The following is a 128,988-nucleotide window of genomic DNA, read 5'->3' as shown; positions in this document are numbered from 1 at the left end:
GCCCACCTACCATGTGCTTAATTAAATTCCACTTTTTAATTAGAAAGTGAGGGGAGCAAGGATCGAACTCTAGACCTCTCGGTCATAGAGGCTCTGATACCATATTACAAATTGGGAGGCCTATACTCAACCACAAAAGCTAGCTCCAGAGTTGAGGTTTGCACAACCCTTATAAACACTGGCCTTATCTCTAGCCAATGTGGGACTTCTAACACACCCCCTCACGTCCAGGATTGAACAGACTGGAACGTGGGAACAACAACGGGTGGCCCAAATATGGGAGGTCTCCACACAACAAATGGATCTAGGATAGGCTCTGATACCAAGTTGAAATATTTGGTAATATTATTGATATAAAAAACTGTACAGGGATTCCTCTTCTTATAGAGGGAATTACATAATGTGATTGATCAAAGTCAAAGAAGGAAATCCTTGACTAAAGAGAGAATTAAGGAGAATGAATGAAAATAAGAAACTACCTAAAATAAACTAAGTACAAACAGGAAACAACATAATTATATACAGATAAAAATATAACTGCTAATTAAGAGCATTAAATGCTCTATTTCACAGTCTGTTGACACTCCCCCTCAAGCTGGCCTAAAGATATCCTCCATAGACAGCTTGCTAGTTATGTTGTCAAAAGATTTCTTGGGTAATCCTTTGGTTAGGATGTCTGCCGATTGCTCTGCAATGGGAACATATGTAATACAAATCTGCCCACTTTCTATCTTCTCTCTGATGAAGTGTTTATCAACTTCGACATGCTTGGTCCTATCATGTAGGACCGGGTTGTGTGCAATAGATATTGCAGACTTGTTGTCACAATAAAGCTTTATTGGAGGAGAATTGAAAACCTTTAATTCTTGTAGAAGCTTTTCCACCCATAATGCCTCACAAATTCCATGAGCAACTGCTCTAAATTCAGCTTCTGCACTACTCCTTGCTACAACGGTTTGTTTTTTACTTCTCCAACTAACCAAGTTTCCTCCAACAAAGGTGCAATAGCCTGATGTTGATCTTCGGTCTGTCACACTCCCTGCCCAGTCTGCATCAGTGTAGGCTTCTACCTGAAGGTGCCCACGGTTTTTATAAAGAAGCCCCTTCCCAGGTGATCCCTTCAAGTATCTTAAGATTCTGAAAACTGCCTCCAAGTGTTCATGACCTGGTGCATGCATAAACTGGCTTACCATGCTTACAGCAAAGGCAATGTCTGGACGGGTGTGAGATAGGTATATTAGCCTTCCCACTAGTCGCTGATACCTTCCTTTGTCCACCATATTTTCTGTTTCAGCTGGTTGCAGCTTTAAGTTGGGCTCCATGGGTGTTTCTACAGCTTTGCATCCAAGTAATCCTGTTTCTTTTAAAAGATCCAGAATATACTTTCGCTGGTTCATAAAGATACCTTCCTTTGATCTTGCAAACTCAATTCCAAGGAAGTATTTCAATGGGCCAAGTTCCTTGATTTCAAAAACTTTAGCAAGTTTCTCCCTCAGATTTTTGAGTTCCAAGCTATCATCACCTGTCAGAATAATATCATCAACATATACAATCAAGATAGCAACCTTATTATCTGCTGAATGTTTATAGAACAATGTGTGATCAGCTTGGCTTTGGATATATCCAAGCCCTTTTACCACTGTTCCAAACCTCTCAAACCATGCTCTTGGAGATTGCTTCAGCCCATATAATGACTTCTTTAGTCTACACACCTTATTTCTTCCAAGTTCTTCTTCAAATCCAGGGGGAAGACTCATAAACACTTCTTCCTCTAACTCCCCATTCAAGAAAGCATTCTTTACATCCAATTGATGTAAAGGCCAGTTGTAACTTGCAGCAAGGGATATAAGAATCCGAACAGAGTTAAGCTTAGTGATAGAACTCAGGGTCCGCAACAAGCTAGTGATGCGCCTCTGATTGCTGATGGGGCAGTAGGGCCCAAAATATGGAAAGTATATTCTAGAAGGGGCAAGGTTGGCATGACTCATAGTTAGTTAGCCAAGGTGGTGACGTGGGGAAAGAGAGTGAGAGAGGAAGAATCATACCATGTAATTAAAAGGAGTGTGAGGAGAGTGGGGGAGGGTATTCGGTTAGAATCTTATTGTTAGAGAGCAGATTGCATTCTGTGCTATCTGTAGGAGCAAGGCTCTGGTCAGTGAAGGGGAATTCCATTTCCTCTCCTCTGTAATTCTTCATTCCATTTCACAATCAATACTAGAACTTCTCTCTTATTTCTTTCTTGTGTTCTTGTTTCCTGAGTTCATAAATTGGTTCCTAACAATTTGGTCCGACCTACCGGATCCAAATCGAGGAAGAGCCAGTGAATGCCATCCAAGAGACAGAACAAAGGAGCGAGCAAGGAGATGGAGGCGAAAATCGCGACGCTGGAAGCAGAGCTTTCTGGAGTCAAGTCGACGCTGACAACGATGGAGCGTAACCAGGAAACGCTCATCGCGCTGCTTGAGAAATCCATAGGCAAGACGAAGGTCGATGATGATTCCACCGGCGACAACGTGACCCCCGCGAAGGAGGCAGATCATGGGTCAGGATCGGGAAAGGGAAGTATGACCAGACTCACCGGAGATGTGCTGTCGGAGTTTCGACAGTCAGCGAAGAAGGTGGAACTTCCCATGTTCGATGGTGACGATCCCGCGGGATGGATCTCGCGCGCAGAGGTCTACTTCAGGGTACAGGATACGCCACCAGAGGTGCGAGCTAGCTTGGCTCAACTGTGCATGGAAGGACCCACGATTCACTTCTTCAATTCGCTCCTTAGCGAAGAAGAGAATCTGACATGGGAACGCTTCAAATGCGCATTGCTGGAGCGCTACGGGGGCCAAGGTGACGGCGACGTTTACGAACAACTCACCGAACTCCGGCAACGGGGAACCGTGGAAGAATACATCACCGCTTTTGAGTACCTAACGGCGCAGATTCCTCGCCTACCTGAGAAGCAATTTCTGGGGTATTTTCTGCATGGATTGAAGGGAGAGATTCGGGGACGGGTTCGGAGCATGGTAACCATGGCAGATTTAAGCAGGATGAAAATCCTGCAAATAGCGAGAGCTGTAGAAAGGGAGACGATGGGCGATGGTGGATCGGGTCATGCGCGCCAGACCCGATCGTCACTAGGAGGAAACCGGGCAAACGGATCAGGGTCCAATAGGAGCTCCGATTGGGTTTTTGTTAAGGGAAGCAAGGAAACGAACTCGGGCTCGGGTTACAATAACTCACGCGCTGGAGGGAATGGGCCTCGCAATGATAGACAGGCCCAACCTGAGAAGAACCGCTCCACACCCAGAGACAGAGGATTCACTCATCTCTCATACAATGAATTGATGGAGAGAAGGCAGAAGGGATTGTGTTTCAAGTGTGGGGGTGCCTTTCATCCTATGCATCAGTGCCCAGATAAGCAGCTGAGAGTACTGATTATGGAGGATGAGGAGGAGAAGGAAGGAGGGGGAAACCTTCTAGCGGTAGAGGTCATTGAGGAGGAAGAAAGTTCTTAAGGTGAGCTGAGTTCCATGAGTTTGTCTCAGGTGGAACAAGTAGGAAAGGACAAACCGCAAACTATCAAGCTGTTGGGTCTCATTCAAGGACTGCCAATTGTGATATTAATAGATAGTGGGGCAACCCATAATTTTGTTAGCACTTCTTTGGTGCACAAGCTTGGTAAGACAGTAGTGGACACACCTTCCTTAAGGATCACTCTTGGAGATGGTTCTCAAGCAAGAACTAAGGGAAAGTGCAAGGAATTGATGATAATAGCCGGAAACCACCCTCTGTGTGTGGATGCCCAACTCTTCGAATTAGGGAATGTGGATATGGTGTTGGGAATAGAGTGGCTTAGAACCTTAGGGGATATGATAGTCAATTGGGACAAGAAGACTATGAGTTTCTGGTCAGGACACAAGTGGGTCACCCTGCAAGGCCATGAGGAGCAAGAAGGGCTGCTAGTGGCATTGCAAACTATGATTAGTAGAGCTGGATTTTCAGGGTACCTTGGTAAGGAGAAGGTTCAATTGGAAAAGGATAACAAGGGAGTTACTGGAGTTCAGCAAGCTGAGTTGGACATGATCCTGGAGAGACATTCTGTGGTTTTCCAAGCTCCAAAAGGCCTTCCTCCTAAAAGGAACAAACAGCATGCTATCACACTCAAGGAGGGTGAAGGTCCTGTGAATGTAAGGCCATACAGGTATCCCCATCACCAGAAAAATGAGATTGAGAATCAGGTGAAGGAATTGCTGGAGGGAGGGGTTATAAGGCACAGCACCAGCTCATTTTCCAGCCCTGTGATTTTAGTGAAAAAGAAGGACCATAGCTGGAGGATGTGTGTGGATTACAGAGCTTTAAATAAGGCAACCATACCAGACAAGTTTCCAATACCAATCATAGAAGAGCTGCTTGATGAACTCCATGGTGCACGGTATTTCTCCAAGCTTGATCTCAAATCTGGTTATCACCAAGTGAGAGTCAAAGAAGAGGATGTACACAAAACTGCTTTTAGGACCCATGAGGGCCACTATGAGTTTTTAGTAATGCCCTTTGGCCTCATGAATGCACCATCAACCTTTCAAAGTCTCATGAATGATATTTTCAGACATCTTCTCAGGAAAAGGGTGTTGGTGTTCTTTGATGATATACTAGTTTATAGTAAGGATTGGCCCTCTCATTTAGAGCATCTGCAGGAGGTTTTGGGTATTCTGAAAGAGCAAGGGCTGGTCGCAAACCGCAAGAAATGCCTGTTTGGAAGGGAAAAGGTGGAGTATTTGGGACATATGATTTCAGGTCAAGGTGTCGAAGTGGATCCCAGCAAGGTAGAAAGTGTCACCTCTTGGCCTACACCTAAGAATGTCAAGGGGGTGAGGGGTTTTCTGGGCTTGACTGGGTACTATAGAAAGTTCATCAGGGACTATGGTAAAATAGCAAAACCCCTGACTGAATTAACTAAGAAGAATGGTTTTGAATGGAGTGAGAAGGCACAAGAGGCTTTTGAAACCTTGAAGAAGAAGCTGACTACTTCACCTGTGCTAGCTTTACCTGATTTCTCCAAGGAATTCACCATTGAGTGTGATGCTTCAGGAGTAGGAGTAGGGGCTATACTGATGCAAGAGAAGAGGCCCATTGCTTATTTCAGTAAAGCACTAGGGGTGAGAAATCTCTCTAAATCTGCTTATGAGAAGGAGTTGATGGCTTTGGGGTTAGCAATCCAACATTGGAGACCTTACCTACTTGGCAGACATTTCAAGGTGACTACTGATCAAAGGAGCTTGAAAGAGTTGCTACAACAGAAGGTGGTTACTATGGAACAACAGAACTGGGCTGCAAAGTTGTTAGGGTTCGATTTTGAGATCAGTTACAAGCCAGGGAAATTAAACAAGGGAGCTGATGCTCTCTCAAGGGTGAATGAGACCTTGGAGCTGCGACAGATGGGCTCACATGTGGACTGGTTAGGAGGAAAGGATCTGAAGGAAGAAGTCAGTAAAGATGAAGAGTTACAACAAATAATTAAGTCTGTCCATGAGAAGAAAGATAGCTCACTGGGGTACACTTATGAAAATGGCATTCTGCTGTATGAGGGGAGGCTAGTCTTGCCAAGGGAATCACCGTTGATTCACACCATGCTTACTGAATTCCATACCACACCACAAGGAGGGCACTCAGGGTTTTATAGAACCTACAGAAGATTGGCTGCCAATGTGTATTGGAGGGGAATGAAGTCTGCTGTTCAAGATTTTGTGAAGCAGTGTGATGTGTGTCAAAGACAAAAATACCTTGCAAGCTCTCCAGGAGGTCTCCTCCAACCATTGCCCATTCCTGAGAGAATTTGGGAAGATTTGTCTATGGATTTCATAACTGGACTTCCCAAATCTAAAGGGTTTGAAGCAATTTTAGTGGTGGTTGATAGACTCTCTAAGTATGCACATTTCATCCCTCTCAAGCATCCTTACACAGCAAAGAGTGTAGCTGAGGTATTTGGGAAGGAAATAGTGAGATTACATGGGGTACCTTCTTCTATTGTAAGTGATAGAGACCCTATCTTTGTAAGCAATTTCTGGAGGGAACTGTTTAAGCTTCAAGGAACCAAATTGAAAATGAGTACTGCTTACCACCCTGAATCTGATGGGCAATCAGAGGTGGTGAACAGGTGCCTTGAAACATATCTGAGATGCTTCATAGCAGACCAACCCAAGACTTGGGTCATCTGGATACCTTGGGCTGAGTATTGGTACAATACTTGTTTCCATGCCTCTACAGGTGTGACCCCTTTTGAAGTAGTCTATGGAAGACCCCCTCCCACTATCACACGTTGGATACAAGGAGAAACCAGAGTAGAGGCAGTACAAAAAGAGCTGTTGGAACGTGATGAGGCTTTGAGACAGCTAAGGCTACAACTGGCAAGGGCACAGGATAGGATGAAGCAATTTGCTGACAGAAAGAGGAGTGACAGGAGCTTCAGTATTGGAGAATGGGTTTTTGTTAAACTCCGGGCCCACCGCCAGAAGTCAGTGGTCACAAGAATCTATGCCAAGTTGGCAGCCAAGTATTATGGTCCTTATCCTGTGGTAGCAAGGGTGGGAGCAGTAGCATATCAGCTTAAATTACCCCCTGGATCCAAGGTGCATCCAGTTTTCCATGTATCCCTCTTAAAGAAAGCAGTGGGGACTTATCATGAAGGAGAGGAACTTCCTGATCTGGAGGGAGATGGGGGAATCCTCATTGAGCCTACTGAAGTATTGGCTACCAGAACAGTTCAATTACAAGGGCAATCTATCAAGCAAATCCTCATCCAATGGAAAGGGCAGCAACCAGAAGAAGCTACTTGGGAAGATGTTGATATGATTAAAAGTCAGTTTCCTTCTTTTTGCCTTGAGGACAAGGCAAGAGCTTATGGAGAAGGCATTGATAGAACTCAGGGTCCGCAACAAGCTAGTGATGCGCCTCTGATTGCTGATGGGGCAGTAGGGCCCAAAATATGGAAAGTATATTCTAGAAGGGGCAAGGTTGGCATGACTCATAGTTAGTTAGCCAAGGTGGTGACGTGGGGAAAGAGAGTGAGAGAGGAAGAATCATACCATGTAATTAAAAGGAGTGTGAGGAGAGTGGGGGAGGGTATTCGGTTAGAATCTTATTGTTAGAGAGCAGATTGCATTCTGTGCTATCTGTAGGAGCAAGGCTCTGGTCAGTGAAGGGGAATTCCATTTCCTCTCCTCTGTAATTCTTCATTCCATTTCACAATCAATACTAGAACTTCTCTCTTATTTCTTTCTTGTGTTCTTGTTTCCTGAGTTCATAAATTGGTTCCTAACACTTAGCAACTGGAGCAAACGTCTCTTGATAGTCTACTCCATAGGTTTGAGTGAACCCTTTTGCCACCAATCTCGCCTTGTACCTCTCTACACTTCCATCGGCCTTGCACTTAATGGTAAATACCCACTTACAACCCACCTGTTTTTTGTCACGTGGCAGGTCTGTTATTTCCCAAGTTTCATTCTTTTTCAGTGCACTCAACTCTTCTAAGACTGCAAAATTCCAATTGGGATCATCTAGTGCTTCCTCAATGTTTCTAGGCACAAACAGATCTGTTATTTTAGAGGTAAAAGCTTTGTGATTCGGGGAAAGATTTTGGTAGGAAACATATTGGGAAATGGGATGGTTTGTGCTAGATTTTTCTGATTTTTGGGTGCAGGTTCTGGTTCATTTCCTAACAGCTATGGGTAGTTCAATAGTAGAAGTGAAAATGTCAGTGTTACCTCGAATTTCTTGTGGTATTCCTACTTGGCCTTCTTCCGGGATTTCTGGTTGGCTTGGTGCAGAGATGATGGATTGGTCTTTGGTCCTTTTAGGATACTTCCGAGTATAAACATGGAACTCCTTTTTTGACTGTGGTATTTCTTTCTCTGTTTGGGCTCCACCTAAGTCTGGCATAAGATTTCCTTTAGAAATTTCAGGACTTGTTTCCACATGTTCTTCCTTGTTGCATTCATCAATAAAATTTGTATTCTCCGTGTGTACAATAGGAATGAGCAGCGGTTCATGCAAAAAATTGTCTTCACTCACATTATTATTCTCCCCCTGAAGGGAATTTTTTTGAAAAAAAGGTTGATGTTCAAGAAAGGTAACATCCATGCTAACACAAAGCTTCTTTGTGATAGGATTAAAGACTCTATACCCTTTTTGGTTTGGAGAATAGCCAACAAAAATGCATTTTTCTGCCCTTGGGTCTAGTTTGGACCGAGATGTGGAAGGTTTATGCATAAAAACTGTACAACCAAACACCTTTAAAGGCATATCAGTGTGTAATCGACATGCTGGAAAAATGGTTTTGAAATTTTCCAAAGGTGTGCGATAATTCAACACACGAGTGGGCATTCAATTTATAAGATAGGCTGCTGTTAGGACAGCATCTCCCCACAAATACTTTGGAACATTACTCTCAAACATAATGGCACGAGCTACTTCAAGGAGATGTTTATTTTTTCTTTCAGCGGTGCCATTTTGTTGAGGAGTATTTGGACATGTCGATTGATGCTGAATGCCTTTATTTTTCAGAAACTCATTGAGATTTTGATTGAAGTACTCAGTTCTATTATCACTCCTCAAAATGGAGATCTTTGTGTCAAATTGAGTTTCTACCATTTGTGAAAAACTTTTAAATATATTAGGAACCTCAGATTTTTCATGCATAAGGTAGACCCAACACAACCGGGTGTGATCATCTATGAAGGTTACAAACCACCTTTTTCCAAATTGAGTTGTAATTTTTGAAGGCCCCCAAACATCACTATGGATTAAGTAAAAAGGTCTAGATGCATGATAAGGTTGAGAATAATAAGGGGCTCTTTGATTTTTTGCAAGAACACAACTTTCACATTCAAGAGAAGAACAATTAACACTTTTGAATAAATCTGGAAACAAATGCCTAAGATATTGAAAATTCGGGTGCCCTAGTCTATTATGCCAGAGCATTATTTGGTCCCTAACAGAGGTGCAACTCATACCACAAAGACCCTGAGCTGCTTTATTTCCGAAAGTATCCTCAAAGTAGTAAAGTCCATCCTTCATCTTAGCACTGCCAATCATCTTCCCCGAAATCCGGTCCTGAAAAACACAATGAGTGTCAAAGAATGTCACACTGCAATTGGAATCTTTGCAGATTTTGCTAATAGAAAGAAGGTTGCAAGATAGTTTGGGCACATGTAAAACTTTTCCTAAGTCAATGCTATTGGATAAGGTAATCTTCCCCTTCCCTGCAATTGCGGAAAAAGAACCATCTGCAATTCTAATTTTTCCATTTCCAGAACAAGGAGAATAGGTTTTAAATAAAGGAGAAAGGCTAGTCATATGATCTGAAGCACCTGAATCAATGATCCATGGTGCATGAATATTTGAGGTGCAATTAAGGGAGCTAGGGGTAGAAAAATTACCTGTTTGTGCCACAGAACCACTAGGAGTACCAGATAAAAAATTAGAATTTAACAACCTTATGAGTTCCTCAACTTGTTCCTTTTTCAAGGAAGTCTTTTCTGCCTCATGAGCTGTAGGGAAAGATTTTTGGTTTTTTGGACCTGACTTGCCACCCTTTAGATGTGCTGGCCTCCCAATAATTTTCCAGCAACTATTCCGAGTATGACCTGGTCTGTTGCAGTGATCACACCAGCGGCTTGAGAAGTTCTTCTGGTTAGTAGAAGTCTTAAGGGCAGCAGTTTCTACAGCAAGAGCATTGGTCTCAGAAGGAGGTGCATCCGTTTTGGTCTTTCCCATCATCACACTTCTGCGAGTTTCCTCTCTTCTAACTTCAGCAAAGACCTCACCCAATGAAGGTAAGGTTGCTCTCCCAATGATTCTGCCACGAACTTCATCTAGCTCTTCATTCAGACCAGCAAGAAACTGAAATATTCTACCTTCTTCCACGGTCTGTCGATGGTGTTTGGCATCCTCTGCAGAGTTCCACTTGTAAGTGTTGAAGAGATCTAGATCCTGCCAAACTCGCTTCAAAGAGTGGAAGTATTTTGTCACGTTATTATCTCCCTGCCGAATTTCTCTGACTTTCAAGGTGAGTTCATAGATCTGAGATTTGTTCTCAAGATCTGAATACATTTCCGTGACACTATCCCATAGCTCTTTGGCTGTGGAATAACACATGTAATTGCTGCTAATGTCCTCCTCCATGGAGTTTACTAGCCATGTCATCACCATGGAGTTTTCAGCGTCCCAAACAGCATACTGTGGATCAGCAGTATCTGGCATGGGTTTCTCACCAGTGAGATACCCAAGTTTTCCTCTGCCACGAATATACAACTGGACAGATTGGGACCACCGGAAATAGTTCGACCCATTGAGTCGAAAAGTGGTGATTTGGACAGAATGAGATTCGCCGAACAGAACTCGCTGCTCCTGCCTTGGAGGCTGCGAGACTTTGGGAACCACAATCTCCTCCGTATTCTGATCATCGCTGGCTGAGGAACTGTCAGCCATGGCTGCAAATCAGATGCGCAGAGATCTTTGCTCTGATGCCAAGTTGAATAACCACTTTATCCCAAAAGCTTAAGCTGTTGGGTAAGGGTTACTTTAATGGTTTTATATTATATTCTAACAGTTTGCATACCCAATTCTATAGTAGATAAACTGGAATGCTTGCAGGGACCACTTCAGGTCTGTAGTTTATTGATGCTTAAATTTCTATTGTACAATTTTTAGTGCAATAGAACAATATGAACTTGTTTTACATATAGAATTGGGCTCGTAAATTTCGATTCAGCATGCACTCTTATTTTGATTCCATCATCAAAGTTTGACCTTGATCATTGCATGATTTGCATCCCAAATTCAGGGGCTTCTAATCAATCACATTCTTATTCTGCAATTTCTCTACCTGCTGGAGTATACATTTTAGTATAGTCCTGCAGGTATAGGGTCACTATCCTAGCCTAACTTAGATTTTGTTAGTTGGTTGGTTAGAGTTAGTTATAGTGGCAGTTCTAGTCTTCAATAATTGAAAGGTAGTACTTGATGTTTTCACTCTGTTCTGGTTGAATTTGTTTTGAGATCGATTGGGGACGTAGATCCCTTCATTCTAGTGCCGACCTTCTGTTTGATAAAATGGTAAAAAGATTAATGTAAGTCCTCTTCGTATAAATCATAGTTATCAAATCCTTGTATCTCACTTAGTTTTGATGACTTGGTTTTTTTGTATCCTTTGTCAATTTATTAACGTTACTACTAAAAAAAGATAAAATAAATGAGCTCAACAGAGATTACTTCTTAGAGGTTGTTCAAAGAAATAGAAGCATGTGTATGAAGAAGGAAATTTGTATACCCTGTGTTTCAAAATTGAGACAATGTTTAGGAGCCCATTGACTGCAAGTTGCAAGAGAATTTTTGCCCTTATTGTCAAGCTTGGCTGCACACAATCTTTTAGCTAGTTGTTGCAACCGTTTGATTTTTTGTTGTTGGTATTATCGTGTTCTTACACCTGACCGTCATGAGATTAAACCTCTCAATGTTCGGAGATCATTAAGTGAGTTGACTTCTATTGAACCCACAACTAAATTTTTAAAGAGTTTAGTTATCTACAAATTGTGTTGAGACTTATCGGTACAAGAGTTGGTTGTTGACTATGCATTTTTTAATGCGTTCTTAGTAGAAGAGGTTCAAATATCCAAACCTCTTGTTTTTGAGTCTTGTGGCCATTCTTTGTTGTGCAGGTTGATAAGTTCTTTTTTTTTAGCTTCAGGCTGAATAAGGTCTTATATGGCCTCAACCAAGTCCGGCCCATAGACCTTGTGTGATCCAATCACTTTCTAATAGCAATGTTGTTGCTCAGCAGCAGCAACAACAACATTGCTGTTGTAAGTGAGCCTTTACACTCTGCTTTTAGGGGCCCTCTCCCCATTGGGTCACGCCTTTAATAAACTAACATTTGACAAAAAAAACAATGTTGTTTTCATTTTAGTAGATGTAGATGACATCATCGTCACATTAACTCTAAGGAAACAGAAAGAAGAGGCTGTTTCTGCAGCTTAGAACAAAGTGTGAATGTTTCTTCAATATTTTGATAGTGATACAATAGTAGAGATTGTATATAGGAGCTTTGCAAGTACAAGATGATAGAATTACAAGTAACCACATAAGAAACTAACTAGTTATCTGCACATGCTCTCTGATGCATCTAACTAACTAGCTTCCAAATGATTACTAACTTTTAACTACTGTCTTGACAAACTCTAACTCACTCATTCACAAGATCACCACTCAATTGAACTCAATTTTTGCTTTTAACTACTAGGCAACTTGGACTATTTCCTTTGTGAACTCAAACGTGTCTCATAGGGCTCTTTTTTGTTAACTCAAAGTACATTTTGTTGAAGAATAAAGAGGTTGACAGTGGAGAAGAAGAGTGGTGCACCATAGTCGATATGATTCACTTCTGAATAATGATTCATAGACATAGGAATAGTAGAAACACCCCAAACACCCCTTTTTCCTGCGGATTTGGCCAAATAATACACTGAACTAACCACCTAAATACACATGACTAACCATAAAGCACATAACCGTGTAAACTCAGTTGAAATTCCTAAATTCAATTTTACACGGTTCTGTGCTTTATGGTTAGTCATGTGTATTTAGGTGGTTAGTTCAGTGTATTATTTGGCCAAATCCCTAATTTAGGAATTTCAACTTTACACGGTTCTGTGCTTTATGGTTAGTCATGTGTATTTAGGTGGTTAATTCAGTGTATTATTTGGCCAAATCCCTAATTTAGGAATTTCAACTTTACACGGTTATGTGCTTTATGGTTTGTCATGTGTATTTAGGTGGTTAGTTCAGTGTATTATTTGGCCAAATCCGCAGGAAAAATGGGTGTTTGGGGTGTTTATACTATTCCTATGTTTATGAATCATTATTCTTCACTTCTCCATGCTACCTTTTTATGAATAATATAAATAGCTTGCTGACCTCCTAACCTCATGAAAATGTAATGATACGTAGAATGACATATTAGCTCGCTGACCTCCTAATCTCATGAAGATGTGACTTTTTGACTTTGTTAAAAGGTTAATATTAGACCTTAAAATTTGCTTATGACAGATCATAGATCAAGCTTGAACTGCGAAATTAGACTAAAGACTAGGTTTGTGTGGCGAAAAAATTGGCTAGATCTGACCTATTTCTACCTCTACTTGCGAGTGAGAGGAATCCACTCAGAGCTGGAGGCATATAATCCTTGTCACCATGTACTTCCCTTAATTAGTTTAATTCTAATTACCCATGTGTCTCTGTCTCTATTTGCTAGGGATGTTATTCCTACGCTTCATTATAAGGCCAGCAACAGAGAATCAATGGTTCTTTATAGGCTTAATCCAGTTTTTGGTCCCCAACCTTTGTCATAAATATGACTTTAGTCCCTCGCCGGCGTAAAGGTGGGGGTTGGTCCCCAGTTTTTGGCAAAATGATTGGTTTTGGTCCTTCCGGACGGCTGGGTCAACGCCGGAGCTCCGCCAGCTGATGTGGCCCTTGCCACGTCAATTAATGAGCTTATGTGGCTTTTCTTTTTCTTTTTCATTTAAATTCTAAAGCTTATTTATAATTAATAATTTAATTATTATAGCAATTAATGATCATCTTCATCACCATCAGCAGTTCAAAAGAAAAACACCATCATCATCAATCTCCTTTTTTTCTCATCAGCCCACACCCAGATCTACCCCCATCAAATGCCCACTAACACCAGACTTGATTTCCCCCTCCCCCTCTTCGTTCAACCTCCCCCCTCTCGCCCTGGGTTTCGATCTGCCATAGCTAGTGTAAGATTTCTAAGTTTGTGTTCTTTTTTCTGCACTGGTTCGGGGAGACGACGTGGGTGTGGTAGCGCGCCACCATGTCGCGGACGATGGCCGGGGTCCTTATGAGGACGGTGTCGCGGTGGAGGTCGTGGCAGTTAACAGCGGCAATGTGATTGATCCGGTGGAGGAGGAGGGATGAGGAGATCGAAGAAGAGGAGGTTGAACTGGGTGAAGAAGATAACATCTAACCGAAGAACCAAAATCTTCAGATCTACCATGTGGGTATGGTAGCGGTGGGTTGGGGTTATGGGTTTTAGAAACCGAATGCATCAGAAAGAAGAAGAGATGAGATTGTGAAGGTTCGAACCTTATCAGATCTTGTTTACCAATTTGGAGGCGGAGGAGGAGGCCGGCGGCGGTGGAATCGTCGGCCATGGCGAGGTTGACCCAGTCATCGTGGTCACATATTTGGTGGGTGGTATTTGTTGGAATGTTTTGAATAAATGGAAATAATTATAATAATAAAGGAAATGAATAAGGAGTGGAAGGTTGGTTTATCTGCGTGTGCTTGTGCTCCTTGGCTTTTCTGGCTTTTTCATTCTACTCTAATGTTCTAGATTTATCTCCTTGGCTTCTCTGGAAAATTGGTGGATGAGTCTGCTGAAAGTGGCAGAGGAAGATGGTGAAACCACATTCAAACATAGTATTTTTTGCTAATTTTTCTGGGTTTGATGAATGACCCTTTATGTACCTTTGTGATTAATATGAAGATGGATGATGAAGAGCAAAATCTGGGTTTTTGATTTGATGAAGAGATTTGTAATTAATAATTAGATGAAGGATTAATTAGGAAAAAGGAATTAAAGGGTTTAATTATGGTTTTTTTTATAGAATTTAAATGAAAAAGAAAAAGAAAAGCCACCTAAGCTCATTAATTGACGTGGCAAGGGCCACATCAGCTGGCGGAGCTCCGGCGTTGACCCAACCGGCCGGAAGGACCAAAACCAATCATTTTGCCAAAAACTGGGGACTAACCCCCACCTTTACGCCGGCGAGGGACTAAAGCCATATTTATGACAAAGGTTGGGGACCAAAAACTGGATTAAGCCTTCTTTATATAGATACACACGTGCACAAAAAACATATATAGTCCACTTGCTTTTATTATTATACTATTTATATATTGATATTTTAAAATTGGAAAGTAATTAGGAAGCATCATGGATGTTCTGTGGACTAGCAATGCCGATAGTTAATGATTCAGCTTTACTTTCTTTATTAGAATTGATTTCAATCTGCAATTGGTAAGATTCGATGCTGGTAACAATATAGTACTAATATAGTAATATTATTGTTATGAACTTATGATACACTGACCTAACCATACATAATTGGAACGAAGTGCATTCTACGGTAATTCTACAGTATCATGAAAGCTCCCTCGTTCAAAAAAAGTTAAAATGACATGATATGGTACTAGTGACTTTTATGGTGGTGTTACCTCTTTAGGCGAGTTGCAACTTGCTAGTGTTGAATTGGTTTCAAATGTATTTCGGTTTAGAAAATTTATTAGAAAACTAGTTATCGAATTCAATTTTAATTATCCATGTCATCATTATTGAAATTAAAAGGTGGATGAGGACAAGGTGAATGAATCTGATAAAAGAGGAGCTCGTGTGACGTGATGCGTGACGGACAAGGTGGATTGTTAAATAAATTCCACACATTTTTTATGAAATTGATAAATAGGGAAGAAAAATATATAAAAAAATAAAAATTAAAAATTCATGATGGTACAATAGAAACTTTTATTTTTGTGTGATGAGGAAAACAATGAACTGAAAAAAGCAAAAACTAAGGGTCTGTTTGATAACTGTTTCCAAAACAGTTTTCAGTTTTTAAAAACTGAAAACTTGTTTGGTAAGACCTGTTTTCAAAAACAGTTCTCATTTTCAGTTTTTAAAACTAAAAAACCAAAACAGGTAAAAGATGTTTTCAGTTTCAGTTTTTAGTTTTCAGATATCAATTTTCTAAATGTTCGAAAACATGTCATTCAAACTGTTTTCTTTTTCTGAAAACTGTTTTTAAGAATTGTTTCTGAAAACTATTTTAAAAACTGAAAACTAAAACTGCTATCAAACAGGCCCTAAGAGTAACCATTTCAATCAGAAGCTAAAAGAGGGATAACTTCACGAGGAAGTGTTTAAAGTTTAAACTATGAGATGATCCACCCTTCAAAGCATAAGAGAACCCATAAAAATTGGCCGCTTTGCGAATATGTTTAAACTTGACAATTCAATGACACAAAGAAACCGTGATTGAATCATTTTCACCCATCACCTTACAATATTCCATGTCCCATACAAAGATGAGTCCATGTTTGATACCTAAAATCTCTACAAAGAGAGCATATCTACTCTCAAGAAGGAGGTTGAAAAACCTCACATGATAATTTTTATCCACACAAAACCCCCCATGCCAACTACCAACTTGGTTAGTGTAACTATGAAATCAACCATCAACATAAGAAAATAGAGAGAAGGAAGTAAAGAACAAGTGAAAATGAAAACGATTGGTACTAACTAGTATGATTGGTAAATAGTTGAACTTCTTAGCCATTCAATTCAGTTGAGAATTCGATCATTAAATGATATGTAAGGAGAAGAATCATATGAAATAAATATGATGAGGTATTTATTTATTTTTTCGATAATTATATGATAAGGTATTTTGATAAGGTTAGGTCACTCATATGAAAACACTTACTCCATTGAACAAAATATGGTATAGAATAGAATAAACTATAAAGCGTTGAAAATAGCGGATTATTTAGTTTATGACCGTTCATTTTCGTTTAGTTGATCTCGTTTTCATTGAAAAGCAATTACTCCACCACCTCTAATAGTATAATAGCATCAGCATTAGCAGATGTGACAGCTTTCGAGGCCTTTTTCGCTTTCTTCATCCTCTGTAACTCTTCTTCTTCATTTTCAACCCAATCCAATTCATCAACCCTAATTCCCTATAAATCAACCCAGTAATTCTCTCTCTCTCTCACTCTCACACCACCTCTTCTTCGTTATTCTCATCGCAATTCACGCTTCATTTCAATCCTAATTTCAATTTTTCATTCTTCACCATGCCTGTCATTTCCCGACTCGGTTCTTCCATGCACCACCATGCCTTCGTTCCACAAACCTTCGATGCTTCCCATGCCAGGAAATCCTCTTTTGTTGCTGCTTCTGGGAGTAGTAGACGGGGTCGTAGGTTGATTGTTGCTGCCAGCCCCCCTACTGAAGATGCTGTTGTTGCTACTGAACCGCTCACCAAGCAGGATCTCGTCGATTATCTTGCCTCTGGGTGTAAGCCCAAGCAAAACTGGAGGTGCCTCCTTCTTCTCTTTCTCGCTTTCGATTTTCTTGTTACACTGATAATAGAAAAGGGGTCAAATAGTCTCAATTATAAGCACCATTTGATGGAATAATAATTGTTTCTTAGTGCATGTTATGTTTTCATACATGGTGGGAATTTCTTTAGCTTTTGGGGCTATCCATTGTCATGATTTTGTCTTCACTGTGGATTTCCAAACATGCACTAGAATGTGATTAGGAGAATGGTGTGGAACAGTCCAGCTGAGTACACGTGCCTTTGCCCTGTTGAATGCATGGGAGTTCTTTCCTTCCATTTCAGCATTTTTGTTTTTTAGTAATGGTGCTTTAAACTGCTCAAATGGACAACCGCACCATGGCATTGCCCTATTGTTATCAGTTATATTAAAGTTGTTTGTCTCACTTACTTATACTCAGGGTAAAGTTGGAAAAATGGCCCCTCCCAAACAACCCCTAAAGCTACAGATAAAATGGGACTTCAGTGATGAATAGAAATGGACAGAGGGAATATAATTGTAGGGTCTTATGTTTGTTTTTCATGAAGAGCCCTTTTTCCTTGTCTTTTGTCCTGTTCTGTTTGTATTTGAAGTAAGTTTATGTAGCATTGGATTAGGTTTCTTGGAAGTATGAATTTTGAACTATCTCTTACGTGATCAGTATTGCTTGATTTGCTTGTGTGTATAGGCAGTTTAATTTATTCATTTAGCCTTGCAGAATAGGTACTGAACATGAGAAGTTTGGTTTTGAGTTGGGAAGCTTGCGTCCTATGAAGTATGAGCAAATAGCAGAACTGCTGAATGGCATTGCTGAGAGATTTGACTGGGATAAAATTATGGAAGGTGATAAAATTATTGGACTTAAACAGGTAAGCTAATATGTTCATGAGCAAGAGTGCAAACATTTTATTTGAGAAATACAAGTTATTTTGTTTGTTAAAAATGATTCCTGATTCAAGCATTCAATGCTCTTGTAATGTTGGAGATTTGAAGTGAAGCTTTTTTTCACATTATGTGAACCAGGGCAAGCAAAGCATATCATTGGAGCCAGGGGGTCAGTTTGAACTAAGTGGAGCTCCTCTTGAAACCTTGCATCAGACTTGTGCTGAAGTCAATTCTCACCTCTATCAGGTTAGTCTTACCTTCTCTACTGTTTTTCCATTAGAGAAAGAAATTTAGAATTCTTTTTCCATCACAGTTGCAGTCATTGAACTGTTGCATCTTATTAGATAGCTAAATTTTACTAGTAGTTCATCGTGTTTTACCACAGTTATGCTATTTAGCACGACACGAATTGCAAAAATGTTAGACGAAGGGGGAAGTGAGATATCACGGGGGGGGGGGGGTGAAAAATGTGGAAGAGAGAGAAAAAGTGAAAAATTCCTTTCCAACTAAACTTTTATGCAAAAGTTATGAAGCGCATTTCATACCAATGAGCATTATATTTTTTTGTAATCTGATGGTTACCTAGATATTTATTTCAGAGATGTCAATTATTTCCATATAATGTATATATAGGTTAAAGCTGTTGCTGAAGAAATGGGAATTGGATTTTTGGGGATTGGTTTCCAGCCAAAGTGGGGACTCAAGGACATACCTATAATGCCAAAGGTAGTCTTTCTTTCTCCCCACCTTTCAAGTTATTGAACTGGTTGAACATGTACAGGTTTCTTAACTTTCTGTTGAAATAAAAACCTTGCTTGGATGTCAGTTCCTATCTTCACCAGATATCACTAATATGGTTTTTTAAATTGGTTACAGCAGACTATTTCTAGTCAATTTTTCATGAATTTGACTAGGGTTCCTGATTTCAGTATTAATTAGTTGTCAAATTTTACAGCACTATTATTTAACTATAATGACTTGAGATTATTGCAAAAACCTTTTGTGAGTCGCACATGAGCCCAAATGAGAATGGCATGTGGAATTTTGATAATACTTGAGTACACTGCTGAAAAAGAATTTGTCCACAATGATTGATTGCTCAATTGCACTTGGATGAACACAAATATTATATGTTTTTAGAGGTGTGGATGGAGGGGTGATTCAGTAACTTTTACTGATTACGTACTGTTTGTATATGCTTATATGTAAATGGCTCTCATCTTAAAGTTATAATTTTTAGTTATTTCTGTGTTGGTGTTTAACTTTAAGGTTCATATACATATTTATGGCTATATAATAGGCTTAACTTTTATGACCATTGGTACTTCTACACTATGAAATATGGTTATATCAGTGTTTATTGTTTCATTTCTTGACAAGTACAGCCCACTTTTCGATCGTATAGCAGTGGTCTCTGTGTTTTTGTCGATTTCTTTTTCGATAACTGAACTATGACTGTGCTTCTTTCTTGACCTTTTGTGGTTAAATTACCTTGCATCTCACAATGCATTATGGCTCAGGGAAGATATGAGATTATGAGGAATTACATGCCCAAAGTTGGTTCTCTTGGCCTTGACATGATGTTCAGGACATGTACTGTGCAGGTGAGATGTACGAATATTTGTGAGCTTATTTTTAACAAATCCATCCTAATTTAAACATGGTGAATAGAGTAGTATCTTCTGACTTAAACATACATAGTTATTAGCTTTCATGGTGGGTTGTAATAAAGTTTAAATTTTACTTTTATAGGTCAATCTGGACTTTAGTTCTGAAGCTGACATGATCAGGAAGTTTCGTGCTGGCTTAGCTTTGCAGCCTGTAAGAAAAGTTGACATTTTGTATTATTTTTATTAAGGAATTTTTTCAGTGTCATGGGTCATGGGATAACTGGCATTATCTTTAAAACAGATAGCAACAGCCCTTTTTGCAAATTCACCCTTCAAAGAGGGAAAGCCTAATGGTTATGTCAGTATGAGAAGGTACAGAGAAGTTTTCTTGCAGTTATTTCCTTTCTCACTTTGCATCGTGAAGGTGCCTTATTCAATTTTCATACACTTGAAACAGCCATATTTGGACTGATACTGATAAGGACCGCTCAGGCATGCTGCCCTTTGTTTTTGATGACTCCTTTGGGTAAGAGATTATTTTAAAATTTTGGAGAATTATTGAATTAAGACTTCAGCATTTATTTCTAAATCTTCTGACTAGGCTTCATGGGTTTTAATTGAATTTTATAAGAAGGCATAAAAATAAAAATAAACTTGTATTGTTGTGTAAGATCTTTCGTTCTCTTGCTGAATCAGTAATCCTTAATATTGATTGTCCCAAATCCAAAATACATGTATTTGGAAATATACACATTGAATGGTATGTCAACTTTTGACATTCAAGATCCCAATGCAATCAAGTTTAGAGTTTTAGGATGTTCTATTTGCTATTTATGTGTTTTCCACCCCTTCCAATCCTTGGTATTACATCTTTCCCTCCAGCTGCCTCTGTTCTTCACTACTATACCCAATGTGTTACACTCTCCCAATTATGTGTTTTTCCACCCCTTCCAATCCTTGGTATAATCTTTATTTTGAAAATCTTGATGAAAATTACATAGCTAAGAAATGTGAAGAATTGACTGTATGTTTTTTTTTTTTCATGTTATATTTCTTTCTAGGAAGTCATTCATGTGAAGTTATTATTTATATGACAGTGTATTATTTTCCATGTTAGTTCATTTTAATTAAAAATTATTGGACTGGGTGTCAGCTCGCATGATGAATTGTCTTTTCTGTTTTTCAAAGAAAGGCTTGTCAATGTTATTTCATGCAGTTATTTGATTATTCTCTTTTCACATGTTTTTCTTCCAAATCCCTGATTGCAGGTTTGAGCAGTACGTTGATTATGCTCTTGATGTCCCAATGTATTTTGTCTATCGGAAACACAAATATATCGACTGTACTGGAATGACATTCAGGGTTCCCATCTATCTTTGATTTTCTTGTAATTTAAGGCTATCTCATGTAGCCCTGCCGCTCTTTATTGTGAAAGTTAATTTCTTTGACCCAGTATTCGTAATCTTAATTTGTTCAGTTTTGAGAAATGATTATTTTTCATCGCAGGACTTCTTGGCAGGAAAGCTTCCTTGCATTCCCGGTGAATTACCGACTCTCAATGATTGGGAGAATCACTTAACCACTATATTTCCTGAGGTTTGTTTTTATGGGTTTCACATTTTAACTGGTTTTTGTTGCTTTTGCAATGGGTTTGAAGCTTTTTTATGGTTGTGTAGTTACAAAACATTACTCTTTTCAGGTCAGATTGAAGAGGTATTTGGAGATGAGAGGTGCTGATGGAGGGCCTTGGAGAAGGTTATGTGCTTTACCGGCATTTTGGGTGAGTGGACTTTTACTACTTGCACGTGATATTCATAGTTACACTTCATCCTTTTTACTTTCACAAAACCTGTTCCTCGAGGCTCTATCCTTAACAATCTGATGGCTATTGTATTTAAGAGCAAAATGAAATATGTTTTTAATAAAATAAGGTTATCTTTGTTTGCACGCTCTGTTAAGAACTGCTTCAATTTAGTAACATAAGCTCATTATAATTTTTTTGATCGTGTCAGGTAGGGTTATTGTATGATGAGGATTCTTTGCAAGGTGTTCTGGATTTGACTGCAGATTGGACTCAGCAAGAAAGACAAATGCTAAGGAATAAGGTAGCATCCTTAGTAACCTTAGTTTTCAATCTATTATTCAACCCGCAAACTTAAGTAGTTAGGTACAGTTTCAGAAGTGATTTTTCTTCTTAGCCTTCAGCATGCCCATACACAAACTCCATTTTGGCTTGAAGCATGGACAAAATGCAAACTTGCTGTACCTTGTGCTGAAATTTAATTAGGGAAAAGGGAGGGGTACTGCAGCAAGCTTGTGCTAAACTAAACTTTAGTACCTTGTGCTGGACTAAACAGCAAGGATAGACTATCACAAGCTTGCTGTAACTTGTGCTGAAATTAATCAAGTGAGCGAAGTGGCCTTTTGAATCCGTGTTAAAGCTGAAGCTAGGTGCAAACCTGAAAAAGGATGAAAGGGAGCTATTTCAATTTTTAAATTGTCTATTGTTAGGTTCTTGAATTTTAGAGGGCTCAATATGATTTGAAACCTGGAAGAGGAAATATTAACCTCTGCTTGCTTTTAGAAAATGTTTTCTATTTTCATTTTCTGTATTCATTTTGAATTATAACAAATAGTGTAGAGTGAAGACAAATTTTTAAAACAGAAAATAAAATGAAAATAAAGTGGTATTTTTGTAATTAAAAATGAGAACAGGAAACTGAAAAAAAAACAAATAAGCCTTTTCCTTCTCTGATGTCAACTTCTCTCCCTCTCTATCACCCACACATGCATGCACATATACACATATTGGGATTTCTCTTTTCAGACTTGAGATATTCCTCTGATAATTGTCATAAGTTAATATTTTGCTATGCAATAATTTTTATTTCAGCAATAGTCATTATTCGAAGAAGATGTCTATACTTACCATCAGAGTCTGTATCTGGCAGGTTACTGTATCTGGTCTAAAAACACCATTCCGAGATGGTTTGCTGAAGCATGTTGCTGAAGATGTTCTAAAGTTGGCCAAGGTCGTGTCATTATTTGTGTTATTGCTGTTATGTTATCGTCAATATTGCTAAGGGAATTGTTATACCCACAGGATGGCTTGGAAAAAAGAGGCTTCAAGGAATCAGGATTTTTAAATGAGGTAGCGGAGGTGGTTAGAACAGGTAATGTATTAAGGCTATATCCTTTTTTTAGTCATGTATATCTATTGATGGCAATGGGCAGGGTCGAAAAAATTACTCATACTTGAATCTATTATGCACATTGGTAGTAACTTTAATTAATGTACATGTACTTATAAACTCTTGAATATTTGTGTAGAAAGTGAGAGTTTTAGGTAGTAGAAATTGTTGGCAGGACTAGATTTGTTTAGTTTAAAAAATAGGACTGTTTTTTAAACAAAAAAAGGATTTCATTGGCTCGGAGAAAATCTGAGGGATCAAAATTGCGCATGGACGAAACTAGAGCCCATGTCATCTCTTGAGTTTTCACTTTTCATCTTTTAGGTTAAAATTTGTTTTTAGACTCATTTTCAATTTGGTTCTTGGACAATGTTTTCAATTTAGTTCCAATACGCACAAGGACTAAACTATTATATATTTTCTTCACTAAGCCATACACATGAGATGTTATGTTCCTCAGTCTTTTTTGTTTATTTGGTATTTGCTAATAATGTTGATGTTGGCAGGTGTCACTCCAGCTGAGAGGCTTTTAGAGTTGTATGATGGAAAGTGGAACCAATCTGTAGATCATGTGTTTGAGGAATTGCTTTATTGAGGTGTATTCAATCACTTGCTTATTAATCACGTCTACGTGGGAGTTTAATGTACGTGGGAACCTTACCTTTGGTTATAGGCTTAGTTATCTCTCTTGTGAACTGCTTTTAGATATAGAAAATAATATATGATGTAATTTTTCGCCTTGAGATTCCGGATCAACTTATCATTGGAAACATGATCTGATCAGGCTGGCACTTAGAAGTTTGAGAATAACATCAGCTTAGTGCATGTTTGGAAATCCTTCTGCAATTGATAGAAGCTGATACTTGAGGAAATAGAAGTTGTTTGAAATGGTTTATTGTCGGTAAAAATGTTGCTAGAATGATTCTTATTAACTTGTTGCAATATTACTATTTAGTATTTACGTTATGGTTCAATTTTTCTTGATCAATGTTGTATTAGAAAGATACATCTTAACTAACCAGCTTGTCAACTTCACTTTTGTAACAACTGATTAACTCTTAAACAAGCTGTATTTACTTCATAAAGACACACATATAGCATGGAATTGCACTGCATTTGATTCTGAATGCACCTTGATAGTTGAGTGTGAATATCTTAAAATGCAATTGGTTGGCGAATGAAGAGACTAGGGAGAGGTCGGTTGTTGCCGTGGATGGAACATTCTATCTAAAGCTTGAGTTCATTAAATTCTAATTGATGGGTTACCTTTTCTCATCTAATGATTTGAAAACTCTTTGTCCAACTGCATAACTCTCGTGGACCAAGAAAAAGACAACTCTCCTCCTTAAACCTCTCTTCACTTGCTAACAAGTAGGGTTATGATAGGATATTGTCATCGTGCAAATGGATGTTAGCACACACTATTGAACTCTTACGAATTGAGATGAAATTTCATTCACATTGTACTTACCATATATTGTCTAAACTTGCTGTGTTTGCTATGTGAAATGAAATGATATGTTTACAACTTTCTCATATTCTTCTTACATTCCTGTTTCATTGAATTACATATCAGCTGATGTGAGAATAATATGGAGTGCTTTGTTAATAAGTATCCTTAAGACATGGGTTGATAAAAATAAACTTGTTACTTAAGAAAGTAATTATTAAGTGCTTTCAAGATTCTCAAAATATTAAATGCCTCAGTGACACATTAACAAAACATAATGCTTCCTGTACGAATTCACATGCAATTTTATGGCTTTGCCTCTCGTTAGGATTTTCTCATACGTAACTACAGCTCTTCTGTATACGATCTGCATCTAGAAAAATTATAAACAATCTTCCTCTCTGTTGCAGCTTTTCCATGGATATTTATTAATAGATTGCCGCACTAGTTCTTAGATTTCGGGTAAGGCCTAACTCGAAGTTAATGTTGAGGGGTTGCTCCATATTTATAATGACTGTTTTAGTAATATATCTAGTTAATGTAAGACTTCTCAACACTATTACCCAAATACTGTACTTTCTTTAAGGAAATCCTAGGATTCCCACAGCAGTACCCAACTACTGCTTAGTGGGTATAATACAGTTGTCTTGAGAAGGATACATGTTCCAAGTTGCAACGGAACTGTGATGCTCTTCATAATTGAATTCATATCCTCTGTTAAGATATTCAGTAGGTTTTATATTATTAAACTCATCCATAATTTTATCTTTAGTGAATGATTGAGAACTAATTATTGCTTCTCACTAAACTTCCCATGGTTTAGCACCAACTGTGTGATTGATAGTATGCTTAGATCCAACTTCTTTTTTCTCATAATCAATTCTGAAACTAATAAGCTTCTTCTGATAATTGATTTTGGCTTCAGGATCAATTGTAGCAGGGTTTCAAAACCTATACATACTCTCTTTTATTAAGGGTATACGATATACCATAACATGTGAAAACATAAACCAAAAATTTGTCATTGTAAACAACCTGTTTGTGAACTGAAGTTGTAGAAGAAAAACCATTGAACCAGGTAACAATTTTCCCACCACTCTCTCACAAACCTCCACTGCTAACAATATGTCGATGGTTTTCAAGTAAAAAGGTGAAAATCGGTTGTCAAATTACTGTGGAAAAGCATGTTGACCAAACAAGGAAATAGACAATTTGAGATCATATTGACAGATGGGGTATCAAGTGGTAGGAAGGAGTGATAATTCAGATATCATAATAAGGCCATGAGAACAATAATGCAACTTCTTGTCCCTTTCCATATCCAGCTCACTAATCTTATTAGAGTTTGACATGGCCCCTTCCCAACAAACCCACATGAAATTATTAATTGAACTTGTATTGATAATAATATTTATTTCCCATTTGACAGAAAGGAAATACCAATTTTATCATATCTCATCATCTCTTCTTACACTGCACCTACAAAAGGGTATCCTTCCCCCTCCCATCTCAACTTGTACTTGATCATCTTCTGAGACTTTTCTTCAGAACTTTCTTTCCTTTGAGGTTTTTTCAGATCATCAAGGACAGTTCATCAAAATGAGAGAAATCCTTCATGTTCAAGCTGGCCAATGTGGCAACCAAATTGGAGGCAAGTTTTGGGAGGTTATGTGTGATGAACATGGCATAGATCAGAGTGGAAGTTATGTAGGCAACTCTCATCTTCAACTTGAGAGGGTTAATGTGTACTACAATGAAGCAAGTGGTGGACGCTACGTTCCTCGAGCTGTTCTCATGGATCTTGAACCGGGGACTATGGATAGCTTGCGCTCCGGTCCTTATGGAAAAATATTCCGGCCTGATAACTTCGTGTTCGGCCAAAATGGAGCTGGAAACAACTGGGCTAAAGGGCATTATACTGAGGGAGCTGAGCTTATTGACTCAGTTCTTGATGTTGTTCGTAAAGAAGCTGAGAACTGTGATTGCTTGCAAGGTACATACTTTCTTATAACATGTTTGGATCAACTGAATTCTCCTTAGAATCAATTCTGGCACCAGAATTAGTTTTATCATTAGAATCAATTGTAGAAGATTTTCCAAACATGTTAGTTCAATTCATATAGTCAACTCAAGTTAAATAGCGTGGTTCTGAAACACGATCACTTATGGGGAGAAGCTACATCGAGTTACCGTGCTTTGGACTATGTATCACCACCAATCTAAATGTGCTATAAGAATATTGAGAAAATAAATGTCCATGCATTCAGACATCTTATTGTTTATGCATAAGCATCATGTCAATGTTTAGAATTTTGATATCATGTACATATTTTTCGATGTGGATTTTGTTTATAGTTTTAATGTGTATTCAATTTGTTTCATGATCACAGGCTTCCAAATTTGTCATTCACTGGGAGGTGGAACTGGATCTGGAATGGGTACCCTGCTGATCTCAAAGATCAGAGAAGAGTATCCTGATAGGATGATGATGACTTTCTCAGTGTTCCCTTCTCCTAAGGTCTCTGACACTGTGGTTGAGCCTTACAATGCCACCCTCTCTATTCATCAACTAGTTGAAAATGCGGATGAGTGCATGGTCCTTGATAATGAGGCACTCTATGATATCTGTTTCCGAACACTCAAGCTCACAAATCCAAGTTGTAAGTGTTGTTAACCAAGTTTTAGAACACAACTCTAGTGATTTATGATCCAACAAAGTAAAACTGTTCGTGAAATTTCACATGGATAATGCAAAAATGTCAGAGCATGTCTAATGTTTGAACAGAGGACTTCAATTAGCTCTCTCTATTTTGATCAGTATATATGTTGAGTTTTACTTAGATTAGTTCCAAAATTAAACAGTTATTTTGTTATTGATTGTACGAAACCTGCTAGCCTAAAATTTTAGATTCTTTCTTATGCAAAGTCCTTTAGGCTTGATAGATGATGAATCCAAGAGTGTGCTGATTAAGTTTACTTTCATATTAAGTTAGATGAATGGAATTAAAAAGACAAGGATAAAATTTGAGACAATTTAATTAGAAAGGTTCTATTATCATGTCACTAATTTACTCTGAAAACTTAAAAGTTGGATGAAATCACATTATAAGTGTAATGATTTTATATATGTAACACATGACTTCACTAACCAATCATCTGTTTCAAAAAAGTAAAGCAAAGAAAAGAGAAATGTGTAAGAATTATATTCCATATAAACATAAGTTAATTGTCAGTTGTATTGAGTATTGACTAATAATACAATAAATTCTGATTTTTAAACACCTAATCTAGGACATTCACCTTTCATATATCCTAATTTTCTCTATCTTTGTCTCACATCAGATCATATGTATCACATCTATTACTTCTCCCACTTCTCAACCATTTTCCTAATATCTCTTGCATGGACTGATATTTTTGTGTGTTGTTGGTGACATGATGCAGTTGGTGATCTGAACCATTTGATCTCAACAACAATGAGTGGAGTAACATGTTGCCTCCGGTTTCCAGGCCAACTCAACTCAGATCTCCGCAAACTAGCTGTTAACCTTATCCCTTTCCCTCGCCTCCACTTCTTCATGGTTGGTTTTGCCCCCTTAACTTCAAGGGGTTCTCAACAGTACAGTTCCCTCACCATCCCTGAGCTCACTCAGCAGATGTGGGATGCAAGAAACATGATGTGTGCTGCAGACCCAAGACACGGCAGGTATGAACCAACTATCCCAGACACATGAATGTTTCTTTATGACACTTTCTCATGTAACAGCTTATTAGGCTTCAAGTGTGAAGAGGCTACAATTATCAAGCTCTAAACCACTTAGTGCATGTTTGAAAACCCTTCAACAATTGATTATGAAATCAGAATCAATTTTGGGGAAAAACTTCTTTAAGTAGCTTTTGAGTTTTAGCATTGACTCTGATGAAAGAGAAGTTGTTCCAAACATGTTATTAGCCATATAGCTTCTGATACCGTGTCATGAACGAGCTAGAAAAGAACTGAAGCTTTTGAGCGAAGATGTATTAATAGTTTTTTATGTTATATTTCTAACAGGTATCTGACCGCTTCGGCCATGTTTCGTGGCAAGATGAGCACAAAGGAGGTGGACCAACAGATGATAAACGTGCAGAACAAGAACTCATCATACTTTGTGGAGTGGATACCAAACAATGTGAAGTCAAGTGTTTGTGACATCCCACCAACTGGGTTGTCAATGTCCTCCACTTTCATTGGAAATTCCACTTCCATTCAGGAGATGTTTAGGCGAGTTTCGGAACAGTTCACTGTGATGTTCAAGAGAAAGGCCTTCTTGCATTGGTACACTGCAGAGGGTATGGATGAGATGGAGTTTACTGAGGCTGAGAGTAACATGAATGACTTGGTAGCTGAGTACCAACAGTATCAAGATGCTACAGCAGTGGAAGAAGAGGAGGGTGATGAAGAGGAGGAAGAGTTTGATACATAAGAATGAGGTGAAAGTCCCTATTGGGTCGTGCCATGACAAATTCTATGTGTGCGTGTACGTGCATGTTTGGATATATGGTAAATTTTATGTTGGTGGGAGAATTGATTCGGGAAGAAGCTGCTCTCAGTAGCTTTTTGTGGTAGCAGAATTGATTCTAGAAGATCTGAACGTGAATGCAAGCATGCTATATATGGGTTATGATACATTGGGAATTTGGGAAAGGAAGGATGTGTTTTATTTATATTTATTACTGGGTTTACAAGTTCTAGTTGAAAGTACATATGATTTGGGGCTCTAAGCTCTCATGGGAGTAATATTTTTTCAACCTTTTTGTCTTTTGAATTTGTTGTGGGACTTTGTTTGTTAATGCACACCTTACAGTGGCTTTTGTTTTGTTTCACTCCCCATCTTTTCTTTTTGTCTTGTCTTTATCCAAGTTAATAATCGACAGTGTTCTGGATACATGTTTCAACATCTTAGAATCACTACTCAAATTATAAAAACTGCTTCAGTTTGTTTGGAAATATGTTGTGCTCACAACCCCTACTTGTAGCTTCTCTTGTAATCACTTCTCATCAAATGTTAAAACCTTCAAGTTTCTACTAAAATAATCAATGGCTATGTTTGGATACAATTGAAAGTTGAGCACATACTTAAGCCAAACAAAGAATAAAACTTTTCTTACGGTTCAGAAAGTAAGTATGTTTAGAGCATCTCAAATACTCACTAATTTTTCTACATTATATTTTATATCATTCTTTATAATTTCTCTTAATGTCATATCATCTACATCATTTTACTAATTTTGTACTTCTAACACAACAACTCTTAAAAAAAATTCTAATAGGCCTCACGATCAACATCACTCTTTGGTCAAGTTTGCATTGCTTCAATTTTTCGTGAATAGAATAATGTTTATTATCTTGTCATATGTGGACTTTCTGAAATAGACTTAGTGTCTCCCGTGAGATAAAAGTGTCTGTAGTGAGACACTGCTACAGTGCTACTTGCCATGCTATAGATCTGAATTGCTCAAACAGTTTAAGACACTCATACAGAAGTGTCTCTCATGTCAGTGAGACATTAGGGTTAGAGTTGGAGATGCTCTTACGTTACACTCAATTGGTCACCAAATACGAACCAATTTTATTTATTTTTGCATTGTATGCCTTCCAAATTTACTTTTAAGTAGACGCAGCTCTCATTCTCCATTACATTTTAGTGCCATATTTTGATATTGTTCCATTGGTACTAAAGAAGCTATATAGTGGATTAGCTTAAAAAAATTAACGACTAAAGAAATAATTATACTTTTTTTTTATAGTTGGCTGGGGTTTCATTCTCAAATTTTGTGAATGGAAAAAAATTATTGATCAACTTTCTACCGCTTATTGCGCTGAGTGTGTGGTAAGGGATTAGTCTCACAATTATCGGCTGTAAAATATTTTAGCCAACATAAAAACAGGTAAAATATCTCTAAGCTAGTCGGTTTAATTTTTTTTTTCAACATGGAGGGGCAAGCCCCGTGTTGGTGTAGAATTCTTAGATTTTGATTTTAGTTTCTAATTTCTAACTTAGTTAGTCTTAAAAAGCTAGAAGTGTTTTCTCTCCGTTCTTCTGTTTTTGTAAAATAGTAGCTAAGATATTTGAAATATATATTAAAAAAATAAACTATTTTAAACTCAGAATGTTTAGATAAATAATAAAAGTCCACTGTAAAAAAAATCCATAGCTTCAAAAAAAAATCCATGAAAATAGTACAATAAATTGATATATTCACCGATTTCTTTCAACACGGGTCCATAGCTCAGTGGTAGAGCATTTGACTGCAGATCAAGAGGTCACCGGTTCGAACCCGGTTGGGCCCTTTTTCAACCATATTTTTAAATTTTGATTGCAAGTTCAATGGTTTCGATTTTTTTTACTGCTACTCTATCCTGTGATATATGGATGCTTTCAATCAAACTTTTAGGTAGCACTTGTCTTTTATCCTATCTAATCAAAAGTAGTGGAAACATGCAATCAGGAAGATTGTGAATAAATATACATTATTAGATTTAGGGCCCGTTTGGTGACCAGGATAGAATATGACAGGATAATAATTATATCCTGTTGTTATCTGTTGTTTGTTGCACCAGCAGTATATGATAACACTATCCTGTCTTTTATCCTATCCTGTCAATCATGTGTAAAAGTTATCCTGAGGGGGGAGCTAGGATAGAGTAGGATAGGATACCAGTTATATATTTTCTTTCGGTATCCTAACTCCAAATTAATTTATTTTAATATTATATAATTTATAATAATATTAATTAATAAATATAAAAATATTAATTTAACTAAAATAAAAAATAAATAAAATTATTATTCATAAATAGAAAAAATAGACTACTCACTTACAAATATTGATTTATTAATAATAATAGACTAATTTAATATTTTCATCTCCTATTATTTAAAAATTATTTATCTACTTATATAATAATTTAAATATAAAGTATTTTTGAAATAATAATATTTTTAATTTAATTAATTTTTATTGTTTATCACGTGTCACAACTAAGTGAAAAACATTGATTACAAATATTTATTTTTTAATAGTAATAGATTAATTTTTTATTTTCATCTCCTATTATTTAAAACTACTTATCTACTTATATAATAATTTATAATTCAAATATAAATTACTTTTCAAATAATAATATTCTTAATTTAGTTAACTTTTATTGCTAATTATCACGTGTCACAGCTAAGTGAAAACCAATCGGTTAACTGCATAATTTTATTTAAAATATAGGGTATCTTCAAAACAATAAAATAAGCTAATTAATAAAATTTAAATTAATTTTATTTATTTTAAAATATAGACTCATTCATGAAAATGTAAAGAAATTAAATTTAATAGAATGATCAATTTTAAATGTATTTTTTATTCAAATATAAATCTGATACATTTTTCCTTATCATATCCTGTCATTATCATGTGCACCTCAAACACAGGATATGATAAGAGTCTATCCTGCTCTTATCCTATCCTGTTGATATCCTGTTCACATATCATATCCAATCATATCCTATCCTGACCACCAAACGGGCCCTTAAATCCTCCTTAATTAAGTATCACTCAGTGACTAGGGAGGGCACATACGTGATAAGGTCAGTACGAAATTATAAAACCATAGGATAAATCCTTGTATTCAAAATTGTCATTTATCTCTAAAATAATATAATGTAAATCCCTATGTTGTTAGATTATATAGCTTTATTTTATTATTGATCTTAAGGTTAATATAGTCTTTTAGTTTTTTGCTTATTGCTTATTTATATTTGTTCATTTGCTTTCTATTGTAACAATTATTCAAAATGTACACTTTAACGCACTTGAAGTAAGGAATTTCTTTCAGGCAAAGAAAACAACTCTGCACGATCAAATGAAACATGGCAATCCAAAGACTATTTTTTTTTTGTTTTAAACCACATGCATCCTCCACTGAGACAATTATTGTTCAAGCCGGGTAAGACCTCTATAGGAGGCCAAGTTCTAATGGCAATCTTGAGACCATAGAAAGAAAAGATGAGAAGACTTTATTAAATGCAAAATCAATATCAATACAACATAGAAAAACAGCCTATTTCATAACCAAATTGTACTGTACATTAAATTACAAGAAACATCACAACAGCATTTGATATTTGCCCACCAAATGCCAACAACATACACTGACAGGTGAATCCTTTACAAGTATAAACCACCCTAACAATTTTTCAATTAAGAACTGGAGCCCCCATGTCAATTTTGCCCAAACATTGAGAAACCAGCAGCATGTGTTGTGTACTGTAAGTTATCTTCAGGAACAAGAAAGCAAGATATGGCCACAATGACCTCATCTAGTTTGTGTTCTTTTTAGTCTCAAGTGAAGAACCCTCTTTAAGTGCCACTTGTGCCTCATTCTCCTTGCCCAATGCTAAAAGAGCAACAGCTTGTAAATAATATGCAATGTACCAAACAGGTGTTATTATCTGTACCTGCAATGCATCATTTAGTGCTTCATTTGGCATATTGTTAATGAGATAGGACAGACTTCGACGAGCGTACATGGTCGGAGAAACCATGGTTCCAACTTCAATGAACTGCATTGTACAGCAAAACCATCAGCACAAAGTGATCTTTTTATATCCTTCCATCTAATCAAAAGAGCCAAGAAAAATTACTAACATGTGTATAGCTATCAATTGCAGTTTTAAAGTCCTTATGCCGAAAAGCAGCATCTCCCTTCTTCTTCGAGTTCAATGTTTCCTGCATCTGGTTGGTCCACATTTGGAATGAAAGCTGGTTCATAGAAATAAATAAGTAAATAAATGAATTAGTGAAACCCGCAAGAAGTCAATCTACATGTAGAATCAGGTCAATAATAATAGATATGTGATAAAACATTGAACATTTTAAGATAGACCAACATTTACATTGAAACCAGAGGTGCTCAAACAGAAAATAGTTTACAGATTTTTATTTTGGTGAAAAAATTTAGTCATCAGAATGATTTGGCCCTAACTCTTCTAATGTTCCTGAATTGACTTACCAAGTACAAGCATAGAATATTGAATACTCCTTTCTCATTCCCACTAATATTAATTTGTAATGAAGTGTCAGAGAAATGAACCAATAAATTCAAGACCAAAAAGAAATAACAGTAATGAATAATTTAAGGCCCGAATAACAATGGACCAAAAGCTTTAAATGATTCATTACAAGTTCTATGATTTACAAATCAGAAACAAACCTCTGTTGCTGAGCCTTCATCATCTTTGTACCCAATTTTCTCCAGCACCTCATGCAGGGAAGTCAGATCCATTCGTAGACAAGCTTCCCCGAGTGGCGAAAGGGGAAAAGATGCAGGGCCCTCTGGTATACCCATCAGCACATTAGAAGGGACCTAAAAAATAAGAATATTCATAGTTAATTCCAGCTTACAAAATTAAGGTCTCCATTGTAACTTCTAAGAACAGACAAAAGCCATTGACGTGCAACTTTAGACTGCTTACAATGACATTGAACAGAAAAACATCAGTAAAACCCAAATTATGAACAGCTATAGAATCCTAGACCAGCCTTAAAGAATTCTTTAATAGGTTATCCTCATTTCAAGTATTGAAACACTACTAGGACCGCTAACCTCAGAATCCTTCTGTAGGGGTATAAGAGCAGTTGCCAAGGACTTAGGATTAGGACGCTCTCGCGGTTCAGATTGTAAGCATCGTGAGGCTAGACGAACTAATTCAGTCCCCTCATCATCTGAAAATTGTCCTTCTAAACATGAGTCTGTTAGCATCTGAAGGTTCCTGTCCCTAATCAGGTCAAGCGCCTGCAAAAGTTATCAAAGTAAATGCCAGATATACAATAAAATCAAAATCATTACATAACACTCGGCCCTTGAGCAAATAAGGGCCACCATATTCAATTACAAGATCCTCATTTGCATAACTTTTTATCTACGAAGGAAACTTACATGGCTTGGAGGAATATGTTTCCCACTAAGAAGGTCAAGCAAAAGGGTCCCAAAACTATAAGTTACGCTCTCTGGAGTAACTCTACCTGCATGAAGATGATACAATGCCATCATATATTTGTGACAAAGGATTATAAAATGAATATCATGATTGAATTGCCATGTCATAGAACTTTTTTTCTCTCAATTTGGAGAGGGGGATAAGAATTATATCATTAACTCCACTAACATTAAGTTTGAAATGACATAAACATATTATATGAACCAGTTTATGACCATTAAGATAAATAGAACAGGGCCACTGCACAATTAGTTCTAGCCAAACATGATAAAACACCAACAACATCAGAAGGAGGAAAACCCCCCACGGAACAACACAACCATGGATTAAAAGCTTACAAATAGAAACATTAAAGCAGTAAATTGATAAAAGATTAGATTTTGCAGAAGAGTTGGTCAAAGAGATTTTTTAAGATGAGGAGGAACAGAAACAACTGTTACGACTAACAAGAGTGAGATTGATTATTGTATCTCAAAACCGATGCCCACCGTACTGAAGTTTGATCACCACACACAGACATATAAGTAACAAAAGTTATATTTGGTTTAAGGGAGTACCTGTCCTCAGATACTCAGGCGGAGTAAATGCCAAGTTCGTACTATAACTTTTCCCATCTCGACTGTTTTTCATCAGACCAAAGCATGAAAGTTTAGGATTGTAGTCCTGAGTAACAAGGAAAAAAAATAAGGATAGTCAAAATTTACTAGGCTCAGAACACGGAAGTTTATGAATGTTGCTTTCACGGTTCACCTACTATCATTGTCTTTTCCTTGTTTGTTAATCAAAGTATAAAGCCACTTATTCTTTAACCTAGTCTTCACCCACTCTATAGGCAATGTAATACAGGACAATGGTGTTGGTGGTTATAAGCTTATGACATCATTTCCTATTCCACAAAAATAGTAGATTTAATAATTTAATTTGTACTACTATCTGGGCTTAATGGGAACTATGGACCTTGGATGCCTTTCCAGTAGCTGTGTAATAATGATTTTAACTTAATTCACAATCGAAGACAGAAAGTTGAGAAAATAAATGTTTACCCATTAACTTGTTATGGGAAGTGTTATCAATAGTCAATACTATCTGATATTTATTAATTTTTATGCAACTGATTGCACTAATCAGATTGTTTCCAAGGATATTAACTGTTAAGGATAAAAGAATATTAACATATCTGCATCTTTTACCACCATCCACCAACACCATATCCTGGAGCAAAAATGATCACACCAAAGGTACAGGAAATGAACTTACATCATCAAAAAGAACTCTGTAAGCATTTAAATCGTGATATAGTGCACGTCCTTTGCTGGTACAGTACTCTAGAGCTTGGGCTAGGTGCAAAGCAACTCTCAGTCGCATTGCCCATTTCATGGGCTGAGTTTCCCCTACATAATTGTGTAAGAAATCATTAAAAGAAAAGTCACTCAACTAAATGAAAGAGAATGACAACAAGAAGCAATCGCAACAAATAATCATGACTACAGTTCACCTAACTGCTTAGTTAAGTCACTGACTTTCAACAAAAGATTGTTTTCAGACACTGCTAGGATGAGGGTTGTATTTAGAATTACAAACAAGTAAATGTCAAAGCTAATGCAGGAGAACCCAGCTATAGACTTACAATGGAACAAGTGCTTTGCCAAAGTATCATTGGGCATATATTCCGATACAAGTAGCCTCTCATCACCTTCACAGCAACATCCAAGCAGATTTGCCAATCTTGGGTTCCTTAGCTGACCAACAGCTTTGGCCTCTCCCTGAAGAGAGAGAAAGGGGGGTTACCAGGTTATTTGATAAGCTAATGAAAGAAAACCACATCACAAACCATGTGTGCAGAAATTGTCAAAATGAGGGAAAATTGTATGTAAAAGAAAATCCTAAGTTGCAAATCCATTTTACTGCTAGAAATATGCAAAAACAAACAACAAACATGCACACAGACATGACAAATTAATAATCGGTTCAGCCATTCCCCTGAACCACGTAGGATCTTCACGTGTCTCAGTAGGAACAAACTCACGCACAAACAAATATACAAAATAATCAGTTGTTAAAACCGACAAAAGTTCGGTAGCAGCAACTAGAGATCGCAACGTCATTAAAATGTATAGCAGACAAAAAATCCTGTAACGAAAAAACAATAAATACTGAGAAACATACACATGCATAAAACAGTCTAATTACTCATTCAGCCGTCCCCCTGATCCCGTAGGATCACACGCAGTGTCTTCATCAGGAGTAGACTCATGCACAAAAACAAAAAACCACCTACTTCGGCCCTTAAAACCGACAAAAGTACCATAAAACCAACTAGAGATTGCGCGCCATTAAAATGCAAAGGATACAACAAAGCCTGCAACGGATATTTATAACGAACATTTAAAACAACAATTTTGCGCGGGATTGGCACATAAACCGATGCATGCTCACCAAAAATTGTTGGGCGTCAGGCCAGGCTGATTTGTTGAACCGTTTGACTGCAATTCTCATTTGATTTTCAAGTTTCCCTTTATATACAACATTAGGAGCCTTTTCTCCATGCTCAGAAACTATATTTTCAACTGAAAATCCAGAGGTAGCATTCTTAAGCTGATCAATTGTATATTCATGAAACGACGACAACCCATTGCCCTCAACATTTTCTTCAGTTTCTGAACAGAAAAAAAAATAAGCACAGAATCAGCAACCATTCTCAGAGCAGCAAGAACAGGAAGGTGGCACAACATCTATCACTTACCATCAACTTGAGGCTCAGGAACAGGATCCCCTTGTTCTGCACCCCAGCAGCATTTAGAGAATTCACAACCCATCCCAACCTACAACCCATTAGCAAAAACTTGTTAGTCCAGAAACTAAAAAATTCTTCTCAAATTGACCCTCAAGTCAACCTAGCATAAATTTCAACTGAAAATTCCCCCATTACTCATAGAACTCCATTAAAACAGGTTCAGAAAAACCCCAGTTAGCAAAATTGGATTTTTTTTTTCAAAACCCAAAACATTTCACATCAAGTAAACAAAAACACAAAACCAAGGTGGTTCTACACAATTGAAAGCTTGTTTGAGCTAAGTGGGAGGAACCCAGAAAAAACAAAACCCAAAAAGCAATCACCAGATAAAAAACAGTGCATAAGCACAAGAAGAAAAACGAGTATTCAGCATAGACAGGTCTCAAAATCAAACCTTTTCTTCAGCAGCGAATCTGTGAAGTGCCGAGTCAATCCAATTCAACTCTGCTTCCTCAAATTGCTAACCAAATCAGCAAAAAATCAGCTCAAAAACACCAATCATTGCAGAAAAAATCAGGAAAAAAAATGCATCAGAATTCAGAACAATAGCATGAAATCATGAAAGCAAGCATAGCAATGAAGAAGAATAAGAATTGTGGGAAATCAGAGATCAGAGAGAAGAAGAAGAAGGGGAATTGAGGAAGGAAAGTGATAAGAGAGCATTGACAAAGCACCTCAGCAAGAAGCACACGCAGGGATTCGAAACAGTCAAAACTTGAAAGACAGGGAAAGTGAAAGGACTTTGTGTGTTCTTGTTCTGATTTTTCTTTCTCTAGACCTTTATATACACTTTTTTTTGGATTAATTTAGTTAATCATGGTCATTAATTAGTAAAAATAATGGAAGCAAGAAACATAAGACAAGGTAAACTTTCTCTGAGTTTTTTAACAACACATTTGTCTTTTTCTTTAACTACTTATAGGCATGTTTGGATCACAGGGTAAAATTGATCTTGGTAAAAATGATTATGAAAAAAGAAGTTGAACTTAATTGAGAGTGAAATAATTTATGTTTGGAAACATTTATAAAATATATGTGTGTTTGGGTAAACAGTTTAATTAAATGTTTCTGTCGGTAAGTGTTTATCAGATGAACTCTTATTTATAAATTTATTGAAATAAACTAAAAATTGATTATAAATAAGTGTAAGGTCTTATTCGTAAACTAATCTAAATAACTTATAAAACTAAAATTAAAACATCTTAAGAAAATGTCATAAACTCTTGAACACTTGTATAAGCCGTTACACTATATTATAATAAACAATTGATTACACAATAGTATAAGATATACTCGGCCTATATAACTTTTATAGAGTAATATTGTGAAATTTATATGTACAATCTTATATTTTTTTGAACTTGTACAATCTTATAGTTGATTGTGCTTAACACAGACTATTAGCTCTAATTTTACTGATAATTAATAATATTTTAGGAGTGAAATCAATTATTTAGGACATACAGTACGATTCAAAACATCCATATTGTTATCTAAAAGTGAATTTACTAAAAAATAGATTTTTGAGGTTTCCCAAAGAAAACCAAAGACACACGTAATGTAAATTATACACATGGATTCAAATAAATCTCTAGTTAAGTTAAATGGAGTAAAATGTTAATGTCCCGGGCCCTAGCTAGGAGCCAAATTTGAAATCATTAAAAATGAATCATCACCTAACAATTGATACACGCTCTCATGCTCATGAGTTTAGCATATGTTTTTGGTACATAATAAGTTCAGCATATGATTCAATGGTCGTCGCCTTCTAGTGCTTTCATGCCGAACACGAAATTTTACATTTCTATTTTGTAAAATAAAAATTAAGTTGAGGTGTGATTTAGTAATGAAAATTATGATAATCCTTGTTGTTTCAATCATCAAAGTTTTGTGTGTATAAAATAGTTTTATATTAATGTGGAAATTTCAGTTATAACAAAAATGTGCAAATTTATTCACAAATTTCTTACATAGATATATAGTTGTTTATTTGGCGAGACCGTGAATTTAGGCTTGAATATTTTTTTCGTCCCTGAAAAATATAGGTCAATTAAAATTCGTATCTTCAAAAAGTTATAGAATAAAATCTTCAATGTTAATGAAATGATGGAATTTGTCTTTGCCGTTAGTGAGCTTAGGTAAGTGATGACGTTATAACTCCACGTCATTCCTATTCCGTAAAATGTTTCAAAGTCCTTCATTTTAATCATCTAACGCTATCTTCCTCTCGTCGTAGTTTTCTTTTTCTTCGTAATGTGTTATTCTTCTCATTTCTCCACTCATCTTTCGATCCTCGTTCTTCCTTTCCTCGTCTTCACTATTATTCATTCCCATTATTCTTTCCTCTCTTCATTGTTCTTCGTCCCCACTATTTTTTTTCTTCTAACAAACCCTATAATCTAGAATGGAAATTTTTGTGTTCGGAATTCATGGCGACAAAGAACAAAGAATGGAGACATAGACAAAGAATGGAGACCCTACTCAAATCCAAAGGGATTCGTAACCTACTTGCATGTGTTCAAGTTCATGGAGACAGAGAAGTCTCTATCGCCTTGGCCCTAGGTCTCATCGTTTCGTGTTTGACCTGAAGTGAGACAGAGAAATCAATTTCACCCTTGTCGCACTTCCTCTTCTTCGAAAATCTTCTCCTTCAGCTCATCTTGTGTTCACATCTCTTATGAGTGTGGTGTGCGTGAGTGAATGGAAATTTACAAGTTACTAAGTTAATTAGGGTCAAAAGGTTCAGTAAATGGAAATTCAAGTATTAAAAGGGCTGTATTTAAAATTATTACATGGAAACATAATATAACAGAGTGTCATATGAATTTCAATTGACCTATATTTTTATGATGAAAAATATATTTAAGCAGTAAATTAACTGAGCTCATTATATGAGATTATAAAATAATTGTATATTTTTCATGAACTGAATGTTATTTTTTGAAACTATGAACTGAGTTAAAAATAATCCAAACCTAACCTAGGTAAATGAGACTAGGTCAAACATTTGTGAAATCTATTTAATGTTTCTATATCCATGTCCTTTTTACACTATGAAATCATGAAAAATTGCACGAGAAGAATTGATGTATGTGTTTGAATTGAGCAAACTACAATGAAGGAAACTAGGATAGCATGGACCCTTGCTTTATACAAGAGTACTCATCATGGCTCACATGAAAATTACCAAATTTCATTTGGTGTAAAAAAAGAACATGACAAAATGTTGACACGTAATTATTAAAATATTGAACATATATACGTTACATGTTGTATAATGCGTTCCTTCAATAAATAGTAGTATTTACTATGACGTTGAATTTTCATGTTTTACAATATTACATTCAATGAATCAAACGTAGTGTTCTTCTCTTCTGGGCTAAAATTTAAGAATGACGAAGGCATGCCTTAATGTGAAACGGCATATAGCCCTAAAGCAGGGGGCAAAATTTAGGGAACCTCTTTAAAGCAGTTGTAGCTTGAACGATGAAGGCTAGTTTAGCTTTCATAAGGTGACGAAATTTTTGGCTTGTTTGAATTATTATTTTCATTATATGAGTAACATTTTTAATAATATAATAATATAATATTAAAAATAGGTGCATTAACATGCATCATGACATCTATCGTCATGTTTGTTGTTTTTCCATTAAGTTTTATGTGCGTTTTCACTTAAAAAATGCGTGTTTAGGAAAAATATTTAGAGTTATTTTTCCATTAACTAAAAGTGTATTAAATATTATTTTACAATATTACACATTTTGAGACTTAAAATTTTTATTACTACATTTGTTCCTAATTTTTGTTGTTTAAGATAAAACATTGTTTAATATCTCTTTAATTGACAAATAATTTCATTAAAATATTATTATTTATGTTGAAGAGGGAGGGAGTAATTGATTGAGAAATTAAAAAAAATAAATTGAGATTGATGAAAATATGAGGTTATATGTGAAAGTAAGAAAAAACTAAAACAACAAAAGATTATGAATTGAGGTAGTATCTGTATATCTATCATCTTATGTGCATTTTAGTAATTTTATCTAGCTATACGAAATTTTAGTGCATAAATATGCCTTCTATCTTCCACGATTGTCCTCGGCTGTCGCGCCTCCTTCAGGAGCAGAGGACTCATCAGAGAAACCATGTGCGATGAACATGGAGATATAGTGCTTCACCACCTCCGCTCACCAACACCTCCACCAAGCCATATTCATCCATTGAAATAGCCCCAACATGACATTGTTTCCCCGAAGAAGAAATTTACAATGGATAAGAATAATCTAAAGAGGACAAAGAATAAAATGACAATGAAGTAAACAGATATTCTCATGCTACCTCCTTCCACCCTCGTCGTCGTCACTGTTGTTGTTCCTAGTTCTGCCATCTTGAATAGGTCAATGCCCCAATCTCGATAGCGACCACGAATTTTCTCATCATCATCATCAATAAGTTCTCCATCTGAAACAGTGATGCGTAAATATAATCTAAGAGAAAAAGCTTCTAGACAATTCGTGAAGGGTGATTTAGCGATTCTAGATTGACAAGGACAACATTAAGCTCTTGCAAAGTTTCATCGATTACACTTTACAAAGGCAAAGCCGTCATGTTATACGACCAAATCAAGTTTAAGCTCCAACTCGATATTAACAAGAAACAATTCTCAACAAAAGGTTGAAGAATTAATATTGAAATGTTCTCAACAAATTTGGTTTGAAAGTGCGTCGTCAAAGATAACAATGCCTTAGTGACTCTCGACGGGAGAATTCAGGCTATTAAGCGCGGAAGAAAACATAAACAATGGAGAATGAAACACAAACAATGACAGTCTTAATCTAGCATGATAGTGATACATGAGACCGAACCTTGAGAACCTTGAGTGAAACACAACATCAAAGAGCGGTGGTGAGAGGTGGTTGAGCTGATTTGATGTGGTGGATATTTTTGAAATCTTGTAATTGTCAAAAGCTTATTTTTAGTGTTTCACAAAAAAAGATTTTGTTAATGACTAGCAAAAAAAGTTGTGCGGGCAACGCGGAACACATGTAGACGTTTTTTTGAAACTACATATACAAGTTGAAACCATAATATGTAGCTTCTTGTGAAAGAACATATATAGAGGTCTAATTTCAATGTGGAAGCAAACACACTCTATACAATAACTTAGGTTTTGTCTAATGTAAAGTAAAATTGGTCAATATTTGTGAGGAAACTACTAGTTCATATCATTAAGTATAATATTAAATATTTAAATAAATGTGATTAAATAACTTTTAAAATATTTCATTTAATAACTTTGAACAACCTCCATCTCCATTATCTTCACCACAGAAAGCTTGAGCAAAGGCTCAGAACCCAAAGAAGCAAGAACTTGCAATGAGAAAAAAGGACATGAGTTTGGTAGGACACACTTTCCCTCCAATGCTCATTAGCCTGCCATTCCAGTTGGTATTGTTTTGTTTGTTGTGTTTGCTTTTTTTAATGTTTCTGCCTTCTTGGTCAGATACTTCCATTTCCACCACTCACTCACTCCAGCCTAACTAGTGACTAGTGACTGACTACTACCCAAAGTTCCAACCCAAGCACACCATTAACAAAAGGCTCTTCCTTTTACTCATCAGTTTCACACACACTCTTCACTCACCCACCCCACTTTAATTCAAAACCTCCAATTTTTATTCTTTATTTTTTCTCAACCCAGGTTCCAACTCTCACTCTTTGTCTTTTCTTCCCTCTCTTTTCCCCCTTTTTCCACTTCCTGCACTCTCCTGTCAAAACCCTAGATTTCAAATCTGGGGTTTTGTTTTCTCAATGTGTTGCAGAGACATGATTCTGAGCACTGCCAGCTTGCAAGTCTGAATTTTTTGTCTGGAATCCAAGCTTCTGATGTTCCAGCATTTTTTATTTCTATATATTTCCATGGTGACACTGGTTTGAGTTCTAAAGCTTACTCCTTTCTAATTGGTAGGAGTTTTGATCTTTGGTGTGGTGCTTTTTCTAATTGGTAGGAGTTTTGATCTTTGGTGTGGTGCTTAGATTTGTGTAGGTGATTTTGATTTTTAACATAGTTGCATAGGTGCCAGAAAGTTAGTATATTTATTACAAATTTCTGGTGAATGCATGGATGGGAGAGAAGCTATGGCATTTTCTGGTGGCTCTGCATATTTCATGCATAGAGGAGGGGTCCCAGGGTCTGGCTCTGGGACTCAGGTAGGAGGAGGAGGAGGTGGGGGGTTTCAAGGACCCCCTGGATTCAGAGCGTTGTCGTCGAACCCTGGCATTCAAGCTCAGTCAAATGCCAGGGTTCAGGGTGGCTCTGTTGGTCCTAGTCCAACATTTTCAGTGGAGCCTCAGGTTCGTGCCGATTTTAATCGCGGCAGTATCATTGGTGCCTCTTCTGGGACACCTTCGAGTGAGCCTGTGAAAAAGAAAAGAGGGAGACCTCGTAAATACGGTCCTGATGGACCAGGACCAGTTTCTTTGAAACTGTCTCCAATGTCTGCCCCTGCTAATCCTAACCAGGGTTCGACCACATCGTCTGAGAAACGCGGTAGAGGCCGCCCACCTGGATCTGGAAGGAAGCAACAGCTAGCCCTTTTAGGTATATTTCTGTGATAATTATCATTTCTTGTTGGTTGTATTTACACTATGGTTAATAACTCCACACATTACACAGTTACACCTAACAATATGGTTGTTTTGGTGGTATATTTATTTGCTTAAAGCATGTGGGCCTCTAACATCTTGGTTGCTTTGCAGGTGATTGGATGAATAGTTCAGCAGGGGTGGCTTTTTCTCCACATGTTATCACCATTGCTGTTGGGGAGGTAGTTATATCCTTGTTGTTCATAAGCAATGTAGATTTTTCATTCTTGTTTATTTAGTACCCTTGTTATTTTTTCTAATCCTGAATGTGAAATGTTAAGAGGCTTTATACTTCTTAAGAGGATCATTTCATCCTAAATGTTGCTCTTAGGGGGAAATTTTAGTGGCCCATTGCTCTGAGTAGTGCTAAAATATTATTCATTGTTTATATTAACCTAGGGGAAAAATATTCTCTCAGTTTAGTAAATTTGCTTTCAGTGACTTTAGAAGTTCTGGTTGATAGTCCATAGTCCTTAGAGTTCTGAAAAACAGTAATTGGGAGTGGAATTTGTTATCTTAAAAAAAGCATGCTTCACCATTATAATTCAGGATATTACTTGTTTTATTATTCATTGAAGCCTTCTTATTGATGGACATTAATTCAGAAGTTCCTTGAATGATAGACTTTCATCATTTCAGGACATTGTAGCGAAGTTATTGTCATTATCACAGCAGAGACCAAGGGCACTTTGCATCTTATCGGGCACTGGAACAGTTTCTTCAGTTACTCTCCGACAGCCTGCTTCCACCAATACCAGTGTAACTTTTGAGGTTAAAGCACTAACTTCTACTGCTAAAAGTGCCTAAGATTGGTTCTTATGATGTATTGAGAAACTTATTTTATTTTTAAACTATTGCAGGGGCGATTCCAAATATTATGCTTGTCTGGTTCTTACTTGGTGTCTGAAGATGGAGGACCCTCAAACAGAACAGGTGGCATAAGTGTTTCTCTTTCTAGCCCTGAAGGTCATGTTATTGGTGGTGGTGCTGCTACGCTTATTGCTGGAAGTCCAGTGCAGGTACATTATTGATTCCCCAAAAATCTATGGTTACCTTGAAGTACTGGTTATTCTTACTTTTGCTTGCGTAATTGTGGTAGTAGGCCAATTCAATCCATAAGCACCATTGGGATATAACTATGTTTGGTCTCTGATTTCTGAATTTGTTATGCTATTCCTTTATTTCCACTCTAGAATGTTCTGTATCTTAGGATGTGGCCACCTGTATGACCAGCCTTAATTCTAGGAAGATGACTGTTAGGATAAATTTGCATTTTTTTCATTATGCACAGAAATTTTAGCTTTTGCTCTGCATTTTGTTTTCTTAGCTTTTCTGAGTTGTTCTTAGTAAATCTAGATTTTTAGGAAATTGCTTCCTATCAAATTGTGCATGCTGTTAATGAAACTGCAACGTGTTTTGGAATGGGTTGGGGGAAACTGAGATAGGGAAGTAATATGGTCTTGGTGTTGCTTAGGTCTGTTCTTGCTATATCGTGGTAGGGATGTTTAGTAATGCTTCACATTGTTCTGCATCATGTGATGCTTTACATTCAAACCGAAGCAATATCATTAACCTAGAAACATGAAAGTGGATATGAGTTAAGCTTTGCTTCCTGCAGGTGGTATTGGGCAGTTTTGTGTATGGTGGTGGCTCTAAGACAAAGACCAAGCAAGAGGCCACTGACAGAGATGAAAGTTCTGAGCCTCTTCAGCACAGTGACAAGTTACCTTCTCCAGCCAGTGCCCCACCTAGTCAAAACTACATCTCCCCTGCAACCGGCATTTGGCCTGGATCGCGACCACCGGACCTGAAAAGCGTGCATGCACACACTGGCATCGACTTGACACGTGGCTGAAATTTTATTCTGGAAGCAGTGTTGTATATACCTGTTGTTGTAAATTTACTTTAGTTTGTGAGCATTGTGGCTTTGCTTGTTATCCCCATTGTTGGGTGACAAGTTTCCATTCACATGCTGAAACAAATGAATCATTCAGCATTAATGACTATTCTTGACTCATTCAAAAAATGTCTGGTTAGATGTTAGTGATTTACATTGTCTCAATTTGATTTCAATGAATTAGGGATTTACATTGTCTCAATTTGAGTTCAATGAGTTCTGAGATCCCACTTGGGGACCGCAGATAGTGTTTCACATTGAAACTATACTCTAGCTGCCTAGTGGTCTGAGCTCAATTATTAACTTGGCGTTGGTTTTGATATATATCTATTTATTATGCTTTTCAGCCTAGTATTAATCTGCACTAATATGAAGAATTATGTTCCTTCTAAGAATTTCATGAAAAAAAAAAAATCGTCGAAGTGCTATTTGTTCTAATGTACTAGTAGACCAGTTTGTTATAATGTATATATGGAGAGAATCCAGGAGCTGTTGATACGCCTTCAATGATGGTGCCAATTATCATTCATGAAGCAGGGCATTGGGAAGAGCATTGCTCTTCATGAACAAGTTGAGGTTTATCACTGGTGGAATTAAAGCTCCTTTGAAGGAATCAAACTCATGGTAGTGTCATGGATCACTCAAACTCTTAAAACACTCAGAGCACGATCTACATTGAAATTGCTATGAATATTTGAAGTTATCTTAGAGATCAGTTTTGAAAAGGAAACCATTTTAGGATTTCTGATCTTTTGCACGAGATACATTCAACTAAGCAAGGTGATATGAATGTTTTTAGTTTCAGCACAAATCTGAAAATACTAGGTTGAATCTACCTTCATGCACTTGTGCCACAATGTGCAGTGGCGACATGCCTGGTGACATCAGAAGCAAAGAGATGTGGAGTTTGTGGTTGCGGACTTGTGGTTTGCTTCTTTAATGGCCTTGGTATTAATATAAGTATATGTTTGGTTTTCAGATAAAAACTACATTAGGTGCTTTGAAATTTGAGAATGTTGTTTTTTTTAACATGAAACTAGTGTTTTTTACCCGCGCGTTGCACGAGAAATATGTCTATTGTATTTAATACATTAATTAATACTTTGATTATTAAAAATATATTAAATAACGAATGAAATAGAAAAGTCAGAATTGATGAGTAAAGTGGAGATAAAGACTTCTCTTCTAAGCCCGATTGAGACCAAGAGGAACTCGTTTCACATTCTTCGTAAATATGAAGACGATAACACAAATCATAGATATAAGGAATTATCAACATATTAATCTTAAAAAAAATTAATGTGATAGTAGCACAAATCAGGATTGTGTAAGATATATCATAAAGTATAACATTATTGTGTTTATTCCAACTAAGTAGGGATGACAATGGGTAGGTACTATAGTACCATCTCCATACCCGCGTTTTTAAAAATTACATGTACTCGTCTCCATACTCACGTGGGTAGCAACTCGAAGCTCCCCACCTTTAGACAATTCAATGTCATTACAGGAAGCTATCTATCTTTACCAAAATCTAAATCTATGGATGACAATGGGTCTCAAAATCATAGGGTACCTGCAAAAAATACCCACTATGGGTATGGTAAAAAACCGCTAAATGAGTATGAGGTTGAGTATAGATAATTACCCGCAAAAAATAGTGGGTATGAGTGCGGGTATGGGCACTATAGTACCCAACCGGCCCATATCCGCACACATATGTTATCATTATTATTATTATTATTATCATTATTATTATTATTATTATTATCATTATTATTATTATTATTATTATTATAATTATTATTTGGGAATATATTAAAAAATTAACTTAAGCTATAGCTTTCAAACTCACTTTTTTTTTTAAAAAGTTTGGGATATATTAATTAATACTCTAAAAATAAATAATAAATAAATTAAGATAAAATCAAGAAATAAACCACCTAAATCCTAATCAAATCTAAAATTTAAAAATGTATTTTTTTACTCTAAAAATAAATCAAAAATAAATTAAGATAAAATCAAGAAATATACAATATAAATCCTAATCAAATCTAAAATTTTAAAATGTATTTTTTTATGAGAATTAATCTGAGAATGACACGTGTTATTTTTTTTTTTCCAATTAGTGAATATTCTGCACCCTAGAAGATTTTCTTTTCCTCAATCCTTTTGCTTTTGATTAAGAAGAAAAAAGCAGGAATCCTTGAAGCATATGTCATCTTACAATTAGTTGAAGAACAAAATCAATTCATGAAGAAGATTGAAACAGAAACCCAAAATGAAGTCTTGAAGAATAAAATACTCTCCTTCACCAATTTGAAAGGACTGTGGTGAAAAAATTGTATTTAGTGTATTTGTGAATCTTGGGGTGGAACCCTTGTGAAACAAAAAATCAAAGACACATTTCATTCAAGAGAAACAAAAAATAGTGTATTGCCCCATATGTGCGCACCCCAACAAATTATCTATATATGTGAGAAAAAAACAAAATAATTCTCCCACCCAAAATAATTGTGGTTACTTCACCAATAAACTTATACTAACAATCAATTTAAATTAAACTTAAGAAAATATATAGAGCAAAGTAAGATAAGTCACCAAATTGGCATACTAAAACATGAGTATATGCAAAACTAATGAGTTTGAGGAAAACATGAACCAACCTTAAGAATGGGCTAAACATACTCATGAAGATTAAATGTGAGCTTTTCATATGCTTTCATCAATTTGACTGATATGTGCATCATTAAAAAAAAATAGTAAGTTGTGCATCATTCACATACAGTGCAAATAGTATGCTTATACACACAGCTCAAACATGAAGAATAAAAACGGGCAAAATTTGAGAAATGAATATAAATTCAGGCTATCCTAAGTTTCGTAAATTTCTATAAATTATACCAAAATCTGGTTTAGAATGGTTTCACACGCATGGATTTCTACAAACTATACTAAAATCTGGTTTAAAAAAATACAAAAGCGGAAGAAGAACAATAGAAAAAACATTACATCAGAATCAAAACATTACGTCTTCAACAATGATTCGTCAAAGGGTCTATGCAAAAATTTGTAAACTTTTGGATCAAAACACACAAAATATGTGAAATTTAAGAATCCAGGATTGAATTACGAACAAAGGATAAACTGAAATGGTACAAACCATCAATCACAACATGATAAACTCTTCATCACGTAACATCATCTTACGGCATACCTCTGTCCTGATCGCGACATGTGGCAGAGGTAGAAATAGCAGCTATCAAATCTCTGCGTGTCCATGGTAGCTTTTTGCGGACCCCCAGCACCAATTCAACTCCCTTTTCTTAGAATTAGCATTAAATAAATAATAAGATAAATTAAGATAAAATCAAGAAATAAACAACCTAAATCCTAATCAAATATAAACTTTAAAAATGTACTAAATAAAGATAGATAAAAACTACCAAAATCTAGCAAATCACAATAAAAAACTCATAAAATCCTGAATTAAATAAAAATATGAAAATTCAATAAAAATACCATAAAAATTTATTTATACTATAAAAGTAACTCAAAAATAAAATAAAATATTTCATGAAATTAAAATTAAAAATAAACAATAAATAAGGATAGATAAAAACTATCAAAATCTAGCAAATCACAATAAAAACTCATAAAATCCTGCATTAATTAAAAATCCGAAAATTCAATAAAAATTAATTATTATACTCTATATATAAATGTAAAATAAAATAAAATATTTCATGGAAGTAAAATTAAATAAATAATAAGATAAAATTAAGAAATAAACAACCTAAATCCTAATCAAATCTAAAATTTAAAAAGGTATTAAATAAAGATAGATAAAAACTACCAAATCTAGCAAATCACAATAAAAACTCATAAAATCCTGAATTAATTGAAAATCCGAAAATTTAAGAAAAATTAATTAATATACTCTAAAAGTAAATCTAAAATAAAATAAAGTATTTCCTGGATTTAAAATAAAATAAATAATAAGATAAATTAAAATAAAATTAAGAAATAAACAACCTAAATCCCAATCAAATCTAATATTAAAAAAAGTATTAAATAAAGATACATAAAAACTAACAAAATCTAGCAAATCACAATAAAAACTCATAAAATCCCGAATTGATAAAAAATTCTAAAATTCAATAAAAATTAATCAATATATTCTAAAAATAAATTTAAAATAAATTAAAAGATCAAATCTTATCTTTTAAAATAATATCAATCAATTATTTTAGAATATATAAAATTAAAACATATATCAATTGAAAATTATATCTTCTAAAATAATATCAATTAATTAGGTTAGAATATATAAAATTAAAACATATATCAATTGAAAATTATATCCTCTAACAAATTGACACGTGGAATAATTTTTATGAGAATTAATCTGGTGCTGACACGTCACTAAGAATTAATTTGGTGTTGACACGTCACTATGGAAGTTCTTCTTTTCTAATATATATTGATTGATATTGATGATATTGATATTGATTGATTTGAGAATGTTGTAACGTGTAAAATGAAACATGAAGGAATCTATAATTTTGCTGGAGCCAAGTTGAGTTTAACTTAAAATCAAACATGCCGTTTATGCTAGAAATATTTTTTTTATTACATCGGAAAATAAACAACAACAAGAACAACTACAAAGCAGCAAAACGATCCCTCATAATGAGGGTTTCAAGCTCCATAGGCGGAGTATCTAGAAGACAAAGAGACAGTTTTGGGTTCGAAGCTCCTCTGTTGGCTAACCAGTCGGCATGCATGTTACAATCACGGCTGAAGGCACTCAAAGAGACTCTCCACGGTCTATCCAATAACTTAATAATATCATCCAAGATAGGGAGGAAATGTCTGCTGTCAACCTCTCCCAAGGATTTTAGAAGCTCACCACAATCCAAATTGCAAATCATATCTCTGAAGCCTGCATCCCAAGTCATCTGTAATCCTATTTTCAAGGCCCAAGCTTCTGATAACAGTGGGTTCCCTCCTGCTTGGAAAGCCTGGAAACCTCTCACCCACTGCCCTAGCTCATCGCGCAGCAACCCTCCCGCCCCCATACAATGCTCATGCCTTTATGCTAGAAATATAATAAGAACTCATATAATAATACATGTGTTATTTACCCAATAATTTAAACTTTTGGACTACTCAGTCATGACATGGTATCAAAGTATTTATGAGTAACTGCAAGTAGAAATGTAAAAATATAAACAGAAATACTTTGAGCATCACATATCATTTTCACTTCCACCTTCATCAATTATAAAGAAATGAGAGAGAAAAAAAATGATATGATAGGTGATATAACAGGAAATGCAGAGAGATAAGAAGAAAAACTAATAAAAATGAGATGAAAAAGGAAATAGAATGTGACTGTATCACTACTCATAAATGTAACAAAAGTAAAAATGACGGGTTAATAAAATATCTATAATAATAATTTAAAAAAAAAACAACGGATAAGGATAAGGATGAGATATAAGCTGGATGAGAAGAACAAACACATGGAGATCATGAAATCATTGATATTTGATATTTTTTAAGGAGAACATAAGAATAAATTATGATTGTTAAGTATGAATGATTATGATTGAAACTATTTAAAAATTCACATGACTTCATATTTTAATATTAACTTTTAATTTTTCATAATTAGATCTAGCGGTCATAATTTAGTCTTATATTTGTATATAACAACGTCATTCTCATGGAATACATCCCACAAAACGTCAAATCATAATTGCAAGTGATAATTTTTAACCACGTTCACACCACAATAGCATGCCACCTAGACATTAACAGATATTTTTTACATCATTTTTCACACTATAAAAGCCCTCACCCAGAAGTAAAAAATTGCAAAGATTTTGAGATTCACTTTCCTTCATTCTAAGAGAAGACTTCAGATCATAACTGAGGTAGGTGACTTCATTTTTCATGGTTGATTTGTTTCCTTAAGAGTAGCACACACCGTTGTCTGGCTCCTTGTAACCATAAAAAGAGGAGAAACAAAATCAATCTTATTTTGGTATTTTAATTTTGATTAACAGTCCAAGAAGTGATTGCGAACCACCAAAATACTGAAGATTTGGTTTCTAGTTTAATATGCCTTAAAAATCAAGATTTAACTAGAAAAAGTAAAAAAAAAAGTAAATGAATGTTGGTTGATGATATAGCTGAAAGAATTCTTAATTAATTGCTGAGTTGATAACAATTTTCATACATCCAGGCTCTGGTTGAAAGGTAACACCAGATAAACTTTCTATTATTATTGTTCTAGAATAAAAACCCTAAGGCAAGAATGGATGAGAAAAAGCTTAGAGTCTTATTCAAGTGAAAAGTTGAACATGGATTATACATCACTGACTCCTCATTATATAGTTGGTGAATCTAAACCCTAGTTAAAGATACATTACTAAGTTAACTAGGCTACATTAATGGGGGAGGAAATCAAGGGAATAATAATTAACTCCATTGACTAGTCTTGGGGATAAATGGAGGATGAATCTAGATTATACCACATGCTTGGTTGTCTTCCTTTTGGGCCTCTTTACTTCATTCTTGGGCTGTTCTTCCTGCTTAGAGGCACGCTCAGCCCAATCCAAATCCATGACGGTACAATTATCATTCCTAATTTTGTTATGCATATTATGAACTCACTCACTCTTCTCTTTGTGTATTTGGAATAAATTTATAAGATGCAGACAGGAGACATGGATGGAGCAGCATAAGCCATCACCATTCAACTCGGATCTGGTCATCTGACAATGGATCCAGTTACTAATGTGACAATGTTTACAGGACCTGTGTGGATTACCCTAGCTTACCCATCCACAGAGCCCATTATAATCTCTGGTGACACTACCCTGACTATCATATCTCCACCCACCATGTCACCTCGCCCAGAGTCCGTTTCACAGTAATAACCTACCTGAAAGCTGAGAGATGACATACCTAATGGACTTTATATTATGTCATGATATTAATGTACTATAGTTTACTTTTGACTAGCATAACTCGGATATAGCTATGCTTATGTTTGTATCACGTAACTCATCTAGGATTATGATCCACTGATGTAGAACTTTTCTATGGCTAGTGTGACATATGTATGTGGTTGCATCTTGTGAAAATTAACTTTCTCATCTCTCGCAATAAACTACCTCAGCGTTATATGTGTATATATAAAGGAAGAACATAAACAAAGTCACTATGCATGTATTCAAATCTCATTATCTCAGTAAAACCAGACAATATCTTGTCCATAAGGATAAGCGGGTCTTGTTCAGTTTGTCAAAAACCACTATGCACAACAACATGATTTTACAGATTGAACATCATCAAGTAAAAAAGAGATACTAAAACATTCATGACATCCTCTCTTCCGAGCTGTATCCCTGCAAGTCTGCAACCATTCATTCATACAATACCAAGTAGCTTACGAATATCTCGCTGCAACACAATAAAAGATGATAGAAGAATTAGAGAGAATCAGGATCTTCTCATGTGAAAACTCTCTCATGAGACAGCAGAAACCATATGAATTTCTAGATTAGTAAAGAGACGAGATTGGTTTTACCTCAAGGCTAAGAGGAGAAGTTGTGGGATAATAGCGATCCACCACTTGGCCATCCTTGTCAACCAGAAACTTGGCAAAGTTCCACTGAATATCATCCCCAAAAATTCCCCACTTACCTAACTTTAAGAATTTATACAAAGGAGCAGAATTTTCCCCATTCACTTCAATCTAGCACAACAACAGAGATGGACTTATATTGCATACATGTCACAGTTATTCAAAGAACTTAGCAGAAGTTAAACAGAATAGCAATGAACACCCAATCTTTGTCGAATTAACTACAACAACTGGTAAAGCAACCTATAAGTTCATAGTTCTGGAGTCTAAAAAAGATGAAAATCAATTATTACTGCTGTTCTGTGTTATTTTGTTTTGTTAAATCATTGATGTGATCTTGTTTTCCACACACAAGAAGGGCTTAATGCAAAATAGATGTCATGCCATTGAAACACATAACTGACTCCCAGGGCAGTGACAAACACTAAAGATAATGCAAAGTCACAAATTCTCATCTCAATAAAATTTTGGCACTTGGATTGGGAGTGTCCAAAAATGGTGACTAAAACTAGGCTTCCCAAGCTTCAATTACCTTATCAAATATGGGGAATTCTGATTTAAAGCGAGTGCAGACGAACTCAGAAATTTGATCATTGCTTCCGGGTTCTTCCTCACCAAATTGATTACATGGAAATGCCAGAATCTCCAGGCCTAATTAAGATATAACCAACTCAGTTATCTTCCGGAGAGTTGTGCATCAATATCCAAAACAGGGTTCCTTCTTTTAAGGTAAGAACTAAGAAGGGCAACAAAACCCTCAATCATAAAGAGGAACAATAACAAGACAGAGAGGAAACCTGCATATGAATTTCATAGTTTTGAAATGGAATACATAAAACAACAAAGTGTTATATTTACAAATTACAGACCTTTGTCCTTGTACTTCTCATGTAGCTGATTTAACTCCACATAATTTGAGTTGGACATGCCACTGTCTCAAACCCAAACAAACAAGAATCATAAATATTCTGACTTTGATAAATTCCAGGCAAAATAGTTAAATGACAATATGAGGGAGAAGGCAGGCACAATGAAGAAAAGAAGAAGATAAATACCATTTGGAAGCAACATTAACAATCAGAAGCACTTTTCCCTTGTAAGTGGAAAGATCTACATCACTGCCCTTAGCATCCTGCAAGTAAATGGAAACCAAATTGCAACAAACATAGTATTAAATCATTATCATTGCATATTCAAATGGTGGCACTGATTTTCCTAACGCATACATGAGCAGTGAGCACCTTCATCTTTATGAGCATAAAATTCAAAGCAGAAAAGATGAAGCATGTGAAGTGGAAGAGATAAAACAGCTAACCTTGACAGAAAAATCGTACAGGGACTTTGGATGATCCTTAGTGGATTCGGTGCTCATGGTTTGTAGTGTGATCGTGAGTGAGTGTGGTGGAGGCCAATGGAAGAAGAGAGTTCTAAGAGGAGACCCGAACCAAACTACTTCGATTGGACTTGGGTGGAATCATTTTTATTCTGCAAGTGTAACATAATAGAAGTAGTTGCGACGGAATAAAAACCCGTCACAAAATTATTGGTTTCATGCAGAATTAACGACGGAATTTATGAAATGTAAATTCCGTCACAAATTAACAAATTTTGCTTTGCGACGGGACAACTCCCTCTCTAGTGTCACGTCGCAAAATTCACCTTGCTTACAAGGATTTTGTGACCGACTTATTCTGCGTCGCGAGTATGCCGGATTTAAATTCCGATGGAAAATTAATCCGTCACAAATTTATTGGTTTGATGCGGAATTAATGACGGAATCTTCCAAGTTCCATAATGGAGGATGGTATTTGCAACGGAATAAATCCTCTCCAATACTCCGCCGCTAAGTTCACCTCGCTTACGAGGATTTTGTGAAGAAATTATTATCTGTTGCAAACACGCTGACATGGATTTTAGGACAGATCTAGTTTCTGTCACAAATGATCGTGATGAATTTGTTTTCATTCGTCGCAAACTATCAGTTTTCTCTACTCCCTTAGTTTTTAAGTTGCTTGTTTTAGTAAATAGTTTTATTTTTATATTATTTAAAAAAAAAATCCTAGTCTTATGACATGAAATTCCAAAATCTCTTACTTATCAATCTCTGTATTCAGTCTTTAGACATGAGTAAAAACTCAATCTATGTCTCTCTTAAACATTTACTCACTGTTATATAATTTTTATTTTTTAGATAAACAGATGATAAAATGGTAAAGGATCACAAGGTACATTTCTTCCTCCCCCATTCTCCTTAACCCTTTTTACTAAACTCGAGACTTCTCATTTACCCAACCATGTGTTGTCATTCGTCTGCGGGTTCGTAAACACATTTTTGTTGATTTATGTTGGCCTCTAATGCAGTTGAATGTTTCTTCCAGTTAGGCCAGAAAATGTTGAAGAAACTAAAATAAAATTGGATATTATGAAATTTTCATTTTTGGGGTCAGCAGATCATAGATCGTAATGAAATTTTGAAGAATACTTGCATCGAGTTGTATTGTGTTAATTCTTAAGTAAGCATGCTATGCAATTTATTGTTTATGCTGAAGAATTGAATCATACGTCACAACCATAGCCTATCTAAACCCAAATTTTGTTACAGTTTAGTTAATACGGTTTATATCACTGAGACATGAGTATGCAAATATGCGTCAAATTTGACGACGAAATAGACTACTGAAATAGACAAACGAAAATGAAGTTAAAGCAATCATTTACAAACATTATTGCTGATATACGAAGTTGAACTGTTTTCATTTATCCGAGATACAAAACAACTGTTTAGGTACATATACGAAAGGAAGGAAATTGCACCAACATCTGCAATACAATTCTCTTATTCATAAGATTATTCTATTCATTATTCATTTACTGGCAGTTCCAACCCTTCATGACTTCATGCACCCAACAATTTCACCAAGTCCTTCTGCAAACATTAGCAAAAGAAACATTAATGTTAGTGTAAAAAAATTTCAAGTATGTCTAGGAAAGATCATTGGTGCCATCATACAAATATTGTCTTACCTCAATGCTCAAAGGAGAAGTTGTTGGTGCATAACGTTCAACAACATTTCCTTCTTTGTCAACAAGGAACTTGGAGAAGTTCCATTTGATTTTATCTCCAAAGAGTCCTCCCTTGCTTGATTTTAGATATTTGTAGAGTGGAGCGGCACTGTCACCGTTCACATCAACCTATATTAAATGCAAGCACACATGATATGAGTAAGAATTTAATGAACTTAAACAAACAGGAAAGGAAAGTCATAGATTTGTTCCATGTTCAAAACAATACTGGGTTTCGTTTCTTATACATACAAGATTAATCTTGAAGTTCTAATTGGACCAGTTTTGATGCATTAAATAACCAGTGCTGAAAATGTGGAACTGCTTTCCTAGTTGTCTAATTATCGAACAATGTCGATTGCAGAACACATTCAGAATATGCCTAAGGGAACATAATAGAACATTTGGAGGTTACATAAAGCATATATACCTCACAAGTCACAGGTCACACACAAGATTCAATCTACACCCTAAATATTTGTGTTCAATCAGCTGTTGCAGAAATAACATCATCTCTTCTATGAAGAATATAGACACAGCCGGGAGCTTGATAATTATACAAAGAATGGAATAATAAGAAAGTATGAGCAAAGGTTTTACCTTGTCAAAAACAGGGAACTCAGCTTTGAAGCGAGTGCAAACAAACTCTTGTATCTGTTCATTATCTCCAGGCTCCTGTGCCCCAAACTGATTACATGGGAAACCCAGAATTTCAAGACCTGAATAAAGAAGACCAAGTGTTATAGATAGACAAAGAGACCCCACAGTAAGTGAGTAGCTTGAACCTTGAAAACATAAGCTTATTAATGTTTGGTATATGCAGGCAAAATGTCCATTAAGTTTATAATTAGATAAAACAAGTATCATGTTTCAGTGATATGCAATTCAGTATTTGAGAATTGATTGTAAAACCTAAGAATAAGAAACCTCAGCAATGAAAGGGACTACAACAAAGCAACACTATTGTATGAGAAGGAAAACAATGACAACAGCATATGAGGTCAGAGAACACAAAACAAACCTTTTGATTTGTATTTCTCATACAACTGGCTGAGCTCTGTGTAATTTGAATTAGTCAACCCACTGCATCAATATCAAAATATAGCACAAAGAATTAGATCGGATGAAATTTAAGTGCAAAAGCTCTCTAATTTCTAAACCTTACACAATTCATCAGATTTGGAACAATTAATATCATCAAGCTCACACCTTCAAGTGAAATTATTACAAAATAAGCATGTGACATTTAACCAAATCTAATTAGCAAGCATGAATTCTCATAAGCTTCCCAGTCAATTACTTAACAAAATACAGAAATTGGGGGTTTGAGAAATTAGGAGGTACTAACCATTGTGAGGCAACATTGACAATCAAGAGGACTTTTCCTTTGTAGTCACCAAGATTAACATCATTTCCTCTGGCATCCTGTAACAAAAAAAAAAATACAGTTAATAAAACAAGTTAAATAAAGCATATAATCTGGTGATTATGAAGCATGAAGATAACAGCATACTTTGACGGTGAAATCATAAACGGATGTGGGGGCAGCCATAGTGTGATCTGGTCTGAGAGTGAAAGAGAAAGGGGTTGTTGAAGTAGAAACAAGTGATTTGATTGGAAAACTAGTAGTAGTAAGCAGAGAAGAGTGATAAGAACGCGAGAGGGTGATGGGAGAATTTGAGAAGACGAAGGAATGAAGAGAAGATGAAGAAAGAGGAGCAGCGAATCTTATAGTTCTGGAGAAGAACAAGATGCGAGTACAGAGCATTTGTAAAACGACAGCGTTTTTGTTCCGCGTACACCACCCTTGTTTGTATTGTATGTTCCATTTTCCATTATTCTATCCGCAAGTACCGCGTGGATGCTACACATGTCCACACGTTCCGCTCTAGGAAACACACGATTCTGTTTCATGGACGGTCAGATCTTTCGCATCACCAGTTACGTCATCATCATTCTTTTCAATCAAGAATAATAATCGTGCACCATTGCCGACATCAATTTTGACCTTTTGCTAATAGGACTAATCTACAGTGTTGGCTTCGGTGGTTCAGTTAAAAACTGAAACACCGTGGTACATGAGCTGAAAATGAAATTTAAACCATAGATATATTATTTTAAAATTTAACGGTTCGGATTTAACATATGAAAATTACAGAAATATCTCTAACTCTTCTCCCTCCTCCACTGTTCCCCTCCTCTCCCCTCACCACCATTCCGGCAGGAGGAGAGCAAAAACCCAAGGTGAGGAACGCTGCACAGATCTTGAACCTTGGAGCACGAAGAAGGAGCCGATTGCAAGGTTGCAGGTCTGAATGGTTGGTGGCAGGATCTGTGCAAAGAGATACCGATTGCTCCTGGGCGGCTGTGCAGAGGCGACGACAAGGCTGGGTGAGCGGTTGCTGGCCTTCTCCTCGTTACTCTCCTGCCAAACCCCAACAATCCAGCAGCTGCTGGTTTGAGTAGTAGGGAAAAAGGCTTGAAGCCTGCCCTTGGTGACGAGATATATGGCGCGATGTTGATGGGTTTCCGGCGGAGGCCTGATCTGTGGCGGCACACAAGCCTGCCCTTGGTGGTGATGGAGGACGAGATCTGCTTCCACAATGATGACGATGGAAGGTTGAAAGGTGGAAGGTAATGTATTCAGATCTGGGATTTAGTTGATTCGCGTTCAAATCTGTTATAATGAGAGAGAGTGGGAGTGAGAGTGACCGCCGGTGGCTGCCGGACACTATTGGCGGTGTCAGATCCGACGATGAAAGAAGAGGTGGAGGCTCTGGGTGGTGGTGGGCTCGCCGGAATGGGAAGCAGCAAAGGGGGAGGGGAGAAGGAGAAGATGAGGATATTATTGTCTAAAGCAAAAATAAATTAAGGGTATTACTGTCATCACAGTGTAAAATTTTAAGTGTAGCACCGTGAGTCAGTATTTAACTGACCCACCGAAGACTTCATCCTAATCCACTCAAATTATCCAATTGAAGAGGAGCGTTCCCGTTTGTAAGAATATATTTGAGCTTATATAATAGTATAAGTGCATATGTCAGTGTTTGAGAGAGCTCATGCAAACAGCTGTTATAAGCTGTTTTGAGTTGATTTTCCTAAGCTATTCAGGATAGTTTATGAAAAAAAAACTTATACTCATATATAGTTTATTTTCAATTTATTTTAATAATTTTTTTTAAATTAGCTTATCGAAGGTTGTAATGAATGCTTGGGTTTCTGGGTGAATCTTAGCGGTTGAGGCAGTTGAACCTTTCGCTATCTTTAGAGGTTTGTAGTGGTTTGATGGTTGGGGATTTGTTGTGAATGAGATTGTGGTATTAAGAGAGATGATGTAGTGAAATAATGAAGTGAATAGTTTATAAAAGGACGTGTTGAGGAGACACAAACATCTTAGGTTCTCGATCGCCCAAGAATGGTCGTCAATTACGTGATCGTCAAAAGAGTGACTGTCAATGGATTGGCTGAATCAACCTCCATAGCAGCTACAAATTTTTTTTTGAACTCAGCTACAAATTGCATGTGTATGAGTGTTTGCTAAAAAAATAGTGATACATGAATTAACGTTGTTTTCAATTAATTACCTAGTTAATTTTGAAATATTTATTGTTTTAGTCTTTCACTTATTTTTGAAAATAATTGTTATTTAAGTTATTCAATACTATTTATAACATTTTCTTTAATTTGTACCCTCATTTAGTATTATATTTCTCATCTACTAGATCTTATTTTCACCTATCATTATTCTTATCAATTACTTAATGTAAGTTTGGATTCTTGTAGGACTCAATGTGGATCCACTTGAAAGTTATCATGTTAAAATCTTATTTATCAAATCTATGTTAAACTCAATATGAGGTGCTTTAAAATATGTGAAATCGTATTTGCATTTGCAGTGACTCTAATGTCAAACTAAACATGCACATGCAGTTCACTAATAGCACTATCATACATTCATACTCTCTATCTCTTCAATAACAACAGTTAGTCTTTTCCCAATCTTAATGAAATCAGTTAGACTTGTGCATATCATGAGGCCCAATATCTGACTTTGTTTTTTGTCAAAGGTGTTTAGGCCCAATATCTGACTTGCAATTACATTCCCAAAATAAATAAATTAACAAAACATATTGACCAAAAAAAAGTAAAACCTATCTGGTTTTGCTATATCTTTATACCATGTTTTTTTTTTGAATGGATATTTACCATGTCAATACATGTATATATATATATATATATTTTTTTTCTCAAATTATAATCGTGAAAAAAGAAAAATACTAGTAATAAAAAAAAGATAAAGTGAGAGTGTGGTGTGGTTAGTGAGGGTGTAGTGTGTGTAGCTCGGTGAGAAAGAAAGGAATTGGAAAGGATGATGAAGCTGAAAGTGTATGCGGACCGCATGTCCCAGCCATCTCGTGCGGTTCTTATCTTCTGCAAGTAACTAATTCTTTCACTTCGTTTTCTCCTTTTCGAAATTTCAATCTTGTTTACTTATATGCTATTATTATTATTGAAACTGAAATTGAAATCGACAGAGTCAATGGAATCGATTTTGAGGAGATCAAGATTGAACTATCCAAACGCCAGCACTTATCTCCAGAATTTCATGGTAATCAATCACTCAGCTTGCACTTTTGAAATGAAATCCTTCCTTCACTCACCCTTGGATTGATTTTAATTATTTTCCTTCAGCTATTAACCCTTTCAAGAAAGTCCCTGCTATTGTTGATGGAAGGTTCAAGCTATTTGAGAGGTTGTTGTTGATGATTACATATTTATTCTCATTCACTTTGAATTAATTATCCTCTTTCATTTATGTGTTTTTCTTTTTCTTTTTTGCAGTCATGCAATTCTTATCTATCTTGCTTGTGCCTTCCCAGGAGTTGCTGACCATTGGTTAGTATTAGTATTCTCCCTCTTTTTGCAATCTCATCATCTATGAATTCAATTCAATATATGCCAATCAAGTCAACATAGGCTAGCTAGTAGGGTATTGATTTATGCATGTGTTTCTTACTTTCATTTAGTTACATAGCTTAGGTAAACAGCTTTATTATGCGGCACTTATCACATAGGCACATATTCATAAGCTTATTTGAGAAGCTTATTGAAATAACCTCGAAATAGCTTATAGGTTGATATAAGTACTTATTCATGAGTTAATACAAGAAACTTGCAAAATAAGCTAAATGACGCTTTTAGGTAGGTATAGGATACTATCATAAGCTAATTCTATATACAAGCTTATCAAGACACTTCCATTAGTTCCATAATTACTTATGTCATAAGATAAGTTAAAATGATGTTCTTTCAAATATAGCCTAAGGTTCGCATTCACATATTAGAAACTAGAAAGATCAAACCTGGACAAATGATGCTTCTATCCTAAACTTAAAGGATACACATTCGTCTTGGTGTAAGATTCAGTTCTCTGTATGCTAACACTTTGTTCCTTCCATTCATTCCATTAGGTACCCATCTGATATTTCCAGGAGAGCTAGAATTCAGTCTGTGTTAGATTGGCACCACCTGAATTTGCGCCCCGGAGCAGGTGCATTATAGCAACAAACAAAAAAACCATTTTGTTTATTTGGTTAGGTTTCCGTCATCAAATTTCTTTTTTGTCCTGAAAGTGAAAATAATATGAAAAATACCATTATTTCACGAGTCCATATTGTGTTGTTGTGTTTGCTTGCTGGATTGGATAGCTTTATATTATGGGCTTGTATGAACTTTATATTTCCATTTGCCAAGTAGCAAAGTTCAATCAAGCAAAAGAACAAATAGCTTGAAACTAATAGCTAAGCTTCAGAGAATTTGTTCAAACTGTAAATGATGGTGTGTTGGTGGTTAAGCCTTTCTTTGAGTTCGAGCCTATTGATAGTAATGTCATTTGCTTAACTTGTTTAATTCTAGTGATGACATGCATTTGAGTTTGGTATACACTTTTCTTGTGCACGTGCATTTTGTTTTCATTCTTTGCATTAATTTGTCTGAAGTATCTTCCTTTGAGATGTGGTGAAGATGCTATTCTTTTGCATGCATATTTCCCCAGCTTCCTCTGTTTTGAATCTTTTGATGACCTAGTCTTTTTGTTATTTTTCTAGCATCATATGTTCTAAATACTGTACTAGCTCCATTATTGGGTCGTCAGCTAAACCAACAAGCAGCTGCTGAAGCTGAGAAAGTTTTGATATCATCCCTGTCAACAATAGAGAACATTTGGCTTAAGGGGAATGGTCGATACTTGCTTGGTGGCCTCCGACCGTCCATTGCAGACCTGAGCCTGGTTTGTGAGATTATGCAATTGGAGGTAAATGAGGGATTTCCTATAACAAAATAGTTTTCATTATGTCATGACTCGTGGGGGGTGGTTCTTTTTCTCATTAAGATTTTGCTTGTGAGCTTGAAGAAAATAAATTGTACATACCTTTCTTGTTCAGTTTGTGTTTTATGATTGAAAAATCCAGCAACAAACAGGCGTAGTTGGCATGTTATGTTAACTATTTGAAAATTGCTTGGCTAAAGAAAGAACCCATTGATGCTGGTCTAGTTAAAAACTGTTTACCTGGAAATATGATATGCTGGACAGCATACTGATCCAGATTGTGACTTGTCTTTTTGGATGCAGCTTTTAGACGAGAAGGACCGAGATCGTATTCTTGGTCCGCACAAGAAAGTTCAGCAGTGGATTGAGAGCACAAAAAATGCAACGAGGCCTCATTTTGACGAAGTTCATAATGTCCTCTATAAGCTCAAAACAAAGCTTTCGGTGCAACAATCTAAGCAGGCAGATAGCGTGATGGAACCTAGGATTAAAACCCCACTAACTTCAAAGTTGTGATTAACAATCATGTCAGTAATGTACTTGTTGATACTATCCTATACCTACCTAGAAGCTTATGTGATGTGTTTTTTATTTTGTTGGTATCAGGCTTGAAACCTCGATTTATGTTTGTATTCACATCCCTTAATAAGGCTTCTAAGCTTAGCTCATAATAAATGTATTTGTCATAATGCCATTTAAGGATTCAATCGAGTCCTAAGTGCAGACATAATTTGTGTAAGTTTCTTTGTCCTTTGAATTTGTTTATATCCTAACTCCTAATTCCTGCAGTATTTGGCTGAAGAAATGATAGTATAATAGCATGGTTGGACCGGCTTTTCTTTCTCTATAATCAATTTTGAAACTCAGAACTATTCAATAAAGCTTCTATCCAGAATTGATTTTGGTTTCAAAGTCAACGGAGCACTAAAGTTGTATACACCAATAGAAAGTTCGTCATTTTATGCTGACTCATCAGATAACTTATGATGTCATGTGCTCTTGTGATCCTAGACATTCGTTTATAATAACATTACATTAGCAAATAGCAAGATAACTATATAACCTTCTATTTATTGATTTTTAATATTGTCTAAATTAAATTAACAACTTTGTTCTTAAACTTCATATCTAGGGCAATTGATGGCGATAGAAAACAAATTTTGCCGTGAAGTTTTTTGATCCCTACTATAAAAATAGATTATATCTTAAAAATGAAAATTATTAAAAGAGATAGCAATTGTGTTTTAGATAAGACCTTTTTTTTAATCTTTCTTTATCTGAAGATTGAACATGAAATGCTTTTAACTTTGCTGTCTTGCACGCTTGTTCAGCAGGGCAAAATAAGTGAAATTATTACTTTAAGAATATGAAATTTGAGAGAGGCACAAAAAAAAAAACTATACAAGTGGGTAAAGACTAGAGCCAAAAGAGGTTTAATGCTTACAAAACTCAAAAAACAGAGTCCACATTACAATTTACAAGCACTTCTAGCTACAAAGTTTGTAAGCTGATAAAGAAGACAGAGAGTGAAAGGATGATGGAGAAGGTGAAGGTGTATGCAGATCGTATGTCCCAGCCAGCTCGAGCAGTTCTCATATTCTGCAGGTGATTAACTAATTCTTCAAATTTGACTTCACACACAAACAAACCCATGATTCATTATATGATATTGAGTCAAATTTTTATCATCTGCTGTTTTATTGAATCCGGGTTTTGACATGAAAAGGGTTAACGGAATTGACTTCGAGGAGATTAAGGTTGACCTTTCCAAACGTCAGCATCTGTCTCCTGAGTTCAGAGGTAGAATAAAAAAACAAGCATCTGCATGTTATAATTTGTATGCACTTGCCATGTGTTTAATTCTGCTTTTGACATTGTTTCTTGATGATTTCAGAAGTAAATCCTCTGCAGAAAGTTCCAGCTATTGCTCATGGAACCTTAAATCTCTCCGAGAGGTAACCATTGACTTAAGGGCCGTGTCCTTTAACCTTCAATTTCAGTTCTATATAGTACAATTTGTGGAATTCACTTTATAAATTTGTGGTTGATTAAATGAAATGGATCTTTCTTTCCAATGCCTTTGTAAGTGATATACAGTGATTCCATCATGTATGTGTTTTTATTACATCTTCTTTGTCGCCTATACTTTTCTAATCTCTTCAAATTCTGCTATTTGTAAATTTTGAAATTCCATATCAAAAATATGTTTACTTGTTGGTTTCATTGTATGTTCTTCATTAATCTTGTTTTGATTTGACAGCCATGCGATCCTCGTCTATCTTGCTTCTGCTTTTCCTGGAATTGCTGATCATTGGTTAGTAGAACCACTTCTTTTGCTTCTGGAATTCTGAACTGGTAAAGGGTTTTCAAGATATCCTCATAAATATCAGAACAGGACTTTTTCATTTTGTACTAGTTTAACATGAGTAAAGCAAAGGGCTTAAGCTAACCATGACCTTGGTTCCTTGTGCATTTCCAGTACCCTTTTGACTCGCTTTCAGATTTTTATTTGAAATTAAATATTAGGATGAATTAGAATAGAGTAAATAACTTAAGAAATACAATGATTCTAAATCCAATTTATGCTGCAGAGATATACAATTTTCACAATCTAAATTAAACCCTAGTTGTCACTTGTCATGCCTTGCAGATTGAAGTGTTGTCATGTACGACTGAAATTTTCTTGTGCCGAGTTGTTCTATATAACACCTTTCCTTCTTGATGTATCAGGTATCCAACCGATGTTTCCAGGAGAGCCAAAATTAACTCGGTATTGGATTGGCAGCACTCTAATTTACGACACGGAGCAGGTGCTTTACACATCTAAATCCGGTCATCCTTAAAACTCCTTGAAGCTATATTGTAATTTTCTGTGAGCACTTGAGCTTCTACATTAGAAACTTGTGTGCTAGTTAGGCATTGTAACGTACAACCAAAAAGAAAATTCAATCATATTCAAATGTTTATTACCTTTTGCAGTGAACTATGTGGTAAATACTGTACTAGGACCTGCACTTGGCCGTCCACTGAATCCAAAAGCAGCTGCTGAAGCAGAGAAAGTTTTATCATCTTCTTTATCGAAACTAGAGCATATTTGGCTAAATGGAGATGGACCTTTTCTGCTTGGTGGCTTTCAACCCTCTATAGCAGATCTCAGCCTGGTTTGTGAACTCATGCAACTTGAGGTAACTCAATATGACTTAATAATTGTGTAACTATTGTGATTTATGATGGATTGCTTTTTACATAAATTTATGAAGTTTCTAATTAAACTGCCAATAAACTTAGGTTTTGGATGAGAAGGATCGCAATCGTATATTATCCCCATACAAGAAAGTTCTGCGGTGGATTGAGGATACAAGAACTGCAACAAATCCACACTTCGAAGAAATGCATAATGTCCTTTACAGAGCTAAAAAGAAATTCCAACAGGAGCGTTCAAGGGTAGCTAAAACTGGGACTGAGCCTAGCAACAAGTTAGGGGGGCATTCAAAAATGTGAAAGCCATGCCTTCATCTTTTTTGCCAACAAAATCATAGCCTTAGACTCGAGCCTTTGATTTGGGGCTCGAGCTTTTGAATATGTATTTGGATTTCCGTTTAACTCTTGCTTCTCCATATTTGTGCGTGGGATGCACTTTCCTGATTGTGTGGGAAACCAAATCCACTCTTAGTCTGAATCATCGTACCTCTTCATGCATGTTTGAAGACACTGGGGAAAATCATGGTGGGACTAAAATCATGGTGGACAGTTGTAAAAGCTAAGAGAATTTGATTATGTCCACCGTTAATTTAGCTACATTGGGGTTTTTGACCGTGTATCCTAAGATTATACTTAACTTTATTAAAAATAATCTAATCATAAAATTGAATTTGTCAGCTCTAAATAATAGAATACAGAAACCATTGTGCAAGTGGATCAACGGGGTAGTAATTTGATTGACTAACTAGTGGTTTTGAGTTTGATCTTTGTACCAATAGCATACGTGTAATAGAAACGCAGAAAAAAATATAAATGTAGTGGTGTGAAAATATAGGTTCTGTTTTTAAATAATCTAAAAAATAAAGTTCAAAACAATTTACCAACATGGGGTTTTTTGCGGCGGAAGATTAATTGGTTTGATGAAGAATTAGCGACGGAATTTTGAGAGGACAACTCCGTCGCAAGTGCGTCACGGATTTACAAATAATTGCGGTCAACGTATGATTGAGTTTGCAACGGAACAAATCACTAACAATCCGTCGATAAACTAATCTCTTTTACAAGGATATTGTGACAGACGATTTCCCATCGCAATTTGGTGACCGATATATATCCGTCGGAAACAGTGACAAGGATTTTGTGCGAAATATTACGTCGCAAAGTTTTTGTGACGGATTTAGTTTCCGTCGCAAATACGCTGACATGGACTTTTGTGACGGATACTTTCCGTCGCAAAACGTCAGTCTCTCTGCTTCCTAACCAAAACTACCCGAAATTGATAAATTGTTTATAAAGTACTATTTTTTGGTAAATAGTTTTACATCTATATTATTAAAAAAAAACACCGAAAATATAACTACTACATATTTTTTTTATATATATATAAAAGTTGGTAAAATCGATCATTTAAAAGAAAAGATTATTGTTTTAATCAAAGATTATAAAATTCTGGTTGTAGATATACAAAAGAAAAGAAAAGATAGTGCGAATTGAAAGTGAGGAGGAGGATAGCCACCACCAGCCAAAGCTGCAGCGTGCATTTCCATTCCAACCCAAGTAGTAAGTTCCCTTCTTTTGTAGGTTGAAATAACTTGATGGATTTGTTATTTGTGTACCTTCTTTCATTTCAATTTCAGAAATCTTGTTTACTCCAAACCTGTTATTCATTTTATTCCAATTCATTATAAACCAATCTTTTTCTATTGACTAGCTGGGTGGCATTCCTGTAAGGAAGAGGGCAATTTTAGTACAAATTCTAACTAAGGCTCTAGTTTAGCAGTTATAACTTATAACTTATAACTTTATCTACTCTAACTTCGGGCTCTCCTAGGGTTAGGGTTTGGGAGACCAGGTGGCGGCGCTGACTTATGCTGATTGGTTTGACGGCGTCTTTTCCTAGGGAACGTCGTGGGTTGTTCGCAGACACGGTTTCTATTTCTGTCAAGGGCTTTCCCGAGGCTGCTTTGTGTTTCCTCTCGACATACCATTCAACCTTGCTTTCTGTGTCTCCATCATGGATCGTGGGAAGAAGGTAAAGCTGACGGGCTCTGAGGCCGAAGTTCTTAACCTGGGTGTTCTCAAGGTCGACCCACGGATCGGAGAAAACCTATGGCTGGTAGGAAAGCTTCTCTTCAAGGGTGACTTTAGTGAAAGGACTTTCCGCAACGTTTTCCAAAACCTGTGGAAATCTAGAAACGGGGTCGAGGTACGCCACATTGATCAAAATCTCTTCACTTTCCGGTTTGCGTCCAAGCAAGATCGGGACTCAGTCCTGTTCTCGGGTCCCTGGACATTCAACCGCTTTGCTGTTGTGTTGGAGGTGCTGGACATCAAGATCCATCCCTCGCAGGTGCCTCTGGTACGGATTCCTTTCTGGATTCATGTGTACAACTTGCCTTATGTCTGCTGGACTGAACCGGTGGCAAGGGCCTTGGGTAATGCGTTCGCGGGCTACATCACCTGGGATAGGAAAGGTAACAGGAAACTGGGAGCTTTCTTCAGGCTGAAAGTTTGGGTGGATATCACCATTCCTTTACGTAGAGGCCAAGCTTTGGCGATGGGCGAAGGAAACCAGATTGAGGTGTACTTCTGTTATGAGAAGCTTAATAATCACTGTTACAAGTGTGGTTTTATGGACCACGTTGATAAAGATTGTGAGCTGCCTGATCTTCAAGAGGGCGCTGAGTTGCCATATGCAGGGTTACGGGTTGAAGAGGATGAGGGGGAGACAGAGATGGTGGCTCGGGAAAGGGAGGCCTTTGACTCCCGTCGTCCCCCGGAGAAGAATGACGATGACTTGGGTGATTATGACCTCGATGAGGATGACCAAGAGCTGGTCTATGAGGACGTAGCAGTGGATGAACTAGCGGACCTGGAGGTCAACAATGGTGGAGGTTCCACCTTCATGAAGGATGCCAGGAAAGATAGGGGTCGTGACTCGGTTCCAGGCTACAAACAGAATGGGAAACGAACCAGTCAGCAGCGAGAGAGAAGGGAGCCTCGAGGTGACACAAGAGACCAGAAAAAACGGCCGGGATCTTCCTCTTCTGCTCCAGCACTTTCGGGAACGGGGGCAACCCCACCTTTGAAGAAACTTAATATCGATGATGGATTGGGATTGGCGGAGACTGTTGAGCAGTCCCGCCTACCTCAATGAGACTCTTAGCTTGGAACTGTCGTGGGCTTGGGAACCCAGGGACAGTTCATGTGTTGAAGGGGCTCATCGCCTCACAAGGTCCCGATGTGGTGTTTATTTCAGAAACAAAAAAATCTTCTCAGGAGATGTGCTCTATGAGGCGCTCTCTTGGGCTTTCTAATTTATTTCCTTTAGATTGTGCAGGTACTGGGAGATCTAGAGCTGGCGGGTTGTGCCTGTTGTGGAATGATGAGGTTGAGGTGGATATCGTTCATGCCTCGCCAAATCACATCCTCTGTATGGTCACTCACCCCTTATCTCAAGATCCGATGCAGGTGTTAGGTATTTATGGGTTTCCGGATGAGCAGAACAAGCACCGTACTTGGGAGATGATTGATAGATTTAAACCTCATAACCCGGCAACCCCTTGGGTCTGCTTGGGTGATTTTAATGATATTTTGAGTCCTGATGACAAGCGTGGTGGAGGACAGGTTGATATTTTACGCCTTCAAAATAATAACCAAACTCTTTCTGCTTGTGGTCTTGTTGATGCAGGTTTCAATGGTTTCCGGTTTACTTGGTCAAATAAACGGCAGGAGCCACATACTATTCAGGAGCGGTTGGATTATGCCTTAGTCAATGAGGGGTGGCGTAAACTTTGGCCGGTGGTGGAAGTCTCTCATTTGGCTCGCCACAAGTCAGATCACAATCCGATTTTGATGGCTTGCTACCCTCACCCCCGGGGGGAAAAGCAGCGAAGAATTCACAGGTTCAGGTTCGAGGAAGTTTGGTTAGACAAAGTGGAGGATTGTACAGCAATTGTGACAGTGGCGTGGTCGGCTGTGGATGCGGGAATTGGTCAAAAGATAGCTGATTTGGGGTCAGCGCTGGATAGTTGGGGCCGAGAGATCTTTGGAGACATCCCAAAAAAAGTGGCCATGAGGAGAGATAGGCTTCAAGCTTTACAAAGTATGGATCAATCTGAACGGGTGCTTGAGGAAGCTAGGGAGATTGAGCGCGAGCTTGATACCCTCCTAGAGCAGGAAGAGGTTGTTTGGGCTCAAAGGTCGAGGGCCAATTGGTTGAAGCATGGGGATAGAAACACACGATTCTTTCACCAAAAAGCTTCACAGCGGAAAAAGAGGAATCAGATTTGATCAGATAGCGGATGATAGGGGAACAAGATGGATTGATGATAATAATATTTCCAGGGTGTTAACTAACTATTTTGTTGATCTTTTCAGTTCATCTAATCCGGTGGACATTCAGGAGGCCACTAGGCTCGTTGAAGGGCGGGTATCGCCGGTGATGCTGAATATCCTGAATGCGCCTTTTACAAGGGAAGATGTAGAGGAGGCTCTTTTCCAAATGCATCCCAATAAAGCGCCAGGAATTGATGGGCTCCCAGCTCTGTTCTATCAGAAATTTTGGCATATTGTGGGTGATGATGTGGTTAATTTTTGCCTTCAGGTCCTGAGTGGACAGATGTCCCCTGGTATGATAAATCAAACTTTAATTGTGTTAATCCCAAAAGTTAAGAAGCCATTGCATGCTAATCAGTTTAGGCCGATTAGTTTGTGTAATGTTTTATTCAAAATTATAACGAAGGTTATTGCAAATAGGCTTAAGCTTGTTCTGCCTGATATTATTTGTGGACCTCAGAGTGCCTTTGTGCCAGGTCGACTAATTACTGACAATGCATTAATTGCGTATGAATGCTTTCATTTTATGAAGAAAAAATGTTCTGGCCGTAATGGCCATATGGCTTTAAAACTTGATATGTCGAAAGCCTATGATAGGGTCGAATGGCCATTCCTTTGCAGTGTGTTGGTGCATATGGGCTTCCCAGCTAATTGGGTTAAGCTGATCATGGAATGCGTAACTACGGTTCGGTTCCAAGTCATGCTTAATGGGAATCCCCAAATGCCTTTTGATCCAGGGAGAGGGCTCCGACAAGGGGACCCCCTCTCCCCGTATTTATTTATTTTATGTGGTGAGGTGTTTTCAGCCCTTATTCAAAGGGAATTGGTTGGTTCTTCTCTTTCTGGCATTAAAATTGCCCGTTCTGCGCCTGTAATTTACATCTCCTTTTTGCAGATGACAGTATTATTTTTGCGAAAGCAACCTTGGAGGAAGCAAACTGTATAAAGCAGATCCTAGCTTCCTATGAAAAGGTATCTGGGCAGGTCATCAACTTTGACAAGTCGATGCTATCTTGCAGCCGAAATGTGCCTAGTCCCCGCTTCGATGAGCTCAAAAGGCTTTTGGGTGTAAAGGCGGTAGATAGCTATGATAAGTATTTGGGTCTTCCAACCATTATCGGTAAGTCGAAGACACAAATATTTACTTTTGTTAAAGAAAGGGTTTGGAAAAAATTAAAGGGGTGGAAAGAAACAACTCTTTCCCGTGTTGGTAGGGAGGTCTTGATCAAAGCTGTTGCTCAGGCAATACCGTCATATATTATGTCATGTTTTATGTTGCCTGATGGTTTATGTGCAGATATAGAGCGTATGATTAGCAAGTTCTATTGGAGTGGGGATGCATCTCGCAGAAGCATCCACTGGCTAAAGTGGGATACACTTTGCAGGCCCAAATATGATGGAGGTGTGGGGTTTAGAGATTTCAAGGCTTTCAACACAGCTCTTGTAGGCAAAAACTGGTGGAGACTCTATAGGAGCCCGGAGTCGCTCCTTGGCAGATTATTTAAAGCAGTTTATTACCCTAATGGTTCTATTTGTGCAGCCAAGAAAGGAAGTCGCCCAAGCTATGCTTGGTCGAGTATCTTCTGTACGCGATGGGTATTTGAGGAAGGAGCTAGGTGGAAGGTGGGTGATGGTCAGAGTATTGATATTTGGCGTGACAAATGGGTTCCAAATGACGCACCCCTTATTCACAGGGAGGATCTTGCTCAGAGTGCAAACTTGGGATGTGTTTCTCAACTGTTTATTCCAGGTCAGCGTGCTTGGGATAAAGATTTGGTAGAGATGGTCTTTTGGCCTCCTACGACCAAGGCCATTCTTCAAATCCCCTTATCATTGGCTGGTGGTGATGAATTATTTTGGCTAGGTTCAACAGATGGTCTTTATACTACTAAGCAGGGATACATGTTCATTCGTGAGAGGAAGATAGCACGTACAACTTCTTCTTCCCTGGTGCAGGCCCATTCATCCTTTTGGAAAAAATTGTGGAAGGTGCCAGCGTTGCCTAGGTGCTTGGAACTGGTATGGAGGGCGGTGAAAGGTATTCTCCCGGTACGGAAGCTGCTGCGTGGTCGAGGAATTGATATAGAGGAGGCGTGCCCATTCTGTAATGACGCTGCTGAATCTATCGACCATGTCTTATTATCTTGTCCCATAGTGGCTCGGTGGTGGTTTGTTATTATGCGAGGGTTACGGATTCCAGAAGGCAGCTCGGTTTGTGGCTTTATGCAGCATGTTTTTCAGTTAGATGACCCATCCATAGCTGCGGATTGTGTCGTCTTCTTGTCGGTGCTGTGGGAGGCCCGTAATAGATGCGTTTTTCAGGGACAGGTACCTCAGCTCCAGGACTTGATGGCTCGGACGAGTTTGCTCACAGCTCCCCCCCGTGGGTCCCCAACAACGGTACCGCGTGCTCTTCCAGACGCGTGGAGCAGACCAAGTGGAGATGAAGTGAAGATAAATTGTGATGGGTCGTGGGTGAAGGATAAACCAGCTGGTTTGGGATGTGTTGCTCGGAATGCTCAAGGTCTGGTCATGGCTGCTGCAACGGCCTTCCCGGTGGAAGCTCCATCTCCGTTGGTGGCTGAGGCGCTAGCTTTCAGGTGGTGTCTTTCTTTGGCATCTGATTTGTTCTTCCAAAATATTGTGGTGGAGACTGATTGTTTACAGCTCTATGATGCTTGGTACAAATCTATGCATGGAGCTTCCTATTTAATTTCTATCCTCAAAGATTGTAAGGATTTAGTTTCTTCTTTCCGTCGTTTTCGTTTAATGTTTGTCCGTCGATCCGGCAATACTGTAGCTAATCACTTAGCTAAGAACTCCTCACAGTATCCCAACTGCGTTTGGATTGAGGAGGTTCCCCCGGATTGTGTTGGTTTAATTGCTTCTGATGTAACATCTTCTATGACGGCTTATTTTTTCAATAAAGTTTTCCATGTTCAAAAAAAAAAACTCTAACTTCGATATAAGATTCATTTTATTTTAACACTAAGGAGTACCCTCAATAAGGATGTTATTATAATTTCGCCGTAAAAAAAATACCTTTGGAAATTTCTCTGGTGAAGGAGTTCCATATGTTTTTACCGTAACAACTCAATTATTCATAAAAAAAAACTCAATTATTTTCATGAAATGAAAATAAAATCTCTTATGATAATGAAGAAATACTCGGTCTTAATATTGCAATCAAAATAATTTAAATTTGGCTTTTAATCACACTATGATATCACGAAAGTAAAGTATTATTATAAAGCTTCTCTCTTAAATTAGTATTATATATCAGTTCCGAATGATAGCTCAAGTGGTAAGAGATATGAAACATGTAGGTTGGGCGTGGGAAGTCCATCGATCAATCCCTAGAGGCTACAAATTATCTTTCCAATTTACCAAAAAAATTTAAATTATATTCCGGATTCATTCTAAACTGCTAAAGATTTATAATAACTGATGGACATATAAATTATGATGAGAAAGAAACGCTAAAGATGAGATCTAAAATTCATTTTCGGATAGTTTAAGTTTAAATTTGAAGATTTGATCACAAAATTAAGCAAAAGAAACATCAAGTTGATCCTTTGCCTTCAATAGACCTCGCATTTGGTTTCGACGCCACATCCAAGATCGAGTTCTTCCTCATATACTTGTATGTTAACACCTTGACCCATAGTTTATCTGTCCCTTGTACGTAGGGCAGTTTACCCAACAGGGCAGTGTTTGAAATTCTAGCATCCCTAGCTAACACCAATACCTCCACGTTGTTTAGAAAGCAACAACGTCTCCCACTTCAAGAGGTGCCAACCTCGATGTCCAGGTTTACGAGACCAAATAAATGAGCGGGTTAACCTATTCAAGTCAAGGTGCTCATTATATCACCCGGGAGATGTTTAAGCAGTTTCCCCTTCCACGAGAAACCAGATAGTTGAAATGGGCATTTGAGGAACCTGATGTTTTTTAAATAAATGGAGTTGTTATCAAATAAATATTGTATAAATTTTAATAGCTTTGAAAGTATTTCTTTACATAAAAAAAAAATAATTTAATTTCCACCTCCTTAATGGCACCTCAGTCAAGATTCCTTCCATGGGAAGCAAAAAGAAAGAGCATCTTATTAGCGTATTTGATGGTTTCAAAGTCCTCGGCCTTCCTCATAAACAAGGTAGAGATAAAATGCATGGGTTCACCATGTATATTTTTCTTCCGGATGCAAAAGATGGACTTTTAGCAATAATTGAAAAGTTGGCTCCAGAATCTAGTTTCTTGAGTGATAAGTTTCCTCAACAAGAAGTAAGAGTACGTCGATTCGCTATTCCAAAATTCAAGATTTCTTTTACATTTGAAGCTTCTAATGTTATGAAGGAGTTGAGAGTGGTTACGCCTTTCTCTCAACGAGATGCATATTTTACAAAAATGGTGGAGGAGGTGAACTCTCCTTTGGATAAATTATACGTGGAAAGCATATTTCACAAAGCTTTCATTGAGGTAAATGAAGAAAAAACTGAAGCTTCAGCGAGCACCCTTATCCGGGTAATGAGAGGTGGTACTAGTGCAGTTTTGACAGGTATAGACTTTGTAGCTGATCATCCTTTCCTCTTCTTCATCCGAGAAGATTTCAGTGGAACAATTCTTTTTGTGGGGCAAGTGCTTGATCCTCTTGATGGAACAACCGATTGTGAAAGTTAGCAATTTCAATACTATCTGATGGTATTTTGTGATTAAGTCTGTTCATGATTTTCTTTACTAAGCTTTAATGAACTAGTTCTGTTTAATTTTATAAGTTGTGTAGTGTTTCAAGTTGATCTTATAAAGCTACTGATTTGATTGAACCAATCTTGTTTAGCGCCAGCTCTATAGTGTTTTGCTCATTAATACATTTTTTATGTGTTTGTGTTACTATTGTCCTAAATAGAAGTTTCTCTTTATTTCCTATTCAATATATATATATATATATATATATATATATATATTCCTTTTACATAAATATCAGACAAAATTGGAATGGGCTAACAAAAATGTTCATTGGCTAAAAGTTAGTAAATCCTAGTATCAAACTCAAACAAATCAACAATAATAATTCACAGTTCCTACTTAAATTGCTAACAAAACAATGAATCAGATGAGAACAATAAAAAAGGTTAAAACAGGACTTCATTTACATATGATCAATCATTTATCACTGTAATATTGAATGAAATTGAACTTATTAGAATTCTATGAAGCCTACTTTGGCAAATTTGTAAGGATTTCAGGGAGCATTGTAATTAGATTGCAAGAAACATGGAACATTTTCATCAAAAGCCTAAGAATCGAGCTCCAATCTTCACTTCTGAGCAATAAAACTGCAGTGTTTTATAAAACTCTCGCACTTCCCAAGAATATAACTTCACACCGCGTTCCCCTGCTGCTTTAAATCTTTGATACAATTGCTCATTTGTTATCTCTTTTGTTTCTTGTTGTTTCAATATCTTTTTCATGATTCCAAAGTAGAAGTCTCCATCCTTAGTGCCTCCAAACTCATCACATGCGGTGTAAACAATGACTTCTCCCCTTCTCTCACTTGATTCTTTGGCCTCTTTGAAAAAATAACCTCCTAAACAAGTACTAACAAAAACTGTCAAGGTTGCTCCTAAAGGGACCCTTTCAATAATGTCTGAGCAAAATTTCTCTGCAATGAAAATAAAAGACATATTGTTAGGGTATAATTATATATTATTCTTCATCTAACCCATATTAAAGAAATGCACATTACTTGTCATAATGTTATAATCTGGGGAGGTGACCATTGCCGGTTTATTTGAATCTCCGGCAATGTAGGCATGACAGGCAATATAGAGAAACAAGACATTTGCTGCACCCTCATTTTGAAGTAGCCATTCCAGTTGTCTAGTGATCTCATCTTTTGTCGGCTCTGCATAGTCTTCCTCCAAGTCACAAAGGATCTTCACATCTTCTTCCGCGAAATCAAAATTATTCATTAAAATCTCTGTCAAACTTAAGCATTCCGCTCTGCAATATTGTAGCATTATGTCTTCGACATCCGGATAATTCATTCCCAGTAAAAGTGCTTTTTTCCTTGGGGTTGCTGTCCCTGAGCTTTCAGCATTGTTGGTCCTGCGGTGAAATCCTTGGTCATCATCATTAGGTGAAGTGTGCCATGTATCTGTGATGGCAATCTTGGAACCCTGTTTTTAACAAACACCATAATTAGTTACCAAAATTCTGGTTCATTTTGCAAGCCTCTTAAAAATTTAAGCATGCACAAATGCTATAAAAAATGAGAGGCACCTTTTAGCAAACTTTGCTGTGGTTTAAGAACATTCAGAAATTTTCATTGATTTCAACATCAAATCGATTCTTGCAAAAAATTACCCGGAATTTGAGTCTATTGGGCTTCAAAATAGCCAAGCCAATGTCACAAACACGAGGCTTCAAAATTTCGTCCAGTAGAATATTGGCAGCCTTCAAATTGCAGTGGGCGACAGCAGAAGAGAAAGTGGAGTTCAGGTAGCTGTGAATGTATAATTTATTCATATGTCACACATTTAAGAGTTGAAACAGCAAATAGAAAATGAAAAATTAGAGTAGTAACATGAGACGTACTCAAGAACTTGAGCAACACCTAAAGACATTTTGAGTTGGAGTCCCCCCAATAAAGCTTTGTATGCAGCACTGTGTAGTGCAATGCCTAGTGTAGCATTGAAAGGTTGGATTTCCAGGTTCTCATTTAATGCAGTAGAAAAGACCTCTGTCACCATTAAAAATAGAGAGGAAAGAAAAAACAGTAATTAAAGATGGAAATGACTTTACAGAACTAGAACATGGATCAGACTGTAAAAATGGAGTGAAAGAAAGGACATGAGGGTGAGATGTGAAATGTATTTTAGCAGGATACATGCTTAGGGGCATAGTTAATTTTATATCACACCCCTTAAACGTATTAATTTATTACTCCTACTAAGCACCCCTGAAGTCTTAGCTGAGTTGTAAAGAAGAAATATCTCAGTGCATATGTATTTATTATTTATTTGATCATTGAATCAGCATATGAAATGAATTACCTTCGGCTGCAGTTACATGATGAAACAACAATGAATTATAGTTGCCTTGGAAACTCCTCAGTCTTTGTAATTTGTTCAAATAAATTGCCATGAAGACAGTAAACCCTGTTGCCAATAATGCTCCTCCACCAACCATAAAAGCTATCCTTCCACGACCCGTAGGGTACTTCTTGTGTTTTCTTACTTTGTTAGGAACAAAGTTCTCATCACCATTTGCCTGAGTTGTGGGTGGAGAGTTGCTCAATTGATAGAACTTATTCCCTTGAATCCTATATCAAGTAGAATGTGAAAATATTCATTATATCATCTCCGTGTAAGAAAAATAGGTGACCAAAACTGAAAATGTTCTCGAAGAATGCCACTAAACAGATTTTGTTGGATGTTCCTGATAAAATAGACAAATTAGCAAATACTAGTATTGTAAATGTAAAAACTGTTTTGAGTTAACCTACAAATCTATGATCTTATATAGGAAAAGTGTCTGAGCAAAAAATGGAATACAAATCTAGGGTGTGAGAAATTAGTAGCTTACAATCTACTAAGATTTGACAAGGAACCAAATGAACTTGAAAGATCTCCAGTGAAATTATAGTATGAAAGGTCCCTGATGAAAGTAAATCATCCTTGGCTAGTTGACATTAAGAAACAAAGTAATCAAAACAACTACATATTTTACCTGAGCCTGGCTTTCTCACACTCGATCAATTTGTCATTCTATAGTTCAGTCTAAGTGCTTAATTTCAGCTAATCCTAACGCAATTTTTTTTTTTTCAAAGCATCAACCTTTCTCTGGTGCTTTTCAAGTCTCAACTATCACATATATTTGAACAAAAGCCATCTAGCTTTTGGTCTATTTTTATTTCTAGTAGTTTATATGATTTATCCATACTACATTTTGTCAATTATCAAAATTGTCAAGTTTTAATTTGGCTTCATGTAAGTCAATTATCAAATGCATTCAGAGATGCTAAGGTTTGAACAAAATTAGTGTATGTAGATTCTAACAAAACACTGAATAAAATTACAATTCCTCAGTCGTTTCAATTGCACATCATACACATCAATCAAACAGCCACTTATGACTTATTATAATAAATCCAAAACTCATTTCAATTCCTAAACAGGGAAATGCTTCTGCATGCCAAAAATAGATGTGACTGATAAAACTCGTTTGCCATATTTAATTTCAGAACAAAAATAGGAATTGAAAGAAATGAAAAATTCCATCCGATAATTGTACTCACTGTTGCTTGAAGATCTGTAGATTGTGAGGCAAGCTTCCTTGAATTTTTCTGCATGAACACAGATCAAGACAAGTAATCAACGGATTGATGAATTAATTTAATGGCATAAAATCTGAAATCTAAAATGTGCATCGATGATTCATTACATGTCTGTAACTGATGATTCTGCCCAAGATTCCACACAAGAATCGGTACCATTGCATTTGCATCCTAAAAAGAGAAATCAAACACTTAGTGAATCTTGAAATTAAGTTGAAACTGAATTGATTGAAAGAAATTCGAAAGTACCGTGTGTAATCTCGAAGAGAAGCCAGAGCAAGATGAAGTGCATAGCGTAGTTGGAAGCCATATCTCGTTTTCTTGACTCAGTGCAGAGTTGAAGAACGCAGCATGTTTGTTACGTGATGAATATAATGGTCTTTTAGCGGGAGATATATAGCTGATGCGGAAATGACACTACGCACCCTCGCTTCTTAATGGAAACCGGACCGGACCAGACCAGTCGGTTTGACCCGGTTCATACACAAAAGTGAAACAATGAAAAGATTTTCTCATAATTTAAATAAGTTTTCAGGAAAATGTTTTATCTTTTTAGTATACTAAATTACTCTGTGGTGAAAGGTCTTCCAAAGAAGAACTTCATTCGCATAAAATTATTTTATTTTATTAATGAAATTGGTAATGAGACACAAAACTGACCAGATGATTTTGATCACTCTCCAAGAGTTTTTACTTTTTATGAATAACAATCACTTTTAACCTTTCTGATTGCTTATATAAAAAAATAAAAAATAAAAAAATAACTTCTAAGATTGACACCCCCGTTAAGTAAAAAATAAAGATCTTAGTTTAAGTTTAAATTTTAAGATTTGATCAAAATTCAAATAACATAATCTCGTTTGTTGTATTTCAATATTTGATTTGTGTGATTTTGTTACTATAGAAGTAATTAAAACAGATATCTATCTGAATTTGAATTTTTTTTTAATTTAATGCTTAAAAACGTGTATTATGAGACGCCCTATAAGTATTGTAAGTATCTCTCTCTCATTCAGAAATCACAACAAACAACAATGGACCTCAAAGAATCAATGAGGTGCCAAGAAGATGTTGCACTCAGCATCACAAAACACTTATTCTCAAAAGAAGATTATCAACAGAAGAATCTCATCTTTTCACCCTTGTCTCTCCATGCGGTTCTTAGCGTCATGGCTGCTGGTTCAGACGGAAACACACTCAATGAGCTTCTTTCCTTCCTCCGATTTGACTCCATCGACCATCTCACCACCTTCTTCTCTCAGGTCATCTCCCCTGTGTTGTTCTCCAACGACGCTGCTGATGCTTCTTCAAATCATCTGTGTTTTGCCAATGGAATGTGGATTGATGATTCGCTTTCCCTTTCCCATTCTTTTAAACAACTTGTTGCCACTCATTACAACGCCACTCTAGCTTCGGTTGATTTTAAGACCAAGGTACTATCTATCACTTTTTTATCAACATCTTAATTTTTTGTAATTGATCAACATATCGTAAATTGATTCTGATTTTGTTGTGGTTTTAAAGGGTGATCAAGTGCACCATGAAGTAAATTCGTGGGTGGAAAAGGAGACGAATGGCCTTATCACACAGCTTCTTCCTCCCAGGACTGTAAGCAACTTAACCAGGCTTATATTTGCAAATGCACTACCCTTCAAGGGTGAGTGGAAACATAAGTTTGAGGCTAAACCAATCAAATATAATTTCTACCTCCTTAATGGCACCTCAGTCAAGATCGCATCCATGGGAAGCAAAAAGAAAGAGCATCTTATCAGCGTATTCGATGGTTTCAAAGTCCTCGGCCTTCCTTATAAACAAGGTAGAGATAAAATGCATGGGTTCACCATGTATATTTTTCTTCCGGATGCAAAAGATGGACTTTTTTCAATAATTGAAAAATTGGCTTCAGAATCTAGTTTCTTGAATGATAAGTTTCCTCAACAAGAAGTAAGAGTACGTCGATTCGTTATTCCAAAATTCAAGATTTCTTTTACAATTGAAGCTTCTGATGTGCTGAAGGAGATGGGAGTGGTTTCACCTTTCTCTCAACGAGATGCAGGTTTTACAAAAATGGTGGAGGAGGTGAACTCTCCTTTGGATAAATTATACGTGGAAAGCATGATTCACAAAGCTTTCATTGAGGTAAATGACGAAAAAACTGAAGCTTCAGCGAGCACCCTTATCCGGGCAAGGGCAATGAGAGGTGGTACTAGTGCAGCTTTGACAGGCATAGACTTTGTAGCTGATCATCCTTTCCTCTTCTTGATCCGAGAAGATTTCAGTGGAACAATTCTCTTTGTGGGGCAAGTGCTCGATCCTCTTGATGGAACAACCAATTAGGTGAAAGTTAGCAATTTCAATACTATCTGATGGTATTTTGTGCTTAAGTCTGTTCATGATTTTCTTTACTATGCTTTAATGAAATAGTTCTGTTTAATTTTATAAGTTGTGTAGTGTTTCAAGTTGATCTTGTATAGCTATTGATTTGATTGAACCAATCTTGTTTAGCGCCAGCTCTATAGTGTTTTGCTCATTCATACATTTTTTGTGTTTGTGTTACCTATTGTACCAAATAGAAGTTAATTTCTCGGATCAGGTATAAGACTAGATAGAATGGAATTGATTTTGATAAGAATGGGGATGATACTCCCCATTACTAGATTGATTCCATTCACTCATCTAAACACATATACTAGTTAGGCAGTTATAGTCATTGTTTATCGACCAACCAAAACTGTTGAGATTTAAATAACTAACTTGATAATTTCTTTTAACTTATTGTGCGTGTATGTTCAATTAATCAACTAGTGACTGATAAGGAAACATATCGAGATACAAAAATGGGGATTGAGAAAGCTGAGAGCACTAAGAGATTAAGCACAACGGTTTGAATGTTAAAATTTACAACGTGTCTTCATGGTGCCATGGTGGTGCACGGCTCTTTTGTTGCACATGTGATGCTTCTATCCAAAACTTAAAGGATACACATTCGTCTTGGTTTAGGATTCAGTTCTCTATATGCTAATAATTACATACTGCAGATTTCTGTCTGTTTTCAGAAATGCATAATGTCCTTTACAGAGCTAAAAAGAAATTCCAACAGGCGCGTTCAAGGGTAGCTAAAACTAGGACTGAGCCTAGCAACAAGATAGGGGCATTCAAAGATGTGAAAGCCATGCCTTCATCTTTTTTGCCAACAAAGTCATAACCTTTTCTTTCAATAAACTCGAGCCTTTGGTTTGGGGCTCGAGCTTTTGAATATGTATTTGGATTTCTGTTTAACTCTAGCTTCTCCATTGGTGTGTTGGGATGCACTTTCTTGATTATGTGGGAAACTAAACCAGATCCACTCTTGGCCCGAATCGTTGCACCTCTTCATGCATGTTTGAAGACACGGGAAAGTCATGGTGGATAGTTATAAAAGCTAAGGGAATTTGACTATGTCCACTGTGAATTTGACTTCACTGAGGTTTTTGACCGTGTATCCAAAGATTATACTCAACTTTATAAAAAATAATCTAATCATAAAATTGAATTTTTCAGCTCTAAATAATGGAATACATAAACCCTTGTGCAAGTGGATTAAATAATCTAAAAAATAAACTTCAACAAAATTTACCAACATGGGGTTTTTTGCGACGGAAAATTAATCCGTCACAAAGGTCCTTGGCTTGATGAATAATTAGCGACGGAATTTTAAGAGGAAAACTCCGTCGCAAATGCATCACAGATTTACAAACAATTGCGGTCAACGTATGATGGAATAAAAACACCGAAAAGATAACTACTACATATATTTATTTTTATATATATAAAAGTTGGTAAAATCGATCATTTGAAAGTGAGGAGGATAGCCACCACCAGCCAAAGCTGCAGCGTGCATTTCCATTCCAACCCAAGTAGTAAGTTCCCTTCTATTTATTTGTGTACCTTCTTTGATTTCAATTTGAGAAATCTTGTTTACTCCAAACCTGTTATTCATTTTATTCCAATTCATTATAAACCAATCTTTTTCTATTGACTTGCTGGGTGGCATTTGATATCTGTAAGGAAGAGGTTAATTTTAGTACAAATTCTAATTCTAACTAAGCCCTTAGCTTGTTATATATAGCATTTCCTATCCTGTTATCTATAGTAACTTACAACTTCTTGTAATTTAATTTCGAGAAGTGATATCGCATAATAATCATAGGATAAGGGCATAACTAATTTTTTTTTATCTGTCTTCATTCACTTCCAAGACCTACTTAGATGGAAGAGGATAGCCAAATAACAAAGGGAAAGTATGCTGCTGATATTTCCTCCATTAAGGAAGCCCATGATCGAATAAAATCGCAGGTTCTAATAACTCCAGTTCTCTCCTCCGCCTCTCTGAATGCTATATCAGGAAGGCAGCTGTACTTAAAGTGTGAATGTTTCCAAAAAGGGTGAGAAATGAATTTGCCATGAATTGTTACTTTTCATTTTTTTATTGGTGTACTTTACATTCCATCACACTCTTGTAATACACTTCCTTCTGTATTCTATGGCTTTCAGTGGAGCTTTTAAATTTAGAGGTGCCTGCAATGCTGTTTTCTCTCTCAACGACGAAGATGCTTCCAAAGGGGTTATTACACACAGCAGGTATGCTATGTGAAGTAATTCTAGAAGTTTGTTGTTTTAATCAGATTCTGTAAATTTGAAGCTCTCCTGATTGTGTCCTACAAAACCAGTGGAAACCATGCTGCAGCGTTGGCTTTGGCAGCAAAACTACGCGGTATCCCTGCATATATAGTTATTCCAAAAAATGCTCCAACTTGCAAAGTTGAGAATGTAAAGCGGTACGGTGGTCAGGTTATCTGGTCTGATGCCTCTATGCAATCAAGGGAGGATACTGCAAAGAAAGTGTTGCAAGAAACTGGTGCTATCCTTATACATCCATATAATGATGGACGCATATTGAGGTCCAATGTTGAATACTTTATCATTGTTTAATTTGTTTCTGACTTAAATGCCCTGTCATTAAACAGTTTTAGGGGATGATAATCATTTGGTAGACTCATTCTTTTCATAGCAATTTTACCAATCAGATCATGTAGTGTATAAGTGGTGCTTGAAGCTTACCAATCATACCATGTAGTTGTTCTTCTTATTCTTCTAACTGATTGCTGAAGTGCAAGATTTATGACACTTCAAACTCAAAAACATGACATATAACATAGGCATATTGTTAGATTTGATCCCTAGCTATAATAGATAGTAATGATAGCCTAGTAGTTATGGTGATTTAAGAGCTAAAAACGAATTTGCTTTATGTATTGGTTATTTTATTGTTACATACTTATGCTCTGCAAGACCTTTCATATGGTCGTTTGCGCATAAAAGTATAAAAGCTCGTAAGCTATTAATAAAACACTTGTAACAGTTTATACAGAAGTTTGTAATTTCCTCTCTTCACTTTAAGTCTGTTGCTTGCTTTTTCTGCATTTAATCTATTTTCTTAACACATACTATAGGAATTGGTGACTTGCACACAGTTGCACTGACACATGTGATTGTTCTTGCAGTGGCCAGGGTACCATATCATTGGAGTTTCTGGAACAAGTCCCACATATCGATACGCTAGTGGTACCTATAAGTGGTTTGTTCACCTTTTTCTGTCAAGCTGTGTCAGCCAAAATGTTCAAAAGAGTGCATTTGTTTCAGTATCGGCTTCTTGATTTTCCAACAAATGAAAACTGCAGGTGGTGGTTTGATATCAGGAGTAGCATTGGCTGCCAAGTCCATCAACCCGGCTATTCGGATTTTGGCTGCTGAACCTAAAGGGGCTGATGATGCAGCACAATCTAAGGCAGCTGGGAGGATAATAACATTGCCTGAGACCAATACTATAGCTGATGGGCTCAGAGCATTTCTTGGAGATTTCACATGGTAAAAACAAATCTTTAGTAATCAAGATTATGAACTAAAAATAAAGTTGCTGCTCTCCCTTTTGTTCTCTTGGTTTTGTTATACTGTGTTAATGAATACATACTTTCTTTTTTCCCTTTTTATCATTCCCTTGTTCAACAAAATCTGGTTTTTTTTCGAGTACAACGACGTCAGGTGATCCACGTAGCCGACCTCATTTACTGGATAAGACTTTTGTTGTTGTTGTTTAACATTCCCTTGTCTCATTGATTTTTACGCATCTGTTAATTTGTTGAATTTTCTTACACGCCATGTCATAATGGAGCAGGCCTGTGGTCCGAGATCTTGTTGAGGACATAATAACTGTAGACGACAGTGAAATCATAAAAGCCATGAAACTGTGTTTTGAAATTCTTAAGGTTGTTGTGGAACCAAGTGGAGCAATTGGCCTTGCTGCTGTTCTATCCGATACCTTCCAGAAAAATCCTGCATGGAAGGATTGCAACCATATTGGAATTGTAGTTTCAGGAGGCAATGTTGATCTGGCCGTGCTTTGGGATTCTTTTAACAAAGCAAAATGACTTTTGTTTTTGCTTATGTGAACCTTCATTGCTTGGATATGTAAGTGTTATTCCATTGCTGATGTAATAATTTTATGTGGTTGAGGTTATTTCAATGCTAGTTATTAACTTGTTGGATTAAAGTTCTTATTTGTGAAGAATCATATAAACAATTTTTCATCGACAAGGTGTTGGTCTAATGGTAAGCAAACTAGACTTCTGTAAGGGTGATGACACAAGTTCGAACCCCGTAAAAATCATTTGTTGGGACTTGGGAGTGTCACACTTTCCGAATGGGAAACTCATCAAAGACTATATAAACAATTCTTGTCATTAAATAATAAAGCTGATAATAAACATAGATTGGATATCCCTTACAGTCAACTAATCTTATGTACACACTTAATAGAGTATTTTTATTCAAAATGTTATTCTTCAATTGGATAAGACATTTTTTTCCATTTACTTGGAATCAAATCATTTATAATTGAAAATTAATTGAATTTGAATTTTCAATTAAAAAATAGAAATATTGGGTTGATTAATTAATGACAATATATATCAAGGAAATATGAATTTGGAGGTAAAAAATGTATATATAAGTAAATGTTACAATGATTCTACTTGTATGGACTACTTTATATAATGGTATACAGATAAATATAGATGGATAAAAAAAGAAAGAAATTAAAGTGGAAGCCTAAAATAAACTTGTGGATTCTGCATCCATTAATTTCTCCCTGAAGTTCTAATCTTAAACCATTATCTTAGTCTTGTCAAAGTTCCACCTCTCATGATCCAAAAAACAAGGATCTTCATTCCTTATTTCTTGTCCTTAGTTGTCATTGAGCCTATTCTATTGCTCCTCCCATTTTTCATTCTCTATTGCTCCCCCTTGCTTTCCTTTTCATTCACATTTCACAGGGCGCTTCTTTCTCATTCTGACAAAATGGTATGCTCTCCCTCCTCCCTTCTTTCTGTATTTTTCTGCCAAAATTGCTGTTGCTGTATTGTTTTAACCTTGAAAACAAGAACTCTGTCATTACTTTTGAAAAAACTAGACCATTTACATTTGTATGCAACATGTGTAAATGAACATCATTCCATCTGCTTAATATTTCACATCTCATAAATTATTATGAAATTCAACATCCTGAGATCTTAAACTCAAAATTAGATCAAATTAGGAGATGATAACCATTCCAATAATCCAATCCATTCATTAAGTACACACCCTTCCTAAAATGATTATCAAAAGGTGATACCAAGCCATTCCGAATTTTCTCACATTTATAGTATGTTTGGGTATGTGGCGGCACAAATTCCAAAACTCTAGTTACAATTTGTTGTTGGTTCCACGTTTGAGAGCCTTAGAATCAATTCTCATTGATCAGAATCACCTTCAGGTGGATATATAAATGTCGGGCAATCGGTATATAGAATTGATTTTAGTCCCAAAACCAATTCTGCGAGAAGCGATTAGAGGTTTCCACCACATAACTAAACACACTATTAGAGGTTGTATGGCCCTTCAAAATCAACATATTCTTCTAGCACTTGTCTAGCCAGTACATTAAAAACAACTTTTTTTCAATCTTATCCTGATGAAGAATACATAACAATCACTATAAGTGAAAATTGCATACCATAGCTCAACAATTTTATCGGTTTAAGGATTGAAACCTTGAGTTGATAACATGAAATTTTGAGGCAGGCAAATGCAGCGTCCGGAATGGCTGTGCATGATGATTGCAAACTGAGGTTTCAGGAGCTTAAATCAAAGAGGAGCTACCGGTTCATTGTGTTCAAAATTGAAGAACAGCAAGTGGTGGTTGACAAATTAGGGCAACCCTCTGATAGTTATGATGACTTCATGGCCAGTTTCCCAGATAATGAGTGTCGTTATGCCGTCTATGATTTTGATTTCATAACAGATGAGAATTGCCAGAAAAGCAAGATCTTCTTCTTTGCATGGTAACTAATTTACATACATGATTGCACCTCATCAATTGTTTTATGCAGGTTCATGCAAATTTAACATTTTTTAATAGCATGTTTGGATCAACTTATTTTTCCTCAAAATCAATCCCGCTGTTCAAAAGGTAGCTTCTCCATAGAATTGATTTTGATGTCAAAATCAATGGTAGAATGATTTCCAAACATGTATGAAGACTGCAAGGCCAATCGGTCTTGAAGTCTCTATGATACCATCTCACCAAAGTCAATTCAAGCACATTATGAGGCATAAAAGCTAACAAATGTGATGGGTTGGATTGGGCAAACACCCGTCTACATTCACCCAACATTTTTCCAAACACATAAACGTGTTGGACACATGATGATACGTAAATGATTTTATATTATATTTCTAACATGTCTGTTCACGCAAGAGCCAATCAAGTGATACCGTCTCATGAACCAACTATCATAACTTAATTTTTTTGGTGAAGACAGATGCATGGCTTTACATTGTATTACTAACATATGTGCAGGTCACCAGATATCTCAAGGGTGAGGATGAAGATGGTGTATGCAAGTTCCAAGGACAGATTCAAGAGAGAATTGGATGGCATCCAAGTTGAACTGCAAGCAACTGATCCAAGTGAAATGAGCTTGGACATTGTGAAAGGGCGAGCCCTCTAAGCCACTCTTCTTGATTAATTTCTATAACTGTGTGGCAGCTTTGGGAGCCATCGTGTTTTTGCCTATTATATTGGATTCAACAAAGACTGATCCAAAATGACATGCATGTCATTCTTCCTTGTACTCTATCCTTGTCTAGCTTTCTAGTGATGATCTTGGGTTCTTGGTTTGTTTGAAGAGTCATGTCAAGATTAGCATCTATATTGTAGGCTGATCCTCTGCCAAGTTACAAATCTGACTGATTGGTTTTTCACTTGAGGGTGGATTTTGTGTAATAGAAGCTACTGAAAGAATGATGACATTGATGTATGTCTAATGTCTCAACCATTTTTTATATCTCTTTTTTGGAAGAACATTGGTACAGAATGATACATGGATAATTCTAGTTGATACACATTTCCTTTGAATCTGTGTTATCTCTTATTGTCAGGTGGCAGAATTAGATTTTAAGTGTACTTAAAATAAAGTAAGACCAACTATTCTTATATAATGAAAACTAAATATATGGTTGTTAAGTGTAGGGGTACAGTGTTGTGGGATGGGTTGAGTTTCACTTTCATCCTACCCTAAATATTGTTTACATCAGATTTTAAACTTGAATTTCTCATACTTTCTTATGGTTCATATTTCTCATACTTTCTTTCTAAGTAAGCCATGTTCAAGTTGGCATTGCCCACTTGAAATAGACGTTTAAATCATGAAATTAGGGATGAGTTATGGTTGAGTGCAGTTTTAACTTCCATGAAAGTAATATAAGCTTTTTCAAAAATATTGCATACCAAGTGTTAGTAGAAATTACACAAGAAAAGGGGATTTGATAGTGTGTAAAATTCATGACTAAATCATTTCAAAAATTGTCACTCAACTCAAGTACTCCTATTCCTCATCCATGGTTACATGAGTCACATCAATTGTGAGCTTGTGATCTGTGTAACATACTAAGTTCCCATTCATGAAAAATTGATCTTAATTCAAGTAAGAATTCTTACTATTTCATTTGATTACCCAGTGTGAAAAAGATGCTAAGCAAGAGTCAATGAATCAATTAGGTCGAGCCATCATGTGTATTTTGGAAAATCTAACAATTCTTTAAACTCTTAGAAATTTAGGACGCCTCGAGTCAGTCTTAGAAGTAACATGGAGGGTTAAGCAGGATCAATCACCATCTTATCATATATTTGGATGTAGTGTTTTTAAGAGTGGACACTTTTAACACAAAAATTAAAATCAGGACTTTTAACCATTGCAATCATTGGGTATTTAAAATATTGTAATTAAGTTTTATCCTTTATTTTTCTTGTACATAAAATGTATTCAATTTTATGACCATCGTTCAACACAAAACAAGTTTATTAAAAAAAACACACAGCAAATTTTTAAATCCTACTGAAATATTAGAATTTAATGATCTTCTCTCACATGATAATTATTTCCTATTGAATTTAATGTTTATGCACCATATTTTTTCAAAAAAAAATGCACCATAATTTTTTTTTACACGGAGATTCATTTGTTTTCTAACACATCAGAAAATAAAACTTTATTTTTATTTTAAATTTGAATAACAAAGGAATTTAATCCTGTGGTATAGAATAGTTGGATATCAGTTCATATAATTTTTTTTAATTCCTAAAATATTCTCAAAGACGTCGAACATGCACAATTATATTAAGCGAATGTCTAATAAATCATTATTCATACGCACAATCTAAGAATCGATCATCAATCAATCGTGCATCCAAACTAAAAAAAACAGAATTTTAACATATTAGCTTAAACATATATCCATAGCTAAACGAAAATCCAAATGCATATGAATTTTTGGAAAAAAAACAAAACATTTGTTTGAAACATAATAATTTAATTAAGGTAGGTGCAAGTTCTTCAAGGTAGAAGGAAAAGAGACAGGTTCAGATCAAAGCTGAGTGTTATGGTGGTGAACGCATCATCATTTCAAGTCTGAGATCCTTAGAGCAACTCCAACCCCAAAATTCTTATATGGTTTCTTAACACACTATTCAGCACTATTCCTGTGGGCCCTGTCTGCCACATCAGACTTAAGAAACTCCTAAGAAACTGAAGCAGATTTTGCTCCAACCCATGGTTTCTTAAATTACTATTTGAAGGGTCCCACCCGTGTCCCACCATACAACATAAATTAATAATATTTATTTTCACTCAATTTAGATTTAAAATTTAATACTAAATCAATACTTCAACTTAAAAATAATTTAATTAAAATTAATACGAATTTAATTTAAATTTAATTTTACTTAATATTTAAAACAATTAAATTTAAATATCGGCATGCTAACTTGAAACAAAAATAAAAAAGTACATTGTGTTATTTCTAGCAAAAACAATTTTATTGAATGATAGAAATAAAGACGAAAGAAAATACATGACAATGAAAAATAAGCAACAATACATTTGAAATGAAATACATAATAACACTTGAAGGTTAATTTTCATTATTCTCATTTTCGGGAAGCTGCCAAATATGCTCCACCAAGTCTGCTTGAAGCTGGTGATGAATTGACCTATCAATTTGATGTGCTCTTCTTTCCAAGATATTTCTAAAAGCGGGAATAGGACCACTTACTACTTCAGCATCCAATATGTCATTATTGACCTGATCATAAACAAAATTACCTCGGTACGTGTTGCGCTCATCTTCAACAATCATGTTGTGCAATATGATGCAAGCATACATTATTGACTTCATCTCATTCGGATGCCAAAAGCGTGATGGACCACGAACTATTGCAAACCGAGATTGGAGAACGCCGAATGCATGTTCAACGTCCTTTCTTGCTCCTTCTTGTCTTTTCGCAAATTTTTGCCTTTTTTCTCCTTGCGGCATTGAGATGGTCTTCACAAATGTAGCCCACGGGGGATAGATACCGTCTGCTAGATAGTATCCCATGTTATACATTGTTCCATTCACGCTAAAGTTCACCATGGGAGCATTTCCACTCAAAACCTCATTAAAAACCGGAGATTGATTTAGCACATTAATGTCATTGTTAGAACCTGCAATGCCAAAAAATGCATGCCAAATCCACAAGTCTTGTGATGCCACTGCTTCAAGCATGATTGTGGGCTTTCCATGATCACCTCGGGTGAATTGACCTTTCCACGCAACTGGACAATTCTTCCATTCCCAATGCATACAATCAATAGAACCCAACATACCTGGAAATCCACGAGACTCGCCCCATTGAAGTAAGCGGGTAATGTCTTCCTGGTTCGGGCGCCTCAAGTATGTTCCACCAAATACTGCACACACACCTTCCACAAAATTCTTTAAGCACTCAATTGCAGTACTTTCACCAATTCGAACGTACTCGTCAACACTGTCAGCAGGTGATCCGTACGCCAACATACGAATAGCGGCGGTGCACTTTTGTAATGGTGACAGGCCTTGTCTTCCAACTGCATCGACAGACATTAAAAAGTACAGGTCATGAGACCCAAGGGCCCCTACAATTCTGAGGAACACATGCTTTCGCATTCGAAACCTTCGTCGGAAAAGCTCTTCCGTGTACACAGAATTTTCGGAGAAGTAGTCATTCCACAACCGCTCGTTCCCAGCTTCACGATCTCTCTCTATCACCTTTCTTGTTCGCTTGGGCCTAACGGTGTTGGCACGTCATTGATAAAACTCCATCTCCTCCTGCATCATATCTTCTATAGTCGTGTCATTGATAAGTTCGTCAATGACAACGTCGTAAATGTCCAAGTCGGCCATATTGTTTGGATCCATTCTATGACACAATGAGAAACTATCAGTGTAATTGGATAGGAGGAAGAAAATATGAGAGGACAAAACAACTCTTGAATGTTGAGATGAATGAAATATGACATGTATAAATAAGAGAAACAACAACGGCTATATTCTCCAACGGCTATATTCCCCAACGGCTATATTCCCCAACGGCTATATAGAACACATAAGTAGAAACGCAGTACACATTAAGAAAAATTCGAATACTGAAATTACAACATTAATGCAGAATACATAAGTAGAAATGCTAAAATTACAACACTGATGCAATACACATAAGTAGAAATGCTAAAATTACAACACTAATGCATAATCAATAAGTAGAAATGCTAAAATCACAACATTGGCACACGCTAAGAAAGACAACAACAAGAATTAAGACATTCCTAGTTCTTTCATGGCGAATTCAACTAGGCGCTGATGCGTTGCTAACTGCACCTCGTTCATTTCAGATGTGTCCTCCATAAGGATATCTTTGTATTCCTTCAATAACCGCGCCTTTTGAAGTTTGTTTTTTTCCTTTTTCACCTCCAGTTCTTCAGTCTTGAGCTTCTCAAAACTCGCAAGGAATCCCAGTTTAGCTTTTCCGATGGCTATCATCTCGGAGTTAGGAACATAATCGAGATCACTTGAAGTTGTGTCTCCTACTTTGGCCTTCCTTTTCTGGTTCTTTTTTCCCAACAGGCGGGTTGCTGGTTGTGTGGCCTCATATTCGTCGCCCTCAATTGATGCACTCCGGTCAGACGATGTTGCATACACCCCATCTCCTGACTTCTTCTGCCTCGTTGAACTGGTTGTCATAAATGTTCCCTTCCACTTTGGTTCATCCTTCACCAACCGCCATTCATTCTCATGTTTGAAATCTTTACCCGTATCTACATGATATAATTGATGCGCCGTAGCCATGATGTCCTTATCTGAGTGTCCACTTTTCCAATGATTGACGACTTTAGTGTGGCAACCGACAAATTTTTGAAGATCAGCATTCAATTTATTAAAATGAGATTTCAGGGATAACCATGTCCTCGAAGGAGAGGCATCGTCGCGGTACTCCTCATATTGGGCTCGAATCTTATTCCAGAACAAAACTGACTTTTGCTCATTTCCCACGACCCGATCGGTAGAAACGTTGAGCCATGACTGAAGAAGAAGTATATTATCTTTACCACTCCATTTGGTGCGTTTCTTTCCGGATTCTTCAAGATCAATATCATCTAGACCCCGTTGAGTAGAAAATTCAGGCTCCTCGGGCATAGCCTCACATTGTGTACTTGAGACTTTTGAACTACTGCTGCTACCAGTAGGAGGTGCTTGGTATTGTGGTGGATACATGCAATATTGTGGATTGTTTGGATAAGACATTTGTGGTGGATATGGTCCCATTTGACCCTGAGGTTGGTTTTGATGGTAGAACGATTGTAGAAACATTTGATACGAAGGATTTTGAACATTACCACCGGTGTGAGGAGGTTGGTTTTGAGGGTGACACATCTGCGGATGTTGGCTTTGTGGTTGATACATTTGCGGATGTGGGTTTTGTTGTTGGAACATCGGCATAGGTTGGCTTTGCGGGCGAATCATCTGCGAATGTTGGTTTTGTTGTTGGAACACCATCATAGGTTGGCTTTGCGGGTGAATCATCTGCGGAGGTTGGTTTTGTGCCGGAAACATAGGCGAAGGTTGCAAACCTTCACTTGTAGGAGGTGTTTCATTGTCGAGCAGTGGATAATATTGCTCATAAGGATTAGACATTTTGAGAAATTTGAGAATTTTTGGACAAGAGAGAAATTGTGGGAGTAAATGTTGGTGTTTCAAATGGTCTACTACACTATATATAAGGTAAAGAAGCTGAGAATTGAAAAAACGGTCAGAAAACCGGTCAAACCGGTCAATTTAAAAAAATTCAAAAAAAAAAAGCCCTAACGGGCAGGAAACCGGGTCCAGCCGGTCAAAACCGGTCTGGACCGGTCCCAAACGGTTGGATGACCGGCTAACCCGGTCATCCACTATAAATACTTCCTTATCACTCCCATCCAACCCTAGCGCCGTTCCCCTTTCTTCTTCCTCTTCTCTTCTTTTCTTCTTTTCTTCTTCCTCTTCTCTTCTTCCTCACCTCACCCTCCTCACCCTCACCACCGCCACCTCACGGCCTCCTCACCCTCACCACCCTCCTCACCGCCACCTAACACCCACAACCTCAAACAAAACCCACCTCTCCGCCACCAAACACCCACAACCACAACCAAAACCACCTCACCGCCACTGACCCGCCACCAAACAACCTTCACCGCCACCAAAACCGTCTCACCACCTCCTCACCGCCACCAAACACCCACCACCGCAACCAAAACTTACCCCCAGCCGCCACCAAAAAGCTTCAATCTCGACCCAAATCGCCCCTCAAGCACTGGATCGAAGACATGCAAGCCTTCCTCAAGGGCCACCCTCTGCCACCGCCACCAGATCAGAGAAAAACAACCGGATCAAGCAAAAATTTATTGTAATTTTTTTTCTGTAATTTTTTTCCTTACACCCTTCAGCTTCTGTAATTTTTTTTTTCCATTTTTCTTTGTAAAAATTTAATCTTCTGAAGCTTTGTAATTATTTTCTATCTGTGTTATGTTTTCTATTCAATTTGATCATCTTCTAACCTTCATCTTCAGTATGTTGTTTTCCCACTGAAATCAGTTGGGTTTTGGTGAGAGAAAATAATATTTTTTTAATGCTAAGAAACCAAAAGCAAAGTTTCTTGTGGAAGAAACTCTGGGCACTGTTCAGAGAATTAAGAAACCATTAAGAAACTGCTCCAATGCAAAAGAAACTGTCCCTTGATTTCTTAGCAACTCCAGCTGGACTAAGAAATCATTGTTCATGCACAATTATATTAAGCGAATGTCTAATAAATCATTATTCATACGCACAATCTAAGAATCGATCATCAATCAATCGTGCATCCAAACTAAAAAAACAGAATTTTAACATATTAGCTTAAACATATATCCATAGCTAAACGAAAATCCAAATGCATATGAATTTTTGGAAAAAAAACAAAACATTTGTTTGAAACATAATAATTTAATTAAGGTAGGTGCAAGTTCTTCAAGGTAGAAGGAAAAGAGACAGGTTCAGATCAAAGCTGAGTGTTATGGTGGTGAACGCATCATCATTTCAAGTCTGAGATCCTTACTCACACCCACCGCGGCCATGTACAGCGACGGCGAAACTCATGACGCTTCCCAGAGGAAAGTCCCCCCGGCTTCCTCCATGCCGTGGGTGCGCAACCTCCGCCGCTTCATCGGATCCGGTCAAGGCCTCGGCTCCGAAGCCTTAATGGGTTCGTATTCATTCCCTCTCTGAACCTTTCCGATTAGATTTCGCAAACTCTGACAACCCTTTTACTCATTTGCAGAGCTTGAAACAAAGAGAATCTTGCTTGACATTTTCAAAGAAAAGCAGAAGAAAAGTGCTGAAGCTTCTACAATTCCAAGTTTCTACAAGAAGGTATGTCAAACTAACATTGCTTCTTCATGTTATTCAAGTTCAGTTTGTGTAATTTGTGAATATTGATATGATATGCTTCATCTTCATCCAGAAACCTGAAGAAGGATCAATAAGTCATAGAGTTCAGAGATTGGCAAAGTATCGTTTTCTTAAGGTGCCATTTTCTCGCGTACCGCTCTGTTAGTTATATGCACTTACATATTTTTCACAATTAATGACATTCCTGGTATATTGAACAGAAACAATCAGATCTTTTGCTGAATGCTGATGATTTGGATGCAATGTGGGTCTGCTTAAGAGAAAATTGTGTCATTGATGATGCAACTGGTGCAGAAAAGGTCTACCACTTTCGCCATGTGTTTATCTCATTTAATTATTTCATGTTACTATGGATGCTGCTTTAATTATTTCTTACAGATGAATTATGAAGACTTTTGCCACATTGCCTCAGTATGCACTGAGCAAATCGGTCCTAAATGCCGCCGCTTCTTTAGTCCTTCAAACTTCATGAAGTTTGAGAAAGATGAGCAGGGGAGAATTGCTATTCTACCCTTTTACCTTTATGTGATGCGTACGGTAGGTCACCAGCCAACGTTTACTATTTTAGTGGTATTGTTGTTTAATTCTCCTGAATACGGAATACCTCATTAAATATGCGGCTTTGTGTTTCGTATCTCCATTACAATTTACATTGCTTGCTTGTATCTTGAACTTGATGAATGTATCAAATGTTTGAAAGCTACCTAATGATTGTGGTTGTGCAGGTTTCACTTACACAGGCAAGGATTGATATGAGTGAGCTGGATGAGGATTCTGATGGTTTCCTTCAGCCACATGTATGGATTCTTTTTTCTATTAAGCTTCCTATTGCTTACATTTAACTATCAGTTTGGTATGTCTTTTTTTGTTATACAGTTTTATAGGAAATATTTGCATCTTTGGTGGAATTTTCTGATTACGATTAACATATCATGAATATCTATGAATTTTTTTTGTTTTATTTCTTTTCTCTTGTTTGAGACAAGTTTTATTTCCCCCGCATAGCAACATTTCACCTGGCCAACTATCTATATGGAATTATATCTCTTGTTTCAGTTTTTATTATGACTATCTAGCCTTCATTTTAGCGGTATGCATTTTGTGCTTACATTCCAACCTTAATTTGACTCAGGTAATTGATGCCCTTTGGCTTCAATTTTTGAGAATTCTATCAGTTGGAGTATTTTACTTATTGTGCTCAATATGAAGCTGGGAAACAAACTGCAATTGAACAGTTTCACATATAAAAATATTAGGTTACCTTGATACATATATATTTTTTACTTTCCTTTTCAGGAAATGGAGGCCTATATACGAGGTCTTATACCCAACTTGGCTCAATTACGTGATATGCCAGCAGCCTTTGTTCAAATGTACTGTCGTATTGCTGCACACAAATTCTTCTTCTTTTGTGATCCTCATAGACGAGGTTTGTATGGCTCATATCTTTAGGTCCTGTTTTATGGTCATATTATCCTTTATTTAGACCTATTTATCACTATATAAGATATGGTTTCTTCCTTTAAATTTAAAATAATTAATTAGAATTTTATTGCAGTAAAAACCAAATGGATTATAATCCATATTGCACCTTTTCAGGAAACAATATTTGCTGTTTTTTCAAATGTAAAACTGATAGAAATTAATGACATTATATAAAATTTTGAGTTTTTCTATGTTCAGAATCTTACATATGCTGCAGTCATGAGAAAAAATGAAACAGTAAACATGAACTCTCGAAATGGTTTCATGTAGAAAGTCCTGTCCTCTCGTACTGGGCTTCATTAAATAAAAGCTCTTAATCCATAGATTCTAATGCCAATTTTCTGACAAAGTTGATCACAATTTGCTTAATTCTACTTCAGTTGATGCAAAATATTATATGCATGTAGTATTATCGAAATCTAAATAATTACCTTTTTGACACAGGAAAAGCTTGCATCAAGAAAGTGTTGCTTAGTAATTGTCTCCAGGAACTAATGGAGCTTCACCAGGTAGGTTGTATTTGTATTAATAAATTTTCTTAATATATTTGGAACTAAACATCATAATATTCAGCTCTCTCTCTCTCTCTCTCTCTCTCTCTCTCTGTGCGTGTGTGTGTGTGTGTGTGTGTGCGTGTGGTCGGTTCCTCTTATCCAGGGCCTCCTGGTGCTTATCTGTTTACACATTACCTCACAATTCTTTTACTTTATTTTTGTTTTAACTCTTTGTTTTGACTTAAACATGATGAGTATGCTGTTGTGTATTACAGGAAAGCGAAGAAGAAGTTACAGACACAGAACAAGCTGAAAATTGGTTTTCTTTGACTTCTGCTCAACGAATATGTGGTGGGTATCTTACATAGTTTTAGGTTTCTGGACTCGTTTACCTCCTGCTCTTGATCCATTCTACTCCCTTCTTTGCCTGATTTTGATTGTGATATGATAAGTGTTCATTTTAGGAAGCCTCAAGCCTCCTATTGTGAGGCTGGGAGGGCGTCTGTGAGGATGAACCGTAGAGGACCAGAAAGGAGTATCAGACGAGTGAGGTCCTGTTGTAACAAAAAATATATAATAGGAGAGAGTAGGGAGGAAGCAAGAAAGGAGTATCAGAAGAGTGTGCATTAGAGAGTTCAACGACTCTCAAATATCGCTGTTACCCCCCCCCCCCCCATCGTATAGTTCATCATAAATCCAATTACAGCATTGCTTCTATATAGTTCATCATAAATCCGATTACAGCATTGCTGCTATGGCACTGATATCAGTAGTTATACTGAAATACTACAGTTTCTCCTTTGCATTCTGTTTATTCTGGTCAAGTTTCTATCACTTTAAAGTTTAAAAACAGGCCTCAATTTCATAAGAATTGACTTAGAGTTCAAACTATTTATCATTTTGTGTTGTGTGTCCTTAATTTTTCTGCAGACATGTTTCTTGCCCTTGATAAAGATGCAAATGGGACATTAAGCAAGCAGGAGCTGCGAGAATATGCAGATGGGACCCTAACTGAGATTTTTATTGAGAGAGGTAGAAATTATTACCATTTTTCATTTATGGTGTAAATTTTGGAGAATAATGACCATCTGCGGAACCCATTCCCTATTCCAGAGTGCTATATGGTTATAATAAAGCCATGGTTACTATCATTGTATGCTCTCCATTCTACTGTGCTATAGTTTTTTACTGCTGGATTGCAACATCATTTCAGGCTAGTTTAGGATAGTGCATTGTGTAATTTATAGAATTATAGTTTGATCCTCATTGTCTTTTGTTTTTTTCTTTAAATGAGAACTAAATTAGTAAATTTGCTTTTTATAGTATATGATGAACATGTTCGCCGCGGAAAGACTGGTGGCGGGAATGCCCGCGAAATGGATTTTGAGAGTTTCTTGGACTTTGTTCTGGCTTTAGAAAACAAAGACACCCCAGAAGGCATGACATACTTGTTTCGGTGCCTTGATCTTCAAGGAAGGGGTTACCTTACGACTGCTGATATTCACTCACTTTTCAGGTAAACTATCATGCTGCTCATACACTACCTATTTAGTATTTTACCTCTTATCTTTTGATTAGTGTTTGTTTTCTAAACAAGTTAATACAATTATTGGAAGTATAGAAGGGGAGCATCCATATGCTGGGATGTTGCCTGATACAATCTTCCTATAGAAAAAAACAAACTGTTGTTTTCCTGCTTGTAGTGCTTGAGCAAGTCCTACAAGTCTCAAATAGACAGTGACATTAGTTAGAACTTAACTAACAATTTGATTTACTAATCATATAATTTGGCATTATTACTTTTGACATGTCACTGACATGTTTTTTAATGGAAAAAAAACAGAGATGTACACCATAAATGGATTGAGGGTGGCAACTATGAACTTTGTATTGAAGATGTACGCGATGAAATCTGGGATATGGTTAAGCCAGCAGATCCTCTCAAGATAACATTGTCTGATCTATTAGCCTGCAAGCAGGGCGGAACGGTAGCTAGCATGCTCATAGATGTGCGTGGTTTCTGGGCTCATGACAACAGAGAAAATCTTCTCCAAGAGGAAGAAGAACCGGAGGAAGAATAGCTGGTCTGGGACATGCTAACAGAAAACTGCTGTCTGAAATACATTTCAACCTCACAAAAAGTAACATATCATGTTGTGTAGATGTGGAATTAGTTGTGTTTATCTACAAATTAACTGTACAAACACAAAAAAAATTAGTGTATCTAGCATTGGTTCGTGTCACGGTTCGAACTTAAACTTATTAATTAATTAATGCTGCTGCTTGTTATGACTGGTTATAAATTAATAATATTGTTTAGTTATCTGTCCTGAGTGATGTCCAATACTGTCTTTTTTTTTTTGGGTTACATGGGAAGAAAGTCCAAATGTCCAATACTATCTTTGATTTGCCTTTTGAGTTTTGGCTTCGAGGACAATCAGAGAATAAAATAAGATGACAATCTAAATTTCAAAAAGCATAAAAGAAAATTGTTTATATAAATTTAACTTTTGTGTATTAAGATATTTTTGCAAGGTAAAATGTGTAAGTATTAATTTTGGTGGTGCAAAAAGTATTTTTCATAAATATATTCTTATTAAGCCTGGCCTAGAATAAAAAAAAACCTAACTCTAATAAAAATTACATTTATGTATGTCAGGTCCTCTTCGTTGGGCATATGACAATGTGACCGAAGCTCTAGCGATGACTAAAACCAATCATTTTCTAAAAATTACTCTAATATTTTTGAAAATTTTAAAGTATTATTGAAATTACTATTTATATGTTCCTATTTTATTTTTTTGGTTTAGGGCTAAGCAACATGAGCACGAAGGGAGGCTAAAACCTCCTCAACATTTTGAAACAAAAAACTACGACATTCTGCTAACGGAGTAAGTAACCTCTGCATACCAAAGCCAAAAACATGAGCAGCTCTAGCCAAACAATCCGCCAAAGAGTTGGCTTCCCTCAGAACAAGGTGAAATTGAACTGTCATCTCAGTGAGAAAATAAGAATAAATCACGACCGTTAGATCTAATCTTGAATGATAAAGATTAAATTAGGATTTTTTTATTCTTACTTTTTTTTAGTAATTTTTTATTCTTACTTTCTAATATAAAAACTTGTTTCTCATAAGATACATCAACGTAATTTTTATTTATCTTACTATATTAGTGTTAAATTAGGCTTTTTTTTCTGGGCTGTGTTGTAAATGTAAAGGCCTTTGAGTCCCATGATAAAAATAAATGATTGACATCGCCCAGCTGATATAAAATACTAAGTTCCATTCGACCAAAAAAAAAAAAAGAATATCACTAAACCCTAAAAATTGTGTCATGATTCACCAGTAGCAACCAACAGAAACGATCTCTCTCCCCGCGCCAGTGAATCATGGAAGAAGCTCCACCACTTCCAGCTCCAGTTTCAGCACCACAATCGTGCTGGAGCAGCGTCGTGAAGAAGGAGCCACCGCAACCGCAACCGCAACAGCCCCTGCCGTTGCCGACCGAGCTAGTGTTGGAAGACACCACCCGCAGTAATGGCGGCATCTCGGTGGCCGTCATCGACGCCAACGCTATCATTGAAGCCGGCAAAAACCTCCATGGCTTCGCCGACAAGTTTGTCTCCGTCTCGGAAGTCATGCAGGAAATCCGTGACCCCGTCTCTCGCCACAAGCTCGCTTTCCTCCCCTTCACCATCCAAACCATGGAACCCTCCCCTGAATCCATCAGCAAAGGTATCTTCAATATCCAGTTCACCCCCAATCACCATTATCATGCTCATTTTCTTTCTAGGTATTATTAGTTTCTATATTGCATTTGTAAGAAAATTATCTTCTATTTTGATTTAGGGTTAATGGTCAAATTAGTCCTGAATTTGTAAGCGAGTTTGATTTTAGTCCCGGAAAAATGATGTAATTGTAAAAATGATCGTCACGGCTAAAATCAAACTCAGCTTACAAATTCAGCGACTAATTTGACCATTAACCCTTTGATTTAAACTAGACAATTTTTTCTCTTACTATAACTGCTCTAATGAGGATGATTTTGTATGAGATTTGTATTCACTTTTGTTTTGTGATTTGAAAGAATCTATTAGATTCTAACTTGTACTTTTTCTATCTGTGGGACATTGTAGTTGTGAAATTTGCTAGGGCTACTGGTGACCTACAGACTCTTTCTGATGTTGATATCAAGCTCATAGCTCTAACTTATACTTTGGAGGCTCAGATTCATGGAACAAAGCATCTCAGGGACTGCCCTCCTCCTGTGCAAGTGGTAAATGTGAAGAGGTTACCCGAGAAGGACTTGCCCGGATGGGGTACCAACGTGCCTAATTTGAAGGAGTGGGAAGCGTTAGAACAGGAAGCGGAGGACAAGGCGAATTCTACTTCAAGAATCCTTCCTTTGCAGGACTTGAACTTGAACATTGTTCCCCAGGATGACGAACGCTCTGCAGATGGTTTGGCGGAGCATGCAAGTGAAACTCATTCAGAAACTCAAGAGGGTGGTGAGGGTGGTTCAGTGAAGCCTAAGAAATATGTGTCTAAGAAAAAGGAGATAAACATTGAAGGGAAGGTTGTGGCTAATGGAGTTGACGCGTCCCAAGGACAATTTGATGATAATGCTGGTGATTGGTTGCCTGCGGTCAGTCGAAGTACTCATAGGAGGTTTCTTAGAAGGAAAGCAAGACGGGAGCAGTCTGAAGCATTATCCAGTAATCAAGATCACCAAGATTTGGAAGAAAACATTGATGGTAGTGTTGGTGAAGACGATAGAGCTTCAGATCAGCTTGTTCATCAAAGTGATGAAGAAAATCATATTGAAAATGTTGTATCCCAGGATGATCAGATAATAGCGGAGAACAAAGACAATGAAATTCTCTCTGCTACTCTGAAGCAAATGAGTCTGGATGGTGATGCAACTATGTGCACTAAATCATGTGAGACAGATACAGCAAATGACCAATCAAGTCACTTGGACATTGCAAGCCAGACTAGCGAAGCAGCTGATTTTTCATATGCAGATGATGATGGTAGTGAGCAAAGTTGGATGCTTAGATCGTTGTCTGAGTCAAGTGTAGCCTGTATTACTGGTGACTTTGCTATGCAAAATGTTCTTCTCCAAATGGGTTTGCGCTTGCTGGCGCCTGGTGGAACACAGATACACCAGCTGCATAGGTTATTTTCGGAAGCTTCTTCAATATTCACTATGTTATCACAGATAACCTGTCTTTGCTATGTGAAGAAAATTGTGAACACAAAAGAATTAAAAGTTGGATGTTTTATATAGCACCATATAATATTATAATAGTATAATGACTTCTGCCTATTGCGCCTAATCTCTATGATACCATCCTATGCATCATACTATGACAATGGTATTATACATGCTTATCTTTTGATTATTTGCATTCCAGATGGGTACTGAAGTGTCATGCCTGCTTCACTGTTACTGCTGAAATCGGGAGGATTTTCTGTCCAAAATGTGGAAATGGTGGCACCTTAAGGAAGGTAGCTGTCACTGTTAATGAAAATGGAATAATGTTAGGAGCCCGCCGACCTCGAGTTTCATTACGTGGCACAAAGGTAAGAATATATCATTATAGATCCTAGTATATATACCAATTACTTTTTCATATGCCTGTTAGAGTGCTAGTAATTTTTTAACAGAAAGCTTGTTGCAACAGTCACTGTCATTTTTTAAATTGTTAACTAATATAATAGATTTGAAATCAAAATATAATGTGTCTCGCACCCTTTCTGGAGATTTATAAGACCTGATGACCATTTTTACCCAACAAATTCATGTTGACAGATGTTGATTTTCATTTGTATGAATGTATGAATAATAATGTATCTCCAGAATCGATTTAGGAAGTATAAAGAATATTGCCATTCACAAGAGGGGGATATATCCCTGATATGAACATTTTTATATTCTTATTACTGCAGTTCTTACATTCTTACATGATGTTATTGTGCAGTTTTCGTTGCCTTTACCTCAAGGTGGAAGGGATGCAGTCACAAAGAACCTTGTTCTCCGTGAAGATCAACTTCCTCACAGGGTACTTTATCCTAAAACGAAGAAGAAAGCCACACAGGTTTGTGTCTTTAAATTAATATAGCTAATGATTCCTTCTATCCCTCAATCAATTGGCTAGCTTTACTCTAAACTGGGCTACTTAACGCACTTTGTAGGACGATGACTTCTTTACACCGGACAGTGTTTTTGGCCACCACACAGATAAGAGATCTCCTTTCCAGCCTCCCATAAGGAAAGCATTAGCAGTTTTCAGCGGCAGGAGAAACCCAAATGACAATCACTACTCACGCTCTAAGCGCAAGTAGTGGATGTCTAAACTCTAAAGTATTGATTGGTGTACTTCCCACCCCCAATTTTGTTTTTGTTGTTTCACTTTGAATGTTACCTTGAAGTTTGTTAAGTTATAGAAATGGATTGATGTACGGAACATGGTTAAAAGTATGATTCAGTTTGCACGTTGAGGCAGGAAAGCTACTGATGGCTTTCATTTGCCTGCTAGTAAAATGTGAAGACAGCATTTGTTTTGCACTGTACTGATTTTATTTTGGTGTCAATGGCTAATGCATACCACATATTCATGCGAACAGTGGCTTCAATTAATGTTATTACAAGCATTTTTATTTTATAGCTGTCTATTATTCTTGACGAGTGACGACTGCCTGGGGTTGTCTGTGGTAAGGTCAAATTATTGACCAGATCAAAAACCAGATTCAGAGGGATATTTTTGAAGCAATAACTTCTCATAAAGCTAAATAATTTTAGTAAAAAATAATTGGGTGGTATACAAAATGTAGTGAACAAAATTATTAATATTTGAAATCTATGGTCTCATGGTTGTCAAAGTTAAAATTGAATAAAGTTCACCGGGTTAATGATAGTTCTATGGCAATAATAAATCAATAGATTTATGACAATAATGAAGGTAAATAACTAAATATTACCAATAATCGTTCAATAAAATTTTTGATGTGTATATTCGACAAAAATATTAAAACTGAAAAGATGAGAAGATAATAAATAAATATCGTTAGAATGATATAAGCAAATATATTGATGTAACAAAAATGATCCTACTAATATAGTTCAAGAGTCAACACTATGACTCATGCTTCGGATTTAATTATGTTATAAATGGGTAGATATACTTTATGCTAGGAGTAAGCTTGAAAATGAAGATGGAACATGAATTGGCTTTGCGTGCAGGTGCAGCATAATCACGTACCAAACTAGTTTGTTAATGAAGAATGGATCTTGAATCATGATAGATGTGAATCACATAGTGCTCAATATAACTAAAAAAGCAAAGGAAAGGAAAAGAAGTGCTCTGGCACTATCTTCTTTCTTTCATTTATCAATTCATAGACTGGTACTCATCAACCACCATATACAAGAATACGTGTCATAGATTCATGTTACACATTACCTTTTCCAAGTTTTGAGCAATCATTTACATTCTGTTAATAAAATATAATATAAAATGATTCATGTGTATTACTACCTAACAACATAGTTGGTTGGTTCTTGATATAAATATCAGACCTCTATGTATGACTATGTGAGAAGTAAAATTGGATAGGAAAAAAACCAAAGAAAAGTAACTAGTCAGGTAAGTATCACACAGGTTATAGGTTTGCTTCAGACTTCAGAGTATGTTTTGTTAGTTTTGAGCAATCTCAATTCCTTAGTTATGATGAAAGTGCTAGTTCAGCCCAAGCCAAAGATGATGCCTTGAGATCCACGCTTATAGATGTGTCAATTCTTGTCTCAAGCATGCTGCACAATTCTCTCATTGATGGACGTGCAGTGGGATCAGCATTGATACAAAGAGATACTACCTCACATATTACTTTCAGCTCCTCATCTCTAAAATGCTTCAACTCAGGATCCACCACATTTGACATTACATCTGGCACTTCAAGATACTCTCTAGCCTGCACCACATTTGAGTTTAACATTAAAGACTGTTTGGATCAGCTTCTATCGACGTTTACCATAATCAATTTTACCAAAATTAATTTTATCTTTGATTAATTATGATCATTCTGATCCAAAGATGGACTTAATACTTAGAGGGATGCCTTAAAAAATCCAAATTTCAGGAAATTTCTTACCCAGTCCACCAAGTACCCTTTGTCCTTGCAGTAAGGAGGTCTCCCACTGATTATCTCTAGTAGAAGTACTGCAAAAGCATAAACGTTTCCTTTGGTATCAAGATGGCGTGCTTCAAGTGAGTTTCCAGCACCTTGGCTGCTAATAGAACCAGAATTTTTTTCTGATCTTTCAAGAATTGACTTCCAACTTTCAAAATCAACCAGCTGCAGATCATGTTTAATTACAATGAGAACAATAAATATGTAGCATTAAACAATAAGATATCCACCATGCTCATAATTGGTATGTTAGAAAATTAAAACTAGGTTGCAAGCAGACCTTAGGGGAAAAGTCTTCTGTAAGGTATATAGAGTTGGAGTTCAACTCTGAGATAGTGAATGGGGGTTCAACTTCATTGTGCAGATACTTGAGCCCGCGTGCAATGCCTATGATAATTTTCATTCGCCGTGTCCATGAGAACTGGCACCCTTCTCCATCTGCAGCCATAGTTTTATGTTTTAAGCAATTGAAACACTGAAAATGCATATACAAGAGCTAAGAAACTGGACTTACAACAATGTAGGTGCTCATAAAGTGTCCCATTTGATGCATAGTCAAAAACCAACATCCTTGTAAATGGAGTGCTCTCTCTACAATAGCCTAGTAGCTTCCCTGTATTATCATGATTTAACCTTGCCAAATCTACCACCTGCATGAAATCCATAGCAGCAAAATTTAAAAACTTGTTCAATTATTTGTCTCTCAATTCTTGCACAATGTATAACATTGAAATGTTCCATTTACCTCTCTCTGAAAATAGAGCTCATGGTGTCCTGTCCAATTCTCTTCCTTGATGCAGAGTGAAATTACAGCAATTTCAGGCCCACCTTTCATTGTACCCTTGTAGACCACACTATCTGGTGAGGACCCAATTATGTTGCTGAAGTCCTCACAAGCCACTTCCAGCTCCTGTCTGCTATACCTCATCACATCCTTCAACATCTCTGAGTCTGCACATTGATAGTGTTAAATACATTCAAAACAGCTATAGAACTCTTAAAGTAAACACATATTAGAAAGCAAAGAAACCAAACCTATATATATTGCCATGTTCTCTTTGTCGCTTGAAGATTTCTTCCAAGGAATGATGATAGATGATTTTTTGTTACACCTCTGGAAAGCAGTGACAATAGCAATCAGAAAGAGAGAACCAACCATGGTTCCCGTCGCTATTTCTAGAGCCAAAAGCCAAGCAGGTTTTGATGTTCCTTGATGCTTGGATACATGTTCAGCAACATGATGGTGCTTTGGTTTCACTACCGGATGGCTCTCTGCTGGTGAAGCACCAGCTATGAAATAAAAGTTCATTATTAGATGAGAAACAAGCAAGGAACAATTAAATGCAAAGAGATATATCCTGGTAAATAGATCAAGTGCATGTTAGATTCACAAAATTCATATTAAACTTGTAATATATGAAGGGAATCAAGTGAAAAACACTTTCATAGGATTTATTTGAAGATACATCCTCATTCTGATATTATGTCATACGTACCGCATTGTACAGAAGTCCGCTGTTTTATGTCTTTGAGATGGAGACAATTCCCATGAAAGCTTGATCTGTATTACAGTTTATTTTTTTTTAAGTACGGAGGTTGACTGGAATGGCAAACATGGCAAAAAAGACAAGTAAAAGTACCTTGGAAGATACTCCAAACATTTGGGTATGCTACCAACAAAAAAGTTATATGAAAAATCTGCAACTTTTAGCTGAGAAGAACGACAGAAGCCAGTAAAATTTGCATTTGAGGCATACCTGAAGAAATAATAGGAAAATTAAGAATCAGATCAACATCAAGATCCAAATTTTTTTAGTATAACTTGGTGTTGTACACTTAATGATGAGCTTGACTGTGTTTTCTAGCTACAACTTAAAGCACATTCACTATGCGAAAGGTGATTTATGTCCCTCTAATCCTTGTACCCAATAACTTCATCAGCCAGATGAGAGAAGACTCATTACATGAATGAGGACAATGAGTCTCTAAACAAACTATCCCAATTCAAATTTCAAAACTTTCACTCACATTCCATGCATGTTTGAGGCAAAGTTTGAACTGCCACCAGCAGGAACAGGTCCTTGAAGTTTATTCCTATCTAGCCGAAGTTCTTGAAGGTATTTCAAATTTCCTAGCGCTGGAGGTAGCCTACCAGTCAACCCGTTGGACTGCAAGTTTCTACAACAATGCAAATAAAGCTAAATTATATATGAATCCATGACAAGATATAAAGAGTCAATGATTTCATTATTCGAAAAGGAGCATATTGACTTTACATTTTTACAAGTTGGGTCAAGTTTCCAAGCTCTGGAGGAATTGGTCCTGATAACTGATTCTTTCCCAAATCCAACACCTTAAGAGATGTCAACATTCCCAATTCTTTAGGTATTATTCCAATGAGATTATTTCCATGCAAGATCCTAAAACAACAAGAACCAAAAGATTGTTACAACCATGATGTTCCAGTATCATAACACATGGTAATAACACTGAATGCTTTTAGAATAATGGATGGATAGGAAAAACAAGGATCATACAATTCTTGCAAGTAGGTGATTTTCCCGAATTCTGGAGTAAGAAACCCCCTTAATAATGCCCCTGATATATTTCTGCAAAGAAGAAATGTGCTAATCTTAGAAATGTACAGTATGTCATCAATTGATCATCTCAGTCATGAATCATGTCAAAATTCAAATAGCAAGAAAGGACTACAAATTACAACCATAAAGGAATGTACTAAATGGATCCATGGTATCTTACAGCTTGATGACATGATCTCGAGTCGCCGTGCATGAAACGCCATTCCAGTCACAAGGATCTGAATCCAGAGTATTCCAATTGGACAAAACCAGATGTGGATCTTCATACACAGCTTCTTTGAATGTTGTCAGCGCCGCAACTGCATAAAAAAAATGTAAATGCTTCATTACTGTGAATACTGAATACAATGAGGACTAAAACTACAAAACAGAAAATGCATTTTGCTACTTGATAACACTGCACACATTAATTTAGAACTTCAAACAAGTCAAACAGAGATTCACAAAAGTGAAGAGTTGAGATCTGAGAGAGAAAAGGAAAACCAGTGATAACTATACCTTCATTTGAGACCACCTTATTAGAAGCCACAAAAGAGAGCATGGAAACCAAGCCCAGAAACAACAATGAAGTGCATGACTCCATCTTCTCCCAAAGCTTTCTGCACTCTGTTGTTCCTTCTTCCTTCTAAGCAACAAAGACCAATGAGCTATTTTCCAGTGAAAGTATAACTCAGCAGCTAAAACAGATAGCAAAAACTGAATAACCCAGAACTTGGTAGGATTTCTACCATGTCTCAATGAAGAAATGGAAGGTGAAACATGTGCTTTAAATCCTAGACTTGAGAAATGCCACTGGATAGAAGAAGAAGAAGAAGAAGAAAAATGTGAAGGAGGGTGACAGTGAGAGTGACAGAGTACTAGATTGAATTCTGAAGACAACCCAGAAGAGGTTGAAGCTTGGATTCAAAGAGAGTTTATCTAAGATTGGATTTTGATAGCACTTACTTAGGCTGAAAATGAAAGGGTCTTTTGTTTTTGAATAAAAATGGAAGTTTATGAAGTTTTGAGATTTTTCTACTAATGATTGCACTTCCAGCCACAAATGATCTGCTTCATTGCAATTTATGCCTTAAATTTAGGGACATCAGAAATTATAGCACTGTCAGAAGCTGCTCCAAGATCACATAATTGTATTTACATAATACCAAAATTTTTTTATAAAAAACACATTACTTTAAATTTAATCACTATCACTTTTTCCTTAGTCAATGTCAATTTGTTAGCAATAGTTGTGTTGCTGGTCAAAAGTCATTTTGAAAAGCACTACTGATAGAATTGGTAATTTTAATTGTGCTGTTGATGTATGTATGGTTAGGTGGTACATGTTAATTAAGCAAAAGTGTTTTTTAACAAATAAATTCCAAACTTCTACATTCCACAGTTGTTCTCCATCTAAAATCATTATTGAAGGTACTGTCACGCATCAAACATGCTTTTGGTCTTGAGGTGAGGTTTATAATACTAAATAACAACCCTAGGCCCACCCTATCTTTCTTTTCTAAACTTTTATTTAGTCTTAATAAATAAGCCACTAGTACCTAATTTTGTCATGAAAAATGGAGTGAATTCAGCTTATTTATTAATTAGTATACTCTCCTATGTCTTCAATTTTATGTCCTTCTTTTTAGTCTTTTGCTTATTACAGCTAAAATAGAAAAGAAAAGTAAATATGAAGACAATTTGATTTTGATTTTATTCTGTCTTTAATGCTATATCATTTTACTTTTGTTAAATGGCATTTAGTAAGTCTGTTCATATATGAAAGGGATAATAAAAGACAAATGGAATGATGTTTAAGCTTGTTGGCAGTACTTCTAGGCAAGACCCTCTTAAAAACTTGGACTATATTTAAAAGAGGAGCCTGGGAATCTTATTGATCTTGAATCAAATTGCACAATAAGAAGCCTTCAAAACCCAGTTAAGCTTTGGCAGTTGACCAAATAAAAAACACATAATTCTCAAGCATAATTCATTTAAAAAATGGGAGAAAATGAATTTAATGCTGTGTCTGTGCATATATATTTTTAAATTATGATTTTGTATTTGAAGTCAGCTACATGATTAGCTATATAAGTATTGAACATGTAGCATGAAGACAGGTTGGGTCCTCAATTGGTAGAACTTTTAAAATGTGAGAATTGAGATGGTTTTTGTTTTAGCTTTTTGTCAAAGTTTTCCATCCACATCCATGTTAGAGGGAGGGTCTGTGAGGCTTCCTTCAGCCTGGCATGAGGAATCCACACATGTGCTTGCTTTGTTATAAGGGCTCCCACATGCCTTTCTTTATTCAGATATACTCTCTTCCACAAGAAAGAGAAATTCCTCTACTCAATTTCCTTCTTCTTTGTTAGGTTGCTTCATTGAATTGGTTGCCTCCTCATTTCCATTCAATTAATTCCCTATCATACTTATTTTATGGTGCACAACATATATCATGCACGAGAGATAATCTAATTTGAGTTATGAACATCCACATAATGATGGAATCGGCTCTTTCAGCAAAAAAAATTTCCATTTGCAAAAATCCGAGATAAGATATTATTAAGGAGAATCAGACTTATATTACTTGAACTTACCATCCGTTTGTGTAATCTTTCTTACTTGGCTTTATTGCAATCCAGGAATTTTCCAAAACCATGTATATAGAGAGGAGATTAAAATGTGTCCTGTAAAAGTTCCCTGGCTGATAGACTAATAAAGTTGCCCTACCAATACAACTCTTGCAATGTGTAAATGTTGTTTTTGTTATAGAAAATTTCTTCCTGTGCAACATTATCATTTTCCCAAAACATTAAGGTGTGTGCATTTGAGGAAACATATAATATGTTGAGGGGCGGTGCTGTTAACACTAAAACATAAAATTCCAGAAGATTCTCATTAGACATTATATTTTTCATTAAAATTGTAATACATTGAGTTATATATGAGTTATCTTAATTTTCCTCTGTAACCAAAAAAATATATATATATATGAGTTATCTCAGCTGTAAACCACTTAAATCTTTTTTTTTCTTCCAAAGTGAGACTTTTTGGATTCCGAAAAATCTTCTATTTCTTATTTGTGAGATCATTTTGGCTTTGTTCTCTTGTTTTTTCTGCTAAACAATTATATCCTTAAAGTCAGTTTATCTGTCTTTTTTGTAATCAAAATTGATTCAAGAGCAAGGAATTCAAAGTTAGACACATACATGATATAATATATATTAGTTAATTAGATCTGGGAAAGAAAGAGCACCATTGTGTAGGTGATCTTAAAGTAGCTAACAGTAATGATTCACATGTTTTCAAGTCAAATCATCTTTCTTACTTTGGAAAATTGCCAATGTCACACAAACATGTAGACAGAGAATCATTTAGTTGATAATTATAATTTACCTAGCTTCACGTTTAAGTATGTCTTTGGAACCAAAACTTCATTGAACATGCTAATAATCAATGTCCTCAACGGTACATGTTCTAAGTTCTAACATGTACTAATGGTCGCTAGCTCCATTACTATGCTCTGCTGATAGAAAGAAGTAATAAAAATATTGAAATTAAGATATGGTCCCAAACTCTGATGATTGATGAACCATTATTTTCTTCTGATGAAACATTGAAAGATAGGGTCCCCAAAACTGCAGTAATTGGCTCATTAAAGCGTGATGTTTGAATATTCTGGTAGATGACTTGAATGGACCTTCAAAACTGTTTCTACTTCCAGTGATTTGGTACCAACCATCATAAATTACCAGTCACGCTAGGAAAAGAAGATTATATAAAAACTCTTTTTTCATTCTTTTTTACTTCTTTTGCTCATTTTTTTTTTCCAGTAACCTATTTTCATAACCAATAGTTGTGACATTAATTTCTCACTTTAACTGCCAGCGCATTAAGTAGTAGAAGTGTGATCAATGAGTTTTTTTCATTTAAAAGAGTTCAGAATTAAGCTCTCACCATTTGCTTAAAGTAGGAGGTGTTAAACCACTATGAGAAGTCATATGATTTGTTTTGCTTAGCTTTTTAGCTTTTTAGCCCCTTTCATTGCACAGATTCATATTGATTTTAGGTCCCCCTGTTCCAATGATTCCTAAGCTTTTTTCCTTCAAGCCCGTACACTATCTACCAGTATAGAATCTTGGAACTTCGGCTAGATCAAGTAGCATACGGCCCATGAATCTTGGGCTACATGCGACAAAATTGGTGGCACAATTTAAATTTAAACGTTAATTTGAGCATAAAGCCCATAGCATATTCCATAGTTACTGGCCCAATGCAGAGCAATGAGCCAAAACTGAAAATATGATAATTTTGCAAACGCATTACATATTGACAAAAAAATGCATTTTATGTTGCTATGAACCTATATTTATTACTTGCTGTTAAATCTTCATTTTTAAAGAACAATTTTTTGTTCAAAAAAAAAAGAACATTTTTAATCCCCACATGAAAACCTTACCTTCTCCAATAAATGTAAAAATTGAGCATGTCTTTTTCATCTGTTTAGATTTTAGAAGATAGAAATTTTAGTCCGTCTAAAAATAGTGTAACACGTGAAAAATCATGTAACATATCATACTTCAAACAAAAGTTTTTTCTTTTTTCTTTTCAAAGTGTCTATTGGGAAATAATATAACTGATAAAAAAGGAAAGCATTCTAGAAAACAAGTCCATTAAATGCTTATAGTATCGTATATACATTTTCATAAGTTAATTTTAACAACTTACAAAAATAAACTCAAAATAGCTTATACATATATGATAAATTATTTAAATAATTTTTTTTTATAAACACCTACCCAAACATTTATGATATACAAATAAGATGTTACCATACACATCTGAATATAGTATAAATCATGTCATACAATACAATACAATATCTTGTTTGGTACCAAATACAGCTTAATATTAAAATTTCATCCGGCCATCTACTACTTCTTATTCTCCAATCACTGTAGCTAAAAGAACACCAATGGCGAAGCAACACGTGTTCTGCTCGACCTTTTTTTTTTTTTTTTCAACTTGCCAGGTCCAATACGATGCCGTTTCTGATTGTAGTCTGTTTCTCCTCATCTCTCATGAGATGAACCTGATTTCTTTGGCGTGTGTGCTCTCCCTTTCTACCTGCTCCGCCGAACCATCCATCACCTCCTGATTTCTTGAATTCTCTTCCACAGCCGTCCTTTTCTCTCCATCAATCCGAAACCCTAGCACTGATTCAGTGTTTTCGTTCCTCTTTCCACAACCCTCGGCGTGCTCCCACAGATTCTACGGTGATGGCCATCACATCTCCCTGCGTGGGTAAGCCTTCGTAAACAGTTGTTTTTTTTAACTTCAACACTGATTTCGTCCTTTTTATGAATTTTTTATCTGATATAGTTTATTAGATGTGCATTTTTTGGGGGATTTGGTACTTGGTTTAGCATTTCTTATACGTTTCCTCCTAATTTCGTCCCATTGCTATCTTCTGTTCTTGCATTTTTTATGCATCTGTCATTTCTATTCTGAGCAGAAGTTGGGATTAGGTATGTAGATGGAGGGTTATAGGTGGAAAGCTTTACAAAGACTCTTCTATTATTTTGTTTCTTCATATCGATTTGGCTATAAATATCCCCTCAGTTCTCATTCAACCACACTTCACCCCTCATTCCCCTTCCAGTTAGCTCTGCTATTTAACCATTCATTTGTGTGTTATCAACTGTTATGCAAAATATTTTGTCTTCTTGCCATTTGTTGCCTTCCTGATTTCTTTTCTCTTTTTCTCAGATATATGTACTCTGGAGCTCTATTTTTTTAAATCAATGGTTCTGCTGGTGCAACTAATAAAATTATGCAGGAGGGGCAATGGTAATTTTGCAGCTAATTCAATGGTAAGATTGCTTTGGTTCTAATAGGCAATAGCTGTGTTTTTTCTTTTAGCAGGTCTTAATTTTTAATGGTCAAAGTTTATCTGACATCTTTCAGAAGCTTTCATTGCTATTTATATTAATACTTAAATTGGTTTGATTTAGTTGGTGCATTGTTATTTGCTTCCTCTATGAATTTGTGCATTCTTTTAGTGTGCAAATGGTGAACCCTTGACTGAATAAGTTGTAGATATTTTATTTCCATATTGGGAATTTGTATTGCAAATGGTGGATTGTTACATTGAATATGACTTGGGTGTCTTTAACTGATATCTCTAATGTAGTATTTTGCTGGGATTTTTGCTGATATGGACAGTAGGATATGGTGAGGGATGACAAATTTGATTTTTAAGGGGGACATTTTTTATGCTGAAGTGAGTGATTCAGTATATCAAGAAACAGTGGCTTTCTCTTTGTTGGTAAGGTGATAGATCAGCATAGCAAGGTGACTTGGTTATTGGACAGCAAGGCTTGAGGTCGCTTCTTTTTTATTCAGGATTGATGATCTTGGTGGTTTTGATGCTCTATCATGAGGACAAATGCTGCTGTTTTACAAGGAGCTCTAATGCTCTTTTAATTCTTCCTAATTGCATAGAACTGTACATTATTCCTTTCCTTGTCTGTAGCTTTAGCTTTATAGCTTTTCTCCCTTTTTGTTGTGAGCTTGGCTGGCATGTTTAACCATCTATTGCTCTGATCTCTTTGTAATTTGGTCTTGGACTGTTTCTCTATTATATAAATATATTTGGTTCTTAAAAAAAAGAGTAGTTTCTTTTCAATTTTTAGTGTCAAAATTTGGTAACACAGATCTTCATACTTGAGTTTTCTTCCCCTCTTTACAAAAGGAAGCACATAAGCATCTACAAACATTGGATATCCAATTAATTTAGTAACTAAATACTTAGTGAACTACACATCAGTGATAAAATCTCTTCGATGTAAAGCATAAGAGAGAGAGAGAAAGAGAAACTGAACAGAAAGTGTGATTTCATTAACTGAACTAATAGAATGAACAGATCACTGTATTTATACAGTGTAGAACCCTAATAGATTCACTAGATGTTGATAAATATACATAATTAACTATAATAGACTAACAGAATATAGGAGAGTGTGATCAAGTGCATCACACTCTATACTATGCATAACTTTATCCTGATTAGAAAGAGATTCACTAAGTGATTGTATCCTGATTAGAATAAAGCTTCTCTTTCAAATGCATAATTTTCCATCATCATTATGAAATGCATGTTATTTCTGAGGTCGAAAATGTCTTCTTAACTTCTTATCTTTGCATTGACTAGGCTCAAACATTATGGAGTTCTATGGAGGCAGACAAGTTATGAAGTTTTGGTAGTTTTAAATCACTTAGTGAATCTCTTTCTCTCTTGCTCATGTATGTTTTTCTCATATTTTCAGTGAGGGAAATTTCCTACATGCTAAATCCAATTTTGTTTTTGTTACTCACCACGCATATGTGCTTTTATAATGGCCAAAGACTTAAAATGATAAAATAGCAGTGCCTCACCTACAATTTACTTTAGTATGAGCTAAACTGACAGGCTAACATATTCTTGAAGACTAAAATTTTTACTGCTCATTATTTGAAATTTGGTGGAAATTTCTCAGCTTCTGACAGAGTGGAATTAGCTGAATGTGATCTAAAATGCTTAGAATTGATATCTACATTGTCAAAGCAATAACAAGCCACTCATTAAGGCCTTAAATGGAGCATTGAGAGGCAGCACCCCTGATGCCTGGCTTGGGATGGTTCTATTTTTGGGATACCATGGAAGAACCTTTTGCATAACTTGGAAGTTAAGTGAATCACTGATGATCAGTTGAAAGTTTTCACTGAATCCATGTTACTTACTCATTAGTCATACTCTAACTTGATTACAATTATTGTGTAGTTTCTTTACATTTATTTTAGTATTCAAGATATGTTTTGCAAAAAAAACAAGCAGTTGCTGACTCACCAGTGCATGATGCTAATCTTCTGAGCTATGCTAATGGCACATGTAGAGGACTGGCACTAGAAGCAAGAATTCCAGCTTAAAAAGTGTGTCAGAGTGGTGGAAGCTTCAGCTCTTGATAGAGTTGTAGTATGTCCATCTCTTTGGTGGTGGAGTCTCATTCTACCATTACATTGTAGCTTCTCATTATATTTACTTGGATTTCAGTTCTTATTATCCTATAAAATTAGTATGTATTGTAATTGCTGCTACTTTAAGTAAATAAGTCTTGTTTCAAAGTAGCAAAGTAAATTAAATAAATTTGGTTTTAAAGCCAAAGATAGTAGTTCTTTTTTCATATTTCAGAATCATGTGTATACAATACTCTTACTGCATTATTAGTTCAAAAAAAAAATTATTTACTACAAAACTGTTTTAAGCTTATTCTGTTCTTATGTGAAACTGGAATGTTTGGTTTATTTTCGGTTACTGTGATATAAAGACATCATGGTTGAACTGTTTGAAATTTGAAATGACTAATTGTTTATTTATTGTTGTTCTTGAAGTTATGTTGTTTAATGGTTGCAGTATCTTAGTGGATGAATAAGAGTGGTGTGTGCATATTACTGAACATGCAGTGCACTTGGACCTCATTGCCAAGGTTCATGGGTTTTCTTCTGCATAAAGCTATTTTAACAGCTTGAAGGAACAAGACAAAACTGACAAAACTATTTTAACTGTTCTCTTGAATTGCTATGTTTGGCAGCGCCTAATTGATAAGTCCCTCTCCCATTTTCAGAAAATGGAGGAGTTGGTCCCCGTGTGCTTTTGAACGAGACAATTAATTGGGTGGAGAAAATAATGATGTTTCTGCTATATTTGGGGAAATGGTCAGATATAGATAGTGGATGTATAATAGAATCAAAAGAGAGAAAAGGCAGAGGCGATGAGGGTGTATTGAATTGGTCTTTAGCCATGGAGCTGTCATTTATGTTTTACTCTTTTATTTTCCTATTTTCTGCGATTGTTGCTTTTGGGCTTTGAGTTAGCTAAGTAGCCTGATTGCTTTTTCTGCTTTTCCAATTTGTATTTGGGTTTAGCACCCGTTGTGCTCCTTATATGAATTGTTTGCCTGCCCAAAAAAAAACTAGCTGATTATGGACAAGAGCAGCTAATGAGACTTATACTTCCTAATTAAATCAGAAGAAAGCGGAAGTTTAGTATCTAGAAAGTATTGCAACTTACTAATATGTTCTTCTGGACTGAAAAATTTGCATTATGGTGCAAATGCAAACATTCAAGCTTATGTCATTAAATGATAAGTTTGTTTGTTGGCATCTTGCTGTTATACGTTATTGTTCATACATCACAGTACTAGGAGACTAATTTATTTCTTCATCCACAATCATTCTGATATAAATCCAGTTGTTTTTAGTGTGATCTCAGTTGAGCTTCTAATTTGTTTTTTTCGGTGTTTTTATGATTCTATTGTTTTTTTAGGCTAATTAAGTCTATTGCCCTCTATTATCCTTTGCATTTCATGTGAGAAAATTATTGAGGAGCCTTGGGATTGTGAAATCTTCATTTTTGCTATGTTATCGCTATTTTCATAACCTTGAATGTTTTGGTAATACATACTAGGCTCAAATAACATGCTTCTTTGGATAAAACTGTCTCATCCTTCATGTCTTCCCTTCATTTTGCTTAGGATTATACTGCATCCAAACTATATTCCTATGGAAAAGCATGCTAAAATCATGGTGGACAGTGGACAATCAAATGAGGGTATGACCTCTAAACGTGTATTAGATCCTATATTGAGAGAAAGAGAAGAAACTATGTCACATGATTCGAAGCAGTTTTAGACATTATTCATGAGTTGAAAAAACCCATTTTCATGCCTTTGACTTTTCTTTTTGAAAACAGGCATGTAATTGTTTTGTTTCTAAAATAATGAGTCAGTTCAATTCTTCATGCCTCTGCCATTTTTTTCTTCTTCTAAAGTATAAAATTTGTAAGAATTTCATCAATTCAAGCTATTCAAAATGTAAAAATTGGATCATGGCCTTATAATTCTGAAAAATTTGCAAAGTTTTTTAAACTGGTACGTAATAGTTTTTTAAGTTTTTTTTTTTAATTTAAGCTATAATATATTTATAGTTCTTTCAAATGTATTGTAAAATAATTTTTTTGTTTATCTTTTTATTTTATTAGAGCTAAAGACGAGCACATATCTTATATAAGAGATATTCCCGTATATATTGAGAGGGGTTGTTTCTCAACACTATCTATACATATTATTTTCGAAAAGTAATAAAGGATATTCCTATTTTTTTTAGTGAATTTAGAAAAATCTCAAATATGTGGATAATAAATTGTTCCCTAAATTTATGATTCAAAACCGTGAACAAACAGATGAGACAGAGACCATATGGCCAAACTGCAAGGCGTTGGTTAATTAGTTTGTTGAATTTGTCAAATTTAAAATCTGTAAAAATTATTAAGTGAAATACCTTTGATAAATATTACTTATAAAATTAGGGTACAATGTCGTCTATAATAAATAGAAAATGTCACCAGTGATAGATAAAAATAACTATTAATTTATTTGATATGACATCAATGATTATATAACTCATGTGCTTATCACATGATTAGTCTGAGCGAATTGTTAAACCAAGTATGTGTTTAATGTGTTTGGAAATCACAAAATTTAATCTTTTTTTTCAGTGACATCATTAAAATCTTCTAGCTAGAGAGATGCTTGAGAGGCGAGTCAAATTGAACAATTTTGGATATCAATGATTATAGTCTGGGCGAATTGTTAAACCAAGTATATGTTAATGTGTTTGGCAATCACAAAATTTAATCTTTTCTTTCAGTGACATCATTAAAATCTTCTAGCTAGAGAGATGCTTGAGAGTTGAGTCAAAATGAACAATTTTGGTCTCTAAAAGAAAGTTGTTTCCGGGGTGAGTTGTGTTTTTAGCTACCATCATAATTAAAAATCACAAAAGCACACATAACACACCTATACTAACTGGAGTGATTATGGCTAGACCAGTATAGGTTAACAGAATAACAATAAATTGCTGCTAAAATCTTTGGGCAATACTTATAGAATTTAAGAAACCAATTAAGCTAATTGGATTTAGAACTTTAAGGATTTAAGTGCATGTAACTTCACTTTTAAAAAATTAGGATCACTTGTCTTTTGCATTTTAATGTATGTAGCTCATTTGCAAGCTCATGGAATAATGTTGGGGAGTTGTTATTTGGACCCCCCACATTTATTTGAACCCCCCTTTAAAGTGCAAAAACACTCAAATGCCCTTATCTACGCACTTTCAAAGTGCGTAGGTAACGCACTTTCAAAGTGCGAGCGAAAATTGGAAATGAGGTACGAATAGATGTCGGGGGAGGGGGTCCGAATAACAATTACCATAATGTTTTGTTGACACTTCTTATCCACATCCACCTTAGATATATAGGAAGAGAAAATAGAGAAATGAGATAGAAAAGAAAGTGAGATATGAATAAAAATCATTACTCTTGGATATGTGTATAAATATTTTCTTTTAGTTTCAAATATCTCTCTCACAATCTAATGTAGTATATTATTACATTTCAGACAACTTTTCATCTTTTACACTAAAGATTGCGACAAAGTGCAAGTTGACATGGGTCAAACATAATTAACATTTGAAACTCATCTAATTCATATATATATATAAAAGATAAAACATTTAAACATAAACACAAGGTAATAACGACATATAAGTGTTTGGCTAATTAAAATTGTGTCTTAGAAAATACTATTATTCCATATCTATCAAATTCTGAATAATTGTAGTTAGCAGTGTAGTTCGTGAAAAACTATCCGTGCATTGCACGGAAAAACGGGTTTAATACTAGTATAAAATATACCTGATTATCAAATCTCTTATCTTATGATGTGTACCTAACTAGCTCTAATAGAAACTTTGAGTTTATGCATGCATCAAGTCACACAACACACAACATAATGTTGTCATATGATATTTTTTAAAAGGATACTATAGCTTTTTCACTCACATTGTGTATTGAATATTTATAATTATGTTGAACATACGATAATTCATCATATAATATGTTTTGATAAAATTAATTTATATAAACTGACACCCATTGTCAAACCTATTTTTTCTTTTTTTTTTTATGTAATTATGATTCATTTGCATTGAATAATTCTTAAGAGTGTGATTTTTTTTTTTCAACTAAAGGTATCATACATGTAATTATGTTTCATTTGCAAGTTCGATTCTAGCCAAAGGTCTCCCCGATGTGTTTTCTAAGGTTAAACTTTCAACCTCAAGAGTTCAAACAATCACTTTTAACAACTATAAACATCATCGATTGAGCTTAAAAGTGTTAGGTTTCAAAAAATATATACTATTTATATTTCCTATTGTCATTATTTAATTACAAAATAAAATATCGTTGAATTTTTCCTTTCTATCACATTTTCAAAAAAATTGCAATTTCATTAATAAAAAATATGACATTTTATTATTAAGAAAAAAATATTGAAACGGAAATGATTTTATCAAACCATACAAATCGTAATGCAAGCAAAGTACAGATAAAGCTAATAATTAAATCTGTGGCTTAATCAAATATTCAAATACATAGAACTGCCGTCAATTGATTCTATTATCCTAATGTATATGTGACTTTTTCTTGTCCTTAGGCACAAGGAACCCTAGTTTACATTGACCAGCTATAGCACACAATTAATTACGTAACTTAATTGAATGTAATAAGTGAAAGTGAAAGGAGTCGAAGAAGGGCTTTAAGACCCGTTTAACAAAATAAAAAATGAGAGTTCTACAAATTATTTAAGCCTCCACAAAAACGTGAATATGTTATGGGTGGCGGCTAACAGCAGCATCGTCGATTATTCAATTTCATCATCATAACCGAGGATAAAATTACATGTTATATATATATGTTCTAAATGAAAAAAAAAACGACATTTGTGGTTGGTTGCTCATCACATAGTCTCTTAACTATAAGATCGAAAGTTTAATCATTATTCGTGAGAATGAAACATATTTCATGATCAGACGTTTAATGCAAACACGATGATCAGAGATTAATTAATGGTGTAAGCTGTGCCCCTTGTCTGAAAAAAAACATATTTTTGTCTCCTTTCATCTGTTCTCGCATATAATTTCCTGTTCGAGATTTGTTTCCCACCACTCAATCCTTATCGAATGGTTTGGCAGATATCATATATTGTCTATTCCTAGGGGCCCTTGCCACATTAAACAGTGAATGGAGTCACACCAACTAATTTATGTTCATTATACATATCTCTTTATTTATTTATTTATATCGCTGGAGAGTTTAACTTGATATTTCCTACAATTCTATTGACATTTGACCATGTTTTATTTTTTATTTCATCCATATATTTACTGTTTTGGCTGTCTTTTGTGGAATTGCATATTTCAGAATAATATTTACCAAAAATCGTGTATTATAAGAGTTAAGGGCACGTATCTGGATTTATTTTTGACATGGAGAATATTGCTTTTCTGAATGCATGTCATTGCCACCTAATAATGTTCGCTTGAGATACACAAAATCTGATCATGGACATGGATTCACTTTGAATTAATTGATTCCTCTATATATCAGGTGAGAGGAGTGGTTTATGGTGAGAGATGAGAGGATTAATTGGTAACCATCAGATAAAAACGAACGGCTAAGATTTAATTTTCATTTTAAAGAGTCACGTGACATGTTCTTCTTCCTCTCTTGGGTGTCGTTTGTTCTGCTTCCGTCTTCTTCCTATCTCAAATACTTTGTCCATCTTCTCTTCTCTCGTCTCTTTGCCCACATACTTGTAACGATGAAGCAAGGTGCTGGAATTAGAGGGGACGAGCGGCGGCGCTAAGCGGCGGCGGATCTCATAATGGAGGAGGAGAGTGGCGGCAGCTCGCGGCAGACTAGCAGTGCGTGGTGGTGGTTCGCCGGAAACAGAGGAGGTGAGGAGAGTGGCGGTGGCGCGCGACAGACTAGCAGAGCGGGGTGGTGGTTCGCCGGGAACAGAGGAGGTGATGGTGGCTGGTTCAGATCTGAAAATGGAAGATGGCGACGGAGCAAGGGCAGTGGCGACGGCGCACGGTGACAGAGAGAGTTGCGCACGGTGGTCGCGCAACACCGTCTCTCTCGACCAAGAATTGTCTTTTTCTGTATTATAATCAGGGAGGTATTTCAAGCAATTTCTAGGAATAATCCTTTCAACAATTTTCCAAAGTCCAAATCCACCATGGCCAATTAAATTGAAAGATGGTTGAATCGTAGGAACAGATTGAAATCAAAAGGGTGAGAGAAAGTGGGGCGGAGGGTGAGAGAAAGTCGCAGAGAGAAGGAAGAAGACGTAAGGTGTGAGAGAATGAGCATAGATACTCACGTGCATTTCAAAATGAGAAAATAGATCTGAGCCATTTATTTTTATCTGATGGTTACCAATTAATCCTCTCATCTCTAATTATAAACCACTCCTCTCACCTGATATGCTCCCTCTATATATATATATATATATATATATGATGCAGAATATCACACATGATATACACATTTTGATTGACTCAGTCAGTCGTCGAATATGTCCCCCCATCACATGCTTGAGGGTTGAGATCTGTGCATGTTAACATGTATTCAAAAGAAACAAGTAACATTACCAAAAAAAAGAGAGTAAAGAATGTATTCATAACCATCAACCTATATATAGAGACACATGAATTATTGAAGAAGAAAAAAAAACATGTAAAGAACCTGCAGGAATCAATATATAGTCCATGTTGAGCTACTCCTTCCCGAAAAATTCAATTAGGAGCACCACCAAAATTAAGGAGCCCTACTTAGGTTTTTCAAAAAAAGATGTTGTGATGTACTTTTTAAACTTTTTCTTAAAACTAATAACTTTTTTTTTTTGACAAAAAATTGTAATAGTTTAATAAATTGTATATCTTTTTCAAAAATTATATAATTATTATATTTGAAAACTTATATTAGATGAACAACATTTTTTTAAAGAAAATAAAATGAGCATGCTCTCTAAGTGTTTGATGAATATTAATATATGATAAAATATTTTGGGGAATCAAACGGGCCAGAGGCCCAAGAGAATAAATTTGGCCCACCTTTTATATAATATACGTATAGTTCCTATGCTCTAATATAGTGTCTTTGGTGTGCTGTCTTTGTAGGCATTCAAATTCACGTTTATAGTTTTTTAACCATGATTTTGTGATTTGGAAATGGTATACACGAATTATTTTTTTGAATTTATAAAGCATGCATATTCTGATTATTATAATACAAGTATTTGAAAAATAGAAATGACAGTTTTATGAATTATCAGAGTTTATAATTCTATTTTAAATAAGCACAATATTTTTATATATCCCTTTATCATGGGCGAAAACATTGTAATACAAGAGGAACTATTTCCACACTTGATAATTATCTTGACCTAATTAACAGCAGCCACTTTCTTCCCAAGGCAAAAGAGAGCGACAGGATAATGATTAATTATATGATGTAGCAGATAAGTATACATTATTATACACAATTATGGTATGTCATTTCCATTCATGACATGAACCGCCACTTAATTCATTATTTAGGCAGATAACTACAAAAAGCAATGTAAGCACTTGTCTGCACTACAATGACATCAACGACCACCCACAATAATTGGAAATGAACTATGTAAAATTCCAAAGTTGTTTTCAGTTTTTAAACTTATCTATCACTCTGCCCTTCAAAGTTTTCTGCTAATGCCACGTAAAAGAAAGTCCTTTTCATAAGTGCATGTTTAATATAACAATTTTCAATTGAAAGTCAGAACACATAACATAAACTAACTCATCTAAACAAATTAAGCCGCGTTGGCTACTCCATGCTTATTCTATAAACTCTGTGTTTGCGCACCCAATCTTTTGCCTAAGACGTGCTTTAATGGGATATGATAACTCTCTCCACTACTTCCTACTGGCAAAATTTTCAAACTAACCTATGGTTGGTTAATAGTTAGTTAGTCTACGTGACACATGTTTGATTTCCTCAATGTCTCATTTCAAGTAATTTTATGGATAGACAACACCTAAATTGGAAGAGCATGTTAGCCCTACCAAATTAAATATGGTTGTTTATATATATATATATATAGTTAGCTCGAACAAAATTATCTTTCGTGGAGATCACATATCTTACACAAAAATATACATACATAGGAAATATTTTTTTTTCCATACCATAACCGTTTGTCCCTTCAGCTAACTCCACTTCACCGGAAATTTGATAGTTTAGTTTGACTCATGTCATGAAAATGACTCACCAGATTAAGAGTACCAATAACTTTTTTTTATTAAGACAAGCATTGTTAATGAGCGGATTTGTTATCACTTCTAAAAATGTAGAGTAAAGTACACTCACCCCTCTCAAGGTTTGTTAGAATTACACTCCACCCCATTTTTATCTAAAATCTACACCCCACCCCATTTTATATAGATGCAAATTTAGTGACGAAAAATATTCTTCATTAATAATTAGTTATTATTTAAATTGTTAATCAATAATTTCAAAAAATATTTTCAATATAATCCAATAAATTTAAAAATGAAAACATCACAGTCCTCCTCATTATCTCAATCGCGGTCTTCCTCCGTAAATTCACAATGCAAATTCTGCAATAGCACACCCGACCGGTTTACAAATCATATCTCGAACATAGGGAAACATGCTTGTGTTTTCAGATTTGGTAATAATTCAATTTTAATCAAAATAATCTCTTTATACCTCAAATTTTGAAAATTGGATTGTAGACCCAAAAAGCAAGACAAATGGGTGAAGAAAATAGAGAAACAAAATTAAGACATATGAAGTGGATCGGAGGTTATTAGAACCCAACGATGCGGTGGAGCACCGTTTTTAACAAAATCCAACGACATCTTAAACCAACAGAGCGTTCGCTCGCAACTTAAAGGGGGTGAAGTTCACAAGAAGTAGTTGAACAGTTAGCTTTGGGAATGTGCGATTCACGTTCTGTGGTTCAGGTCGCAACAAAACTTTGATGCATGGTGGTGCCATGGGGTTTCACATTCTGGGATAGTGGCCGTCGTGTTAAAGGAAGCAAAGGCTTGGTGGTGACCGTTTGTGGTGAGAAATATGATTTGGAGACAGATGAGACGTGGACTTAACAGACAGAGTGGATTGTTTTTTTAAATTTAATTCAGTAAAATTATTTTCATAAATTAATGTATGATAGTGTATATGCATTAAACTTATTTAAATTTTAACTAATTAGTAATTATTTTTTATTAGTGACGAATTTGTTTTCGTCACTAAATTTTGCCTTTATAAAAAATGGGGTGGGGTGTAGATTTAAAAAAAGAATGGGGTGGAGTGTCATTCTTGCAAACCTTGAGGGGGTGAGTGTATTTTACTCAAAATTGTAAAATGAAGAAGTTTAAGGTATACAATTTTGTTTTTTCATACTTTAATTTTTAAGAAATTTGTCAACAAGATAATTTGTTTTTTATTATGATGTTTTTAACTAAAAAATAGGTTATTGGTGGATTTTGAGCAAAAAAATTGTTTTATTTTATTTCTTTTATGATCCAAAACCAACATCAAGGAAATGACACTTTGAATCCGGGAAAATGTTAATGAGTGTGATATGTATAACTTGAATGATATAATGGGATTTACCACCTATTGTAACCCGGTTTAAGGGTTGAATTTTACTATGAAACGCCTCAATAAACACACATGCTTAAAGGCTTAGAAGGTTGTGTACCTCTCGAGTCATGATCCACTATAACATGAGTCACAAAAGGAAGAGGAACACACAATGATGCATATGGCAGAGAGCCGACTTGACCTACGAACTAAATATATGCCCATGAGTCATGAGGCCATATATTACTACTAGTAATAAATAGCGGCTCGTAACCCTCGATGACAATTAACTTGATCATTATTTCATTTAATATTTAATAAACCACATAAATATAGCAAAATGAATGCTAACCCAAGAGGTCACGAAAAATCCTATAAGAGAGGTAGGAGAATTAAGTGATGAGATTATCTTCACTCTAACGTTAATCTTAGACTCGTGCTTGGGACCTCCAAAATTTAGGAAGAGAACATGATAGACTTAGGATGAGTTTGGGGCTGCGTCTTATATTTGAGCTAGTTGTGTTTAATATTGGAATCTACAATATAATTCTTTTGAAGAAATGCAACTCAACTATTAATAGTCACTCTGTTGTTTCACCGAACGTATTCTTCAATTTATGAAAATGTATTTTTCTGACATTCAGGAATAATAGATCATGCAAAACATCTAGCATTAAGCCACAAAGAAAAAGTTGTTTTATAACATTTATGTGAACTGCTTCCCACTTTAGTTTTCTGAGATTAAATCTAATATATATGAAGATGGATTAGTGCGTGATCCACATAAAGCATGACTGTAACACCCATTAAGGTTTAAATAATGGCTGATTAATAAATCCAGGGGTTTGATCCATGTCGATTTCAAAAAAAATAAAGATCCATGTCAACTTTTTTCAGTTATGAATTAATTAGAATTCATAAAGCATTACTTCCACGAGTGCGATGATATTTAATTGAATTATCTCCCAAAGGTGCTTCCAGGAAACTGCCAAACGCGTAGGGACAAGTAGAGGCTTATAAATAAGCTGCTCAACAACAGAGACTAACAGAACACAACACAACTTCTTCTCTCATACTCAAACTCAAAACCAAACTCAAACTCAAACTCAAATTCAAACATCACAATTAACACTATAATCAATGGCCAAGATTTTTCCTCAAGAATCCACATCCTCTGAGTGCATCAATTCTGAAAGAGAAACATTTACTCTATGGATGAAATCACTTGTTCTTCACTCTAATGGCTGCACTGTCTATGATTCAAATGGTGACATCGTTTACCGAGTTGATAACTATGACAGGAAGGGCACAAGAGAAGTTAACCTCATGGATCTAAGAGGCAAAGTTCTCTGCACCATAAAAAAGGTACTAGTCTCATTTAGTCTTATAATGTTTTTCACCAAGCTATTGTTGGTATTTATTTTAATTTAATTTTGTATGTCTTGATACAATTTTTAACATTTACCTATATTTTGCAGAGGCTACTAGCTATTGGAAGCTGGGAAGGTCACAGATATTGCAGCAATTCTAGTTATACAAGCCAGGAACAACCATGGTTTCAAGTTAAAAGATGTAATACAGGAAAAGTAGCTTGCCAGATCAAAGTGGGGTGTCAAAAGTACTGCATAGTAAGAATCAGTGGCAAAGCAGCAGCATTTAAGATAGTAACCAAAGATGGACACATAGTTGCAGAGGTAATTGATTCATCTTTTATTTTTTAATGCTTACAGTGTGTTTGAATTAGCTTGTTTTTTGTCAGAATCAATTCTGCTACTCAAAAAGTAGTCATCAACTCTTCAGAATTGATTTTGGCTACAGAGAGTTATTTCCAAACATGCTATTTAATTATACCTAGTGAAATTTAAAATTTGAGTTTGGTATTGATGTTAATGGTTAATTTTAAAATTGTGCAGGCAAAGCAAAAACACTCTCCCTCAGGTGTTGTTCTGAGCAATGATGTTCTGACCTTGGATATGGCTGCTGGCACGGATCATTCCCTTATAATGGCTTTGGTTACAGTTTATGGATTGATATGCGGTATAATGTAAATATTTAGTGCCAATTATTGGTGCATTCCTAATGAGATTAACACAATTCACTTGGAGTTACTAATTTGGCAAGGTTGGCTCAGATCATCATGTTGTTCTCGATCATATCACTTTTGTAAAAAAATTATATGAGAAATTTTGTAATCAGAGTCTGGCTCTGTTTGTAAGAAAGATCTTGAGCTCTGTCATCAGGAACACAGAGATGTATGTATACTTTTTTTTATCAGCAGAGATGTATGTATACTTGTATTGTTTACAGATGTGTAAAGAAAGATATACTGTACATTAATTCCAATCACTTTTATAATTTATCACATCCTCATTTCAATCTATTCTATTTTATCTCTCTCATGTGGTTCGGGTGGAATTAGGGGTGTTCAAAAATTAGATTGGATCAACTGTGAAGGAAAAAATCATCCAACAATCCGATTTTATCAATTTTGTTATTTCTCATTCTATAAATAATTCTCTAAATTAAAATCCGAACCTAGTTTAATATTTTTTCCTTTGAGTTTGGCATATATAAATATGAAAAATATATAATAGATAACGATAAATAATGCATAATATCAATATTGCATTCAAAAATCAAAACTAAGCCAATATTTTTAAAAAGTATGATTAAATTTATTCACTTTAATATATATTATTTATTTAAATAATTACTAGATGATACTAAGGTGGTTTTGTGAACCAACTTGTGTGTAATGGTTATAGGACATTGCTAATGCAAACACATGGAGCTAGCTGCTAATGTCAGATACAGATATTACCGTGAGTTTTTTAAAATAATATATAATATGAAATTTTATCTAATAATTTAAATTTTTGGAATAATTGATTTATTGACATATATTAGAGCCTCTATCATCAATAGATCTAAAGTTTGATTTTTTCTACCTTTAATTTTTCAAATAAAAAGTTAAATATCAGCACATAGTTTTAAGGATCGAACTTCAAGAGTTCAATGTTGCTCTACCATTTACAAATGTTATTTTTTTTATAGGCAAATGTTAGTGATTAGTTGTTAGTAATTACAAATGCTCCTCTTCAGGATTCGAACCCTGGACCTCCATCTCCAACACATATAGCTACCCTTAACTCAACAAAGTGAGCTACCCCTCACACCTATTTACTAAGCTAGTTCAAGAGTTATATTTTCATATATAAGAAGTATTTGTTTTATCTCTAGTTAATGTGATATTTAAACAAGAGGGTTTAGACTTTAAAACCCATCAACATTTTCCAATTAAATAAATTTGTTGTCATAATATTTTTTTAATTAGAATATTCAGTTAGATCAAAATTAACTAATTACAAGGTCTGAGCGATGTGGTTGTTCATCTCACCTATTAATCATGAGGTCGAGATTCAATCATCGCACACGAGGATATATATTACTCATCTTGTGCGATATTATTTATCTTTTAATGCGAACACTCGCAGGTTGCTGCAATGAGATTTGTCTATCTTTTTGAAGTAAAAAAAAAAAAAGATAAACAACGAGCATTGATTCCTCCCTAGCAACATGCGATGGTTTCATGTTGCAGAAAATAAACAACCAGCA

General features: G+C 36.0%; 18 protein-coding genes, 1 long non-coding RNA gene and 2 other non-coding genes across 22 annotated transcripts; 16 read left to right on the top strand and 5 right to left on the bottom strand.

The window, feature by feature from the left end:
• Positions 1–16,695: 16,695 nt before the first annotated feature.
• Positions 16,696–23,835, top strand: LOC130711046 (glutamate--cysteine ligase, chloroplastic). Of its 2 annotated transcripts, XM_057560484.1 has the most exons (16): positions 16,696–17,174; positions 17,894–18,044; positions 18,199–18,306; positions 18,694–18,786; positions 19,581–19,664; positions 19,813–19,881; positions 19,972–20,042; positions 20,128–20,196; positions 20,939–21,032; positions 21,177–21,266; positions 21,370–21,450; positions 21,683–21,775; positions 22,622–22,702; positions 22,774–22,843; positions 23,368–23,505; positions 23,646–23,835. In XM_057560484.1, the coding sequence occupies exons 1-15, from the start codon at positions 16,930–16,932 to the stop codon at positions 23,454–23,456; spliced, it is 1,488 nt and encodes a 495-aa protein (XP_057416467.1). In that variant the 5' UTR covers positions 16,696–16,929; the 3' UTR covers positions 23,457–23,505; positions 23,646–23,835. The 2 variants fall into 2 exon arrangements, with proteins under 2 accessions (XP_057416467.1, XP_057416466.1); XM_057560483.1 differs by having other exon boundaries at positions 16,697–17,174; positions 23,368–23,835.
• A 1,926-nt stretch (positions 23,836–25,761) lies between these two features.
• Positions 25,762–29,174, top strand: LOC130711048 (tubulin beta-1 chain). Its single transcript, XM_057560486.1, has 4 exons — positions 25,762–26,304; positions 26,702–26,971; positions 27,756–28,017; positions 28,363–29,174. Exons 1-4 carry the CDS (start codon positions 25,911–25,913, stop codon positions 28,772–28,774), a joined length of 1,338 nt encoding a protein of 445 aa, XP_057416469.1. The 5' UTR covers positions 25,762–25,910; the 3' UTR covers positions 28,775–29,174.
• Positions 29,175–30,570: 1,396 nt separating this feature from the next.
• TRNAC-GCA (transfer RNA cysteine (anticodon GCA)) lies at positions 30,571–30,642 on the top strand. Its single transcript has one exon. It is a non-coding gene; the product is annotated as a tRNA-Cys (tRNA).
• Positions 30,643–32,338: 1,696 nt separating this feature from the next.
• Positions 32,339–37,929, bottom strand: LOC130711047 (serine/threonine-protein kinase BSK7-like). Its single transcript, XM_057560485.1, has 12 exons — positions 37,811–37,929; positions 37,531–37,596; positions 37,086–37,164; positions 36,779–36,999; positions 35,970–36,105; positions 35,600–35,733; positions 34,900–35,005; positions 34,282–34,367; positions 33,949–34,137; positions 33,556–33,708; positions 32,991–33,104; positions 32,339–32,905 (listed from the first exon to the last, which is right to left on the bottom strand). The coding sequence occupies exons 3-12, from the start codon at positions 37,156–37,158 to the stop codon at positions 32,663–32,665; spliced, it is 1,455 nt and encodes a 484-aa protein (XP_057416468.1). The 5' UTR covers positions 37,159–37,164; positions 37,531–37,596; positions 37,811–37,929; the 3' UTR covers positions 32,339–32,662.
• A 4,608-nt stretch (positions 37,930–42,537) lies between these two features.
• LOC130713508 (AT-hook motif nuclear-localized protein 5-like) lies at positions 42,538–45,880 on the top strand. Its single transcript, XM_057563274.1, has 5 exons — positions 42,538–43,737; positions 43,896–43,963; positions 44,421–44,552; positions 44,642–44,800; positions 45,400–45,880. The coding sequence occupies exons 1-5, from the start codon at positions 43,257–43,259 to the stop codon at positions 45,634–45,636; spliced, it is 1,077 nt and encodes a 358-aa protein (XP_057419257.1). The 5' UTR covers positions 42,538–43,256; the 3' UTR covers positions 45,637–45,880.
• Positions 45,881–50,342: 4,462 nt separating this feature from the next.
• On the bottom strand, positions 50,343–50,759 carry LOC130713438 (uncharacterized). The gene has a single exon (XM_057563205.1). It carries the CDS (start codon positions 50,757–50,759, stop codon positions 50,343–50,345), a length of 417 nt encoding a protein of 138 aa, XP_057419188.1.
• A 722-nt stretch (positions 50,760–51,481) lies between these two features.
• Positions 51,482–52,861, top strand: LOC130714543 (uncharacterized). The gene is made up of 2 exons (XR_009011338.1): positions 51,482–51,620; positions 52,401–52,861. It is a non-coding gene; the product is annotated as an uncharacterized LOC130714543 (long non-coding RNA).
• Positions 52,862–52,900: 39 nt separating this feature from the next.
• On the bottom strand, positions 52,901–54,813 carry LOC130714542 (probable glutathione peroxidase 8). The gene is made up of 6 exons (XM_057564451.1): positions 54,654–54,813; positions 54,394–54,470; positions 54,208–54,269; positions 53,871–53,989; positions 53,282–53,449; positions 52,901–53,154 (listed from the first exon to the last, which is right to left on the bottom strand). The coding sequence occupies exons 1-6, from the start codon at positions 54,708–54,710 to the stop codon at positions 53,122–53,124; spliced, it is 516 nt and encodes a 171-aa protein (XP_057420434.1). The 5' UTR covers positions 54,711–54,813; the 3' UTR covers positions 52,901–53,121.
• Positions 54,814–56,034: 1,221 nt separating this feature from the next.
• LOC130713843 (probable phospholipid hydroperoxide glutathione peroxidase) lies at positions 56,035–58,191 on the bottom strand. Its single transcript, XM_057563657.1, has 6 exons — positions 57,915–58,191; positions 57,750–57,826; positions 57,423–57,484; positions 57,002–57,120; positions 56,363–56,530; positions 56,035–56,264 (listed from the first exon to the last, which is right to left on the bottom strand). The coding sequence occupies exons 1-6, from the start codon at positions 58,167–58,169 to the stop codon at positions 56,235–56,237; spliced, it is 711 nt and encodes a 236-aa protein (XP_057419640.1). The 5' UTR covers positions 58,170–58,191; the 3' UTR covers positions 56,035–56,234.
• A 2,489-nt stretch (positions 58,192–60,680) lies between these two features.
• Positions 60,681–63,468, top strand: LOC130711733 (glutathione S-transferase T1-like). The gene is made up of 7 exons (XM_057561453.1): positions 60,681–60,838; positions 60,937–61,010; positions 61,094–61,154; positions 61,244–61,297; positions 61,873–61,952; positions 62,509–62,714; positions 63,033–63,468. The coding sequence occupies exons 1-7, from the start codon at positions 60,771–60,773 to the stop codon at positions 63,243–63,245; spliced, it is 756 nt and encodes a 251-aa protein (XP_057417436.1). The 5' UTR covers positions 60,681–60,770; the 3' UTR covers positions 63,246–63,468.
• A 655-nt stretch (positions 63,469–64,123) lies between these two features.
• Positions 64,124–66,527, top strand: LOC130711732 (glutathione S-transferase T1-like). Its single transcript, XM_057561452.1, has 7 exons — positions 64,124–64,334; positions 64,456–64,529; positions 64,624–64,684; positions 64,990–65,043; positions 65,460–65,539; positions 65,709–65,914; positions 66,018–66,527. Exons 1-7 carry the CDS (start codon positions 64,264–64,266, stop codon positions 66,228–66,230), a joined length of 759 nt encoding a protein of 252 aa, XP_057417435.1. The 5' UTR covers positions 64,124–64,263; the 3' UTR covers positions 66,231–66,527.
• A 2,556-nt stretch (positions 66,528–69,083) lies between these two features.
• LOC130713437 (uncharacterized) lies at positions 69,084–73,226 on the top strand. Its single transcript, XM_057563204.1, has 4 exons — positions 69,084–70,132; positions 70,311–71,139; positions 71,253–71,388; positions 71,566–73,226. The coding sequence occupies exons 1-4, from the start codon at positions 69,084–69,086 to the stop codon at positions 73,224–73,226; spliced, it is 3,675 nt and encodes a 1,224-aa protein (XP_057419187.1).
• A 1,122-nt stretch (positions 73,227–74,348) lies between these two features.
• Positions 74,349–74,948, top strand: LOC130713436 (serpin-ZX-like). Its single transcript, XM_057563203.1, has one exon. The coding sequence runs from the start codon at positions 74,349–74,351 to the stop codon at positions 74,946–74,948; it is 600 nt and encodes a 199-aa protein (XP_057419186.1).
• A 4,692-nt stretch (positions 74,949–79,640) lies between these two features.
• On the top strand, positions 79,641–80,943 carry LOC130713435 (serpin-ZX-like). Its single transcript, XM_057563202.1, has 2 exons — positions 79,641–80,039; positions 80,131–80,943. The coding sequence occupies exons 1-2, from the start codon at positions 79,641–79,643 to the stop codon at positions 80,941–80,943; spliced, it is 1,212 nt and encodes a 403-aa protein (XP_057419185.1).
• Positions 80,944–82,414: 1,471 nt separating this feature from the next.
• LOC130715722 (serine racemase) lies at positions 82,415–85,232 on the top strand. The gene is made up of 7 exons (XM_057565841.1): positions 82,415–82,505; positions 82,845–83,030; positions 83,140–83,226; positions 83,316–83,546; positions 84,150–84,223; positions 84,327–84,513; positions 84,821–85,232. Exons 2-7 carry the CDS (start codon positions 82,855–82,857, stop codon positions 85,071–85,073), a joined length of 1,008 nt encoding a protein of 335 aa, XP_057421824.1. The 5' UTR covers positions 82,415–82,505; positions 82,845–82,854; the 3' UTR covers positions 85,074–85,232.
• Positions 85,233–85,847: 615 nt separating this feature from the next.
• LOC130716221 (actin-depolymerizing factor 7-like) lies at positions 85,848–88,085 on the top strand. Its single transcript, XM_057566423.1, has 3 exons — positions 85,848–86,004; positions 86,767–87,026; positions 87,545–88,085. The coding sequence occupies exons 1-3, from the start codon at positions 86,002–86,004 to the stop codon at positions 87,693–87,695; spliced, it is 414 nt and encodes a 137-aa protein (XP_057422406.1). The 5' UTR covers positions 85,848–86,001; the 3' UTR covers positions 87,696–88,085.
• Positions 88,086–94,547: 6,462 nt separating this feature from the next.
• LOC130713672 (probable serine/threonine-protein phosphatase 2A regulatory subunit B'' subunit TON2) lies at positions 94,548–99,331 on the top strand. Its single transcript, XM_057563458.1, has 12 exons — positions 94,548–94,816; positions 94,892–94,983; positions 95,075–95,137; positions 95,223–95,321; positions 95,401–95,559; positions 95,748–95,819; positions 96,319–96,451; positions 96,952–97,016; positions 97,277–97,352; positions 97,932–98,033; positions 98,325–98,517; positions 98,845–99,331. Exons 1-12 carry the CDS (start codon positions 94,687–94,689, stop codon positions 99,080–99,082), a joined length of 1,422 nt encoding a protein of 473 aa, XP_057419441.1. The 5' UTR covers positions 94,548–94,686; the 3' UTR covers positions 99,083–99,331.
• On the top strand, positions 98,625–98,747 carry LOC130716409 (small nucleolar RNA snoR104). Its single transcript, XR_009012023.1, has one exon. It is a non-coding gene; the product is annotated as a small nucleolar RNA snoR104 (small nucleolar RNA).
• A 963-nt stretch (positions 99,332–100,294) lies between the features above and the next one.
• Positions 100,295–103,629, top strand: LOC130713796 (RNA-binding NOB1-like protein). The gene is made up of 5 exons (XM_057563601.1): positions 100,295–100,737; positions 101,139–102,180; positions 102,420–102,588; positions 102,987–103,103; positions 103,201–103,629. Exons 1-5 carry the CDS (start codon positions 100,392–100,394, stop codon positions 103,348–103,350), a joined length of 1,824 nt encoding a protein of 607 aa, XP_057419584.1. The 5' UTR covers positions 100,295–100,391; the 3' UTR covers positions 103,351–103,629.
• A 726-nt stretch (positions 103,630–104,355) lies between these two features.
• Positions 104,356–108,889, bottom strand: LOC130713904 (probable LRR receptor-like serine/threonine-protein kinase At1g63430). The gene is made up of 14 exons (XM_057563731.1): positions 108,524–108,889; positions 108,294–108,420; positions 107,956–108,094; positions 107,733–107,804; positions 107,472–107,615; positions 107,224–107,373; positions 106,836–106,952; positions 106,692–106,756; positions 106,231–106,485; positions 105,941–106,146; positions 105,710–105,845; positions 105,476–105,633; positions 105,157–105,360; positions 104,356–104,976 (listed from the first exon to the last, which is right to left on the bottom strand). The coding sequence occupies exons 1-14, from the start codon at positions 108,524–108,526 to the stop codon at positions 104,731–104,733; spliced, it is 2,022 nt and encodes a 673-aa protein (XP_057419714.1). The 5' UTR covers positions 108,527–108,889; the 3' UTR covers positions 104,356–104,730.
• Positions 108,890–126,421: 17,532 nt separating this feature from the next.
• On the top strand, positions 126,422–127,735 carry LOC130711877 (protein LURP-one-related 4). The gene is made up of 3 exons (XM_057561652.1): positions 126,422–126,738; positions 126,852–127,067; positions 127,287–127,735. Exons 1-3 carry the CDS (start codon positions 126,514–126,516, stop codon positions 127,419–127,421), a joined length of 576 nt encoding a protein of 191 aa, XP_057417635.1. The 5' UTR covers positions 126,422–126,513; the 3' UTR covers positions 127,422–127,735.
• Positions 127,736–128,988: the final 1,253 nt, after the last annotated feature.

The sequence above is a fragment of the Lotus japonicus genome, chromosome 4, assembly GCF_012489685.1.
Source record: "Lotus japonicus ecotype B-129 chromosome 4, LjGifu_v1.2".
Lineage (NCBI taxonomy): Eukaryota > Viridiplantae > Streptophyta > Magnoliopsida > Fabales > Fabaceae > Lotus > Lotus japonicus.
The sequence above is the reverse complement of the archived record's forward strand: the minus strand, read 5'-3'. Positions and strand labels throughout refer to the sequence as shown.

Excerpts from the sequence above, each read along its gene's own strand:
- LOC130711046 (XM_057560484.1), top strand. The coding sequence starts at position 16,930 with ATGCCTGTCATTTCCCGACTCGGTTCTTCCATGCACCACCATGCCTTC. Across the intron at positions 20,197-20,938 it reads GTTTTTGATGACTCCTTTGG|GTTTGAGCAGTACGTTGATT; the intron begins GTAAGAGATTAT and ends CCCTGATTGCAG. Across the intron at positions 21,776-22,621 it reads GACAAATGCTAAGGAATAAG|GTTACTGTATCTGGTCTAAA; the intron begins GTAGCATCCTTA and ends TGTATCTGGCAG.
- LOC130711048 (XM_057560486.1), top strand. The coding sequence starts at position 25,911 with ATGAGAGAAATCCTTCATGTTCAAGCTGGCCAATGTGGCAACCAAATT. Across the intron at positions 26,972-27,755 it reads CAAGCTCACAAATCCAAGTT|TTGGTGATCTGAACCATTTG; the intron begins GTAAGTGTTGTT and ends GACATGATGCAG. Across the intron at positions 28,018-28,362 it reads GCAGACCCAAGACACGGCAG|GTATCTGACCGCTTCGGCCA; the intron begins GTATGAACCAAC and ends TATTTCTAACAG.
- LOC130711047 (XM_057560485.1), bottom strand. The coding sequence starts at position 37,158 with ATGGGTTGTGAATTCTCTAAATGCTGCTGGGGTGCAGAACAAGGGGAT. Across the intron at positions 37,000-37,085 it reads TCCTGAGCCTCAAGTTGATG|AAACTGAAGAAAATGTTGAG; the intron begins GTAAGTGATAGA and ends TTTTCTGTTCAG. Across the intron at positions 35,734-35,969 it reads GGCAAAGCACTTGTTCCATT|GGGAAACTCAGCCCATGAAA; the intron begins GTAAGTCTATAG and ends ACAATTATGTAG.
- LOC130713508 (XM_057563274.1), top strand. The coding sequence starts at position 43,257 with ATGGATGGGAGAGAAGCTATGGCATTTTCTGGTGGCTCTGCATATTTC. Across the intron at positions 43,738-43,895 it reads GCAACAGCTAGCCCTTTTAG|GTGATTGGATGAATAGTTCA; the intron begins GTATATTTCTGT and ends GTTGCTTTGCAG. Across the intron at positions 43,964-44,420 it reads TCACCATTGCTGTTGGGGAG|GACATTGTAGCGAAGTTATT; the intron begins GTAGTTATATCC and ends TCATCATTTCAG.
- LOC130713438 (XM_057563205.1), bottom strand. The coding sequence starts at position 50,759 with ATGGGGGCGGGAGGGTTGCTGCGCGATGAGCTAGGGCAGTGGGTGAGA.
- LOC130714542 (XM_057564451.1), bottom strand. The coding sequence starts at position 54,710 with ATGAGCACCGAATCCACTAAGGATCATCCAAAGTCCCTGTACGATTTT. Across the intron at positions 53,990-54,207 it reads TGAGAAGTACAAGGACAAAG|GCCTGGAGATTCTGGCATTT; the intron begins GTCTGTAATTTG and ends TATCTTAATTAG. Across the intron at positions 53,450-53,870 it reads AATTCCCCATATTTGATAAG|ATTGAAGTGAATGGGGAAAA; the intron begins GTAATTGAAGCT and ends TTGTTGTGCTAG.
- LOC130713843 (XM_057563657.1), bottom strand. The coding sequence starts at position 58,169 with ATGCTCTGTACTCGCATCTTGTTCTTCTCCAGAACTATAAGATTCGCT. Across the intron at positions 57,485-57,749 it reads GTCAATGTTGCCTCACAATG|TGGGTTGACTAATTCAAATT; the intron begins GTTAGTACCTCC and ends ATATTGATGCAG. Across the intron at positions 56,531-57,001 it reads AGTTCCCTGTTTTTGACAAG|GTTGATGTGAACGGTGACAG; the intron begins GTAAAACCTTTG and ends CATTTAATATAG.
- LOC130711733 (XM_057561453.1), top strand. The coding sequence starts at position 60,771 with ATGATGAAGCTGAAAGTGTATGCGGACCGCATGTCCCAGCCATCTCGT. Across the intron at positions 60,839-60,936 it reads GCGGTTCTTATCTTCTGCAA|AGTCAATGGAATCGATTTTG; the intron begins GTAACTAATTCT and ends TGAAATCGACAG. Across the intron at positions 61,953-62,508 it reads GAATTTGCGCCCCGGAGCAG|CATCATATGTTCTAAATACT; the intron begins GTGCATTATAGC and ends TTATTTTTCTAG.
- LOC130711732 (XM_057561452.1), top strand. The coding sequence starts at position 64,264 with ATGATGGAGAAGGTGAAGGTGTATGCAGATCGTATGTCCCAGCCAGCT. Across the intron at positions 65,540-65,708 it reads TAATTTACGACACGGAGCAG|TGAACTATGTGGTAAATACT; the intron begins GTGCTTTACACA and ends TACCTTTTGCAG. Across the intron at positions 65,915-66,017 it reads GTGAACTCATGCAACTTGAG|GTTTTGGATGAGAAGGATCG; the intron begins GTAACTCAATAT and ends CAATAAACTTAG.
- LOC130713437 (XM_057563204.1), top strand. The coding sequence starts at position 69,084 with ATGAGACTCTTAGCTTGGAACTGTCGTGGGCTTGGGAACCCAGGGACA. Across the intron at positions 70,133-70,310 it reads GAGGTTGTTTGGGCTCAAAG|TTCATCTAATCCGGTGGACA; the intron begins GTCGAGGGCCAA and ends TGATCTTTTCAG. Across the intron at positions 71,140-71,252 it reads AAATTGCCCGTTCTGCGCCT|GTCATCAACTTTGACAAGTC; the intron begins GTAATTTACATC and ends GTATCTGGGCAG.
- LOC130713436 (XM_057563203.1), top strand. The coding sequence starts at position 74,349 with ATGGGAAGCAAAAAGAAAGAGCATCTTATTAGCGTATTTGATGGTTTC.
- LOC130713435 (XM_057563202.1), top strand. The coding sequence starts at position 79,641 with ATGGACCTCAAAGAATCAATGAGGTGCCAAGAAGATGTTGCACTCAGC. Across the intron at positions 80,040-80,130 it reads CGGTTGATTTTAAGACCAAG|GGTGATCAAGTGCACCATGA; the intron begins GTACTATCTATC and ends GTGGTTTTAAAG.
- LOC130715722 (XM_057565841.1), top strand. The coding sequence starts at position 82,855 with ATGGAAGAGGATAGCCAAATAACAAAGGGAAAGTATGCTGCTGATATT. Across the intron at positions 83,031-83,139 it reads TGTGAATGTTTCCAAAAAGG|TGGAGCTTTTAAATTTAGAG; the intron begins GTGAGAAATGAA and ends TATGGCTTTCAG. Across the intron at positions 84,514-84,820 it reads TTTCTTGGAGATTTCACATG|GCCTGTGGTCCGAGATCTTG; the intron begins GTAAAAACAAAT and ends ATAATGGAGCAG.
- LOC130716221 (XM_057566423.1), top strand. Across the intron at positions 87,027-87,544 it reads AAGATCTTCTTCTTTGCATG|GTCACCAGATATCTCAAGGG; the intron begins GTAACTAATTTA and ends ACATATGTGCAG.
- LOC130713672 (XM_057563458.1), top strand. The coding sequence starts at position 94,687 with ATGTACAGCGACGGCGAAACTCATGACGCTTCCCAGAGGAAAGTCCCC. Across the intron at positions 95,322-95,400 it reads ATGCAACTGGTGCAGAAAAG|ATGAATTATGAAGACTTTTG; the intron begins GTCTACCACTTT and ends TATTTCTTACAG. Across the intron at positions 97,017-97,276 it reads AACTAATGGAGCTTCACCAG|GAAAGCGAAGAAGAAGTTAC; the intron begins GTAGGTTGTATT and ends TGTGTATTACAG.
- LOC130713796 (XM_057563601.1), top strand. The coding sequence starts at position 100,392 with ATGGAAGAAGCTCCACCACTTCCAGCTCCAGTTTCAGCACCACAATCG. Across the intron at positions 100,738-101,138 it reads CCCTGAATCCATCAGCAAAG|TTGTGAAATTTGCTAGGGCT; the intron begins GTATCTTCAATA and ends GGGACATTGTAG. Across the intron at positions 102,589-102,986 it reads TTTCATTACGTGGCACAAAG|TTTTCGTTGCCTTTACCTCA; the intron begins GTAAGAATATAT and ends GTTATTGTGCAG.
- LOC130713904 (XM_057563731.1), bottom strand. Across the intron at positions 107,374-107,471 it reads TTGACCCAACTTGTAAAAAT|AAACTTGCAGTCCAACGGGT; the intron begins GTAAAGTCAATA and ends GCATTGTTGTAG. Across the intron at positions 106,757-106,835 it reads TGTTTGGAGTATCTTCCAAG|ATCAAGCTTTCATGGGAATT; the intron begins GTACTTTTACTT and ends ACTGTAATACAG.
- LOC130711877 (XM_057561652.1), top strand. The coding sequence starts at position 126,514 with ATGGCCAAGATTTTTCCTCAAGAATCCACATCCTCTGAGTGCATCAAT. Across the intron at positions 126,739-126,851 it reads TTCTCTGCACCATAAAAAAG|AGGCTACTAGCTATTGGAAG; the intron begins GTACTAGTCTCA and ends TATATTTTGCAG. Across the intron at positions 127,068-127,286 it reads ATGGACACATAGTTGCAGAG|GCAAAGCAAAAACACTCTCC; the intron begins GTAATTGATTCA and ends AAAATTGTGCAG.